This window comes from Jatropha curcas, chromosome 6 (genome assembly GCF_041381405.1).
Source record: "Jatropha curcas cultivar XTBG-Jc1 chromosome 6, XTBG_Jcur_1.0, whole genome shotgun sequence".
Taxonomy (NCBI): Eukaryota; Viridiplantae; Streptophyta; class Magnoliopsida; order Malpighiales; family Euphorbiaceae; genus Jatropha; species Jatropha curcas.
In genome coordinates, this window is record NC_143156.1 from 24,115,485 (window position 1) to 24,232,484 (window position 117,000).

At 29.8% G+C, this 117,000-nt stretch overlaps 12 protein-coding genes and 1 non-coding gene across 24 annotated transcripts in view; 9 read left to right on the top strand and 4 right to left on the bottom strand.

The window, feature by feature from the left end:
• Nucleotides 1-3,765, top strand: part of LOC105635274 (D-aminoacid aminotransferase-like PLP-dependent enzymes superfamily protein) — a 4,366-nt gene extending 601 nt beyond the window's left edge. Inside the window, exons 1-7 of one of the 6 annotated variants that reach the window (XM_012218319.4) lie at nucleotides 1-549; nucleotides 641-758; nucleotides 1,509-1,630; nucleotides 2,077-2,162; nucleotides 2,897-3,006; nucleotides 3,123-3,155; nucleotides 3,353-3,765. The exon at nucleotides 1-549 is cut by the window's left edge and continues 97 nt beyond it. In XM_012218319.4, the coding sequence (XP_012073709.1) occupies nucleotides 1-549; nucleotides 641-758; nucleotides 1,509-1,630; nucleotides 2,077-2,162; nucleotides 2,897-3,006; nucleotides 3,123-3,155; nucleotides 3,353-3,415 (1,081 nt within the window). In that variant the 3' untranslated portion in view covers nucleotides 3,416-3,765. Of the gene's footprint in view, nucleotides 550-640; nucleotides 759-1,498; nucleotides 1,635-2,076; nucleotides 2,163-2,896; nucleotides 3,007-3,122; nucleotides 3,156-3,352 lie in introns of those variants that run through there. The other 5 variants (XM_089723546.1, XR_016321499.1, XR_016321501.1 and 2 more) reach the window with 5 other exon arrangements.
• A 9,854-nt stretch (nucleotides 3,766-13,619) lies between these two features.
• On the top strand, nucleotides 13,620-19,650 carry LOC105635284 (nuclear transcription factor Y subunit B-1). The gene is made up of 7 exons (XM_012218329.4): nucleotides 13,620-13,842; nucleotides 14,222-14,452; nucleotides 14,936-15,065; nucleotides 15,207-15,212; nucleotides 15,312-15,395; nucleotides 15,503-15,541; nucleotides 19,313-19,650. The coding sequence occupies exons 2-7, from the start codon at nucleotides 14,235-14,237 to the stop codon at nucleotides 19,358-19,360; spliced, it is 525 nt and encodes a 174-aa protein (XP_012073719.1). The 5' UTR covers nucleotides 13,620-13,842; nucleotides 14,222-14,234; the 3' UTR covers nucleotides 19,361-19,650.
• A 15,941-nt stretch (nucleotides 19,651-35,591) lies between these two features.
• On the top strand, nucleotides 35,592-39,098 carry ARP1 (RNA-binding (RRM/RBD/RNP motifs) family protein). Of its 3 annotated transcripts, none has more exons than XM_012218358.4 (6): nucleotides 35,592-35,924; nucleotides 36,030-36,171; nucleotides 36,620-36,743; nucleotides 36,854-36,896; nucleotides 37,406-37,634; nucleotides 38,973-39,098. In XM_012218358.4, the coding sequence occupies exons 1-6, from the start codon at nucleotides 35,742-35,744 to the stop codon at nucleotides 39,002-39,004; spliced, it is 753 nt and encodes a 250-aa protein (XP_012073748.1). In that variant the 5' UTR covers nucleotides 35,592-35,741; the 3' UTR covers nucleotides 39,005-39,098. The 3 variants fall into 3 exon arrangements, with proteins under 3 accessions (XP_012073748.1, XP_012073739.1, XP_012073757.1); XM_012218349.4 differs by lacking the exon at nucleotides 38,973-39,098 and adding an exon at nucleotides 38,405-38,819; XM_012218367.4 differs by lacking the exon at nucleotides 38,973-39,098 and adding an exon at nucleotides 38,385-38,819 and having other exon boundaries at nucleotides 35,595-35,924.
• Nucleotides 39,099-44,483: 5,385 nt separating this feature from the next.
• On the top strand, nucleotides 44,484-48,504 carry LOC149495757 (uncharacterized). Of its 3 annotated transcripts, none has more exons than XM_089723359.1 (8): nucleotides 44,484-44,700; nucleotides 45,412-45,576; nucleotides 45,999-46,184; nucleotides 46,273-46,539; nucleotides 46,789-46,853; nucleotides 47,063-47,207; nucleotides 47,286-47,893; nucleotides 48,001-48,504. In XM_089723359.1, exons 1-8 carry the CDS (start codon nucleotides 44,661-44,663, stop codon nucleotides 48,355-48,357), a joined length of 1,833 nt encoding a protein of 610 aa, XP_089579485.1. In that variant the 5' UTR covers nucleotides 44,484-44,660; the 3' UTR covers nucleotides 48,358-48,504. The 3 variants fall into 3 exon arrangements, with proteins under 3 accessions (XP_089579485.1, XP_089579486.1, XP_089579487.1); XM_089723360.1 differs by having other exon boundaries at nucleotides 44,485-44,700; nucleotides 46,819-46,853; XM_089723361.1 differs by lacking the exon at nucleotides 44,484-44,700 and adding an exon at nucleotides 44,707-44,845.
• Nucleotides 48,505-48,739: 235 nt separating this feature from the next.
• LOC149495758 (small ribosomal subunit protein uS12-like) lies at nucleotides 48,740-50,636 on the bottom strand. The gene is made up of 4 exons (XM_089723362.1): nucleotides 50,478-50,636; nucleotides 49,539-49,694; nucleotides 49,319-49,445; nucleotides 48,740-49,043 (listed from the first exon to the last, which is right to left on the bottom strand). The coding sequence occupies exons 1-4, from the start codon at nucleotides 50,480-50,482 to the stop codon at nucleotides 48,903-48,905; spliced, it is 429 nt and encodes a 142-aa protein (XP_089579488.1). The 5' UTR covers nucleotides 50,483-50,636; the 3' UTR covers nucleotides 48,740-48,902.
• Nucleotides 50,637-57,946: 7,310 nt separating this feature from the next.
• On the top strand, nucleotides 57,947-58,495 carry LOC149495759 (uncharacterized). The gene has a single exon (XM_089722418.1). It carries the CDS (start codon nucleotides 58,111-58,113, stop codon nucleotides 58,327-58,329), a length of 219 nt encoding a protein of 72 aa, XP_089578544.1. The 5' UTR covers nucleotides 57,947-58,110; the 3' UTR covers nucleotides 58,330-58,495.
• Nucleotides 58,496-58,553: 58 nt separating this feature from the next.
• On the bottom strand, nucleotides 58,554-59,262 carry LOC149495760 (salt stress-induced hydrophobic peptide ESI3-like). The gene is made up of 2 exons (XM_089722417.1): nucleotides 59,038-59,262; nucleotides 58,554-58,790 (listed from the first exon to the last, which is right to left on the bottom strand). Exons 1-2 carry the CDS (start codon nucleotides 59,116-59,118, stop codon nucleotides 58,707-58,709), a joined length of 165 nt encoding a protein of 54 aa, XP_089578543.1. The 5' UTR covers nucleotides 59,119-59,262; the 3' UTR covers nucleotides 58,554-58,706.
• Nucleotides 59,263-59,987: 725 nt separating this feature from the next.
• On the bottom strand, nucleotides 59,988-62,431 carry LOC149495761 (complex 1 protein, LYR family protein). Of its 3 annotated transcripts, none has more exons than XM_089722955.1 (3): nucleotides 62,298-62,431; nucleotides 61,489-61,756; nucleotides 59,988-60,525 (listed from the first exon to the last, which is right to left on the bottom strand). In XM_089722955.1, the coding sequence occupies exons 2-3, from the start codon at nucleotides 61,705-61,707 to the stop codon at nucleotides 60,412-60,414; spliced, it is 333 nt and encodes a 110-aa protein (XP_089579081.1). In that variant the 5' UTR covers nucleotides 61,708-61,756; nucleotides 62,298-62,431; the 3' UTR covers nucleotides 59,988-60,411. The 3 variants fall into 3 exon arrangements, with proteins under 3 accessions (XP_089579081.1, XP_089579080.1, XP_089579082.1); XM_089722954.1 differs by having other exon boundaries at nucleotides 62,272-62,420; XM_089722956.1 differs by lacking the exon at nucleotides 62,298-62,431 and adding an exon at nucleotides 62,080-62,221.
• An 84-nt stretch (nucleotides 62,432-62,515) lies between these two features.
• Nucleotides 62,516-69,122, top strand: LOC149495762 (golgi-to-ER traffic-like protein). Its single transcript, XM_089722953.1, has 12 exons — nucleotides 62,516-62,673; nucleotides 63,219-63,298; nucleotides 63,394-63,472; nucleotides 64,227-64,308; nucleotides 64,527-64,689; nucleotides 65,651-65,741; nucleotides 66,710-66,793; nucleotides 66,904-66,950; nucleotides 67,107-67,235; nucleotides 68,288-68,372; nucleotides 68,575-68,655; nucleotides 68,898-69,122. Exons 1-12 carry the CDS (start codon nucleotides 62,626-62,628, stop codon nucleotides 68,904-68,906), a joined length of 978 nt encoding a protein of 325 aa, XP_089579079.1. The 5' UTR covers nucleotides 62,516-62,625; the 3' UTR covers nucleotides 68,907-69,122.
• Nucleotides 69,123-69,557: 435 nt separating this feature from the next.
• LOC149495763 (uncharacterized) lies at nucleotides 69,558-73,068 on the top strand. Its single transcript, XM_089723386.1, has 2 exons — nucleotides 69,558-71,736; nucleotides 72,230-73,068. The coding sequence occupies exons 1-2, from the start codon at nucleotides 69,754-69,756 to the stop codon at nucleotides 72,941-72,943; spliced, it is 2,697 nt and encodes an 898-aa protein (XP_089579512.1). The 5' UTR covers nucleotides 69,558-69,753; the 3' UTR covers nucleotides 72,944-73,068.
• A 3,455-nt stretch (nucleotides 73,069-76,523) lies between these two features.
• On the bottom strand, nucleotides 76,524-77,571 carry LOC105635368 (uncharacterized). The gene is made up of 3 exons (XR_016321159.1): nucleotides 77,269-77,571; nucleotides 76,845-77,193; nucleotides 76,524-76,694 (listed from the first exon to the last, which is right to left on the bottom strand). It is a non-coding gene; the product is annotated as an uncharacterized LOC105635368 (transcript).
• A 7,552-nt stretch (nucleotides 77,572-85,123) lies between these two features.
• On the top strand, nucleotides 85,124-89,680 carry LOC105635376 (uncharacterized). The gene is made up of 2 exons (XM_012218461.4): nucleotides 85,124-87,649; nucleotides 88,115-89,680. The coding sequence occupies exon 1, from the start codon at nucleotides 85,235-85,237 to the stop codon at nucleotides 87,557-87,559; it is 2,325 nt and encodes a 774-aa protein (XP_012073851.3). The 5' UTR covers nucleotides 85,124-85,234; the 3' UTR covers nucleotides 87,560-87,649; nucleotides 88,115-89,680.
• A 9,818-nt stretch (nucleotides 89,681-99,498) lies between these two features.
• On the top strand, nucleotides 99,499-101,580 carry LOC149495764 (LOB domain-containing protein 1-like). The gene is made up of 2 exons (XM_089722218.1): nucleotides 99,499-99,919; nucleotides 100,841-101,580. The coding sequence occupies exons 1-2, from the start codon at nucleotides 99,605-99,607 to the stop codon at nucleotides 101,171-101,173; spliced, it is 648 nt and encodes a 215-aa protein (XP_089578344.1). The 5' UTR covers nucleotides 99,499-99,604; the 3' UTR covers nucleotides 101,174-101,580.
• The last annotated feature ends 15,420 nt before the right edge of the window (nucleotides 101,581-117,000 follow it).

A 117,000-nucleotide genomic window follows, 5' to 3' on the forward strand; every position in this document is an offset into this window, starting at 1 on the left:
GTTCCTCTTCAGCAATGGCGTCGTTTCTAACTCCCCAAGCACTCCTTCAGTCTCCACCTTCCTCGAATCAAATCCAGGAGCTTACACGACCACAAGAACTCACAATAATGCTTCATGTCTATTGTTTTGGGAATCACATCTAAAGAGACTTTCCAATTCCGCCAGAATTCTCTTCAATGCAAATCCACAACTTTTCTTCAGGTTTTACAAGCCCACCTCGCATTCATTACAATCGCCGCCACCGCCGATATGGAATTCGGCGGTCAAGGCTCTGGTTAATGATTCGATGAGGAAAGTGTTGCCAGTTGCATTGACGGAGAGGAGAAATGGAGAGGAATTTGCAATTACAGCTCTTGTTAGTGGGAATTCGGAGAAATTGAGTGAAATTGAGAATTTGAGCGGCGAAAATATGGCTCAAGTTCTTGATGTGAGCGTACATATTGGAACTTACGTTCCTCCTGTGTTTGGTGTGAGAGGAAATGGAGCAAGTTTAGCTGTGGTAGGCTATGGGAGAGATTTTGCAGAAGCTAAATATTCAGATTGGGTAAGGTCAGTTTGATTAAATTTTTAATTTTGATTCTTGACAGTATTAGTTTATGTTTCTTTTTTTGTGAATTGTGAAACTTTGATTTCCATGCAGGCTAAGGAAGCCTCTGGAGAATTTAAGGCCTCCTTCAGTGACTGAGCTTTTGTTGTCAAATGATGGTGATCAAATACTTGAAGGTTGTGTGACTAATTTTTTTGTTGTTTGTCGTAAGGTGAGTGATAAGAATGTGAAATGCTCAAATTGGTTAGCTTAAAGTAAACTACTTGAGCATGGATTAAAATAGTGTTTTAACATTCATGTTTCATATGAATGTTACAATCTAGAATTTTACAATCCTAAAACTAGGCCAATGTTTTGTCATATGGAGTCTCCTGGACCATTTCCTGTGGTTCAGCATGGATGTTACCACTGCGCTGAAAGCTTTAACCTTTATCCTTGTGGCTGCAAGCCTGAAACTTTGTCATTAAACCTAGTAATATGCTCTAAATTGAAATTCCAAAACATTGACTGGTTTTTTCTGGGGGCTTTTGAAGAGGTTGTGTTTGCTGGTTATGCATATTAAAGTGTCAGTTGACCAATGTAATAATATCCGTCAGACGTGTTAAAAAATTAAATGATTTGTAATGTAGAGTTTGTTGTTTTTACTTGGAAACATATCCCTGCTTTAGACAATGGAATTGATCGAGAGAAAGAATCAAAAAATCAGGCTGTTTATTTTGATGCTTTCAGAGTGTAACTAGACTTCATTTCTTATTTGATTTATATTGCATGTCGAACTGATAGATCACAATTACCAATTTCAGCACGTCTCAGAGATGGCATGACATTGTAGGCGGATTTAGGTGTTCTTTCATACAGTCTTGTACTTGTAGAATGGATTTGGACCCATCAAGACTGCACACTGTATGGCGTTTTGTCGCTGTTTAATTTCCTAACTACAATTTGCTCTAGTTGCTTTCAGGAAAACAATGATGTTAAGGAGGAATACTTTCATGGTGATAAAGATACATGTCCTTTTGAGGTACAAACGGCCCCTATTAGAGCAGGTGTTCTTCCTGGAATCATTCGCCAACTAGTGATCGAGTAAGTTTTTCCTCCACTTTGTACTCCATATGTGGAGGAGCTTGGCAATCTATTGATTATGTCACATATGAGTTTGGAATCGATTATTCCCATTTCTAATCAAGAATTTCCAATGTTGGAAGTGAATGTATTTGTGGCAACTCCATTTTATTTCACGTAGTGGCTGAACTGCTGAATTAAGAAATCTATTGAGTATTTCATATTATTGCCATCTAGTGGCTGAACTGCTATGATTAAATCTTCATCGTATGCAAGCATGCCATCTAAAAAAATTAGGGAATTGTGAACTTGAGCAATAGTAGTTCCATTTATGAATTCTCTCACAATTCAACTACATCCAAGCAACTATCCAACTTTGATAAAATGGGAGCAGTAATCACATAAACTGCTCTTGCATTTGTTTCTATTACAAAGTTATTTCATCACCAATTTTTCATTTTGTGTAGCGTGTGTTTAAGCATGGGAATCCCAGTGCGAGAAGTTGCACCATCATGGTCAAGGCAAGAATTCTGGCAGGAGGCATTTATTACAAGTAGGCTATTGGTTGTTTTAATACTTCTTTGACAGCAGACAGTTTTCGTTAAAGTGAAATCATCCTCTTTGTATTTAGCATCCAAAGATTTTTGAGACTTGCTTGTTACACAGATGGTTTCTAGTGTTGTAGAAATTTTCTAAACATAACTTACTAATAATTCCATAGGTCATATTGGCCAGTTTGTCAATGATAATCTGAGTCTTCATTTTGATTGTAATCTTGGCCTTGGTTAGGGGTTAAATCTTTAGATCTCATTGGGCTTTATGTTGAACTTCATTCATATGGCACTTTAATTTTTTATTTTCTTTAGAAAATGAGGATGAGAATCATTGGATTTTCAATAGTCCTTTATCTTCTTGCTTGTTAATGGTTTTACAATATGTTAAGGGTGAAGCATGTTCCTCAAGTTCTTTCGTGCCCTTAGATAGCCACCTTCTATACTTTTGGCAGTGCCCGACTTAGATGTCACCATCAGGCAATAATCATAGAAAACATATTTGCAATAAGGATGAGCAATTTAAAAAAAAGCTGCTAATGCTATATGATTACCTCACCAGTAGAACTGCTATTTTTATAAGCTCATCATCCCTCAAACGACATGCTTCTTTACCATCTTGATTTGGTGTTAAGTTTGCTTTTCATGAATGTTGATTTTTTCATGAATATTGCCATTTACTGATTGTTGGCTCAAATAAAGTTCTTGTTACCATCGAGTTTGGGTCATGTTGCAGATAGCTTGAGAATAATGCAGCATGTTGAGAAAATTCAAGTCCCACGTTCATGGGAATCAATAGAACAAGAAACTCTAAAAGAGATTTCTTGGGAGGTGAAGTCTTTTGGGGTGAGTAAATATCTAATAGCATTAATGAATAAATGGCTATCACTATCTATCATGTTACAATCATTCATTCCTGCTTTTCTTTATTAAGATTTTATTTTATTTTTTTACCTTAATAGGAGGATCCTGGGATGATTACAGCAGCTATCCAGGTAAATGTTGTGAAGTCCATCTAAATTCTTTTCCGTGTAATGGCTGCACCTCTAAGACCATTTTGAAAAGAATAAGGGAAAAAAGAGAAGGCAATTTTTGGATACCATGATATATTTTCCCTTCATTATTCATATTTAGATTACATATAATAAGGAAATTACTGATTACAGACACCTCTCTTGCTTCTTTTTACCAGAAAGAGATTATGGAGAAGGCAGGTCTTCAAGGGTATCCCATGCTCGCTTTGCATGACAAATGAAGGGCTGTAGCTTTTGGAACCACTTCAGTTGTTAAGGTGGAAAAAAGAAATGGTGTGTTATACTTGTTTTGTGCTGTGAATCTGAAGATTCGCCCCAATGTTTTGCAGCTTTTTAAGCTTTTCATGCTTCATGGGCTCAAAATGTACGAATGGTTATGACATAATGTTGATGATTAGATTGTACATGTGGGTTTTAGTTTTGCCAAATTTTGCTCCCACAAAATTTGAGATGTTCGGATTGAGAGGTTAAGGCTATGTTTGGTTTGAAATGTTTTGGATGCTGAGATTTTGAATAATCTATGTAATTTCTGTCTGGCACAATAAAAAAGGATACCCTTTAATTTTGGTAATATTGCAAACATCTCTACTATAATATTGCAAAAGTTGAGGGTACAACATGAATTTTTTTTATATAATGCATGGCACAATAAAAAAGGATATGATCAAATATGAGCTGGGATTCTTGAATCTTTGCTGATACCTGACTCAAAGCTCAACTGGCCTTGTTAGAACTCTTTTTCAAAGCTCATCAAACTTACTATATGACAATGGTAACACTTGGTTCAGCAGCAGTTTGACTCCAGCCTCCTTTACTAGTGAATCTTGGTTTTTTCCTGTCTTCCAAACTGTAGCCAACATATTGTGGGAATTTAACAACTTCTTTCCAATAATCCAATGGTCAAAAAGAATTCCCGCTTTGTTATCAAATCCTCTGCCGAAAGATCCATCTTATTATGAAAACTCTATAAGGAGTGCTGGAATCATGTCTTGCTGACTCCTAGAAACCAATTAATAAGTACCTATTTTTAATATTCAGATATGTTATTTAATTTAAAACTTTAAAATAATTATTACATTTTATTACTTAAATAAAAAAAATTATATTACTATTTACTTAATAAATATTAAAATAAGACTCTTTTTTTTTTTTTTTTGAAAAGAAATAATGTGAGACTCCAAGTGTAATTGAAGTATTCTGCATTAATTAACAACGAAATTGACATTTAAAAATCTTTATTTTTTCAATCAATAAAATTAAAAATCTTTAAAGATATTATAGCCTTATCATATTTAATATATACGAAATAATATAATTTCTTATTTATCCAATAGAATTTAGATATAAATAGAAAATTAGTATGACCAATCAAAATTAAATTACCTTTATTTGTTCAACCAATAAAATTAAAATCCTCAATGATATTATATTTTTACCATATTTAATATATACCTTATGTAGTATGTAATATAATTTCTTAATTCATCCAATAGAATTTAAATTTAAATGGAAAATTAATATAACTAATAAAAAAATTACCATTAATTTTTAATTAATAAAATTAAAATCTTTAATAATATTTTTGTCAATCTATAAACTTAGTAAGGGTGTTTTTGACCATCATAATGTTCCTCCTCCTCATTCATACTCATATATATATATATATATATATACTTTAAATAAAATTTAAAAATTATTTCATCCAATAATTAAAATTTTAAATTTTAAATTTTTGACATTTAATTTTCAGTTTTAGCAAAAACATCTAAATCAGAATAATTATAAGAGTGACTTCTGAAATCAAATTCGAGAAGGTTCTATTAGGAAGCTGAAAGCAAAATGTGTATATCAATCAAATTCAAACTTCACCTAATTTTAAAGCAACTTCAAACAAGAAGGCAAAAGAAAAAATATAGTATTTAAAATAACTAAAGAATTGTTACCTTTAACCACCCTAAGAACATTACTTTGCCCTAATCCCTGTTCAATGACGAACCATTTAAAAAAAAAACAGACATTTATATTTAATTAAACCTAACAAAATTGTACAAAAAAAGAAAAAAAAAGAAAAAAAATACATTACAGGGATTGTGCTATGAATCCATTGATTCTATATGACTTATTACTATCTTTTTTTCATTTTATTTGAACATAGGATCGAAATTCAATTAGCGGGATTTTTTGCCGTTACAATAAGAATTGCTTACTTATGTCATAATATGAGATAAAAGTTAGGAATCAACCTATGTAACAGAGTTAATCTCCTAAAGTATTGAGCAGCGTTGTAGCAAATCCTAGAGAGAATAAGTATTTCTTGTGAGGAAAAATATTTTTCAAATATTCTACATATATTTATATATAAAAATAGAAATAGAAAACTACAATAATTACATTTTTAAAAAAAATTCTAATGATAGTATAAAGTATACGCTTTATTCTTTTGAAAGGTGAGAGAAAAGATAAAACTAATTATTAATCATAATTCAAGTTTAAAACTCATTTCTATAATCCGACAAATATCTCTCAAAAAATTATGAGATTTTCTTCTATTAAGAAAAATATTTTTGGAGATAATTATAATTGTTTAAATTTTATCATTTTTTACATTTTGCATCTCAATTTTATATTTTTCAAAAACATATTTGAATGTATGCATTTTTTTTCAATTAGATGCATTTGATACGAGTTTTTTATTTGAATATTTAAATGCAAATTCTATTGAAAAAATAATTTTTTTATAAAAAAGAGAAAATGATAAATATTATTTGTTTCATCATATTAATTTATATAAATTTTTTAATCACACTTAATTTCTTTCAAGTATTATGTATTTTTTTTAACTTTCTTTACTATTTTTTCATTTTTTGTAGAAACAATTATATTATTGAGTAGATTTCTGTACTTATTTATACATGAAATATAATATATCACCAATAAAATAATTTTTAAAAATAATTTTGAATATAACAATAACATAATTTTAACTTATAGTAAATAGTTTATATATAATAAGCCCGCATAACTTGAGAAAATACAACTAGTCTCGATATAAATTAAATTCATCTAAAGAAGTATCTAAAAAGTAAAGATATTAACACTTCATTTGGACGAGGGAAGAAAGAAAATAAATATGACATCCCGACTCGTTAAAGCGATCCTAAGAGGGCGGGATATAAGCATGGCCAAATTACGGTTTCGGGAATCGGAACTGTCGGTTCGAACCGGTCCGGAACCGGAACCGGTGAGAACCGGAACCGGGACGAACCGAAACCGGAACCGGAAATTTTGGTTCGGTTTCGGTTCCAGAAAATTAGAAACCAGAACCGGCGGTTCCAGAGAACCGGTCGGAACTGGACTGGAACCGCCGGTTCTCCGGCCGGTTAGAACCGCCGGTTCGAACCGGTTCGAACCGGCGGTTCTAGCCTTTATAACCCAGAAATTGACAATTCTCAAAAGAAAATCACCACCAATGGGCCCCATTCTGCCGCTAATGGATTAAGCAAAGTGGGTTAGTCAGAAAAATAAAAATCTATACCCTAGTGGGACCCCCTCTTGGCCTACCTTTCTCCTCCTTTCCTTATCTCTTCTTCTAAATTATAATTCATTGTTTCCTTTCAGTGCGCCTAAAACGTCTGTCAGTTTGTGTTTTTTTTTTATTTTTTATTTTTTATTTTATTGTGAAATCTCTTAATTACCCCATTACAACAGCTATAAACGGCTAGTTTCAAGGGTATTTTTGAAAAAATAATTTTTTAAATTTATTATAAATACTTTATTTCATTTACAAATTCATTAAAAAAATCTTTAAAAACAAATTATGTTCAAACTTTTTTAAACAAAAAATAAATTCAGTTGAAGAATTTTTTTTAAAAAAATAATTATATTCACGTCTCTAAAAAAATAAATTTAATTGAAGAATTTTTTTATTTTTTAGGTGTATTTTTTTTAAATAACTTTCACAAATTTATTAAATTTTGAAAACCGGTCTTCAAAATTTAAAATTTAAAATTATGTGATTCGCCGGAAAATCGATCGGAACCGTCGGTTTTGTCACCGGACCGGAACCGTCCGGTTCCAGTTTTTTTGGAACCGGAACCGGCGGTTCCGGAACCGTGGCCACCCTTAGCGGGATAGAGCAAAGCTCCTAGTTAGCTTCTGAGATGACAGGCTAGTTATGGGTAGTGGAATGCAGGACACAGAAATGAATCGGATTATATATTGTAAATGGAAAAACTAATCATTAGATGTGCCTTTTGGTGAAATGGCTTGGAGAATTAGAAAAATTTCAGGATTAAGCATGCTTGTTTAACAGAAATCCTAATATGGGTGACAACCTGGAAGTTCTCCATTTCACCTAAAGGATAAAACCGTGCAGGCCTTACGAATCCAGTATGCAATTGAATTGACTTGATCCAAAGCAGAGTCGTGAAGGGGTGAGCAAATTGCGGATATAACCAAAATTGCTAATAGATTAATTTTGGTTTGGATCGGTAGTTATAAATATTAATTTGGTTGTTTTGGTTATAGTGCGATTAATCTGAAAAAACCTTTGTTAATCCAAATTAACCATATTATTAGTAAAGATATTTTTTTATCTCAGATTTTTTTTTCTCAAAACATTGGTTTTTTTTTTTTTTACCCCATATTAAATAAAACTAAGAATTCAAACTATATTTGCATAGTTTTTGTAACAGGTAACAACAATATGGTATAACTTTTGAGATCATTGATAAAGAAGGTCATGTTTACTTGGTTATTAACTGTAATTTTGTAACTGAAAAGTTTTAATGTAAATTATATTAATTGTTGTTTGGATAGCTGGATTTAGATAGGACTGCCTTTATGATTTTTATTTGGATACTTGTGACTTTTGAATTAATTAATTATTTTATTTTTTATTTTTTTTATTCTATATAATTGTCTATAAATTTGTGAGCATGTGTATATAGTTGTTTTAAGAATGCAAACTGCAAATCTGGAAACAGGAACACATATATTGAAAAATTTTAGATTTGGATATTTTCTTGTAATCAGTTTGGATTAACCAACTAAAAATACTAATCCTGTTATTCGGACGGGTCTGATTTTTTATAATAAACCGCATATTATTGGGTTCAGTTACTCTGGGTTTTATATTAAATATGGTTTGGATTGGATAATGGATTTATGCAATTCAGCTATATTCAGATTGAGTTATTCGGTTTGGATTGATTCAAATTTACCGAATGCTCACCCTTAGATGTATGGTTCGAAGACGAATCACACGGAAGCTGGTGGGCTTATCACATTCCGACCCAGCGAAGCAATCCTAAGAGGGCGGATAGAGCAAAGCTCTTGTCTAACGTCTAGGATGACAGATTAGCTATAAGTAGTGGAATGCGGGACACAGGAATAAATCGGATCATATATCGAAAAGGGAAAAACTAATCATGATAGGCATTTTTTGGTGGAATGACTTGGAGAATTGGAAGAACTCTAGAGTTAGGTGTGCTTACTTAATGGAAATCCTAGGATGGGTGATCACCTGAGAAGTTCTCCATTTCACCTAAGGGACAAAACCGAGCAGGTCCTGCCAATCTAGTATATAATGAAATTGACTTGATTCAAAGCGAACAATTCCTCTAGTGATTAGATTTGAGCATGACAATAAGAGAAGAAGTAAAATAAAGAAAGAAAATAGTAAAAAATTCAAATCTTGTTCCTTTGTTATTTTCCTCTCTCTTATTTGCATGGGAAGAAAATATTAATAATTTTTTCTTATTTTGAAAGCTATAGATTAAATTGATGATGTAGATTAAATTTTCCCATCTATTCTCATTATATTTTATTTTTTAAATTTTATTTTTTAAAATATTTAATTATATTTTATTATAATTTTAAAATAATTTATTTAGGAGAGAAAAAAATAAAAGGTATATTTTTTATAATATTCTTTTTTCCTTTATATTTGTATAATTTGATTGAATATATTATTAAAATTTTAATTTTAAAAATATATATTATTTTATTATTATATCTATATATCTATATACATGGAAATGTATTTATTAGATAACATTGTAGAATTGTACATATATGGTTATAATGAATTTTAGATAAATGACGATATAAATTGAACTGTTTTATTAATTAACCGTTATATTCACATCAATCTTATATGAAATTTTATTTTCACATTATAAAAATCTAAATAATATAAGACAAAAATTATAATCAATATTTAATATTAAAAATAAAAATGAGTATAGTCAACGTGCACTTCATAAAAAAATTAATTACTTTAAAAATTGCATACCATTCTCAAATTAGGCATTAATCAAATATTATTTTAAAATCATTTGTTTGTGGTTGGACTCTGAATATTGAATATAAATTCACTGTCCTATTGAGTCAAATGATTAAAAAATGATATTAAAAAATGATATTAAGAGGTAACTATTAAATGAATAAAAAGTGATGTGTACTGTCATTTTATAATTATAAGGATAATTTTATCTTTATGTTCAATAAATTATATAGTTTATGAAAATGCAAACCAAGGCATAGTCCAAAGATAAATGCATGTATAATCTGATAATAGATCCAAGTTCGAATCTCTATTTCGATACTAAAAAAAAAAAAAAGAGTTTATTGAATAAGCTCTATAAAAAAAAAAAAAGCTTTTTCACTCAGCTAAAATTTAATTTGCAAATTCACATAAACAACTTATTAGTTCAACTCAAATAAACAAACAATGTTTTTAAAATCGGACTAGTTAACTCGCGAACCAATAGTTAATTTTTTTGATTTTCCACTATAAACCGTACAACTTTAATTTAAACAAAAAAGTTAATTTTTTTATTACATAGAATAAATAAAGTAAGTGGTTAAAACATAAAGATAGTATATTATAAAAGGTTACGGGATTAAATATTTGGGTTGTGTTTACTTACAGAGAAAACACTTTCATGTTTTTATTTTCTATTCTCTAATAAAATAGTTTTCTTAGAAAATAAAAACTAGAAACAAAATTGAAAAGTGTATTCACTTGACATTAATAAAAAATTATATTTTAATTTAAAAACTTTATAAATATTGTTCATGATTTTCATAATTAAAAAATAAAATATTATAAAATAAATTTAGAAATTTATTATTATTATCTATAATAATAATATCCGTTTTATAATTTTTTTAGAAAAATAAAGGATATAATATATTATAATAATAAACTTAATTATATATTAAAACATAATATAAATTTTTATGTTATTTAAATATTTTTTATTTTTTCAATGAAAATATTTTATAGAAAAATTATTTATAGAAAAATTATTTATAGATATTATAATTTTAATTATTAAAATGTCATTTTCTTTATAATGGAAAACGGTTAGAAAACATGTCATTTATTATAGGGTAATTTATTATTTAGTCCCTCAGGTTTTTACAAAATTAATCAACTAATTCAAGGTTTTGCCAAAATATCTAGCTAGTCCCTCAGGTTTAACTTCGTCTAATTAAAAGGTCCTTCCGTCCGAAAAGTTGGTTTTTTTCCGTTAATTATAGACTAAAAGACTAAAACACCCCTCCCTAACTGACGTGGACCATAAGGAAAAATTATTATCTAGTCCCTCAGGTTTTACATAATTATCTAACTAATCCCAAGTTTTGCGCAAATATCTAACTAGTCCCTCAGGTTTAACTCCGTCTAATTGAAAGGTCCTTCCGTCCGAAAAGTTAATTTTTTTTCGTTAATTGAAGACTAAAAGACTAAAACACTCCTCCCTAGCTGAAGTGGACCAATATGAAGCGATAATGATATACCTAGTTTGTTTCCCTTTTGTTCCTTCCATGCCATAACGATATATATAGTTTATCTTTTGCACAGATAATCTTGCATTAAATATTAATATTCATATTCAAAGTTATGAAATTATAATAATATAGGTGGCAATAATAATTACTTTTTTTATCTATAAATAACTATTATTTTAGAGCCGGTGTTTTCTCCGCAAATATCTTTTTTTTTTTAGAATATTAATGAGTAATTAATTTTTTTTTTCAATTTTATCCTTATTTATATTAAATTTAATAATTATTTTTATAATTTTCAAAAATCATATAACATCTCCTCTCTTACTTAAGGTTACGTAATAAAATTAATTAATATTTTGTTATAATTTATAAGAATAAATTTACTTACTTAATTACCATAAAAACATTAAAAGTATTTATGAATAGATGGAATACTTTGTTTTTTTTTTTTTTAGATTTTATCAATGATAATAGTAATGTTTCTTGATAAAATTTGCATATTAAATATGAATAAAATAGAAAATTATGTTTATTACTTTTTTTCTAAAAAAGAAACTATGAAGATAATTTGGGGCAAAAAGAAAAATGAGGTATTTACTTTTTTGAAGAGGTATTTACTTTCATGATTCACTTAAATTTAATAATATTTAATTAGAACATCAAATTAATTTTTTTATCCTTTTTTTAATACTGTCTTTGTTCCATAATACTTGTCAGATTTGAGAAAATAGTTTGTTCTAAAATATTTATCTAATTTAGTCTAAAATACTTGTTATATTTGCTGTTTTAAGGAGTAATAAATATTTTTTTCATATTTACCCTTTGTGTATGATTAATAATTATTACTTCAATTTAATGATTTTCTTAGATATTAATATTAAATTAAGAGTAATATTGTCAAAATTTATTCAATAATTTATTATAATTTATACAAATTTAATAATTTTTTAAAAGACATGAAATTCTAAATGTGACGAATATTATAGAATGAAGATAGTAATATTTTAGAGACATAATTATATTTAATGGTTTTCGATTTGCAAATATTCATAATCTAAAACTAAACCGTACATTTAAGAGAGAAAAATGATTATGTCTCCATCGACTTTATATGAAACTCTTCAATTTTCATTTTTAAATTTAGCGAAACTAATTTTCCTACTCGTGTAATTAAGCTTAGTCTATACAATTCTACATGTGCATAAAATTATAGGGAAAATTATTATTTAGTCTTTTAGTTTATACAATTTCCTCCCTTATCGCTTCATACTGGTCCACGTCAGCTAGGGAGAGGTGTTTTAGTCTTTTAGTCTTCAATTAACGGAAAAAAACTAACTTTTCGGACGGAAGGACCTTTCAATTAGACGGAGTTAAACCTGAGGGACTAGTTAGATATTTGCGCAAAACTTGGGATTAGTTAGATAATTATGTAAAACCTGAGGGACTAGATAATAATTTTTCCTTATGGTCCACGTCAGCTAAGGAGGGGTGTTTTAGTCTTTTAGTCTATAATTAACGGAAAAAAATCAACTTTTCGGACGGAATGACCTTTTAATTAGACGGAGTTAAACCTGAAGGACTAGCTAGATATTTTGGCAAAACCTTGGATTAGTTGGTTAATTTTGTAAAATCTGAGGGACTAAATAATAATTACCCTTTATTATAAAGGAAAACAACTTAAAACCGTTTTCCAAATCTTAGTTTAATGTTGAAAACTGAAAAACTGTTTTTTAGTTTTCCAAATAGAAAATTGACTGATTTGAACACAAAACTCCATTTTACAGTTTTTTTTAGAAAACTTTTCTAAAAAACTACTTTAGTTTTCTACAAGTAACCACACCGATTTCACAACTCTTTTTTACCTTTGAGATATCCACAAACTTCTTTCGTAATGATAAAAGGTCCAAAATTTACAAATAAATGGCCTAATTTTAAAAAAAAAAAATCAAAATTTATTATGGACTATCGAATTTTAACAAATAGTCATTTTATAATCAATAATTAATTATAAGCACAACTCAAAATATAATTTAGCTCTTAATAAAATTAAAATGCATTGTAATTTCAATATAACATTTAAGTTATTATAATTTATATTTTAATATGTTTATTATTATGTTGAATATATAATATTTGATTTGGATAATGAATAATATAAAAATTAGTAATACATATTGATATTTGATGATGAATAGTTTGAAAAATAATTATACACTTATGATTATATTATTACTTTTTTAATAAAATTATTTATAAGTATATTTTGTTAATTTTTTTAAAGAATTATAAAAGAATAAAATTAAAAATTCGAGTGAATGAATTGGCTCAGTCTAATTGCGACTTAATCATTAAAAAGATTCGATGTTTGGTCCAATTTTAAGAACAATACAAACAAGTTTATTTCTTATTTGAAAGTGTAATAAGGTGAAACAAACAGCTCCTTATGGTACTACAGCCAGCACGAGAAACGTGGGAGGTTAAGAATTGTGCGAGTAAAGTAATTTGTATTTGTATGCATGTGTAGGGTAGGGGTCCTATGGCTAAGGGACCACCCATTTGATCAATGAACCAACAAACAACCAACGGTGTTGATAAACATCAAATTAAAATTAAAAAAAGAAATCCCTCAAAAATCAGAAATCTCACTCTCCATAAACTCTAATCTCCATCTCTCCTTCTTCTCTCTCTCCCAAACCCAAACTCTCTTCTCCATCGTCAGATCTTCTCTCTCAATAAAACAATTCCACCAATCGTTTCTCTCTCTTAAACTCGCGCCAAATACAAAACGATCTCCTCTTCTCCCTCTAACTAACAGCTCTCTTTCTCTCCCTCTCTTTCCTTCTCCCTCTAGGTATGACCTTGACTTTCTGTGTTTGTTTGTGAAATGGAGCTCCAGGTCAACAGATTAGGGTTTCATGTTTTCGTAAATTGAGTCATCACTTCTCTGCTTTTGTATATGAATGTATTTTTGTGTATGTTTATGTGAATTTCATATTTGAATTGTTTAATCTAGGGTTTGATTCAAGTCAAGCCGAATTGATGACTTAATAGAATGCATTTGTTTATGTGATCCGAAGTTTTGAGGATAAATAGTTAGATGGGTTTGCTTTGAATTTGAAGTTATTTGGGTGTATGAGCCTCTTTGATTTTTTTTTTTTTTTTTTTAGAAGAAATTTGATGTGTTTACAGTTGGTTACATTACTGGACTGTGGTGTGTGTCTCCATTGCAGGGATTTTGGTGATATGGCTGAGAACCCAACAAGTCCAGCAGGAGGGAGCCATGAGAGCGGTGGTGAGCAGAGCCCGCACTCTGGAGTGAGGGAACAGGATAGGTACCTGCCTATTGCCAACATAAGCAGGATCATGAAGAAGGCTTTGCCTGCCAATGGAAAAATTGCTAAAGATGCTAAGGATACTGTGCAGGAATGTGTCTCTGAATTTATTAGCTTTATTACCAGCGAGTAAGTTGTTAGAATCTCCTGCCTTTTTGTATTTTAGCTTTTAATGATTAGGAGCTATTTTTTATGGTAAGAAGTGATTCTTGTGAAATTATGATGGGTAATTTTTTAAGAAAGGTGTTTTGTTTTCTGGATTGTGATTGGTGCATTTGATGATAGGATTGTGCTTGTGGATATGGGTTTGATGCTTTCTAACTCTGTGGTTTTAATTAATTAGTTTAATTCTTGGTGATTGGTGTTTTTGGAAATGAGGATTTTACCTTGTGCTTTGTGAATTCTGCTTTCAGTTATGTTTCTATTTGGTAAGATGTGATCTCTATTTTGGAAATTGTGCTTTTGTTTCTGGAAATGTGGATTTTTGTTTGAGCTCTGTGTGACTGAAGTAGGAGTTACGATTGATGCTCTTGGGAATTAGGGTTTAGTTTGGGATCGAGGGCATGAGGATCTGATTTTATGTGATGCAATTGAGGTGTTTTTGTTTGATAGGGCGAGTGATAAGTGTCAGAAGGAGAAAAGAAAGACAATCAATGGAGATGATTTGTTGTGGGCGATGGCAACTCTAGGCTTTGAGGACTATATTGAACCACTTAAGGTGTACCTTGCTAGGTACAGGGAGGTAACTAATCTTTCACTTTTGGAAACATGTGCTTTTTTTTCTGTATATGCTTGATTTCTTTTGGTATTTGTTGGCTGGATGGTGTTCTAACTATTTTCCATTTTGTCATTTTGGTTATCCTGGATGACTGTGATGTTGTAGATGGAGGTAACTGAACCTCTCCCCCTCAACTATACAGTTTATTAGTTTCTTCTTAGAGTATGTTATGCAATATCTGGACTTAAATTGCAAGCTAAAATTTGGCAGGGTGACACTAAGGGATCTGCTAGGGGTGGAGATGGATCTGCTAAGAGGGATCCAATTGGAGGTCTGCCTGGTCAAAATCCACAGGTAGCTCTGTAAAAACCTGCAATTTTCTTATAGTGGTCAAATTTCTTATGTTATTTTAATTATTGATCTAATTTATTGCTTTCTTGCAATGGCGATGAGTGTGACAGTTTGCTCTTCAGGGGTCAATGAACTATATTAGTTCCCAGGTAATATATATCTCTCTTCTTCTCACGCACAAAAAAAAAAAAAAAAGAGAGATTAATAAAAGAAAGGAAGAGAGGTGATCCTATTAATTAGTTTTTGCATAGCCCTGAATTTAGTTTCTCTCATAGATAACAAAATGCTCATATTTTGCATGTGCACGTATTTCTTCCCTCTAAAGCTGGTTTTATCTGTTATGTTCAATTGGTCCATTACTGCACTTTCCTTTGTTTAGCAGTTTAAGATTGGTTTCTTTGATTTTTTTTGTACCTTCTATTTCTTTAATAATGTTTCAGAACTTCTATCATTGTGGGTTGATCAATAATGGATCTTGGTCTTGAAGTTTATAGTTATTAGTTTACCCAGTGTTATTAGAATCATACTGTTCGCAGTTGGAACCATATGATTTGGATCAATTATTATGCCAAATAAATCTTAGGTTTGAATCGCATGTGAATTGACAGAATCAGCAATGAGCCGTTTGAATCATTAGATAACAATGGTCTGGAAACAGTTAGAAAAAGAAGAAAAAAAGAAAATACTCCCATCCTGTGCAAATCTTAGGAAGGCTGATGCAAACTGACTCAATAAAAGAAGAAAATAAAAAGACTTTTGGCATACCTAAAAAAAGAATTGGGAAGAAATTTGAGACAGGAGCTTTCCATCTGTTGTAAAAAGTTTAGAGATATGATTCATGAATCTCTTCCCTCTCTTCCCTCTGTTTTTTGTTTTTTTTTTCCCCATTATTTTTCCTTCTCGGCTTTTCCATCTTCGTACTTCTTTGATGTTTCCTTTTTTTTTTTTTAAATATTGTATTCGCCTCCATTTTTATCTTTTAAATATTAGCATAAATCACTCCCTTTTTTATTCTTATAAATATAAGCATTGGTCCATCTTTCTATTTTTCCTTTATCTCGTGCTTCAAAGACCTGGCTTAGAGTTACTTTTGTTTTTATTTGTTTGCACAGAACTGGATCTCTTTTTGTGATTTAGACTCTGTTGTTCAGTACCATTATATAAATTTAGAAGTGATAGGCAAGTGAAAAAAATTATTTACAATATTTTATTCAAGTCAGAGTTGAAATTTATATGAACACGTGATTTTTAATTGAATTTTTAATATCTTTTGATAAAATTAATAAAAAATGTATTTTTAATTGATTTTCAAAATTTATAGCATATCTTACAATTCAATTTGATTCTTGATTCGGAATTCAAAAAATGAGAATTCCGATTCTTGATTTGGCAGCTATGAGTTTACCAATTAAAATTAATAATCTAGGTTGAATATAATGCCCATATGCTTGTAATAGTCCACTTATCTTTTAGTCAGAAAGAATTACATGACCATATTTGCATTGTCAAGGATGGGAAAGGCATATATCATGGATGTTATCTTGGTTTTTAATATGAATTTGAGATCACTTATTACCATATTCTTACAATTACAGGTGGTATAGATAGAAAGGGGAAAGCTAGATTTGCATGCAATTCTGTAGTTGATGTTTTCCATTTCTGGCTGCAATGGTTACTTTGGTGTCTAGCTATATTTCTTAGTTATTTTTCCACATCCATTCAACTTCATCCTTGCTGGAAGTCCATTTTGGAGAGTGGGAGGAAACACTTCCTCAAAAGATGAGATATGGTAATTCAAATGGTGTTTGTTTATAATGATAGTCTTAAAAATCCTCATCTTCTGTCTCCTGTGAATCAACTTTCTTTATAGAATCCTTGACTGAAAAGTTATCAAATAAAAGTTACTTTGATATAATATGTGGAGAGATTTGTTGGATCCAAGTTTCGAATATTGTGAACTAGGGAATTCGTTGATGTCAGTTCTTGTCTATTAAACTCTTAAGCATGTGAGATGAGAAGCTTCTAGCAGCCTATAACAACCCAACAGCCAGCACCCCCACTCCCCACACCCCACCCCCCCTTCTCTTTCTCCCCCACTTCTTGGAACTTTAACGGGTAATGTTCTTAGAGTTGTATCCATAGTTGCCAAATCAAGAATCGAAATCTTTATTTTTAGAATCTAGAAGAGTTGTATCCTTAGTTGCCAAATCGAGAATCGAAATTTTTACTTTTAGAATCTAGAATCGAGAATCAAATTGAATAGTAAGATTTAGTGTAACTTTTTAAAATTAATTAAATAAATAAATATATATATATATATATATATATTTATGGATATATTTCCATTAATTTTATGAAAAGTTTTAGTTGCAAATATTGTATTCATTTACTAAACACAAAATGAAAGAGACCTAATGTAGTTGTCGAGTTCAAATTATCAAACTATGAATTTAAATTTTAAAATAGAAACAAAGTGAAACTATCAAGCCACTTGAATTTCCTAGCCAAATCCATATTTATTCATTATCATTTTCAAATTTCAAGCCCTTCATTATCTTCATCTTCTAATATAACTATATCTCCTCACTCTTCTTTCTCTACATTGAATTTTTCCACTTGTTTTGTTGCGTAAGAGTCTCGCTGAACGTGAGAATCGACTCGAATCGTAAGATTTGAATCACATGAATCGCAAGATTTCATGATCAATTCCAATTCACTCATAAGATTCGAATTGTTTAGCATAAAACTTGAATCAAATCATAAGATTCGAATAGTGAATCGTGAGATTCTGATAACACTGGTTGTATCATTGCTTTAATCTGCTCCAACGCACTTACGTCTCAGGTAGGTATGGATTGATTTTTCTAGGGTTACTGTTTCCTTACCCTAGACAAAAGTAAAACTACCTTTTTAACATGTTTTTCAATGATATAGATTTTATAATGTAGTCCTCGACCAAAATCCAAGAATATGAACATATATTTATATAGGGAGAGTGATTACATGGAGCATAATGATGCAAGGACTTCCATCTATCATTATGTTTTTACAATTATGTTCCTAAGTTGAGGAATTGAAGTCTGGTGAATTTCATGGGTAATTCTGATTACATCTTGCAAAAATTATAATGCCCTCTATATAATATGTGTGTTCTCTTAATATTTAGTAGTCCATTATATATTGGTGGCAGTGGTGGTATTCCTATGTCTCTATTGGGTTTTCTGATGAATCCCAGCCATTGCTGTCTGTTCATACGTAGTTTCCACTTTGAATAGCCTTATTAAGATTGCTTCTAGGATTAAGTACTCCAATGATATATACGCTAGTGAAATAAGACAAAACCATGGATAGATCGTTTGGCTGGGTGATATTTCTCTCATTGTATATGAAGTGGTCTGATGTTTTTCACTGTATATCTTAAGGCAGCCTTTGTGTAGCAACTATCCTCAAAGATACAAGGATATAGCAGTGCACAGTCTTGGGGACTTTCAAAAGAAGGCTATGCTAGACGAATTAATAGACAAGAAATTTCTGTGTCACTTTTTTTTTTTTTTATTTGAAATATACCTAACTAATCTCTGTCTATGGTTCTAAGATTTATGCATATGGGCAGAATATTGTAAGCTTTTGAAATCATCTTCTAATACCTGTGTGTTTTTGTAGCAGATTAAGAGTAGTATTAAAGGTGTCATTGAAACCCTTGTCAAAATCCATTTTATTGATTGAAGCTATTAAAAAATTTAGGGTATTAGTTATGGCAATTAAGTTTAGGATGAGCTTCTTATTACTGATGCATGTTTTCATTACATATTTTATGCAAGTGGCTACTTATGAATATTTCTGTTTTAACACTTGAGCCATCAATTTTATGGTATTAATTTGTATCCTTGCGGTTGTACTGAACATTTGAACTCTTACAGGCACAGGGACAGCATATGATTGTTCCTTCAATGCAAGGCAACGAGTAGAGAGTAATAGTTTCTCATTTATGGAATTTTAGGCTCATAAAACTGTTTAGTTTCAATGCCTATAGCAAGCATCTTTAGTATTTGTTCATCTGATTGGAATCAAAGTGCCTATGTATTCTTTGGGCTTTGGTTTTGGTGGTTGTTGCAGCCCTCATCAGCAGAACAGTTTTAATAGTGCTGTAAATTTGATTATTTTATCTAGTACATAATCTCCTGACTATTTAAAGAGACTTATTTTGTTGGAGCTTGAGTTAGAAACCCTAATGATTATTGAATTTCATTTCTTTTTCCTTTTTGAGCATTGAGAAAGAGATTTGCTGCTTGTGAGATTTGATTCCTATTGTTCACTTCCAAGGTAGTACTTTTTAAAATTTGATTTTTATGCATGTCAGCCATCATTTTGGCTCTGTATAGCCTGAGGTTAAATGATGAACCACATTGAGGTTAAACCTGTTTATGACTTGGATTTGGGTTTGAGAAAATTCTCATTCGACACTAAGGAATATATGAATGTGGTTTAAGAGGCTGTTGGATTGACCTTGTTGAAATTCCTAATGTGCCCACCCCTATTCACCTGAGAGATGTGATTGGTTTATAAAGCTGTTGGGTCATAGTAAGGTAGGTTAACGTATAAAATATTTTATTAACGTGCACAATTAAATATCATTAATACAATGAAAACAACAAAATTACTCCAATCTTAAAAATTCTAAATTCTTAATTGATGTAGATAATCTGTCAAATTTTCTTTTCTATAAAAAGAGTCAGCTTCAACAGACAGTTTATAAAAATCCAAAAATTATCAGTGTCATCTATATTTATTCTTTTTTCCAGAAACGATATGAACATCGTTGAGTGATTCCATAAACTTACCACAGTATAGGGATTCATCTTTAGACCAGTAAACGATGCATTCGTTTAGTCCGTTTATAAATAGTAGTAAATGTTTTACATTTAGATTTTAAATGAAAAATTATATTAAAAGATCATTTATATTAAAAATTATATTAAATATTCTATTAAATATTATTTTAAAAAATTTAACTAATATTTCATTTATATAATACATTAAAAAAATATTTACTTTAAAAATTAAAAATTATACATTATATAACATAATATATGAAAATAATTATATACTATTAATATTCATTTTACATTTTAATAGTAACCACTATTAAAATTTTACTAAATAGGAGTACTCATCGATTAAGCGCTATCAACTGTCAATTACCAACTATGAGCCGCGCACCACTCTTCATTCAAATTCCCCATAATTGGAGTTGGACGAAACTTAGGCTTAGGAAAAACACTAAGAACCTTTTTTCCACTATGTGATAATGGAACTATAGAACTATGAATTACTTAATTTGTATTCTCGTTTTTTTTTTTTTTAATAGAATGGCGTTACCAGCTCTCCGGTAATATGAATAATTAAATTAAATGGGCCTAAGAGTTATGAATTTTAAAATAAAACTAGTCTTTTTTTAACCCGTGCATTGCACGTCGACGATGCTCGTTATATTTTTATTTTTTATACTTTTTTAATTTTTTATTTATATAATATTAAAGCATAAATTTTTATTTATATTAAAATAAATACAATTGATTAATTTATTTTAGATTTTGCTGTATAAGCTATTTGCAATGCTATTTCTTATATATTTGATTCTATTTTTATTTAATGAAGTGGTCTCAAAATAAAATTCAATCTAATCTCCATACCTAATCCTTCGGTCCCTAATTCTTAAAATTCGAATAGGTGCTCAAACAGATAATCAAGTTATCACTCAATCCTTAACCTTTGCCATCAGTCTCAAATTAATATCTATATACAACTATAGTGAAAACTAATAATAAATTTTTTTTTACTGGTAGGTAGAAGAAAAGAAATGAGAAGATGATTTGAATTAATAATAGTGATCATTTTGGGTATAGTAATAGTATTATTTACCCAGTGCATTAGAGAAAGGAATATATGAACATATATACAAACTCTTGAAACCCAAAAAATGATCCAAAATAGAAAATATATAGTTCTAGTTTTTTTCAATTTCATAAACATTATTTTCTTTCAAGTCAAATATATTTAGGATATAAAAGAAAAAATATTAAGAAAATTAAAAATACTCAATCAGGAGGCCATATTTATTGCAAGGGAGATATAAATCTCTTATGAACTTAATTTATTTTTATATAATGAAAGTGGTCTTAAATAAACTTCAACCACATCCCTAAACTTAATCCTTTAGTCCCTAATTTATAAATACAGATTCTTAAAATCCTAATAGGTGTCCAAAAAGAAAATCAAGCAATCACTCAATCTTCAACTTCTCACTCTCAACCCCGAATCAATATCTATATACAAATATAATGAAAAATAATAATAAATTATTTTTTATTACTAGATAATGAAAAAAGAAACGAGAAAATGATATGAATTGAAATGGTAATCATTTTGGCTATAGAGACAATATTACTTACCCAGTGCATTAGAAAAAGAAACATATGTACATACACAGAGAAATATATAGTTATAGTTTTTTTTCAGTTTCATAAACACTATTTTTTTTCGAGTCAAACATATTTAGAATATAAGAGAAAAAGTATTAAGAAAATTAAAAATGCTTAATCATCAAGAAGCCATCTATTTATTTCAAGAGAGATATAAATCTTTTACTAAATTAAAGTGATAGTAGTTAAATATTAATTCATTAATAAAAAAATAAAAAAAATAAAAACTCATTATTAAGGATAAAACTCTTTTTAGAACTCAACATATAATAAGAAACAAATTATATTAAAAAATTTTCAATTTGAATTTTAAAAATCAACCATTCTTCAACGGAAAAAATAATAATTTAATGAAATTTGATGTTGATAGATAAAAAAAAGGACTAAAAGTCGAGTCAATAAATGTAAATTACAGAGCAAATCATGTTAGGATCTAATATTAGTTAGTTAACGCATTTATTTAAGTATTTTGTTTCTCTATTATTCTAAATTATAAATTTAAAATAAATAAATAAGTTAACTAATTAATAAAAAAAATTATATAAAAAAAAAGTTCTATCCTCAGCAAATAAAACATCAATTTCCCTGCAACCATAAAAAAAAAATATACTTTTTTCTTTTTAATCTCTCTCCAAATAAAATATTATGTATATTCTATTTGAAAATTTATTTTTTAAAAAATATATCCAATCAAATCATATAAATATAAAGAAAGAAATAATATTAAAAAAAGAATATACTTTTTCCTATTAAATATTTTAAATTATAATCAAAATAAAATCAAATGTTGAAAAAATAAAATATAAAAATTTTCAAATGCCTCATAATCATATATATAGTTATTAAAATTACATCGAAAAAGATAAAACTTAAAATGTAAATTGCAATTTTTTTTGGCTATGACTTATAAATTATGTCTAATCAACTAATAAAATGTAATTTATAATTGGCTATGACTTAGGCTATATTTGGATATTCCAAATTTCATTAAGGGCGATATCAAAAATCTTATTATTCCTCTCTCTATTCTCACATTTATATATACTAAGTATTTTGTATGACGTGCGTTGCACATTGATTATGCTCCTTATATACTCTTTTTTTCATCTACATAATATTAAAACATAAGTTTTGTTTATTTAAAATAAATACAAGTGATTAATGTATATTACACTTTGCCGTACAAACTACTTGCAATGCTACTCCTTACGTACTTAATTTTATTTTTATATAATGAAGTGGTTTCAGAATAATGTTCAACCCAATCCTCAAACCTAATCCTTTAGTCTTTAATTTATAAATGCAGATCTTTTAAAATCCTAATAGATGCCTAAAAAGAAAATCAAGTTATCGCTCAATCTTCAACCCTTGCCTTCAACCCCAAATTAATATCTATATACAACTATAATGAAAATAATAATAAATTATTTTTTAATGTTAGGTAAAAGAAAATAAATGAGAATATGATCTAAATTGATAATGAAAATTGTTTTGGCTACAGTTGCAGTATTACTTAGTCAGTGCATCAGAGAAAGGAATATATGCTCATATACACAAATTTTTTAAACCCCAAAAGATGACCCAAACATTTTTAGTTTTTTTTTTTTCAGTTTTCTAAACACTATTTTCTTTTAAGTCAAACAAATCTATGATATAAGAGAAAAAAAATATTAAAAAAATTAAAAATACTTAATCATCAATAAGCTATTTATTTGTTGCAAGGGAGATATAAATCTCTTGCTAAATTAAAATGATAATAGTTACAAATTATTCAAGAGTTACAAATTATTCAGTAATGAAAAAGAAAATAAAAAATTATTATTAATAATAAATCACTTCCAAAACTTATCTAACAAAACAACCTTTCAATATATATAAATATATCAATATATCAATAAAATATTATATATATTTTTTAAATTAATATTTTCAACTATCTCTCTTCCCAAATATAATTATGTGAATTCTATTTGGAAATTTATTTTTCAAAAAATATATCTGATCAAATCTTCAAACATAATAAAAAAAGGAATATTAACAAAAATAATATTTTTTTTCTTCTTTTTTTATCTCTCTCCCAAATAAAATATTATGTATATTCTATTTGAAAATTTATTTTTAAAAAATATATCCAACCAATCGTACAAATATAAAAAAAAGAATATTAATAAAGAAGAATATATTTTCTTTTTTTCATCTATCTCCTAAATAAATATTTAAATTATAATCAAAATAGAATTAAATATTTAATAAATAAAATATTAAAAAAATTTTCGAATGTCTCATTATCATATATATTTATTAAAAAATAAATTTAGTAAAAATAAAACTTAAAATTTTGAAATGCTTCATTTTTATGATATTTATTTAATTTTTTTTTTTTTGATTTATTAAGAGGTCTTATGGGCTAAAATAACACTGGGTGCTACACAATAATGAATAATCCTCCTCTAGACTCAACAATTGATAACAACACTTGCGATTGAGAGAACTCGAACTCAAGATGTCTCACTCCTCATATAAGTGAGAAGACTATTAGACCATTCATGATTGGCTTAAAAAATAATTTTTATAAATATATTTCTAATCAACTAATAAAATCTAATTTTTTAATTGGCTGTGACTAAGGTTATCTTAGAATATCCTAAATTTCATCAAGGATACTACCAAAAATCTCATCATTTCTCCTGTTCCTATATTTATATTTATATATAGTATAGATTATTCTTATATTTCAAATACATGGGAGGACCATGGGACATAAAAATAATATATTTGAATATCAAAAAATATATTGTTGATAAATATATAAAAGCCAAAATTGAGATATATTGATGAAGATATGTACCCTTCTCCTGTACCAAAATCCTCGGGCAATTTTGTATGTTCGTTGAAGGTGACTGATAACCTAGACGTCAGCACCCACCTGCCTCTGCCTAAGAACAAAACACTCAAATGCCAATGAAAATCCCTAGCACGTGCTGTTGGGGTTGACACGTTGGAGGCACGTGACTGGTGATAATAGATAGCAGAGGCCAGAGGGCCACCACCAACCAAAAACAGTAATTGAAAACGCAAACAAAAACAAAACGAAACGAAAACTGATAAAACGAAGTTGCATGGGATGGGAATTGTTTGTAATGTCGGCTGTCTCCATTCCCATTTTACGTGACCGTCATTTCTTGCTGCTTGCACGAGCCTGCCAGCTCAGCTCAGCTCAGCTCTCCCACTTGACGTTTCTTCTCCAACTTTATATATTTATTTATGTCACTTAATCAAATTATACACCTATTAATTTTTATTTTTCACTTCTTAATTTCATTATTAGTATATGAATTTATTGCTGTTGTATATATTAACATATCTAAATTTCAATTTGCATAATAATAACAATTTTGGTATCAAATGTTACTGATTTTAATGATAAAAATGACATATGAAATTAAAATTCTTCTTTCTAACTCTCTTTGTTCTCTTAAAATATGTTTGATGAAATTCGAGATATACTAAAATATCGTTGGTGCTCACAAATTCAAAATTTTTAATTTAAAAAATATGTATGATATTTAAATGATTAATATAAAATTATTACTTTCAAGTCTTTAATTTTAGAGATTTTTTTTAATTTATATATAATTAATTAATAATCAATACATAAATACATAATTACAACTTTTAAATTTTAAATAGTAAACATACAGATATATTAAGAAATTTTAATATTTACGAGTTTTTCTAATCTAATCTATTTAATCTAAATTTTAAATCATCCAAAAAAATTTATTTAGTTTGTATATTTTGAACTTATTGTTCAATTCTAATAGATATTAAAATTACTTTATATATATTATGATATTTTTCTTTTGATAGCATAAAAATGAATGAAACACTAAAATTCAATTCATCAATAGTTGCTTGTAGAATATATTTCTTTATGATATATTAAATATTTTTTAATGAAGTTTTAGATGCTAATTAAAGTCTAGTCTTATAATTTTTTATTTTATTATCTATAGTAATTTTATTAAATATATTTAACTCTTAGTATCATTTTATAATTAAAGTATTTTAATATATATAATTTTATAAATTAAAGTATTATATATTAAAATGAAAATTGAGAGTATTACAAAATTATTATACAAAAAATATAGAGATAAATTTATGCATTTGGTAGCAAAGTATTATATAACCCATAAATTTGATGGGGTAAAACCTCTCTCTTTCTCAAGTCCTTGTCACTTTTAGACTACTGAATTCTTTTTAAACTTCTCTTTCTAGTATTTTTTTTCTATTCTTCATCATCATCATCTTCGTCGATATCATCATTGCCCTCTTTTAACTGCATCCACAACATCATCGTCATCACCATCACCATCATCTTCAATCCACTCAGTGAACTCTGTCTTATTATTATTTTGATCCTCATCATTGTCAGGTGCATCACAACCCATTTCATGGTCTTGGGTACAATCAGATGGTTCGTTTCATGGAGGAAGACGGCCTAAATCTAAAACATCCATACGATTGGTACAAGTATGGTGAGTTTGGGCCGCACTCATGTGGCATAATGGTTATTGAGGAGCCCATAGCATGTCGTTTTATTGATGAGTGCGTTACGCTATATAGCGAAGTTAAAGACCGAGAAGAGTGGGAGAAGATTAAACCCAAAATGGGTAATAATTGAAAAACCATGGGAGCAGTGCATGTATAACGGTACATAAGGAATTAGAATCATAGTATTGGTGCCTCTGGGGCAAAATTCAGCTTGCCAACTCAGACAGTGAGAAGGCGACAGCTCATACCACTACCACCCCTTGTTGTCGAGTCCTCGCCACACATTTATTTATTATTAAAATAAAAAAAATAAAAAAAAACATTTCTTTTTCTGCTTCAGTCTTCAGACATTGCCCAAAAGTTCTCTGCTGTGTCCAAAAATAGATAATCACTTTACTGTTCTTTTTTCCTTTCCCTTTTTTAACATTTTAATTAATTTATTGTACTTTTGCTCTACAGCTGGCCACGTTATTGTCCAGAGAAATTAGAGAGATTCGGAGTACACCTGGCAGCTCCTCACGTGGCATAGTTGCATCCAATCTCCATTTATTCTTATTGTTTTACCCCTTGGAACTATTTTTCTGCATAATATTCAAAGATGTATATTAAGCTTTAACATAACGGAATGTGATGAAAAATATTTATATTGTAAATTAGGGATTATATTAGTGAAATTAAATTTCAAAATATATTTTTCTTGATTTTCTCAAGTAAATTTTTAAAAAAGCGATATGTATAATGGTTTATTTTATATTTATATAAATGCAACATGAGATTTTAAATAATAACATGTGTGGTGCTTTAACTATTTGCTATAGATATATTATATATACACACACGAAAATAAATAAATTTATGATTATTTATTGGTTGGATTGAATTGTATTAGATATAACTAATTAATATAACATTAGACAATTAATAGCATATTAAGTAATAATTCATATATCTTTTAATGATATGAAAATAAATTACTTAATTTATAAAATTTAATAATATGATCAGTTATTTATATTAATTTTAAAATATATTATTTAAAAATAAATTGATGATTAATTATTTATTGAATTCAATTATGTTAAATACAATTGATTAAGTGTAACATTAGAGAATTTAATAACATAATAATTTATATAACATTTAATTATTTAAAATAAATTATTTAATTTATGAATTTTAATGAGATAAGAATTTATTTTTTATATTAATTTGATAATTAAATACTAGTCTATCTACTAATTCTTACTCTTATATCAAAAGTCACACCAATATTTTTTATATTTACCTATCTCTGATTGTATTTTTAATAGCACAATATAAAAAGTTTCACTAAAAAATTATCATCAATCTATATATTGGATTTTTACGCTTTAATCCTCCCATAAATGGATCGATTTTCTATTTTCTTTTTTTTTAAAAATACATACTGTTAATTTTAGATATTATCATTTTCTTTTTTTTATTTACTAGCATGCTAAATGGATGAATTAACATTTTATGTTACATAGTAGGGTAAGACTTCTCCTAGAAGTCAAAACTTATTAAATCGGTGAAAAAATTTTATGATAAAAATAATTTGAACATTATATCTTCATTTTTTAAATTTTTATAAAAAAATTAAAAAAAATTAACCAAATTACAGCTGATTAACTTATAAATTCTATTTGCATCATCACAAAAATTTACATTTTAACCCGCAAATCTCATCCTACGTAGAAATAGAAAGAAAGCACCTTCTTATTCATAATTTCTTATTTATAACATAATACGACTCCATTTTCAAAATATATTTTGAAAATGTAGGAACGACTTGTAAGATCTACTATTCTTTTATAGTTGGACTAAACCTGTTTGGTAATAGCTTCAATAGCTATTTCATAAAAAATATTATATCTAAATTACATGAATCTTATAAAATTAATTACTAATAGAATTATTTTTTAAAAAATTTAATAATTTTATTTGATTATTGTATTTATAATTACTTTAAAATAACAAATGAATGTTAACATTATCATAAAAAATTCAAGTTGATAGTGTTTTACACATATATGTATAATAAATTATATTTTCAATAATTATTTACATTTTAACAACAATTATTATTTAATTTTTACCAAATAATCAACATTCATTAACTAACAGCTATTGATTATTAGCGGTTGTTATACCTACAATTATCATAAATAATTAAATTAAATAGGCCCTAAATCAATATTTCCTTTTCATATTATTTTATAAAAACAACGATGCGTTCATAGGTTAAAGACAAGACACTCTTTTATAGAATCATGATAATTTTATAAAAGTGCTAAAAAAAGTTTCTGAAAAGCAATATAACATATTACTAATTTGTGGAGTCTTATTAATGAATTTCTTCTTAATTTTAAATTTTTCATAAAAAATTTTTTGATATAAAAAAATAAAATTTTATAGGGCTAAAACATAAGACTATAAAACTCTTTTTTTTTATTTATTTATTTCAATGTTCCTTCCATATAAAATACGTGCGTTGCCAGACAAATGCCCTGCAAACGTTTATAAGACATATTTTTGAGAGACATGTCAGCTATTTAACAATGTCCACGTGCCCATAATTAACGCCTAAATTATTCATAGAGACCGCCCATAAATCACGTACGCGGTGATGACAAAATAAAAGACATCATATCATCTATATCTTCAAGGTTTAAGCTTTAGATTTTTGGGACTAATTGCAAAGAAATACATTATATAACTATATAAAAATGTGTTGATTGAGATTAGGGATGGAAGCAAAAGCGTATTTTTAGGTATCTATCCTAATTTGATTTATTTAATGAAAATACAAATAGTAATGATTTTGGGGCAAACATTTATAGTAAAATTATTATTCATGGTGTATACAGTCAAGATATAAGTGGAGATTAGGGGTGTCAAAATGGGTAATTGACGATTCGCCTAACACGAGAAATAAATGGGTTTAGATTAAGGTTAAATGAGTTCATATCACGTATCGTGTCACGGGTTGACACGCGGATTATACAAATGACTCGTTTATTTAAGAGTAAAGAGATAATTTTAGTGTCATAAATAAATAAACTTTATTGTTGCATTAATTTTTTTATTTTAGCTATGAATCTTGAAAAATCTATGCATTTTATATATGTAGAATTATTTTTAATTATGATTTAAGTTAAATATGTTAAAACTTAAAAATACAATAAGCCGATTAAGTGGGTCATATACATGTCAATATGACTCACTTAACCTGTTTATGATATTATACGAGTTACATGGGTTATATACAGGTAAACACGACCTACTTAACCTATTTATAATATTTAGCATGTTACAAGTATTGTGTTCGTGTTGACCCTAATCATGTCGTCTGTTAGGCAAATCCATATTGAACTTGACCCGTCAACCCATTTTGACACCCCTAAGTGATCTAGATACATGCTATCTGTTTTTCACTATATTAAATGGATTTGATCAGGGGTATTTACGAGTATTTTACTTTTTTTTTAAAGGTACTATACTCCTTACTAGTAGAAAAAAAAACATTTTTTAAAACAAGTGCGAGTTTAGATAATTTAAAATTTATAGATATATTGTCTGTTTAAAGGTATTTTAAAAGGGGTTAAAATAAAAGCAGGTAGTAAAATTCTAAACGGTTTCGGATATAAATATCTAAATTAGATTTGAAACAAATATAAATACTAGAAATTAAATATTTATAAATATCTACCTCGCTTCTATCCTTAATTGGGATGGTAATCATTCGTTTATTGTATACAAGCAGACTTATATATAAGTTTTTCTTGTTAAATTTATTTACTATCCAACACGCATGTTTGGATAGAGCATAAGTGCATTAAATTTAAATAGCAATTTATAATTTAGGCTAAAATATTTTATTAGGATTAAAATAAATTAAACTCACATCCAAAGTCCCAGACCTTGATGTCGCAAAATATCAAAATAATCAATTACTCAGAAAGATATATTAAAGAATTTTAAAAGAGTAAAATTTTGAAATTATTTTTCATTTCTCCTTTATAATCTTTATTCCTAATTCATTTAAATCGCATTTGAGTATCAGTTAAACCTATTTATGTATCACTTATATCTTATATTAATTATTAATTATATTGAAATCGAGTCTGATTTTAAAAACACTGATAAATAATCCAAAGCCAGCAACTCACCATCTTCTCGAATACGTGCATCCAATCAATTTGATGGTTATTGGATTAGATTCACCAACCCTAATTAGTCAACATCATAACAAGGAGACTGTCTTAAATTCAAACCTTCTTGTCATCATACAAACACATTGTGGGACCCTTTGTGACATGGCCTCCAACAAAACCATTAATGAATCAAATATTAGAACATGGTTCCATTTTGAACATTACTTGGACTTTTGAGACTTTGCTATAATATTCCTACAAACAAAATCTCATGTGCTTAGGTGTTATTATTTAGTGCTTCTTTGTCTAATTCAGATGACATTTCAATGATTAAGATATGAAACTTTAAGGAAAAAGAAGAGCAACTTTGCATATGTTGAGGCCAATCGAGTGACGGTTTAGTTGGTTATTTTATTTATGTGTCACATGAGAGGTTTTGAATTCGAGTCCTATCGACTGTAATTATTCTTTTTCTGTTGCTAATAGAGAGCAACAGCTTACCTTTTTTATCCATAAAAGCCTCCAATAAATTAAAAAATATGGTAAAAGAGATAAATAATAAATTACATCAATAATGATTCAATTTTGCACTTAGTTATATTAAGATAAAATAAATTTCATCTTTTTTAGTTATAAATTTTAATTTTTATTTCTAAGATATCTCATTGATATTGGATAATTGAAATAGTGTAATGACATTAAAAATGAAATATTTCAGAAAAAAAAGTATAATTACGTAGAAACATAAGAAAAAGATTACAAAATATAATGATTAGGAATTATAATGATTTATTGAGAGAAAATAATTTTTTTAAGTGTAATATCTTATCTTTAGTTCTATACTTGTGCTTAAATTTTGTAACAAAGGATTTATATAATTCATCCCAATTAATTTAGGAATAAGGCTTAAAGCATATTTTGTTTCCTCTATTGACAATTACAGGAAGTGAAAGATTTAATCATCGAAAATTCATGTCCAAGGTAAATTTCTACATATTGAATCATTACTCTTTTACTTCAAATTTTTTTTTTTTTTTTTTAAATCTGGTTGTTTATTTAAAAATAAATAAATAAACAAATAAATCGTGTAAAATGGGCCCATGCTGCGTAGATAAAATGGTGGGTCCATGTGATCCAGCAGAGAAGTTGGTCGCATTGAGGTTGATGCACATTAGAAGAGTATTCTGATTTTGACCATTTCGTTGCTTACAAAAGTTTCTAAATAATAAATGATTATTATTATAAATTTATAAAGAAGATTAAGCCCACAGAAACGGGAAACCAATATTTGCTTAGCAAAACATTTTTTTTTTTTTTAGTTTTCTTTATTAATATCTAAGATTTTTTGCTTGCCAATCATGTGATGCCAAGTCACTAATCACTATCTTTGAACTCAGTTACTAGTAGTTTAGTTCTCGGATTGTGTGGAGGAATTAAGAGTTTCTTTTTTTTTTTTTTTAATCTACTTTTTCCCCTTTTGTCTTCATTTGTTTTGTTGTTTTCTTTTATTTCAAGAAATATTGGCAGTCAAATTATAGAAATAATAATAATAATAATAATAATAATAAAGAACAATACATTATATTTGAAATAAAATTAATCACAAAATAATTAATGGTTGCTTACATTAAAAGTTTTACGCAGTCAGATAAGATACATCAAGTCTATTAATTTTATTTTATTTTATTTTATTATTTTATATTTAAGTCAATCAATTCTCTTCTCTTCTCGTTCGTTTTTTTCATGTCTTTGGAAAATAAAAAGCGAGAGATTTTTTAAATTTAAATTCGAGTTCTCCCTATTAAATAATAGAATAGCCCCTTATTAAATAACTCGATACTCCAAACTATTGGACCTACCATAAATTTAACAACTAAAATTTGTTTCCATTAAATTATTTAATTCACTATCCAAAGAATATTTTTACAGTTAAGTAAATGATTTAAATAAATAATTTAAAGTAAATATGTGAAATTAAATAATAATATTATATTAAATATGGATGTTAAAATGGTCAAATAATACATTTAAAATAATATTTTTTAAACGAAAGACTGAAAAATTCACCGAGATCAAATCGTATTATCTCATAGGCTAATTAATATATTTACCGAATAATAAAAGTGAAATGGTAATTATAACCAAACTTAAAGAGCTAGTTAGTTATTTCACATTGGTTGTGAGTTCTCATGGTATACTTAGCCATTAAGGTACTCTTTGGAAATATGAAAGTGAAATTTAAAATTTATGTTGGAATAAGATTGTTTTGAATTTAATTTTTTACGTACTGGTAGGTCAGATTATTATTGAGATATTTTAATTTAATAGAGAACTCGTTGTCTTAGGAGAAGGAGATTCAGCTAATAAACTATGGAAAAAAAAAAAGAAATTTAAATAAATCTGGGAGGGGTATAATTGGTAATTGATATCGCGACAGCAAGGCATAGTTGTAGCTGATTATTGTCCGAAACAACCGGCCTTTCCGACCTGGCAACCCTTAGGACTGCACGACGCGTACGTTAAATTCGTTACCTTTGTTGGTCCCACTACCATTCAACGTACGGCCTTCACCTGTTCCTTCCCATCTTACCTGCGCGTGTGACTGACGACACTTCCGCAATTTACCATTTTAACACTTTCATTTTTACCCCCTCTTTTATTTTTTAAACTACTAATATCCGGACTTTATTATCATGGACCATCCAATCAAGCTAGAGGCTTACTTACAATTAAAGCTTCTTGTCTCTCCCTATAGGTGCGTTTTGAGGAATCGAATCTCATAACTCTTCCAATATATCTAATTTGGATTGTCAATTGAGCTAAACCTGTAGGTTCACTTTTACCTATTTTATTCTAGTAGTAATATGTTATGTGTGTGTGTATATATATATATATATATATGTTATATTAGTAAGGTGTAGTAGTAAGGTATTAACTCAGTAGTTATTAAAAAAAAAAATTCATGCATGTATTAAATTTATTTTCTGATTTGAAAAATTTAATTCACTCAAATAACACAATTGGCTACACAATTTTCTTTTTTGACTGACTAAATTAGTGAAAACTTTTATAGTTAAAATGATTCGAACTCAAGACATTTCACTTCTTACACAAACAAGAAGACCAATTAGACTATATTTTGGTTGGTTAAATCAAACTACGATTGGTATATAGAGTGAAAAATAAAATCATTAGTAAAATGACTCTATTTTTTATTTTTTTTATTTTTCTTTTAATAAATAAATGATATCATGTTTTAACTCATACATGTTATACTAATTTGTACCATTTTAATTTGGGTACGCAAAATTATCCACATTTAAAGTATGGAATCCAGAAAACATATGATGTGATTATGAAATTAAATCTTAGTAGGAAATTGAAGAGATAGTCTAAATATAATATTCGTTTAACCCTAGTATATAGATTTATGACTAGCTTTTCATCGTCCTCCTTTTGTCCCATAAATAATAATAAATAAAGACCGATGGAAGTTAAAGTAAGGATCAAGATGTAAATATCTTATCACCTAACGAACACAATGATAATTTTCCTTTGGCTATAAAAAGAACTCTACAGCGTCCATTTGCTCCTAATCAAATTATTTGAAGTTCTCTCAAAAGAAAGAACTTCAGTATAGCAAAAGCTCAATCAATCTTTTTATATCTTAAAACCATCTATTGGTAAATCATTAAATCAAATTTTAAAGTTTGAGAAGTTGAAGAACTTCAAGATTACATCAAAATTTGACTCATTACAAATGAAATATGATAGGAGTGAATTCAAAACTAAAGTGCGAGTTTTGAACAACTCAAGATCAATTATTAATTAAGCCTAACCGGTAATGACCTAAACAAATTATTAAGAAGTTGACTACACCATTTTTTTAGTCATTAAGAGACTCAATGGGTTAAAAGTAACATGACGGACTATACAACAGAAACAATTTTTTTCGTAACTCATCAAATTAGTGAAAATTTTTATGGTCAGGAGAATTATGCCTTTTGTTAAACAAATGATATCTCAAATCATTTTTTAGATTATCTTTGTAAGTGTAGCCTTTTCCCCTTTTTTTTTCCCCCATATTTTATGAGCTTTAATCAATTTCATGTTTGCTTTTTTTGTGACAAAAAAATTGGGAATGGAAAGAGCATACATGAGATTTAGAATTGACCTTTAAAAGGGATTTTGCCTTAGACTTACACTAATTTGATTTCTTTCTTGAGGAATTAGTGCATATCTAACTAATATATACTACTAATAGAAAGTAAATTTAATGTAAAGGTTTCAGTAGTTGTGTTGGAAAAATAATAAAATTAATTGTAACCCTTTTACATTTATTATTCTTTACAACTACATAAATTATTAACTCTCTTTATTTTTTTTTGAATAAGGTTATCACTTATTACCTTAAAATTTGGAGTACGAGATTATTACAAACGACTCTAACAGCCAGTCGCTTTAATAAAATGACTTCCTTTTATATTTTTCTTATGTTGATTACTCGTGATTCGAGAGTTTCTAGAAATAAGAATGGATCCTTATTTTTAAGCAATGAGATCATGACATTTGATTTAGTCCTAAAAAAAAGCATTTCATTGCTTCTTTTATTATTTTTCAATAAACTAATTAAATACTTAATTTTCCATTTAATCAATCAAAAAACACGTAACTGCAATTACACAAATCATGATTGACATTAAATGACTAAAAATGAAATGCAATTATTTTTAGAGAAAAATACGGAATACAAAGTACAATATCAATAATTAAAAAAAAGGATAAAAAAGTAAAATAAACCATGGGTGTTTTGGACATTTTATTGAACTAATCAATTTTCCATTGTTTACGCGCTAAATAAATTTCCCAACAACTCTCAATGGTAGCGCGTGACTTTTCCGCGATCAACTGATATGTGACAGGGTGAAATACATTTATGTGTGTGTGAAATCACGTTTGATGATGTCTTAGGCAAAGTCTATCTGTCTGCCTCTCTGTCTCTCTATTTTTTCCAAATATTTTATTCTTTCACCTTCTTCTTTATATACCTCCTTCTTCTTCGGTTCTTCTCTCGCTTTCTTCTCTCTTTCTTTCTTTTACATTTTCATCTGTAAAAGAAGCAGAAAACCACAACTATGACTTTGAGCAACAGTATTGGCCAATTCGGAGATACAACACTAACAAAAGTGTTCGTTGGAGGATTAGCATGGGAAACTCCAAAAGAAGCCATGAGAGAGCATTTTGAAAAGTACGGTGAGATTTTAGAGGCTGTGATTATTTCCGATAAGGTCACCGGCAGATCCAAGGGCTATGGATTTGTAAGTTTCTCTTCTTTTTTTTTTTTTTATTATTTAACTAAGTAGTACTAGTACATCTAGTCATCATGTAGTTCAGTATACTAATAAGTTCAGTTTCTTAATTAGGTTACGTTTAAGGACCCTGAAGCAGCTAAAAAGGCTTGCGAGGATGCTACACCGATCATCAATGGCCGCCGGGCCAACTGTAATCTGGCTTCGCTTGGTGCTCGCCGCCCAAGGTCCGCCACTCCGGGCCCTCCTCAACAAGGTATATACTATGTACTTTCAGTGTTACCAAATCAAAGCCGATTGGTTTTTCTTTCCTTTATGGTGCGAAAGCATATGGGATTAATGGTAACAATGTTGACTTATTTTCGGAAATTTAAAAGTCAAAACTTTCTTGAAGTGAAAAATCCTTGAAGTTACGTGGGTCCTTGCCATATTTAGCAAAAAAAGAAAAAAAAAAGAATAATAACTATATGTATTTTTCTGTTTTTCTAATAAATAAATAATTCATTTTTTTTAAATATAAAAATTATAACTATTACTAATCCTATAATTTTATTTTCATTAAAATATGATAATGTAAACTTTATGGTATGTATATTATAAAAATTAAAAATTTAAATTTATAAACGAATTTTACAAGTAACAAAACAGGTGGGCATCTCTATAAGTTCCAAAATAATGTGTTTTATTTGTATTCGATGATGAAGGATCCAACGTCGGACCGAGGTCCACATCATCGGCACCAGTAAATCATGTGCAGTGGTACTATCCTGCGGGTTCACCTGCGGCCCCATTTCATCATCAACACCATCAGGCCGTTCCTTATTATGGGTAATTAAACTAAACTCCATTAGTTCGTTTATCTTTATTATTATTATTGTTATTGTAATTTATGGAAATTAATGGACTTGTGTCTTATAATATTCTTTGCTCATGTGCAGTTATACCCCGACTTACGTTGCTACAGATGTTAGTTATAATCATGTGAGTGCTTCAATATACAATTATCACTTAGTATTATGTTTTTCTAATTATTTTTTCTAACTAATCTAAGACTAAATTTTTTTAATTTTCAAAAACTCTAAATAATTATTGCATTATCATTCAATTAGTTGTTAATATTCCATTTTGATTTTCAGTTTCTATTTTTTTTTATTTTCTAATAAAATTTTTAACAGAATTTGAAAATAGAATTTCCATGAAATATTATAGAATGTTTATGATTGAAAAACATAATAATGCATTATAATTCATTAAAACTTATCAAAATCGTATGATTATTATAAAAAATCTATCAACATCTAAGTTGTAAATTGACTGTGATCACCTCTATTTATAATAAATGGTTTCATTTGATCCATAAATTTTTGATAATCTACAATTAATTAAGAGAAATTAGTGAAATTGATGTGATAATTATTTTTTTAAAAGTTACATTTTCTGTCTAATGTTCTCTTTTCTTTTTTGGGGGTGAATTGATGATGGGTCCACAGAAGCTGAGCTACACAGGTGGGTCCTACATGAACGGTCATTTCTCACAGGTGTATCCAGGGCAGCCTATTATGGGTGCGAATGCAGTGATGCCAATGTACCCTCTGTATCACTTCCATCAATCACAGACAATGGGACTACCTGCCCATATCTTTCCTCCAACAACAGCGGGGCCCATCACCACTGTCCCTACCATAATGTCTAAACCTCCATCAATAGCCCCTAGCCCAGGTAATTATTTAATTTATTGGATATAATTAATTATACTATTATATACATGAATTATACAGGTGGTTGTATACTACCTTTTTGTGGTGGCATCACATGGTAACATGTCCCAGTTAACCTAGTCAGTAGTAGTCATTTAGTCAGTCAAATGTGAACAAAGAATCATTGTGTCACGTGCCATCGTGTTTGAGTTGGGTCCACTGCCAACCGGCACCCTTAGAAATCCACGTGACAGAGAAAGACCAAAATGCCCTTTTCGTCAGCGTGTGTAGAATAAAACACAAGTTGATCCATGGTGATTTTATGTGCTTTGTTCCATTCATTGTCATTTCCAACTCTTACCTTGTGTGCTTTCTGTCAATGCCAGCTCCTGTTTTTCAATGGAGGCAAGTTTAATTATCACTAAGTTCAAGTTTTATAGCAATTAATTAAATTTTAAACTATCTCAAAATAGTTAAAACGCAACGAAAATCGATATTTAATACTATCTATTCAAGTCTTGGAATGCAAATTGTGCCTAAGCCGAAGGTGCATTTGCTTAGGTATCGCGCAATATTGCTCCCAAACGTTAAAGATTATCGAGTTATCAGGTTTAGACAAGTCTAATCAATTTGGGTTGGAAGGTTCTTTCCTAGTGCAACGAATTATCGAAATTGCTCTAAATGCTATTTGTGGAATATATATATATAGTAGATAATCTGTGTCTGTATATATATGTAGTTAAATAAATGTGAACTGATATTACAGAGACAGTTTGTTTGGCTGTGGAATAGGTACAGTTGGGAGTGGAGAAAGCTTTAAAAAGATTGGGTAAGAGCAATAAGGAAGATGGAAGTTTAGTTGGCAATAACAGAAAAAAAAGGGAAAGGGAGTATTGTTAGCTACTGCAGAACAACATTCTTTTCTCATCTGTCGTGGCTGTTCTTTCCAATTTTTTTTTTTTTTTTAGTATTTATTATTATTATTATTATGATTATTCTTATTAGGTGTTTGATAAGATTCTTTCATTCTCTTTTCTTTCTGCCTCTAACATCTCAGCTTGAGCTGTGAACTGAACTATTAGGAAAAGAAAAATATTAATTATTGTAACAGAGAAGTCAGGATTGATATGTATAAAACCCGTATCTTATGGGTTGCTTTTGATGGCTTCAATGAACTTTGCTGCATAAAAGCTGCATCTTTATATAATTCTTTCTTTCTTTCTTTCTATTTATATATATAATTTTGAATATGACTTTATCTAAGCAAGAAACTTTTTTTTTTTTTTTTTTTGTATAAAAAAAACAGTAATAATTATAAAATATAAGTTTGATAAGTTAGTTGATATGTTATAATTTTCAGGTGGAACAGTTAATAGACTGTTGTGTGGTTGATGCTGGACCTGTAACAGTACGAAATGTAGCTTATCAAATGTATCCAGAGTCTTCTATTGACGAGATTTTAGTCATCTATTACCAAACCATTATTATCCTTACGTAAACTAATTATGAAATAAACTCGTCTTTTTTATATTCATTTGAAATAATAAGTACTAACCTGCAATTTCACTCTGAAAAGTTGTCAATTTATTGCAATTGCACCATAATTTACTTTTAAGGTGCAATTGCACTCTAAAAGTGAATTAAACAATTTAGAATTTGTCAATTTGTTGCAATTACATCTTAAAAATAAACTAAAATCGGAATTTTGATTAAAATAATATAAAAAATACACTTTATACCAAGTATTTAAGTAATAAATAATAAAATCCAACCCAAGTATTCATATAATAAAAAAAAATCAAGATTGAATATTTGATTTTAAAATGTAAAAATAATGAGTTGGTATTAATTTAAATTAGGGTGTAATTACAATTAAGTTCATAAGTAGAGTGTGCTTAGGGTACAAAGGTCGATTTAGAATGAAATTGTAAATACTTGAAGAGTTGGGGTGAAATTGAAGGTCCGGACAAATGTATTAATTTTAATGTAACCACTCTAGCTGTACAAGACCTTATAAAAGAAAATAACAGTTTCCAAAGTGGGCTAGACCAAGCTGAGCCCAAGACCGAACTCCAAATCCAAGTCTGGAAAGTTTATTTGGATAGTGTCTCTAATCTTAGGTAAACTTAGTCTACTACTTGAAAATCTTCAATTGCATTTTTTTCATCAGCATATGGATGAGAAAAAGAAGAAAATACACTCTTGAAATTATTTACCCCAGTGTTTTTTTTTTTCTGTCAACTCTTGAAATTTGTTGAAGTTTAAAGAATTAAATTATGAATTTGTACAACTTCTCTTATTTATTTATTTATTTAAAGAATATATTACTTTAGAATCACACCCCATTCTGAGATTTTTAAAACCTTCAAAAATGAAAGATTGTGTTGAACAAGGGATTTTAAAAGTTTAATACATACATTAACACTTCAACTTTATATAAAAAAAAGTCCAATACTCCAACTTTTAAGTTGGCCCAGTAAATTTTTCAGTTTATAAAATTATACATACATATTCAGGAGGTTAAGGTGAGGGAGAGTGGATTTATAGTATCTCATCTACAATTCGCAGATGATTCGGTTATATTTAATGTTGCTAAAGAAGATTAAATTTGTGATTTAAGAAGTAACTCTAGTGTGTTTCCACTTTCTTTCTGGGCTTCGTGTTAATTTCAGTGAAAGTAGACTATTCGGGATAAATCTTTTTGAAGAAGAATTGACAAATTTTGCTTCGATATTAGAATGTGTGCTAGACAAATTTTTCTCTTTGTAACTTGGTATTCCCATTGGAAGCAGTCCAAGAAAGATTGTTACATGGTCTGCGGTGATTCAAAAATTTGAAAAAAGATTATCTCTATGGAAGGCTAGAAACTTCTCCTTTGGGGGTAAGATTGCTTTGATTAAGTCTGTCTTAGATTCTTTGCCCCTTTACTACATGTCAGTGTTTAAAGCTTCTTCAGCAATAATCAAGAAAATAGAGGCAATCAGAAGAGTTTCCTGTGGGGTATAAAGGGTTGGATAATGAAAGACCGGTGAATTGGGTTGCTTTGAAAAGCATCTGTAGAAACAAAAAAATTTGGGGGCCATGGTGTTGCGAATTTCAGAAGGAAGATCTTAGCTCTTTTGGGTAGCTGCTGGTGGTGGAGATTTAAGGCTGAGAGTGCTTTTCTTTGGTAGAAAATTATAATATCAAAATATGGTAATGAGGGTATGTTGAATGTTGATCTGGATAATAACCTTTGGAAAAAATTGTCTCCTATATGGAAAGATATTGTGGAGGTTGGGGTTTCTTCCCCTTTGAGACATTTTTTTAAAGGGGATTTTAGATGGATGTTAGGAGATGGGCATTTGATTAAATTTTGGTTGGACTTATGGGTTGAAGATGTGCCGTTGTCTTCTTTGTTTCCCAGGTTGTTTAGATTAGCAAAAAATAAATGAGCAAGAGTTTGTGAGTGTGGATATGTTGAAAATAGTAAGTGGGTGTGGATAGTAGAGTGGTAGCGTGATTTAAGGAGCTTTGAGGAAGAGTATTGGAATCAACTCTCCAAGAGGCTAGAGAACTTGTGTGTTTTACCCAACAACGAGGATAGACTAATCTGGTCTTTTTATAAAAAAGGTAAATTCTCAGTCAAGAATTTGACATGTTTATTGGAAGAGGCTGAGTCGGAGGTGGGTAGCATTTCTTATAATTTAAAATTGGTGTGGTCATCTATTTCCTAGCTCTCCTTTTTTCTTTGGAGAGTTATGATTAATTAAATTCCTTGTAGAATTAATCTTCTTAGCCGTCTTATTTTATCAAGTTCTCAAGACTTTTCTTTGCCCTTTCTGCGGTTCTGAGATTGAGTCTGATGTTCATCTCCTCCTGCTAAGTTCTTTCCAGAAAGGTTTGGGAGGGTGTGTTGCATTGATGGAATGCAAGCTGGGTTTTGCCTAGTTCCTTGATAGATTTGAGTTGGCAATGGCAAAGTATAGTGAAAATAAAAGGTAGCTCTCTTTCTTGGAATTCCTTAATGGGTGTTACTCTATGGTCGGTATGGTTGGTGAGGAATAAAGCGATTTTCAATAGTGAGATTAAGAGGATGGAAGAGATGGTGGATTTGATTAAAGTTAGAAGTTTCGAATTATTAAAATTGAAAGATAAGTTGGATTCCTTTAATCTGGGTGATTGATTTGCGTTTCCTGTAGAGGTTTGTAAGTCAGGTCGTGCGTTTGGCAGAAAGTCATCAGTTTCGATTAAGGAAGCTTTTTGGATTAATCCGGCAATGGGTTGGATGGAGTTGAATATCGATGGATCCTCTCTAGGTAAGCCGGGACTTGCGGATGTTGGTGGTGTGTTGCGAGATAGTTTAGGCTCTGTGAAGTATATTTTCTTTCATTCGGTTGAAATTATTGACTTAAATGAAGCTGAAATTCTAGCTATTTTTGCAGCTGTCGAATTTTATTAGCAGTAGACGTTTAAGCTATGTGCGCTGATTGTGGAATCTGATTCCAAAAATGTGTTATGTTGGATTTGGCAAAAACATAATAGACCTTGGAGAATGTGGGGAAAATTTAACAGGTTTGATTATGTTGTGGATCAACTTAAGGAGGTTTAGTTTGTTTTCATCCATAGAAATGGGAATTACTTTGCTGATAGCCTAGCGAAAAAAGGAGTGACTGCTGCGTCTCCATTCTTAGCATGGATTTAATTTTGTTGTTTTTGTTGTGTTTGTGTTTCTTGCAAGCTGTGCTAATGCTTAGTCTCAAGTTTGCTTCTAAGCTTTGGGGTTGCTTTCTTATTGTTTGTTGTGTTTTTTCTTAGTGTGTTTTGTTGTTACTGTAAGTATCATTCTCTTACCTTAAGAGAAGTTCCTACAGTTGTCTGCAGTTTTTTGTTTTTTTTTGTCTTTTGTCTTTGATTTTTCTGCAGTTTTGTTCCTGGTTTTCTGCAGTTTTTTTGTTCTTGGTTTGGGTTTTCTTATCAATCTGAGTTAAGATGGGCATTTTGAGTTAGCCTATTGGCTAGGGATTAGCTCTTTGATTATAAGTTTACTGTTAACCTTCTTTTTCAATCCTTTAATAACAGTTCTGCATTGCTTATAAAAACATATATATACAATTTGCAAAACCTGAATTATTAAACAGAAATTTAGACATTTTTCAATTGTTATTGTTGCATCCAATAAGTAGATACTTGAAACATATTTAATAAAAATTATTAAATTACAATTTTCACATTTTAAAATTATCTTACATATATATGATAAGTATAATTTTAAAATATTCAATAAATATGATTTTATAAAATAAAATATTTTGATAAGTATAAATTACAAATTGAAGAGTTTAATGGATTAATATAAATTTGAGTACCATTGTATTTTCTTTAAAAAATTTAGATCAATTTATAAAAAATGCTATTTTCGACAAAAAGTACCAAAGTGTTAACGAAATCAAAATTTAAGAATCTCGTAATTAATTTTTAGAAACGAAACTTTTCTTTTCCTATATATATATTTGATTGGATTTTAGAAAATCAAGGAATTTTACTCTATTTTTTTCCATCAAATTATGAATTATTTAAATTTAATTATCCAAATCATTTCATAACAAACATAACCCACAAAATTTTGTGGGTTATGTTTTATTACACAGATTTTGTGTAATACAATTAAGTTTTGACCAGCAAAATTTTGCTTATAATTATTATTATTCTTTAAATGAGGCTAATTAAATTGACTAGAAAATTTCCTTGTCTATTGGGAAATTTCTTTTCTAATTGATTTTGAATGTATTTTTTTAAAGAGAAAGAGTCATTAATGTTTATAAAATTATTTATATTAATTTAAATTAAAAGTTTTAACCTCTTTTAAAACTTATGAGTTATTAAAAATTTCAAACATGTAATCCACGATCATTTGGTCTAGTGGTTCAAGTGCATTAGATTTCATTTAAGTGATTGCTGGATCAATCTCTCATCCGTCCAATAATTAAATGAAGAGTGGAAGGATAAAAAAAATTCAAATATAAATAAATTTGGTTAGAAACAATTAAAAGTAGGCGGTGCATGCCTTTAAGAATAAAATAGTCAGTTATTTTCTCAGATTTTTTTACATTATTACAAAAATGCTGTCTAATTTTAGCAAAAATATCTATATCAACCAAAAATAAAGCAAATCTTTAACAATAGAAAAAAATTATTTAATTTTTACCTTTAAAAAAAGAATAGAAGAAAAAGAACATTTCTCAAATTATTTTTTAATCAAAATAAGTAATAATTTGAGAAATTAAAATTACACTTTAAAGTTTAGGTCAGTATTGTTTTAATTTATTTTTTAAAATTTTTCATTTTTATTATAGATTAATCTTGTAAATTTGAGAAGGTAAGGTTATTAATTTTATCAAATTAAACATAAAAAATTTGTTTTTAAATTTTCATTTTATTATGAATTAATACTTTTATAAATTATAAATTATAAATGAATTTTCTAAAAAAATTAAAAAGTTAAGCTTATTAATTTTATCAAAATTAAAAATCAATAAAGTATTTAACATTCTAACAATAATTTGTATTTTACCAATCACTGTAATTGTTTTATTTTTTTATTTTTAATAATTATTTTATTTTTATTAAATTATCGTTCCAACTCATCATTCTTAATTGTATAATTTTTTTCCTTAATTGGATATAATTTCATTGCTTCCTCATATAACGTAGGATTGTTGACCAAAACGATATGATTGGACAAATCAGATACTAAAGAAACCATTATTGGGTGTTTGACTTTATGCCACCCAAACCAATGGCGATTGGCGGGTGATATTATATCTTACTGTAACTATTTCAATTTTGAAAAAAACACATAAAGAAAAGAATTAGCATTTTGTTTTCTAATTACGCTCCTTGAAGCAAAAAACATAACAGTCGTTTCAGTTATCTTCTCACTAATTACTATTAATAATTACTCTTTTTTAGTGTAATAATTTCTCTTCTTTCTTTAAAAATTTAAATTTTCCCTCTCTTCTGTCTGTAATAGAAGAATCTTGAGTAAGAAACGCTCCATTTCATCAAAATGTCCTCCAAAAGCGATTTTCAAGAATTTCAATTCCCAGGTTCTCTCTTTTCCTGTCTCTCTTGAAGTTGAAATCTTTTTCTTTCTTTCTTTCTTTCTCTTTCTTGCTTGCTTTCTGTATTAATCCATTGGATTGTTGAATCAAAGATGACCAAGAAATTGCTTTCTGGATTTCTTGCATTTTGGTAATTGAATTCTTGTCTGTTTCTTGTGTTATTGATAGAAATATGGGGGTTGTTTTTATGCCTCATGACTTCTTTTGGGAATTTAGAGATTGTTATTACGTGAAAGGAAGTTGATATTATATTTGGTTTGGTTTTTGTTTCCTAAACCCATTTCAATAAATATAGATTTTTTTATTTTCTATCATATAACTATTGAATTGGGTATTTGTTACATGCTTTGAATCCCCTTTAGATTTCTAGCGCCTTTTCTTGCCCCTTTTCTATTCAGGGAGAATTGCATTTGCTTACCGTTGAAAATTGCCATTAGGGATCACTAGACTCGTTGATTTTTGGTTTCAGGTATATACCAAGAGTGGCTATCTATCCTATAATTTTAAAGATTTAAATGCTATGGTGCTTTGTATGTTTAGTTAAATGATATTAGCCTTAAAGACTGTTGGTAGGAACCCAATAATTGTTATTTGCACTTGCCTTCTCATGTCAGTTCCTTTATCATACTTTTTCTTTTTCTTTTTTTTCTGCCAGAACTAAAATTTTCCAATGCCTCAATTTTGAAAAACTTTCAGATAATAGAAAGAAGGTTGATTTTCAGTTGGTTGACACTATGGATCCCCAAAAAGTGGAGAATGCTCCCAATATACTTAAGCATAGGGATAGAGATTCTCTACAATCTGAACCTTTTGACTTGCGCAAGAGTTTGGCATGGGATAGCGCCTTTTTCACTAGCCCAGGTTTGATTTCTTATGTCTAATTGAATAATGTTGCTTATTGAGTGCAGTATATTAGTTTCAGTTCTTGAGGCTTTGTTCAGTATTAAATAAATTCCTTTGATATTGTATATTTTTTCTACTACTTTTTTATATTAGTGCATACCTAGCTATGAACATAGTAGAATGGAAACAAAGAATTCATATAGCCAATCCAACTGGTTTGTGTTAAGGTTTAGTTGTTATTGTATTTGAAATTGTATAGTTTTGTGTTTATAAAGGATGGAAATGTTCAATTATTCCCCTGAAATCATTGTTATGAAATTTCATAGTTAATTAAATACCATCACTTGTAAACGAATTCAGATTTTTCAAATTCATCAAAAAAAGGGCTAAATTCTTTTGTAGCTTAAAATTTTATTGCAATGTGTTCTTTTCCTGCTCAGGAGTTCTGGATGCAGAAGAGTTGTTTGAAACTCTCAATTTTCAGATAGTTGACAATGGGGCAGATATAGCTGAGCAGAAGGAACCAAAGTCTTCACTCTCTAAATCCACGACAACAGCAAGAACAAGTGGAATTGATAATTTGCGCAAAAGTTTAGCTTGGGATAGTGCCTTCTTTACAAATGCAGGTAGCTTTGCCAAGCTGAAGAAGTCTCATTTCAGGTTTCATTTCCTCATTTATGTTTACTAATACTTGTTGAGGATTTTTATTCTTAGGAGTTCTGGATGCTGAGGAATTGTCTGTCTTAAATAGAGGATTTAAAAAACCTGAAATGCTTCATTTTCCCGGTTTTGATGAAGAAATCTGGAGGTCTGCAGAATCAAATTCTACCATAACTAGTGATGGTCACTCCCTTGCAAGCCTTGAGATTGATCTTTTTGATGATATAAGGGCATCTATTAATAAGTCAATTGATGCGTCATTCAATTATGCAACTTCAGCTTGCAAACTAAAAGGTGAAAAACCACTGCAAACTGGCCATGGTAAGTGGGAGCTATTTTTTTCTCCATTGGGGCATTAGTTAAACCTAGAACTATTTAGTCCATTTTGTATGTCATTTACGGTCTTAGCTACTGGCAGTTAGGTCAAGATGAAACTTCAGTTATTCTGTTATTCATCTACTTCTGTTATTTGTATATGGTAACTATTAGTGTCTCATTGAATATATTTTCTCTTTCTGTCATATTTGTTGCTTCTTAGCATACTGTTGAATGTTGATCATTTATGCTCAGTTCAGAGTGATGTTTTCTTCTATTTTCCAGCTTCAAAGATATCGGATGCTTCCTCTCGTGCAACTGTAAGTTCTTGATATGACCTTTTCTTACTCATTATGATTGATCCAGAGCAAAGGGACTCCCAATGCATCAGCTGAAATGTTCTCGATTGAAACTAGGATGCTTTAATTTATATCTTAGCTTTAGATAGCATTTAGTCTTTTTATTGTTATAATGGGAGGAATATTTTGAGAAATGTTAAAACTAACATCAATTACATGTTCAAATACAGCATACTGCTTCAAATGGAAAATCCAAGTCTTTGTCATCTGTTAAGCCACCAAAGATATCTGGCCGTGCTAATCCCTCACCGATAGTTCCCAGCAAAAGAGCTTCTTTGGGTGCAAATGTTAATCAAGCTATAAAATCTGCATCTGGTAAAGATTCTCAAATTCTTGATTTGTCAGTCACCAAAATTTGCTTGCATTGATACTGACCTTAAATGATTGTTGCAGGGAAAGATATGGCAATGCCAAAGAAAATGTGTTTGCGAGAGCTGAGCAGTTCAAAACCAACTTCAACATCACCTTCTTCTGTTTTGCCTGCTGGTGTGGACCAATTTGCAGGATTTGGTTACACTTCTGCTGATTTCACTAGTAAATCTTCTTCAAACTTGTTAAGGAGGACAACTGGCAACTTCCGTTTGACTGCTTCTGGTTCAAGCTTAAGAACTCCTTTGAAATGTTCAGTTGGAAACAAAAATGAGTTGGTGAATTCTAGTGACTCTATTTGTTTGTTGTCCACACCTAAATCGTCTGCTTATGCATCACCTGCTAGTTCCATTGATGGGTGGTACTCAAACTTGCCATCATCGACATCTATCAAGCAGAGATCAAATAGTTCATCTAGAGAGAGATCTCTTGACATTGGTGCCTCTAAAGCATCAAATTCCGAAGTTTGTCATTACAATCAACTCTTTTTAGGGCATGAAATTCAAGAAACTAAGTTCATGAATCCACAGATCAACAATAACACAATATGCAATTCTCCTGCCAATATTTCTAGAAAACTGAGACCTTCAGGTCTTCGAACGCCATCGCCAAAAATAGGATTTTTTGATTCGGTCAGTTATTATTTGTTCACGACTGATTTCCTGACAAGTTAAAATCATTATCAATGTATATTTCTCACTTAATACTTCTTTTTTTGTATAAAATTTTCTGTTTACAGGAAAGTTCTGCTGGTATAGCAGAAAATGCAGGTCTAAAGTTTCACTCTGGCACACTGGGCAGTTCTAAACCCAGAAATGGGATTAGCAATGCCAATGGATCTAATAGAACAAGAAATGGCAAGCATCGTTTAGCGGGATCCTCCACAGGCATGAAGGAAGAGGGAAAATTCAGCTTAAGAGAGAAAAAGCAACCATTGAAAGAGCGTGGAGATGTCAAGGGTTCACATTATCCTGAAAACATGCATGGAATTGGTGAATATAATAATAAGGAAAATATTGGTCGTTTGGCAAATCAAGTTGATGATCTAAGTCGAAGAATTGGAGCCATTGATTTTTGGCATTTTTCTGGGGAATAAGGATCTTTCTCCACAGTTTGATAGTTTTAGTTGTGAAAGGATTTGGAATGAAGGGTTTTTTTTTTTCCAACTCTGATGTGATTATACATAGGGGTTCAGTAAGTCTTCGTTGCCTCTTAAAATGGTTTATTATCAACAAATTAAATAGGTTACTTGTTCAGTTGATAGAAGAAATAAACATTTTTTACTTAGAAACCAAACAACAACATTTATAAACCTATGAAGTGATGCATCTTATATTAATGGTATCTTCTGTAACTGATGGTAAGAACAAAAAATCTAAGGTATTGCTTGAAAATATTTGATAAAAATCTCGAAATACTATAATAGTAAAACACGCAAGCAAGCATAACAAAGAAAAAACACAACACGAAAAACCATGTGATCCATAAACATTAGCATCTTACTATTAGAAAATTTTGAATTCTGAAGACAAATAGTTTTCAAGTTCTAACTTGTTCACAAAATCTCCTTTCCATAATGACTCAGTATAATCTAGGTGAAATTGAAAACAAAATGAATGAAGGAAATGCTTCCAAGCGAATCTAAGACCTAGGCTTTTCCTTTTTCTCTTTAAAGAGAGCCAGAAGGGAGACACCAGACACCTTCACCACCTTGAACCTAACTCCAGGAATATCTCCTACAGCATGTCCTTTACGTCCAAATCCAGCAATTAAAACTTCATCCTGCACCAATCAAGCACAAATGAGACCTATCATAAAAGAGAAATTCAATGACAATCTAGCAAGAATTGTGCATTCCAAGACCATCTCCAATCTAATAAAAACATTTGCCAAATAAATTCTTGAGACATTCACAATCAAAGAAAGATCAACAAGCTTCCTTTTAACTCGATCAAAATTTGGAAAGTGATGTTGTTAAGATATAAGGTGAGTAAAATTTGTGCAAATGGGATTGCATGTATACAACTCCACCCCTTACAAAATCATGCAACACTTACGTTTTCCTCAATGAAGTTTAAACAACCGTCATTGGGTACAAAGGCAGCAATTTTCTTTCCGTTCTTGATCAGCTGAACACGAGCACACTTTCTAATGGCAGAGTTTGGCTGTTTAGCTTCAATTCCACTGCATAAGGAAGTTTGTATATATTCTATATGAATCATTGATGAAGCAACAATAACTGAAAGAAAAATACATAAATGAGGAAATAAATCTTACATTTTCTCTAGAACAATGCCTTTGGCATGGGATGACCCAGCAAATGGCTTTTTCCATTCATTCCCAAGATGGGATTTCTTGTAAGCCTTATCAGCCCACCTCTGCCGTCTGCGGTGGGACCTCAGCTTACGACCAGCTCCCATTCCACGTGTTTTCCTGCATTTTTTGCATTCAAATTTGACAATTTTTATTTCCCACCCGCGAAGCTCACCAAAAAACATGCAACTAATGCAATTCCATATGAACAGTGAATTATGCAAGAAACTAAGGAACAAGCATATACAACTGAAATTCATGCGTAATTGGCAGTAAGACATACTACATATGATAATTAATAGTGAGTTTGAGCCGTGTTAATAACTCAACAATCAGTTAGTATGCTAGTTTGAAGCATTCAAATTTGTTGCGGAAAACGATAGCCAAACCGATCCTATTCATAGTACAAAGTACAAATAAGCACCCCAAACCCAGGCAATGATTTGAATATGCTAGAACACAGTTCAAATATAAAAAAAAACAAAAACTGATTTAATTAACTAATTAATTAAACTATTAATGAATCTCGAACAAGGAAGGATTATTAATTCATTAATTATTTGGTAATTAGCAGCAAAACAATCCATTTGAACGAATTAAAAACATGTATCAATCTAAAAACTGCATTAGTATTATAACAATGTTAACTATGAATACAAAAGAAACTAAAACATAAATACAATTTTCTTCTGTTGGAAATCTTTTCTGAGCAACCAAACAAAGTAGAATCAATAGATTACAAAAAAAATTACAAACAAGGAAAATTAAAAAACCAACGAAAGCAGCTAAAGAAAAATCAAATATAAAACAAAATCAAGACTGATTTGATTCCAATATAAAAAATAAAAAAAAACAAAAGAACAAGAAAGAAGCTTTAAAAATAGAATGTGGAAAAGATCTAACCCCATTTTGGCTTGAGGCAAGAAGGCTGAAGCAGAGAAAAAGAAAGCGAAAACCCGATGAGCAGAGGCAAACAGAGGCGCTCAAGAGAAAATGCTTAGCCCTAATCTCTGCTGCTATATATGTGTTGGCGTCTGTTTGTTATTACGGATCTGCCCCTGCGAGTTTTGCTGCACCTAGCTTCTGGTAGGAGATACTTCGGGTGAGCAAAACCGGTACCAACGAACCTACCCAACCGACCGGTTAGGTTCTGAGTTGGTTTTAAATGGAAATAACTCAATGGTTTTCAATTCGGAGTCGGTTTATATAGCAGCTAACCCATTTTTTCTCTCTGTCTAGCGTAATTGGTTTACCCACAGAAATTGAATGAAACCACTCTGAACCTGAAATGATCAGATATGAGTTCTATTCGGCAATAACTTTTCATGTAGGGTTTAGCGTTTTTTTTTTTTTTTTTTTTTTTTTAAACCAAAGTGAAGACACTAGGCCTGTTCAACAAAATTAACCGTTTTCTTAGCAGTTAATTGTTTTAGCAGCGTTTAGCTGTTAACTGTTTAAGCCCGTTTTCATGAAATACTAAAAGTCAAATGATACATGAGTTATCTTTTCACAACACGTTACCCTAACTTTAAAAAACTACCATAATCTCTACACCACCCCGATATAAATTTTTGATTCAATATGTTATCGAACAACTTTTTAAGTAACATTTAGCGTTTTGACAAATAAAATTACTTAAACAGTTATCACCGAACACAATCATTATTTCTATTCAGCAATAACTTCTCATATAGCGTTTAGTTTTTTTTTTTTTTTATCAAAGTCAAAACACTATTTCTATTATTTATAGTGATTGGTGACATAATATTCATATTAGTGTTTAGCTTTGAGTGAGCATATTATGAAATATTATCTCTTTAACAATTGACGAAACATTAGTAAAACAAATAACAATTACTAAGATAACTAAACCTTGTAGGACAACTAATTTTGCAAAATAGAACCATGGTTCGGTTACTCTACTGTTATGGTCAATTTTGGTTAGTTGTTTTCTCTCAACTATTCAGTTTCGTTTTGAATCAATTCCAAACCAGCCTCACATACTTGTAGAACTAAGTGTTATTTTATATATTTTGATATCAAGAATAATGTTATGAGAACCGAATCAATCATTGAAAATTAGTGAATATAGAGGTTTACTGAACAGGAAGATTCAACTAGATTCAATATAATTCAATCAAATTTTTACATATAATATTTAAAAATATATTTATGAAAAATACAATTGAAAATATAGATTAAAGAAAAAAATAATTTTAATATTACACAAAAAAGGCCTAGATTTGGCTTGTATAAAAAAGAATAAAAAAATTAGTAACTTATATTAAATAAAAAAATAAAAAATGATTAAATTTAACATTAAAAAAATAAATTAATTACCATAAAGTATAATATTATTTTTCATATTTAGCTTTGAAATTGGACTTTTACTTAACAAAATAGAACTTTAAATTTATAGATGAAGATGCTTAAAAGTTAAAAAATCAGTAGCTTGATTTTAAATGGTCTATATTTGAAGAAATCGGGATTTTGAATGAATCGATAATAATTATGGGTCCGGTTCACTTATTTTTAAGGCTTCAGTTTTTATTATCCAATACCAAACTATAGTCTGATCTCAATTAAATCAGTCAAATCTATCTGTCAGTCTAATTTTAAAACTATGATGAAAATTTTGTTTTTTTTTTTTCAGAAAATTATTGCCTCTAAAATATTTTTAGGAGTTTTTAAGGTTTGGTGTGTTAAAAAAAAAAATCAGTCAACGGAAATTGCTTTCATAGTTAAAAAGAAAATTAGGACATTTTAAAGAAACATTGCTTATTATTTTTTTAAAAGAAAAAAACAATTTTCAGGTATTAACAACTCCATTTTAACTCTTAAAAAATTTTTTAATCCATTAATCATTATTTATCGTCATTAATTAACACCGGTCATCGAAGTCCATGGCCATTTGATAACTTGCAAATCTAATTTTCTTTTATTGTTATATTTGTGTTGATTTGGTGTCATTTTGTGCTTAAAAGAGTGGTTTAACTTGATTTATTGTTTTTATGCTAGGAAAAGTTGGATTTGATATGAATGAAGCAAAAAGGAGCACAATTGAAATGTTTTGGAGCAAGGAAGGAGCTGTTGGAATTTTGGAACACAAATGCAAGCTGTTAGGCTCTTAGCCTTGGGCAAGACTAAGCAGGAAATCAGACCAGCGGACTGATTGTGACATTATTGGCTGGTCACGACTTCTTCAACTAATTCCAGCACGTTTTACAGCCACATGATATTAGACACAGTTTTTAGTGGATATTTTTATTGTATTAGTGGACCCCACCTTCTAGGGGCTATTTAAGTCGAAATTAGGTCTTTTTGTGGATCATCTTTTGCCTCCCTGGGGTTGTGACGAATTTGAGAGAATTTTTGAGAGATTTTTGCCGAACTTTCAATCCTTTAGGTGATGTTTTCTTCTATAGCCATGTGTGGCTAAACGTTCTGTTCAGTTAAGGTTAAACCAAGGTAGAAGTTTGATTTCGATTGTGAGATTATATTGAACTTAATTGAATTTCTTTATTCTATTGCATTTATATTCTTTCTGTGACTTATTGGGAAAATATATCCCCTAGCGAAATTTTATTGAATGATTTAACAGGGCCCGTTATTTTGTTTGGTAGAAATTTCCATAGCTATTCGGCGTAATCAAATCCGTAATTGTTTGGTTAGGTTGATGCAGTAGTAATTAATATAACGTAATTGGGTAGAATTTTTTAGGTTGTATTAAGAAAGAATATAATCAGATTTAAATGGATGCTCGTAGTTTCTATTAATCTGGGCAGGGTTCTATTAGATTTTAAAGCGATTAACAGTTAAATCCTTCGTCGTACTTAGGATTGCTAGTTAATTAGGGGTTGTTATTAGATCGTATTTTAGCAACCTATTCCTACGGTAGAATTGGTTGGGTTGACGTTCTTTTTGGCTATAACTTGTCTGTAATATGAATTAAGGAATTAATCTTGAATCAATGATCACTCGAATCAAATCTTCGAACCGCGGTATGCCTTGGCTGAATTTACTATCAATTGTTCAGGTTCAATTTTTAATTTTATTGCATTTATTTCTTTGATTTAATTTTAATTCGTTTAGTTCGATTATTAAATTCCCCCGTTTCAATATTTATTTTTAATTTTATTTTCAGTTCTGGTTTATTTTCGACCAAGCTAATCCCTAGGGTTCGACCCTTCTCACCATATTTACAAGTTTTATTTTGTAGGAGAACAAGTTAATTATTTTTGGCGGATTCGACGCCCGTCACCATTAGTGATCGACTACCCATCACAATTTTGTTATTTTTGTGTTTTTTATATTTAACAATAAATTTAAAATATAAAGTTTTTGTGATTCTAAATATTTTTATTGTCTTGTAAATTAAAAATTTTAGTAATTTGTACTAATTTTCAATATTTCAACCAACTTACAAAATGAATTGTTTGAAAAGATTTTCTGAATTCTTAAAAAGTATTGTCCAAAAGATAAATTATTTTCTCAAAATAAATAGAGTCTAAAAATTAAAATTTTAAATGTAAAAAATAAAAAATTTGAGATAAATCTTTTTTTTTTTTTTTTAACTACTAAAAGTATACATTATGCGATTTTCAATTTTAAATAACATTAGACGAGTTAAAGAGATTCTCTTTAGAGGGTCAAGAGGATTTAAACATGAGACTTCTTACTCTTCACATAAATGAGAAAACCAACCAGATCACATCTGATCGGCACATAGTAATCTCTATATAAATATTCTAGCCAATTTTCTTTTGTCACATCTCTTGTAGCCATTAAAATCGACAACCATTAAAAGATGAAATTGCAGTATATAAGCTAAGAATTTAACCAAATTCACTTTCTTTTCCATAAATTCCAAAAGAAACCCTCTCCTTTTATGTATTAATTAGAGTTATTCATGCAATAATTATTTGTTACTAATACTAAAAATTTCATTTGATTGCAAAGAACATTCAACATAAGATCTCTGTCAAGCAATAGTGAAGAAGTTTACATATACAAATCAGCATAATTAGGGTATTTCATTTTTTTAAGAATTTTATCTTGAATGAATCAAATTAATATATAGTAGAAGAAGAAAGTGAAGATGAAGAGGACAACGCTGTTGATGATGAAAGAGTCGGGTGGAATATTTGGTTATCTATTTTTCGATGGTGGAATATTTTTTATGCTCTACCATCCTCTTTGAATGAATTATATACGAAATGGGAAGGCTTATTAAAGTTTTAAGGGCTGCACATTGCATGAGTTCCCCTTTTTTTTTTTTTCTATCACTTGTTGGTCAATTTGAATGTGAAAGATAGCTCCATTTTCTCCGGTATTAGACAAGACAATGATTCTCTTATTGATATTATTAAATTTCGCAGCTTTGAACTTCTTAAGGTTAAGTTTCTTTTATTATTTTATTCTTTTGATGATTGATCATCTCACCTGATTTTCGTTTGTAAAAGTAGATGGCTTGGATCTTTTAAGCGGCTATATACATATCCGTACTGGATTGGCAACAACTTTCTATGAGTTAACATCGATAGAGCCTCTAGAGGAAAAAATCAGGCCTAACTGGTATTGGTGGAGTTTTTAGGAAAAATGTTATATGTTGGATATCTTAAACGAATAAACGTTCTTGGAAGTGGTGGAAATGTTTCAACAAACTTGATGTGATACTAAATATGGTAATATCTCATTATCATGTGAATCGAGATGGAATCATTTTGTTAATAGCTTCGCTAAGAGAGGTTTAGATACAACAACGTCCTTTTTTATTTGGATTTGATTTTACTGTTGAAGCTATATAATATTTTCTTCGATTTGATGTATAGTTTATTGGATTTTTTTACTTAGCATTTCCGAGTTGGGATGAGTATATTGGGAAGGTCTGATGACCTGGATTTAGATGTTTGATTATGTTAAATTTTTGTCGAATTTTAATAATAAAAGAAAATTTTAGCTGATAAAAAAAAAAAAAAAAAGAAGCAAATCATGGCCTTTGGTTCCTTTTGATTTTTTTCTTCCGTTTTTACTAAATCAGTGGAGGTAACTTGTGTTTAGCAATAATATATTCTTGCATATTTTATTTTTCGATTATTACCAAAAGTTATTGCATTCATAATTTTGACTGGCATATTGCTGGGCTGATGCCTCATGATATTACACGTCTTCTATATTGGTTGATTCATTCAAGAGAAATGCCAATTTATCAGACCAACAAATGACAAATAAAAGTTGGAGCCATTGAATTTGGAGGCTACAAATTTGCTTGCTCTTTGACAATTGACAAATAATAGTAAATGTGTTTTTTTAATGTACTCTTTTTATGTTTCTTTCTAAATATATATTCAACTAATTATTAATTATAGAATTTTCACGGCTTTTTTTGATATATAGGAGGTTCAATTGATCGGAATAATATTGTGGGCTATACAGTAAGGGGTAACTCTTTCCTTTGAACAACATTCACTAAATTGATGATAACTTTTGTGGTAGAGAGAACTTAAACTTGAGACCTCATATTCCCTACATCTTCTACAAGAGGTAGAAAGATCAACTAATAATTTTTCAAATATATCGATGAATAAAATATATTTATTTGTGTAATTTAATTCAGTTTTGGTGTATATTTTATATCTAATTTTTCTATAATGTTCACTTATGCAAATATGCATTATTATATAATACATAATTTAATTCCATGTGATACTATTCGTTCTCTTAAATTTCAACAGGCATCATAGTTCGATATGCTTGAAGCTTCTATTGTATTATTAAGTGATGATGCATTTAAATTTAAAGTGTTTTGGAGACAATTTCATTTGCGTTAGAATTTTTGTTCATAGTTTTTTTTTTTTTTTCCTTTAGCAAAATAAAAGATGAATTATCAAGATATGATAAAATTGAAAATTTTAAATATTAAAATTTAAAAATTATAAAATTGTTTAAATATTCAACACTTATTAATTATGTCTAGTATAAACTTTAGATTAAACACTTTAAATGAATTTTAGTTTAACTTGTAATTCACATATGCATATATGGTCAATTAACAGAAACTTACAAATAAAAAAAATATTAAAATTTAAGTTTTAAATATTAAACCACACCTTTAGTATATTTTATTTATATATTTTTGGATCAATTTACATGCACAGATGTCCATTAGATTCATCTGTTCATACCAAATGATAGATGATAATGGTTGTTGATAGCAATTTATTGATAAATAATGTTTTCTTTTTTTAAAAAAGCTTATAAATGATATTGTTTAGTAAAATTTTGGCAAGAATTATTTATTAAAATGTAAATTAATCATTAATGGTATATGATTTTTTAAAGTATGATATAAAATATATGTATAAATATTTTTTAATTTTAAGGTGAATATATATTTAATTACATAATGAACCGTATGTTTATGAAATTAAAAAAGCGCCAACTGTAACATATAGCATAATGACAAGACTAGCTTTTTCTTAAACCAACGTCTTATGAATTTCTTTATAGACTAGCCGTTGTGCAACGTTTGACCAAATCATCACATTCACAACTGTCTATGATCGGAATATTGTCCAACTACTAACCCCGAAATCACTTTTGTTTATTACTATTAATTATCGTTATTAATTATTAATTAATCTTCCATTTTGTACCGTTTGATGGCAATTGGAATACAACCGTCGAACTCAAACTCATCCCAAAATGATTAAAAATTCCAATTTGAATGAGCTAAATTTGTATATCAAAATATCAAATGAGTTACCACCAATATGTTGATTATATTATTTGAGATGGTAAGCGACTTCAATTTATTTGAGATGATAAGCGACTTCAATCTCTTGAGAATATAAATTTAATTCTCAAATGACACACTTTGTTAAGAGTGAAAAAACTTTTATGCTATACAATCAAAGAGGATTTAACCTATATAATACTCTCTTCGTCTAAAAAAATAATCCACTCTTATTTTTACACAAATTAAAAAATACAATTATTATAGTTAAAAAGATAATTTTATTTTTATAACTTTTTTATTATGTCTGTCTTAAATAACACACGAGCAATTATTATATTAAAATAATAAATAAGAATTAATGAAGGTTATTAAAAATAAAATAAAATTTCATAAAGGTACAACAGACAACTTTAAGATTAATTATAATGAAAAAAGAAAAATAGACTGTATTTTAAGGCAACAAAAAATAAAAGATAAACCATATTTTTTAGACAAACGGTACATTAAACCTCTGAAAGCAAAATTGAAAATTTTACAAATTTATAGAATTAAACTATAATAATAATACTTTCATTTGCAGTTGATAAAGGTTCTTGGGGGCCAGCAAAGAGCCTCTCTTTCTTCTGTTGAAGAAACCAAAGCAATCCAACCTTTATCCCTCAACACAGTCCCTCTGTATATAATTATATAACAACACATACATTCACAATTCACAACTCATCACATCAAAACCAAGAGAGGAGAGAGAGAGAGACAGAGGCAGAGGCAGAAAGAAAAAACAGAGGATTTTGGTTTGTGATGGCAAAGAAGGCATTATGGTCATTCAAGAAAGTAGGCATCAAGAAAGATCAATTGTGGCCTTGGAAAGTCTCAATCTCAAGTTTCAAATGGAAACCTATTGGCTTCCAGTTGAAAATTATTGACAACTTGGTTTTCAGGTTTCTTTATGTTGTTGAAGCTATTGTTCTTGTTTCTACTCTCTGCTTCTTCTACCTCTGCTGTGGCTGTCACTTTTAATCCTTTCTTTTTCATTTTTCTTGTAATTTCTTGATTGGTGTCATCCATTCATATTCTTTTTTGTCTATATTTGGATTCTTGATTTGTATTAGATCATGTGATTCTCTGATTTTGTAGACCAAATAAATGTAAGTTAAACAATTGTACTGATTTCATTTTTCTTTAATGATTCTGAGTTCCTAATAACAACTCATAAAGAGACAAATTCTTGCAAGAGAGGAAAGTTCGGAGAAAATGAAAAGTTGAAGCTTGTTAGAAATTAAGAAGCAAGGAAATCCTCCATTAATTACAAATCACACTGAACAGAAATTTATAAACACAAAACTTAGGTCCCTGATACATATGTATAAATAAAAAGAAAAACCTTAAACCTTAAACTATCCAACCAATACAAATATTGCATATACCATTCCTGGTATATATCCCAATATGGTCAGCAATAGATCTATCCAAAACTCCACCTGCATTGATTAATTTCCAATATTATCCAAATCAGCAAATGCTACAATAAAATTAAAAAATGATATAAATAAATTTAAATTATTGAATTTTATTTGCAAAATTTTATTGAGTTTATAAAATTGAATTCCAGAAATGAACATTTTCATCAGGTTAAATTGAAAATTTTATTGAAGTTCATTAATATCAAACAGGACATTAACAATGATTAAAGAGAAGGGTACAGCTTAAAGTTTGAGAAATAATTACCCCACAGCCATATCGCAGGAAGACACCAACAGGAGGTACAAGAATGGCCAATATCACCTCTAAGAAAGTCTCTGAACCCATTTTCTTCTTCTCTTTTCTTCTTCTTTCTTTTTTTTTCTTCTTCTTCCTCCTGTCGATGAAAATTTTGATTATTTTGGTGCGGCTAAATTTGGAAGAAAGCTGTTCTTTTTTATCCTCTTTAAATTTAGCCTTGTTATAGAGGAAGAGTGCAGGAGAGAAAGCTAACCAAGATAATTAGAATAGGTGGCAAAAACACAAAGAATTAGGGTGACACGTGTACGTGGAGCTTTCACACGTGTGATTTCTTTGCAATATTATAGTAACTGGATTTGGATATGATTCAAAAATCCACAAGAGGCAAGAGAGAGTTCCTGTTTATAATATTAGAGATTTTTATTTCTATTTACATTTTGATGGTATGGAAATTATTTTCTTTCTGGATGCCTGTTAAGTAATTGTAAGCTTTACTATCTTGTCAATTTTCATGAAATAGGCATTTATTTGTTTTTTGATGTAGAGGAAGACATTTATTAGAAGGGTGAAAAAGTTTTAATATTATTTTCTTTGTTTTTTCTAAAGAGAAGTTTGAGACTATTTTTTATCAAGTTGTTAATTTAAAATGAGTGCAATCTAATTTAAAAATAAATTTTAATGATTTATAATCAAAAGTAGTAATATTTTTCTCAATATTACTCTAATAATAAGATTAAATAGATTTTTTAGAAAAAAAAAAAATCAATCATTCGTGATATGATTATTATTCTTGCTTTCTATAAGACTATCAGAAATAAGGACTTCTTGTTCTGAGTCTCCTTAATAATGAGTTATATAATATTAGTACCATGCAGCATTGCGGATTTTTTCCCACCTCAAGAATGGAACTTCCTGTTTTTGAAATGATTTCATATAACATCCCCACTGTGACAACATTATGCAAAATATAAGGGAAATTCACCATTGCTGATAAATTAAACTGCTTGCATTCAGAACTACAGCTCCATAATGATCAAGGTTAGAACTTTATTTTCTGCGAGATCTCTGGTTCAAATCCTGCTTAGGATTGCGAAGAGAGCTATAGAAAGATGCAGTCCTATTGGTCATCTGACTTGTTCTATCTTTCAGAAAAAGAAAAGAAAACATCTCCATTGGCGATTGCGAGCACTAGTTAAGAGAGACTCATTTAACATGCCTTTCAAAAAGATGAAGTTTCTGAACTAATTTTGGCGATAATAAACAACCAATCAATCCAGTTCTTGGTTACGCATAATCGCTCCAGATTCTGTAGTTGTTGGAGTACATTTGGATAGAACAAACCTTGAAATGAATAGGATGAAGAGCAAAACCCCTTGCACGTCAATCCCGATAAACCTCGGGAAGTTGAAGACCTACACTTGAAGCAGATTTTCCCAGTATTCTTTTCATTTCATCTGATCTATCCACAGCAATGTTGTAAGAGAACAAAAGCTCCTGCAAAATAATTAAGGACCATTTTGAAATTGAAGTTTAGAATAAAATGATTTCCAGGACTAGGAGTGGATTACTATTTAGTCTCTATATTATAGCGTACTGCTCTATTCAAGACCTTTCTAGTCATTCAACAATCCAATCATTTTGCTAATTTTTGTAGTAAATTTCAATAAATGACAATCCTTGAGTTAATTGTAAATTTTCTTTTTTCTAACATCAAATAAAACCAAACCCTAAAGTATAATTTATTCTCTCTTCTTCACTCCACCATAAAACAATATAAATTCTACCATAAATCTAAATGCTTAACAATTATAGTACAAGTACAACTCACTACTTTTTTGTAATCCAAATGCAAAGAAAGTGTAGAGAGTAAAAAAAAAAAATCATAAATTAAAAAGAAAATTTCTTACCTACAAATGCTAAAAAGTAGCAATACTTGATCCAAAACACAATAAGAAAAGAAAAGAAATATTTGACTCAAAGAAGAGAGGCATTAATCTGTCCATGAGATGACTTCAGAACAAACTAAAAGGATGAGAAAAATATAGAGAAAAAGGAGCAGGGATCAGGGAGGAGGAGGGAGAAGACACCGACCAAAGGCTAATTTTGGATCACTTATTTTATCAATTCCAAAATCGCTAATGATCAATGTCCTATCTGGAATGCAAATTGCCAGGGGATGCAGAGATTTGTGGTACCCTACCATAAACTAAAGATGGAGCAAATTTCTAGAAGATGTCCATCAAAAAGAAAACCACATCACATCTAAAACTGGTTGCCAATTATTAGCATTTCTAAGTTTCTTAATTATTTCAAGGAAACGAAACTTGTAACAACAAGAACATAATTAAATCGCATTATTTCTCCCACATAAAAGAAAATAACTAAGCTAACAACAATTTTCAATTCCAGTTAAAACACATACAACATTTTACCACAATGGAATGCGGAGAACATTACCTTGTGATGGTGCACACTATTAAGTAGAAAAGTATAATCTCGAGCAAGCTTGATTTTCTGCTGAATGGAGGAATTATCAGATAAATTGCTGTTCTTCCTGAATTCTTGAATTAAGAATTCCCCAAAATGCTTCTTGTAGTCTTCTTTGCCAATGTGCTTCTTAACAGCTTTGATAAGCTGTCGATACACCTTCACAGCATGCAAAGCTTCAGAACTCATTTCCAACACCTCCGACAAGTTCTCGCAGTCTCTTTCCTTGTTCACTCTTCTGCATAAAAATTCAAGGTCCTCTTGGCATTTTTGTTCTATTTATCAAAAACAAAACATTTCTACCTAATACCAAACAAGAAATTGAAACAGAAAACCTCTCTAACCAAAATCCTTATGTTGCAAACAAGACAGGCCTTTTAACAATTGAATATCAAGGGATAATAATAGTTATTGACTAAGCTAGATAAGCTTCCAAAAATTAGGGTTCACAACTAAATATTACTAATGGGTTTTGAATCAAAAATCAGTTCCTAATCTCTGTTTATTAACAACAAAAATGGTAACCAAGACAAGATCACTCCAATTTGATTTCGATTATACCTTCAATTTCAGTTTTTAGTTACAAATTTTCTTTCAGAAAAGCAGCAAAGGCTCGGACTTCAATGTCAAATATTCAAAGAACATACAGAATATTAAATCCCAGAATTTGAAAATCGATATCAATTCAAAGTACATATAAATTCATTCAAAGAAACAGAATATCAATAGTCATAGAGACCCGAAAAACCAAACCTTGTAGTGCTTTGTTTGGTTGCTACCTGTCGAGTTACAAAGAAAGCGACCTGGTCATAAGAGGAAGGAGCTTTTCTTCTATTGATTCGGCGAGAGAATCGGCTCGTCTACTGAGCTCACTCGCCTGACCTGGTCGCCTTCTTCCATTTTTATCTCTTTTGGTAGTGGGCTAGCCCTTTAATCTTATAGGCCATGCAAAAGCCCAATATGTCAAAGAAACGTTACCGTTTTGCTGTCCCTGTTTTTACTTCATTAGTGATTTGATTATCCTTATTCAATTTCGAGCTGAATCAGATCTCTTTATTGTTCTTGGAGAAGAAGAAGAAGAAGAAGAAGAAGAGAAGTACAGACGATATGTCGCGGGAAAGGCCAAGGAGAGTCAATTTACCTCCTGTTCAACAGGTACTTGAATTGCGATATTGCCTTTTCCTGCGTTTGGTTGCTGAGATATCGTCTTTTTCCTTTACTCACTTGTTCTAATTTTTCTCGACATAGGACATTCCTTTGGATTCTGGAACCTACTGGAATTCCATTATTAACAATTTCTCTGTGTCGAAACAGAGCCTAATATATGTATATACACACACACACACACACACACACACACACGCACACACAAATCTGATGGGGTAATTTAAATGTCAAAGCGTCATTATGTTTTATTTTTTCAATTGATTGATGGGATTGGGGTATTGTTTATGAATTTATGTTGGTTGAACTTCTGATTTTGGTTGCTCTGTTGTTTTCGTTTTCTTTTAATTAAAAGTTCATTAGCCCTCATTTCCTAGTCTGGAGCGATTATTTTTATTATAAAATGTGCTTGGTGTTTATCATTTGAGCATGGAGGAGTCTAGCTTATGAGATTAATGATAAAATAATCAATTTGAATTTTTTGACCTGATGCGGAGACCCTTTTTTTAATATAAATTTTTCTCTGTTGATTGCAGAATATTGAGAAGTTGGAGAATATGATAAATGAGGGTAATTGCTACGGAGCACAACAGATGTACAAGTCAATCAGTGCACGGTATAACCGTGTAAAAGTATCAGTTTTAGTTCTTCTTTGATTAGACATTGATTCGAATGTGTGGATAATTATAAAAGTGGTTTTTGCTTTTGTAGATACTCATCTGCTCAAAGATATTCTGAAGCTTTGGATTTACTTTATTCAGGTGCATGCCTCCAGCTTAAAAAGGGCCAGGTTATTCTCTTTCAAGTTTATTCCTATTTCAGTTTATGTTTGCACTACTTTGTATGCTAATATCAATTGGCTGATTCCAGTGGAGATTCGAATTTTGATCTATTTGATAATAGGACTAGATCATTGATAATTTGCCTATTTGTGGTGCCGATTGAAATATGAAAATATCAATTTAAACTTAGATAACTGTCAGACACTTGATTAACTTTGGTTTGGTGATGAAGATGGAATTAATAATGAAGTTGGACGGTTACCTATCTAAAACAGTAAGAAATGAAACAAAAATATTGGTGGTTGACAAATGTATTGTAATAGATGAGCACATAAATAAGGTATCTGCTTGCCAGAATTATATTATCTGTTCAGAAATTTAAGGTTTTGTGGTAATATGTTTATAAATACATGGCTGTCCAAATAACTACCTGCCTGTAAGTTCTTGAACAACTGTTCATATTTTGGATGCGGTGAACCCAACGAGATGGGATTTTGTAGGTAACTTTGAATTTTGCTGGTCTGAAGACTGAAGAGCAATCTTCTACTATTGAAAGACAAGCTAAGGCCTTATGACAACAATCCTTGCATTTTGCTGTGCACTTACTTATTTGTTATTTGCTTAAGCCAAATACTTGATTAGCACACATTATAAGAAAAGAATAAGTGCTGATAGTTATACATGAATTCATATGTTGGGATTCTTTATTTTTTTGTCTTGTTCCTAGATCAAATTTTTATGTTTGGAAATGGAATAATTCAGGTTACTTGTGGGTCAGAGCTTGCTGTGTTATTTGTGGAGACACTTGTTAAAGGAAAAGTTCCTTATGATGATGATACCTGTGGTCAGTGCACTTCCTGTGAACTCTCCCTTGGTTAATTTTTTATGCTATGAAATGATTGCTAATGCTTTTTACCTCTCCCAAGATCTATTCTGATGAAATTAATATATTCAAGGTGTTCTAAATTAACTCAGCAAAAACATGCAATTTCATTTCTCTGGTTGTTATCTTGCATATTGGCCACTGCCTCTTTGGGATATGTGACAAAATATATATCTTAGATCGTGTCAGGGCAATCTACAAGATGTTCCCTCAGATTCCTCTGCCACAACACTTGGGCGACTTGGGGGATGACGATGCTGATGTGCAACAACTCACTGAAGCCATTGGAGCAGCAAAAACACGTGTGGAGTGCTGCTCCTCTTTCTTAAGAGCCGCAATTAGGTAAGATATGATGCCCTTTTTTTTTAATGTAGTTATAGATGTGCATATGTGATATATGATAATGTGGCCTTTTCCTCGTCCTTTTCTGACATTTAGTCAAGTGATTGAGTCCCATGTTGGGTTGTACAAGGTTACTGGGATGATTTTTGCTTTCATGTACCTATCCAATATCTTTAGCATTTGTTATTGATATTCTAACGTGGGAACAAAATCAGGACTAATTATTTGGGGACTCTATCTCTAAAGCCAGTCTATGTTTGTGCCAGACTGATGAAGATCGATTGTTCTTGTTAAGATGTATGCTTGTGAGGGAATTTCAGAATGCTGAGGAACTATCTGGTTTCATTTTTTGTTTTTGTTGCCCTATGCTAAAAGTTTGTATTTAGGAAAACAGGTTGATGTAACGAGTTTGTGGTTTCCTCTTTTTGTGGCACCTTTTTTCTATTCTAGAACACGGTATGACAAAAATGAATATATTTTAATAATAGAAGTTTCTTTGACATGAGAGGAAAAAAATGAAAAAAACAGCCATGCCAAATGGGTTTCTCTCCATTTTATATTCTTCTGATTGACATTTATATTATGCACGACTTAAGGATTTGGTCTAGATGCTCTAACTGGAATAAAGTGAGAACTCGGTGGATAAAGAAATGGCAAGACTAAGTTGGGGGAAAGTAAAATTTAAAATGGGACCAAGTAGATGGGAGAAAGAGGTCCGATGAGGACGGCTGTTTGAGAGGGACTTAGGAATGGACTAAGGGATGGAGGAAGAAATATGCATCCGTGTCTACTCATGAAAGAATGTGTCTGTGTGGATGCAACTCTGCTGCTCTCTATCTAACTCTCTCTCTCTCTCTCTCTCTCTCTCTCTCTCAGACATACACATGCACGTGCGCACCCAGACTGCATTGTGGTACTGCATTGAAATGTCCTGTTAATTTTTAGTTATTTTTTTGTTTAGGTGGTCTGCAGAGTTTGGAGCTCCTAAGAATGGATCTCCAGAACTACATGCTATGGTAGCTGAATATATGTTCTCTGAATCTCCTGAGTTGGTAGGTTTGACTTCAAGATTTAAGCCTCTTGGTTGTTGCTGCTTCTTATTGTATTGGCAATTTATTGCGATGCAATTCATGATAAAAGATATGCAACATTTGTTTGTTCTTGATGGCTTAAATGCATTGATCAAAATGTGGGAGTAAATGCAAATGTAACCAAACACCATACGTTCTTCTAACAATGCACTGCACATGTCCATATTATTGTTCTTTGCTCGTCTATTTTAATAAATTGAGTTGGTGTTTTCCTTACAGAATCTAGTGCATGGCCAGTTTAGGTCTAATTACCAAATTATATCAGTGTCCGAGTGGAACTTTCCTTCAAAATATGCCCTGATTGGGAACGGCAAGACCTGATGAATATTGGCCATATATGAATAAATTTTCCTCGTTGAGAAATAGCATGAGGAATATTTTCGTACCAAAAGATTTTCAGACGTTCTGCATTCCTGACAAACTAGCTTAAAGTTCCGCATTAAGGGATATTATCTCTCTGCTTGTAGATACTACATACTCAAATATTTGACTGATGTGACTTAAAGTGTCTGATATTCTGTTCGGTGAGGAATCATTTGCTTAGCTTATAGTTAAGCCAATTGGAAAGGTTGGTTGTATGTTTGATTCATTCACTTGACTTATTTAGACCAGATGTTTCTTATAGTTCCGTAGAATCACTTTCACAGTAGATCTGACATTCTGTTATGGACGAGACTTTTTTTATGCTAACATGCTTGAAAAAAGTGACTTTATTAGAATTATCAAGTTTGTTGGAAATCTTTGAAATGATTCTAATATGATGTTCATTACAACATGCTGTTTGAGCTGGCATCTAGAGCTCCATAGTGTGCTTGAGTAATCCTGTTTCTGTGAAATGCTCTGCAATATTGCTAGCACAGTAGCATTTTATTAGAGGTCAATATCATCCCTTGTATAGTTTCATGACTCCTTGTAATGCCACTTTGCAGGACATGGCTAGAATATCATATCATTTTGTTCGAGGCAATGACCCAAAGAAGTTCGCATCTACTTTAGTCAATTTTATGGGCAAGGTTAGTCTTTTGAATTCAAGAATAAGGGTTATCAGGGCATAAATTTAACTAAAATCTTATTTACACCTGGAGAAACAGCCAGTTATATATCATGCTTCTCATCTATGCAGTGTTATCCTGGTGAAGATGATCTGGCTGTTGCACGGGCAATTCTAATGTAAGCATGCTTGATAATTGGACATTTGCATATCGATTACTGTTCTTCTTGCTGCTCTGTTTTTGTGCAACAAAAATGGTTACAGGACCCTGCATTTCCCCTCAGGATTTGTTTTTTTCCTTTCTTCTTACAAGGTGAATTCGCCTCCTGTCCTAGGTATTTAGCTATGGGTAATCTGAGAGATGCTAACTTTTTGATGGAAGAGATAAAGAAACAAGTGGAAGATACAAAGATTGAACTTCCCAAATCAGATTTGATGCGATTTATAAATTATCTTTTGCCAACGTAAGTGGTTCTGCATTTTTTGTTCTTAAAGAGAAATGTTGTGCAGCTTCTGTATTGTTAAAACTGCCTCCATTCTTTGGGTTTTGGAGGTGGCTTGGTTTTCTTAAGTATTTAGCATTGCTGTTGAAACTGCTGTCAAGAAAAGTACCATTTTAAATTATGTTTACTAAATGCAATTAAAATTTGTTTTTAAGGTAGATTTAACACATTTTGGCCCTAAAAACTTTGAAGCAGCTAAAAGAAATGCTCTATGCAAGGTCCAAAATGATAGTTTGTTGAAATAAATCCTTCATTAAAACACCAAGTGTTAATGGAACCTGCTATTAGTTTGGCCACTGAATGGGCAAAGGGGAAAGAAACAACCTCTTTGGTGTTGTTGACCTAATAGACTGAATGGTGAAAAATGAATATCCAGCAGGTATTAATAAAATTGACAATTGAGCAATAACAATTAACAAACCATCCTTTTTTATTTTTAGGAAAAGCATGAAAGTAACAGTAAGGCCAATGAGTGAAGTTGATTTAATATTTTGTACGGGATCATGGTTGAACTGACATGTTTAGTACTATACTATCAGAAATCTAACCATTCAACACTTTTATACATATGTTACCACAATGAATAAAGGAAAAATTTTATTATACAGATATGAAATAAATTTATATTGTCCTCTGGAATGCAATGACATCAATGCCAATATATGAAGCTTCAGATTTTTGTCTTTCATCTGCCTCTGTTCTTTCTGTTTATTTGATACTCTGTACCATGCAGATTAAAAACGGTCTTGAATCACTTTTGGGACATCCTTATATAATGCTTCAGACATGATATTTTCTCTCAGATTGTTAGATAGTTGTTATTCTTATGGCAATAAGTGCAATAATAGCTACTCTAGTTTTCATTATTTTTCAGTTAATCTTTAAAAAAGTATCGGTGCTTAAACTTATATTTTGACATGTCTAGTTTGAAGATCATTGATATAGCCTCATGTTGACATGTTCGGTTTGAATATTGTTGATATCAAATGGTCACACAAGTTCTTATTGTACAGGTTGCAGAGAGATTCTTTGCCTCTGTTCAATATGTTGAGAGTGAGTTACAAAGCAAGTATAGACAGGGAACCTATATTTAATGAGGTGTGTTCTTTTTTGGTCGCTATTAGAATACCTGCTATTGGTTGTGCTTGCCAAAAAATGGATATGTATGTTATCTACATCTATTGTTAGTGTCTCTCTATTGCAATATTGTGTGGCTGCAAAACAGTATCAGCAGTTATTATTTTCTTTGGCTTTCGAGTTGGCTTAAATGGAAATATGAATTCCTTTGATTACTACTCAGTTGCTAGAAGAAACTGCGGAGAAGCTCTATGGAGTACAACGTAGAAATCCCCTGCAGGGGATGTTTGGAGATATTTTCAAGGTAATATTATAATGTAGAAAAACATTGTCATGCAATAATCTGTGTATTGTTAAGTTCGGTATTTGATAGGCAGTTAATCGATGCCAGGGAAATCCAGGACAAAAAGGAGTCCATTAAATGCATTTTATAGTACTAGAAGAATATAAATGTTTACTCAACGTTTGTTATTTAACGTATGTTTGAAATATACAGCTTCTGAGAAATGGAAATCTTACTTGGAATATTAATGTTTGATTTTGCAGATGATGTGATGAGAGCAATATGAAGACGTGTTTCAATTTCTTGTTACGGTTCTTTAAAAATGGAATATTGATGTTTAGTTCGAGTCCTGCCTGATAATTGTAATATCAATTTTGTTCTGTCAAACAGCACAAGATTTTTTTCTATTGTGATTGGAAAAAAAGTTGTAATCTTTTACCGATTTGCTGTTTGTGAACTTGAATTGAAAGAAAATTTTTTGTTGATCCTTTTTTTGTTTTTTTGTCGTTCCTTCCCAAATGGACTTTAAATTCTAAAATTTCACATTTTAAACATTAAAATTTAAACCTTAAATACTGACAAAAATTTGAACTCAAATGTTAAAATCGAACTCTTAACTTCCAAAGCTTTAATTTAAGACTCTAAAACTTACACCTGATTTACTTGATTTACCAGCTATAAACCAAATTAAAAATATTTTAAAATTCACCAATCAGGTGTGGTTGGTGTGGCTGGTTGGTCACGTCTTCTTAAAATGTCTCATGACATGATATCCAAATGGAAAGGGTATCCTAGTCTATAATATTTTCTAAATATAATTTTAAAAAAATATATTTTAAAATTCTAAAGAGACTAAATTTAAATAAATTAAAAAAAATAATCTATTTTATTTTGTTTTTTGGTTTCTCCACTTTTTTTTTTTTTACTCTTTCCTCTGCGATTCGAATTTCTAGCTATTTTTCAACTCAATCTCCCCGGCTTCAACAATCTCTCATTCTGATTACAATTTTCCTAAATCAAAACAACTCTATTGTGGCTCCAGCTCCATGCAACTGTAAGCTGTATGTATTGTAGCTGAAAGTCTCCCCTAATTTCATATCCAAAGGTATAACCATAACCATGGCAGAACCACCTAACGGGCGACTTGTAGAAAAATTAACTAAAATATTAAATTCAGGTAAACTCCCTCAATCAGAACAACAACTTCTACAAACCCTAACAAAAATCTTAAATTCAGACAAGTTCCCACTCCAAACACTCAATTCCTACATTTCCAATCTCTCTTCAAACCCCAATCTTCTTATCTCCCTCCTCTCTTCCAAAGCCCTGTCCCATCGACCTACTACTCTCCTCTCCTTCTTTAAATGGGCGCAGTCTCACCTACCTCCCTCTATTTCTCACTCTCCTCTCCCTCTCCTTTCCCTTCTTTCTCCTCTCCTCTCCCATCACAAATTCTCCGATGCCAAATCCCTTCTCACCTCCTTCATCGCTTCCGACAAGTACAACATTCTCCACCGGCACATCCTCCACCCACCGGCTGCTTTAGAGAACTGTCATACCATGAAGTTCCTCGATATCTCAATTGAAGCCTATGTTGCCTCTGGTAGAACCCACCATGCTGCACAAATTTTTAATCAGATGAAGAGGTTGCGTCTCATGCCTAACTTGCTTACTCGTAATAATCTTCTTAATGCATTGGTTAGGGATCCTTCTAAGCGTTCTGTTTATTTGTCTAAGGCTATTTTCGGTGATGTAATTAAGCTTGGTGTTAAGGTTAATACCGATACTTTTAATATTCTTATTTATGGGTTCTGCATGGAGAACAAGTTAGGGGAGGCAATTGCTCTTGTAGGTAAAATGGAGGAGTTTGGCTGTTTGCCTGATAACATTAGTTACAATACAATTTTGAATTTCTTGTGTAAGAAAGGGAAGTTGAATGACGCTAGGGATTTATTGTTAGATATGAAAAATAAGGGGTTGAGGCCAAATAGGAATACTTTTAATATTTTGTTTTGTGGGTATTGTAAATTGGGATGGTTGAAGGAAGCAGCTCATGTCATTGAATTAATGTCGCAGAATAATGTGTTGCCAGATGTTTGGACTTATAATATGTTGATTGCTGGATTATGCAAAGAAGGTAGGATTGATGAGGCATTTAGGTTAAGAGACGAGATGGACAATTGGAAGGTTTTCCCTGATGTTGTTACTTATAACACACTGATTAATGGATGCTTTGAGTGTGGTAGTAGTTCAAAGGCATTTGGATTGATTCAAGAGATGGAGGAGAAGGGAGTGAAGCCAGATTCAATTACACACAACATATTGGTTAAGTGGTACATAAAGCATGGAAAGATGGATGATGCCTTAAAAGCTATTAGGAAGATGGGAGAAAGTGGATTTTCACCTGATAGTGTTACATATAATACAATTTTGGATATTTTGTGCAAGAAAGGGAAGTTGAATGATGCCAAAGATTTATTTTTGCATATGAAGAATAATGTGTTGCCGGATATTTGGACTTATAATTCATTGATTGGTGGATTATGCATAGAAGGTAAGATTGACGAGGCATTTAGGTTAAGAGATGAGATGGACAATTTGAAGGTATTCCCTGATGTTGTTACTTATAACACACTGATTAATGGGTGCTTAGAGTGTGGTAGCAGTTCAAAGGCATTTGGATTGATTCAAGAGATGGAGGAGAAGGGAGTGAAGCCAGATTCAGTTACACAAAACACACTGGTTAAGTGGTACGTAAAGGTCGGAAAGATGGATGATGCCTTAAAAGCTATTAGGAAGATGGGAGAAAGTGGATTCTCACCTAATACTGTTATATATAATAAAATTTTGGATGCTTTGTGTAAGAAAGGAAAGTTGAATGATGCCAAGGATTTATTTTTGTATATGAAAAAAAATGTATTGCCAGATATTTGGACTTATAATTCATTGATTGGTGGATTATGCATAGAAGGTAAGATTGACGAGGCATTTAGGTTAAGAGATGAGATGGACAATTTGAAGGTTTTCCCTGATGTTGTTACTTATAACACACTGATTAATGGGTGTGTAGAGTGTGGTAGCAGTTCAAAGGCATTTGGATTTGCATCAAGAGATGAAGGAGAAGGGAGTGAAGCCAGATTCAGTTACACAAAACACACTGGTTAAGTGGTACGTAAAGGTCGGAAAGATGGATGATGCCTTAAAAGCTATTAGGAAGATGGGAGAAAGTGGATTCTCACCTAATACTGTTACATATAATAAAATTTTGGATGCTTTGTGTAAGAAAGGAAAGTTGAATGATGCCAAGGATTTATTTTTGTATATGAAAAAAAATGTATTGCCAGATATTTGGACTTATAATTCATTGATTGGTGGATTATGCATAGAAGGTAAGATTGACGAGGCATTTAGGTTAAGAGATGAGATGGACAATTTGAAGGTATTCCCTGATGTTGTTACTTATAACACACTGATTAATGGGTGCTTTGAGTGTGGTAGAAGTTCAAAGGCATTTGGATTGATTCAAGAGATGGAGGGGAAGGGAGTGAAGCCAGATTCAATTACTCACAACATATTGGTTAAGTGGTACATAAAGCATGAAAAAATGGATGATGCTGGAAACACCATTAGGAAGATGGGAGAAAGTGGATTTTCACCTAATAGTGTTACTTATAATACTTTGATAAATGGATACTGTAAAGCAGGGAAGCTCGGTGAAGCGTTGAGGATGATGGATGAACTGGGGAGGAAAGGTTTGAAGATGGATGGCACAAATGTTAATACCATTCTTCATGCTCTTTGCAAAGAAGGCAGATTTGAGAAAGCATTTGATCTTCTTGAAGGAATGAAAGAAAAGAAGCTAGGGCCTGATTGCCATACATATAATGCAATCCTGGGTGCTCTTGCTGATGCATGTAGGTTTGAGGAGGCTGAGAAGTTTGTGAAAAAAATTGTTGAAATGGAACAGTTGCAGGACCATGCCTTAACATTGGATGTAGGGGAAAATGTGAGCAGTCGGAGTCGTCAGGAATCTGATCCAAATTCAATTGCTCTTTCAGAACAGATTAATGAGCTGTGTGCTCACGGGAAATATAAGGATGCAATGCAAATTTTTCAAGAATCGTCACAGAATGGCAGCACCTTAAATAAATCTGCCTATATTAATTTGATGGAGGGACTTATAAAAAGGAGAAAAAGTATATCAAAAACTCTTATTTGGTTCTTCACAGTGCCCAGCTGGAGCAGACGGATGGTATTTTTTTGTGTTTTTCCCTGTGTTCTGTGTCTAACCCTGCTAAAAATGTCTTGAATTGTTTTGTCATATTTTTCTGTATCTAAGTTCCCACTTGGGAAATTAAACTGCATTATATTAGGTAATTGAATGGTTTAGCGTCTACATTTCTATAAATATTATTAAGGGCAAATTTTGCATTATAGGATTGTTAAGATTAAATATGCCATTATAAATAATCTAAATTTCCAGGAGCACTGGGAAAAAAATTGTTTTCTTTTTTCAAAGCAAAAATACATTTTTTTAGAGAGTATGACAGTAAGCATGCAAATTTGTTTTTGTTCTAATGCATAATTCATGTCTGAAATTGACAACACCTAAACAAACTTCTTGAAAAAAATTATGCAATTAATCCTCTATTGAAAATACAACTCCATTTTTCGTCCTGGTAAAATACAATTATGTATATAGCCTTCATTGTGATATCTGAAAGGTTATAAGAAGCAGAAATCACAGTACGCAAAAATGTAAGCCCTGAAGAAGCATCAGCTACACCATCGAAGGTTTGTATTTTGCAGTTTATTTGTGCATGAAAAGTATTGTAACGCCTGCATTATGTTAATTAAAATATTTTCTGGATAAACATTGCAAAAATAACATGTTAAGCTTCCTTGCATACTGTTCTTAGATGAATTTATTTTCTATTGAATTTCATTTCTAATATATTATAAATGACATGCATACGCATGCACAAGCAGATGAAACATGTACACTAATGTGCAACGTCCTTAGCTAATTATTGGATTTCAATATGTTTTCCTTTTATTTTACCACATTCCATTCTTATGTTTATGACTAAGGTAACCCTTTTATGCCCTTTTTTAGTTTCATCATCTATAATGAGTTGTTTCTGGTTTTTGTAATCTGTTTTCATTTTGAGTTGTAGCTTATTGGTTGCATTTGGTTTTAACCTTTTTTTATTATTATTAATTTCTTGTTCTATAAAATTGTTTTTTTTTTTTTTTTTTGTCAGATTTTTGTGGATCTAAGTGTCCACTCAGGAAATTGAACTGCATTGTCTCTAGGAAATTGAGTTGTGCAACATCAAAATGGCTTCAACTGTTGCTAAGGGAGAGTAGTTGGGAAATTTTAAAATTAAATATACTAAAGAATCCAATTTTAAGGTGTTAAACTAAACTGAATATAATTTCCAGATACCTAAATCAAATAAAGGTAAAATAATTAATTCGTCCCTGAGGTCTGATCAAACTAATTAATTCATCTCTATAATTTGGCGATATGAATTAATGGTCTTCGAGATTTACCTCTGGTAAAACATTTGGTCTTTCCATTCAATTTTTTTAGATTTTTCCGTTAAAATCTTAAAAAAAAGACTAAAATACCCTGACACATAAGAATGGAAAATAATTAATTCATCCTTGAGATTTGATCAAACTAAGTCATTTCTATAGTTTAGCAATATTAATTAATAATCCTTGAGTTTTACCACTATCAAATCATTTGGTCATTTTGTTTATTTTCTCCAGATTTTCTGTTAAAACCTTAAAAAAAAAAAAAAAAAACTAAAATTTCATTACACTTGAGAAGAAAAAAATCTAAACTAATCTAGGTTATTTGTTTTATAACGGAATGACAGTTATGTCTTATCAAATTTACAATTGGAATTCTGCATACGATGATTTTTTTTTTTCAAAATATTCTTACTATTCCTGGTCATGAACATGGTTTCAATTCTGCCGGTTTTGGTTTCAAAAAAGATGGAACCGGAATCGAATCATTTTAAGACGGTTTTAAAGATGGTTTTAAACTGTTGGTTCCGGTTTGATTCCGATTTGAAACCGAATTTAGATAAATTTTTTTAACCGTTTATTTTTTTTAGCTAAATAAGAAAATTAATAACAAATATAGTATTAAATTAAAAAAAGACTAAAAGAGTAAATTAATAGTTTTAAAATTTATTAAAAAATTATAACTACACAAAACATAAATTTAAAATTCTTTACTAGTATTTAATTGTTATAAATTTAAATTGAGACATGTCAAAAAATAGACTTATACTTAATTTATATTGGGAGAAAAGAAAGTATAGGAGAAATTCAATGGAGTTTAGAGAAAAAGAATTGATATTGTGAAAAAAAGGAAAGATTATTAATGTATTTATAGTTAACATATAAATTTTTATTCATAAAATTATCCTTCAAATTTTTCGTAAAAAATGTCTTTTAAATTTATTTAACAATTAACAAAAAATATCATAATATAAATTTTTTATTCCACAATATACCTTTCAAGTTATCCTTTTTTTGTCGTTTTAAAAGGACAAAACATCTTCCTATCTAAATTAAGAGTTAAAAAAAATTATAATATAAATTTTTTATTCCAAAAAATACGTTCAAATTGCTTTTTTTTTTTTTTTTTACCATTATAAGGGAGAAAAATGTATAAAAAGATTCCAAAACAAGTCTTAAATAAGTATTATTTAATTTATATTAAAAAATATATATTATAAAGGGTAAAAAATTTAAATTAAAAATATTTAAATGAGAATAATTTTTTTTCTCTTTTTCAACTTATAATTTATAAGTTATATTTATATTAATAAATTTTAAGATGATTGTAAAATTACTGTATTTAATAATGAAAAAATAAAATTAATTTAACAATTAAAAATCATGTGTGAAGTGAGATATTTCTTTCTTTTTTTTTAACGATTTCAAACCTGAATTGCCAATTTTAATTTCCAAATATAAGGAACCACAACCGAATCTTAAACCGCCGATTTCGGTTACGGTTTGAAATCTTGAACCATTGATCACTGTTTGGTTTCGATTTTGACCGGTTCGGTTCTATTTCGGTCCATGGTCATGCCTAACTATTCCTATGGTCCTACCTTCATTTCATCAGTTGTAGTTTGTAATGAAATATATAAATTAACTTGCTCTCTTGAATATTGATATCTAAAATTAAATGCCTATTATTTTTATTGAAATTAACTCGATGTATATTTTTCTTTTTTATATTTTTGTTGGTGGCTCAAGACAGTAAAGTGACACATTATGTTAAATCAAATTTTTATTTTTTGGGTGAATATCAAATAGTCAATGTATACTATGACCCTTCGTTTTCCCCCACTACAAATGGAAATTATAATCTAGGTTAGTTTAGTCTTTTTCTTCTTAAATGTCAAGGTATTTCCTTTTTTTAAAGGTTTTAATAGAAAATATAGAGAAAATAGATGGAATGACCAAATAGTTTAACGGAAATAAATATCGAGAATCATTAATTAATATTGTTAAACTGCAAAGATGACTTAGTTTAATCAAATTTCAGGAACAAATTAATTATTTATTCTTCTTAAGTGTCAGGGTATTTTAGTCTTTTTTTTTAGTTTTAACGGAAAATTGTGGAGAAAATAGAACGAATGACCAAGTGGATTGACGGAGGTAAACCTCCAGTAACTTTAATTAATATTGTCAAGTTACAGGGATAATTTTGCTAATTTGCTCAATCCTCAGAAAGAATTAATTATTTTCCCTAAAATAAATCAATTTGGTTTTACTTTTCAGTAGACAACACTAATAGTACTCGCTCTAAATGACATTAGAGAATTCAATCATAAATAAGAAATTAGAGAAGATGACAGAAAGCAAAGCATGCAGATTTATTTCCTTTTATTGTAATACACAGCTGGTATCTGAAATATACAAGAACTTAAGCATGCAACTTGAGAAAACTGATACAATTAATCATCTATTGAAAATACAACTCCATTTTTCCTCCTGAAGTCATGTGTAGTGTGATCCACTACCTGCATACAAAAATACATAAATGTCACAAAATATCCTTAATATTCAACCTAGAGTGGGGCTTAAATGCTTCGGTCTAAGAATTTAAAATCAAACATACACATTTGATATAGCTTCTAAAAGAAGAAGGTAAATGGAAAGAAGAAGCTTACGTTGGTGTCTGTCAATTCCAAATTGAAGAAATTCATGGAATCCCCTTTGAAAAGAGGCCCTGCATGCCAAGTTCCAACATCAAGTTTAACAAATTTAGGCCCAGAAATCCTAAAAACCTTCACCTCATCCACAGCAGGAGGAACATAATAATGCCCACAACGTGACTGCTCAATTTCCATTCCTTCGTTCTGTTTCTCTTTGATTTCCTTCGCATCCAATATCGATGGCTTTGCCACACCCAAATACCAAACTTGCCCTCCAATCGACCCAAGGCACTGCGTAACGCTTGCGTGATGGGTAATCGTCGCAAACCCTAGCGGCCGTTTCTCCAGTATCATAGTGTAGAACCTATTTTATATAAAACAATAACAATTCAATTCTCAATTAAAAACTCTTATCAATAAATTTTATCATTTATTTTACCTTGGAATTCCTTGGCTAAGATTCAATTGAGCATCTTGAGGACCGTACTCTTCGCCGTCTGGGGATGGCTCTATCAATTGACCGTATTCTTTGAAGTTCTCCGGTGTCCCTTCGATTGCTTTCACCTTCAACTTCACCGGCGGCGCCTTGGATTGCTCGGAGCCGGAGATTTCCATTATTTGTTGTACTCACTGAGAAGAAAGAATCTGTTTGTGTTATTGGTTTCTGATCACTAACATCTAACTGATATATAGTGATAATTTGGTAACGTTTCTGATTCTGATGTCACAAAAAATACGAAAACAAATGGAACCATATCTGATGACAATAGTCAGTAGCCATTATTATTTTATCAGGTAGTGGAAAACGCACCGTTTTTATCGTTAAACTCGAGGTCGGCCTGGCCATGACGATACGAGGTGGTTTGCTTTTTTGGCATTCTTAAGCGACATGGAACGACATATACACACTACATGTCGTTTTGGTTTGAAAAATTGTTTTTCTATTTTCTTCGTTTTAAATTATTTTGGCTTTTCATATTTATTTTCGTGTGTTTCAAAAAGCCAGAATTGTTTGGATGCTCTTATTTACTGCATTTCAAAACATAACACTTAAAAGAAAATTTTTCTTTTTGCTCTTAAACGAGACTATTCTCTTTTTTTTTTTTTTTTTGAAAGGTAAATGAGACTATTCTCTTAAACTTTGGAATCTTGGAAAAAAAAATAAAATGAAATATTAGAAATGATAAATTTATTTATTTTTTAACGATGTGAGGCCTAATAATAATGTCAGAATATCCTAAGTTTTTGTAGACTTTTACAAATTTCATTTTATTTTCTATCAATTTTACCTTAATTTCAATTTTACCAAATAAATTCTATAGCATGGTATAAAAATTAAATTAATAAAATATATTCTTTCAATTACATATTTTATTTTCATATTATCTATATTTTAATGATGAAAAAAATCCTAATTGTTGTAATTTTTTGGATTGATAACACAATAAAATTACTTTTCATTTAATAAAAAATAAATAAATAATTTCTTAGTTATGTTAATTGCATGTCTCAAATATTATATTTCTAAATCTATAACCGTTTCACATGTAAATATAGTTTAATATTTAAAATATTTAAAATTTATTTTTATTCAAATTTTTTGTATTTATTAAACAATTTTGTGGTTATAAGATGATAAAATTAGTGAAACAAAAAAGGTGTTATCTTAGCATAGAAATATATTTCGATCTTTTGAGGTAATTATCTTAATATGGAAGTAATTTTTTATTTACAATTCTATTTTTAATTATAACAAGTATTAGAATCAGCGCGATGCGCATAGTAATATAAAATAATGAAATAATCTTTTATAACATCATTCAAAATTAACAAAATTATATAATAAAATGACTGTGAAATGCATTATAAAATTATATCACATTGAGATATACTGAAAAAGTTGCAATGTTAAGATTTATCTTCTTAAAGATCCTACAAAACCTTTCACCAATATATGTAAGAGCAAAAGCATGCATGGTATGACTTGCATAAAAAAATGCACATACAGTATTAATGTATTTCCAATAGTGATAATAATTTTAAAAATTTAATTAATTATATTGAAATGAAAAATTAAGTATTTTTTATTTTATATTTATTATTTATTATAAATGATTATTCGTTTATTGTATCTCATACATTGAGATATACTGAAAAAGTTGCAATGTTAAGATTTATCTTCTTAAAGATCCTACAAAACCTTTCACCAATATATGTAAGAGCAAAAGCATGCATGGTATGACTTGTATCAAAAAATGCACATACACTATTAATGTATTTCCAATAGTGATAATAATTTTGAAAATTTAATTAATTATATTGAAATAAAAAATTAAGTATTTTTTATTTTATATTTATTATTTATTATAAATGATTATTCGTTTATTGTATATCGTACGTTTTCGTATTTCGTGTCCCGTGTCTGTATAACTTAACTCTTGGTATATCAGACTACCCTATGCATCAAGGTAATCGACCAAGTTTTTTTTTTTTATTACCAAGAAAAAATTAAGTGTTTTTTTTTTAAATTCGTTTTTGTGTCTTTTCTAACATTTTACTTTTTAACAGTTATAATAATTTTTAGAATTTAACTACCTATATTGAATAAAAAATTAAGTATTTTTCTATTTTATGTTTGTTATTTATTATAAATGATTGTTTATTTATTATCGTATCTCGTATGATCCCATATCTCGTTGTGTAACCTAACTCCTGTTACATGAGACTACCTCATATGTACGCGAAGGTAATCAACTAAGTTTTCTTTTTTATTACCAAGAAAAAATTAAGTATTGTTTTAAATTTATTTTTGTTGTCATTTTCAACATCATATTTTTCAATAGTGATAATAAATTTGAGAATTTAACTAATTATATTGAAATAAGAAATTGCGTATTTTTTATTTTTTATTTTTTATTTATTATAAATAATTATTTATTATTATCGTATTTCATATGTTCTTATATCTTGTGTCCCGTGTCCGTGTAACTTAACTCCCAGTACATGAGACTACCCAATGCATCAAGGTAATCAACCAAGAATTTTTTTTTATTACCAAAAAAAATTTAAGTTTTTTTTTTAAATTTATTTTTGTGTCTTTTCTAACATTTTATTTTCCAGTAGTGATAATAATTTTGAGAATTTAACTAATTATATTAAAATAAGAAATTAATAATTTTTTTATTTTATGTTTATTATTTATTATAAATGATTGTTTATTTATTATCTTATCCCATATAATCCCGTATCTCATGTTCTGTATCCGTACAACGTAGCTCATGGTATATGAGATTACCCCATATATATACCAAGATAATTATTGAAATAAGAAATTAAATATTTATTATTTATTATATTATCGTATTCTGTACATTTTCGCATCTTGTGTCTCGTGTTCGTGCAACTTAGCTCGTGTTATAGGAGACTATCCTACACCAAGGTAATCAACTAAGGTTTTTTTTTATTATCAAGAAAAAATAAAGTGTTTTTTTTAATTCACTTTTGTGTCTTTTCTAATATTGTATTTTCAACGATAACAATTTTGAGAATTTAACTAATTATATTGAAATAAGAAATTAAATACTTTTTCTTTTATGTTTATTTATTATCATATTTCGTACATTCTCGTATCTCCCGTCTCGTGTCCGTGCAACACATTTTCTTGTATATGAGAATACCCATACACCAAGATAATCATTAAAATAGAAAATTAAGTATTTTTATTATTTTATATTTATTATTTATTATAAATTATTATTTATTGTCGTATCCGATATGTTCAAGTATCCGGTGTCTCGTCTCTCGTGTCTATACAACTTAACTCCTAGTACATAAGACTGCTCCACACAACAAGGTCATCAATCAAGATTTTTTTATTACCTAGAAAATATTAAGTGTTCTTTTTTTAATTCTTTTCCGTGTCTTTTCTAACATTGTATTTTTCAATAACATTTTAATAGTGATAATAAATTTGAGAATTTAACTAACTATATTGAAAAAAGAAATTAATTATTCTTATTTTATGTTTATTATTTATTATAAATGGTTATTTATTTATTATCGTATCTCGTACATTCTCGTATCTCATGTCCCATGTCCATAAATGATTATTTATTTATTATCGTATCCTGTACATTCTCGTACCTCATGTCTCATGTCCGTACAATCTAGCTCCTAGTATATGAGACTATCTCATACACCAAGGTAATAATTGAAATAAGAAATTAAGTATTTTTTTATTTTATATTCCTTCCATCCCATTTTATTTGCTTGTTATTCCTTTCTTTGATGTTGCAATATGTTTGTAAGATTTCTAAATTTGTATATGTAAACAATTATCTTTTCTGTGATAATCTTTATGATTGTACATTAAACGAATGATTTTTATTAATATTTTAATGAGTTATTAAGGATAAAAAAGGGTAAAATAACTTTTGTCCACTAAATTCTTAATATGCGTGTTCTGTCAAACCATGTAAATAAAATGAGACAGAGAGAATATTTATTATTTATTATAAATGATTGTTTATTGTCGTATTTTCTAGCTATACGTTCTTATATCCTGTGTCCGTGCAACCTAACTCGTGGTATATGAGACTGCCTCATATAGCAAAGTAATCAACAAATATTTTTTTTATTACCAAGAAAAAATTAAATATTTTTTTAATTAGTTTTTGTGTATTTTTTAGCATTGGATTTTTCAATAGTGATAATAATATTGAGAATTTAAGTAATTATATTGAAAAAAGAAATTAAGTATTTTTTATTTTATGTTTATTATTTATTATAAATGGTTTTTTATTAATTTTTTTCTACAATAAATTTAGGAAGGTTGCTAGTATAGTTCCCTATCCACGATACTACTATTTACTGAAAAATTTTTACTAAAATAGAAAATATAGGAAAAAAATCCCTTGAGGAAGCTCTATAATTAATTCTAAAATAATGAATTCCAAAATGCTCGCAAATAGAGCCATTGCAACACCCATCAAGGTAGTGGTTCACTTATAATATAATATATAATAGAATACAACTTCACTTATAATACAACTATAATAGAATACAACTTCACTTATAATATAACTATAATAGAATACAACTATAAAATAAAACAACTATAAAAAAAACTAAATATTAAAGAAAATATATAAAAAATGCTCAATTGTCTTTTTATAATATGATAATCTCCCTCATGAATTATTATTGAAACTCATCGAATTCGCATTTTACCCGATCTTATGATACGATAGCTATAACAAAAATTGAAAAAATATTGCCCTTTAGTTGACGACTATCAAAAAAATCAAAAAATGTTATGAAATTTACATTAACTGCATTCAGTATAAGTTCAAGGCACTATTTTTTTTTTTTTTTGAACAAAAAAAAGGGATTACTAGGTGTATTAGTCACTATCCCGTCGGCTCAGGTCACTGGTTAGGTGTTGACATCCTGATTTAAGATACCCTCATAGGGCGCATCGACCCCCAGCATTGATGGGAGATGCTGCCCCCTTCCTGTAGAATCATAGCGTTGCAGTCTTCAGCTCATGAGAGTAGAGTCTGGCCTAAGGTAGCCCATAAAGTAGATCGTGTGGCTCCTAAGCAGCAGAGTCAATATTTAGACATCATGCATAACGAGATGCTGTCGTGGAAGATAATTTGTTAAGGATACATAACAAGTGAAGATTTTGATGGAAATATGTGTTGGATTTCAATATGAAAAATGCGCAGCGGAAAGAAATAATTATTCCAATAGGAATTTGTTTAAATGATTAAAGCAATAAAATTGTTTAGAAAAATACCTCTTTTGTTGGTTCTTCGAAATTTTGATTTATGAGGCTAGGTTGTCACAAACCACAAGTCGTCCAAGTGTCCCAAATGAATGAACAATCGAAAAACTCTAAAAAGTATGTTAGACTGTCTCTTAAACCTTATCTATAAAAACCTTAGGTCATAAATAAATTATTTATAATTATTTATTTAAACCTTTTAAATAAATAAATCATAATTAAAATATTAGATTTATTTAATTTAAAATTTAACTTAATAAATTTTACACATAAATCAATTAAGTCAATACTTAATAATTTAGATTGTAATTAAATATAAATTTCAGTTTTATCCTTAATTTCCCAAAACTTATTTGTAATCAAATTATACTTAATTCGATTTCTCGTTTTCACTTTCTCATATTCATTCTTATGTGTGTGACCTTCTAGGTTCCAAACATGTTGGCAACCAATATAAATAAATAAATTAATTAATTAATTAATATTTGAAGGTCAAATACATTGCTTAGAAACATGTCATGACTATCTAAATATTTGGAAAGTTAAAGTGGTTTGACTTAACCTTTCTGTGCATGATTTATCAATGTAATCAATATCCCTTCATCACTAATGTTATGATTTAGTAATTAGGCATGGAGTGCGTCTGCTTTACTATATCATGTTAGTACTCTTAATCTTAGCCACTGATCATTTGAATAAATTTCAAATCTTGATTTGCTAATTTCATTCTACTTTGCGCAAGAATTTCTTAATCAACACTAATAGAGAACAATGAGAACATTTTTCCTAATTTACCTAGGGTGATAAATCATCTCTTAATCACACGAGTATCTCCATATAGTTCCTTATATGTCCAATTTAATCATTGCTTATTATTCATGAATGAATAATGTGAACGAAGAATAATCAAAACATAATCATCTGTATGCAAGGTAGCTTAGTAATTCTAAGTGAAGAGATCACTTACACAACCATCACTTGAGTATTCAATAGACATAGGTAACTTTCCATATGAAATTCTCATGCAGGTCAATTTAATGGACTTGTTTAAATAACAAGCATCTATATATTAATTCTAGATGTCATATATATCTCAGCTTACAAGAATAGTTGTTTCTCTAAGGAAATAACTACTTCCTCCATCCTAAAAAGATAGTCCATCTTTTCTTTTTGGTTTGTCCTAAAATATAGTCCACTTTATTTTTTTGCATTATAGTTAATCCTTAAATTGTCTACTATACCCTTATTAAATTTTATTTTATTTTCAATAATCCTCATTAATTCTTACTTATTATTTCAATATAATATTGTTCATGTGTTATTTAAGATGGGCATAATAGAAAAGTTAATAAAATTATCCTTTAACTATAATAATTGCTACTTTATTAATTTGTGTAAAAATAGAAAGTGGATTATCTTTTTGAGAAGGAGAGAGTAATATGTACTAGTTTCAACAACTCTAATCATTGCCCAATAACTAAGAGAACATTGACCAAAACATTTAGAGATATTGCTTTAATGCAAATATAAAACTCATAATTATAATCACACTATAATTTATTTTACAGTGCAGTATTGTCTCTTGGACTTTATTTTTTACCAATATTCAATCAATAGAATATAAAAGATAAATGAATGACTTTTATTAATAATAAAATATTTATTACATAAAATATTATATTCAAAATATAACCAATTAAATTGAGGGCATATAACTAACAATATGTGGATCTCAATCAACATAGAGGAGGAAGAGAAGGATGAGTTTGGGAGTGAGAGACCCTAAATTTGGTTAAGGCTCAAAACGGTGCCTTTTAGTTATAATGCAAAATTTGTAGAATTCACTTATAAATCTAAATTTTTGTATTTGAAAAAAAAAAAAAGATTTCAGTTCTACAAATTTAATCCTATAGAATTGAAAATATTTAAATCAACTTCAACTAAAAATAAGATTTCTAAATAAATTTCACAAAATTAAATAATTCAAAATTTAATGACAAAGCTATCAAGTGTGAACCTTTTAAAATTATTATATTAAGGATAGTTTTAGAAATAAAAGCAAATAAAATTTTAATTTTGAATTTATTTCAAACATAATTAATTGAACTACATATTTTCAATTATACATAACAAATATAAAAAATTTATGTATAAAATTTATAGGTAAATGAATTCTATATTTTAGAATTCATTTATGTAAAATGATGTGTTAATACTGTTGTAAGTTATATAAATTAATTTGATTTTATCAGTGATATATTATATTATATTATATTATAAATTATGCAAAAAATTTTATTAATGAAGGCTTTTCCACGTATTACTTTTAAATAGTCACAATATCATTGAAACTGAATATTCCCAATATATATGTGTATACTATTAAAACTGAATAGAAGAATTTTATTATTTTACTCTAAAGTTTTTATTCTGCTGTAAAATAAAACTGCAGCATATCCTCTTCCTCTCCAAGTACAGAAACGACGCGGTTGGAATTTTAAGAAGGGAAATACTATTCTACATCGAAACGACACCGTTGGCCATCGTTTTCAAATTCTCCATCTCCCTGCAACTGGGACTTGGAGCTCACTACTCTAAACCCTAACAAAACCCCCAGATGTCTAGATTCCCTCAATCAGAACAACAACTTCTACAAACCCTAACAAAAATCTTAACTTCAGATAAATTCCCACTTCAAACACTCAATCCCTACATTTCCAATTTCTCTTCAAACTCCAATCTTCTTATCTCCCTCCTTTCTTCCAAATCCCTGTCTCATCGACCTACTGCTCTCCTCTCCTTCTTCAAATGGGCGCAGTCTCACCTACCTCCCTCTATTTCTCACTCTCCTCTTCCTCTCCTTTCCCTTCTTTCTCCTCTCCTCTCCCATCACAAATTCTCCGATGCCAAATCCCTTCTCACCTCCTTCATCGCCGCCGACAAGTCCAACATTCTTCACCAGCACATCCTCCACCCTCCGGCTGTGGTAGAGAAACGTCGCACCATGAAAGCCCTCCTCGATACCTCAATTGGGGCCTATGTTGCCTCTGGCAGACCCCACCATGCTGCACAGATTTTTAATAAGATGAAGAGGTTGCGTCTCACGCCTAACTTGCTCACTTGTAATACTCTTCTTAATGCATTGGTTAGGCATCCTTCTAAGCATTCTGTTTATTTGTCTAAAGCTATTTTCAATGATGTAATTAAGCTTGGTGTTAAGGTTAATACCAACACTTTTAATATTCTTATTTATGGGTGTTGCATGGAGAACAAGCTAGGGGAGGCAATTGCTCTTGTAGGTAAAATGGAGGAGTTTGGTTGTTTGCCTGATAACGTTAGTTACAACACAATTTTGGATTTATTGTGTAAGAAAGGGAAGTTGAATGACGCTAGGGATTTATTGTTAGATATGAAAAATAAGGGGTTGAGGCCAAATAGGAATACTTTTAATATTTTGGTTTGTGGGTATTGTAAATTGGGATGGTTGAAGGAAGCAGCTCATGTCATTGAATTAATGTCGCAGAATAATGTGTTGCCCGATGTTTGGACTTATAATATGTTGATTGCTGGATTATGCAAAGAAGGTAGGATTGATGAGGCATTTAGGTTAAGAGACGAGATGGACAATTTGAAGCTGTTGCCTGATGTTGTTACTTACAACACACTGATTAATGGGTGCTTTGAGTGTGGTAGTAGTTCAAGGGCACTTGGGCTGATTCAAGAGATGGCGGAGAAGGGAGTGAAGCCAAATTCAGTTACACACAACACACTGGTTAAGTGGTACGTAAAGGATGGAAAGATGGATGATGCTGCAAAAACCATTAGGAAATTGGGAGAAAGTGGTTTTTCACCTGATAGTGTTACATATAATACTTTGATAAATGGATATTGCAAAGCAGGGAAGTTGGGTGAAGCATTTAGGATCATGGATGAAATGGGGAGGAAAGGTTTGAAGATGGATAGTGTGACTCTTAATACCATTCTTCATACACTTTGTGGGGAAAAGAAACTTGATGAAGCATACGAGTTGCTTAATAGTTCTACTAAGCGAGGCTATTTTATTGACGAGGTTAGCTATGGCACTTTGATCATGGGATATTTTAAAGAGGAAAATTCAGTTAAAGCTTTAAAGCTTTGGTGTGAGATGAAGGAGAAAGAGATCATCCCAAGTATTATCACCTATAACTCTATGATCAAAGGATTATGTCAATCAGGACAAACTGATCAAGCAATAGATAAGTTGAATGAGCTTCTAGAAAGTGGCTTGGTCCCAGATGGAACAACCTATAATACAATTATTCATGGATACTGTTATGAAGGCAAAGTTGACAAAGCATTTCAATTTCACAATAAAATGGTTGAAAATTCTTTTAAGCCGGATGTGTTTACTTGTAACATCCTTCTTCGCGGGCTATGTCGAGAAGGTATGCTTGAAAAGGCTCTTAAGCTTTTTAACACATGGATTTCAAAAGGGAAACAAATTGATGCAGTTACATACAATACAATAATATCAAATCTTTGCAAACAAGGCAGATTTGAGGAGGCTTTTGATCTTCTTGAAGAAATGAAAGAAAAGAAGCTAGGGCCTGATTGCTATACTTATAATGCAATTCTGGGTGCACTTGCTGATGCAGGTAAGGTTAAGGAGGCTGAGGAATTCATGTCAAAAATTGCAGAAATGGGACAGTTGAAGGATCAAGACTTACCTTTGGATAAAGGGAAAAATGTGAATTGTGAGACTCCTCAAGGATCTGATCCAAATTCAATCGTTTTTTCACAACAGATTAATGACCTGTGCACTCAAGGGAAATACAAGGATGCAATGCAAATTTTTCAAGAATCATCACAGAAGGGCATCACTTTAAATAAATCTGCCTACATTAATTTGATGGAGGGACTTATTAAAAGGAGAAAAAGCATATCAAAAGATTCTTTGTTATAATGAGCTCCTTTTGGGTTTTTGACAGTTCTAGCTGGAAAAGGCACACTGTATGTTTAACTTCAATTTATTAGCACCCAACAAGGAGTTGTGGTAAGTGTTTTTACCTCCATTGGTATTATATTTTGCATGAGTTGTTCTGCTGGAGGGGCTAATTGCCCTTTGATGATTCCTGTATATATTTTTTCAGTCTTTAAAATTGATTGATTATAAGATGCATATGCATAAATGTATGTATATGATGTATATGTACGCTGCATGATTTTTTTTTAATATATAATTGGATTTTCTAATAGCAAGAGGGGAAAACAAATTGGCAAAAGTACTACTAATTGTAATTTATATTTATATAGCATGATGAGGAAACAGAAAAAAAAAAAAAAAAAAAAAAAGAACAAACTGCTTTAGTGAGGGTTGGTTTCATTGCTACTGTTTTTTCCACAATTTTGCCACTTTGCTATGTTGATTAAATTTGACTAGATTAGGCTTTTCATCTGCAAAGTACTTTAATGGATGTATTTTGAGTTTTGTAAATTGTTGATGGTGTTTAATTGTCAGTGGCAATTCTGCATACACTACAGTTGGAAGGTAGAAGATGACAAAATAGTGGAAAGCTAATCTAATGCATAATGTATTTAAGAAGCTGGAAGACAGGTAAACAAGGGGAAAATGGTGGAATTGTACTAAAATGGTCCAAACTGGATTCATGTTTCCAATGAGAGTGAATAATATGCTTTAGCTTGAAGGTGTACTTAATGTAAGAAAAAGGTCCTGCAATGGCTTTAGATTGTGGGAGCAGACATAAGTTATATGTCCATTTAATAACCCTTTAGGAAGTTAATAGGATGTGGATTTGAAGGCTACACTAAACTGGGTTGAATTACTGGTTGGCTTCCTTTTTGGGGGGATGGGTGGTTTAACTTGCATTGAATTTTTTAAGAAAAAAGAAAAAGTGGCCGAGCAGAGAATATTTGCAATATCTTTTTTTTTTTCCCCGGTTGTACTGAAAAATGTATCTTCGTATAGATGCCTAAGTATGTCACTGCAAATTCATGGTCATAAAGTTATATAAACCTGAATTTACGGTGAATCATTCCATGCTATCCTCTCAGTAGCATCACTGCCAAAACCATCATAGTCATCTGTATCTCAAGCATCTTCAGTTCCAGCATCTTCTATCATATCACGAGCAAAATCATCACTGGTGAACTACAAGTTATTTATTCAGGGAAAGAAAAGCTACTGCTTTGTTCTCCAACCCCCTGTCCTGCCCAGCTGTATATGCGGTGTTGACACTACACCTTATAATAATCTAGTTCTGGACTTACAGGCAGTGGGTGACTTTCAAATCTGATCTAATTCTTTTCCCTTGCTTTGATGCATGATCTTTGGAGATGGATTTGTCGCCCCATATAAAATTGGGTCATCTGGCAAGGTCACAAATTAATCCTCATCTGATACTGATTTTATTGATCTTGTTTTGATCTTATCAATTATATGGGAATCTGATTCTTTGATCTTATTTGCTGCTTTTATTTTGAAAAGAAATTCCAAAGATAGTGAGCTCAACACTCCTGCACCCAACTGTTGAATGTAACTTATTCCTGCACCTAATCGTACCAAATGATGGATGCTTCATTGTTTTGAATTAAGAGGCCAAGTTAGGCTCGATACAAGTAAGAAATTATTGAGTGCCTGGTTTTCTTAAGTAGTGACTAAACAGTGATTGGCTAGCTGAGAAAGGGCAAGTTTTCAGAAATTCAGTTTTCTTATTAGTACTGGTGTTATGAAGTTCCTTCACCTTAAACAGCCTGAAGAGTGGACTGTCTGGAAGAGAAGTTGAGAGCCAACTAATGATAGCTAAAGGATGCTGCTGCAACCGTTTAAAGAGGTGATATAATTCTGCCAAATAACATTGCCTATGCATAAAAGATAAAAAAAATCCACTTGAATTTTAGGATTCTTTCCCTTGTATATTGTTTTCTATTTCATCTTAGTTGAGATTGAAGATGTACATATATAACTGAAATGAAGTGCATGTGTGTTGAACATGTGATTTCATAAGTGACAGTGAAATGTAGAATCTCGCTCTCTCTCTCACTCACTCACTGTGAGCTTGAATCATCTTGAATTTTTTGTTATTAAAGATGTAAAATTGTTGTCAGTATTTGTTGATGAATGATAAATTAAGGCATGGAGCCTACCATGGTGGAAAAAAATTGCATATCAGCTGGAATTTAGGGATAAAGATTACAGAATGAAGAGTAATTTGCTCATGAAACATTGTAATAGGCCGAATTATACCAACAATTGAAATACTTAGCCCCAGATTTGATGGAAAGCAACTTCTGTTTTATGAGAAGCACGGAATTTGCAATTTGACCATTTTTTTTTGCCAAGATGGTGAAGTGACTGCAAGAAAAATAAGTCAGAAAAACTCATGATGACCTTATTAGATTTGTCTTGCAATTGGGAATGGCATATGATTATCAAAATACACTTTTTTTTTTTTTTTTTTTTTTCACTTGATTCAGAACCACTTCACAATTTCAAGTATTTTTATTTAAGTAATATTGAAATAATCTTTACGTATACTTTTTTTTAATATATCTAATAAATTACATTTAATTATCTAAATAACAAACCTGAAATAAAATATTTTGAATTTAGATGTCCATTTTTATTTCATTTTTCAGTTGAAAAAAAAAAAATATTCCAAATGAATTTAAAAGAACAACGTTTTGGGAAATTAAACTGTTCATTTTATCCTAAAATTGCAACATAAGTTTTGTATTCTCTTATTGTAATCCTGTGATTACTGTATGGATCAAATCTTAATTAATTTGATTTTTTTTTAAAAAAAAAATTGGGTGTCAACTGGTACAATATTTTTGTGATTGTAACTTGAAATAGCTTATGGTACATAACTTAATACATTAATCTTATAGGATCAATTTTTTGACTTGATTAGATTATTGTTTGTTTGGGTAAGACTTTGAATGGGTCTTGGTTCTCTTGGATGTATTTCTGAAGTCAAGTAACAGAATACAGTGCAAGCTCGAGCAGTTTGCTGTTAAAAATTTAAAAAAAAAAAAAAAAAAAATCAAATTTATTATCATCAATAAACATATAAACAATTATTTCCTTCTTTTTATGGTAAAGAATATATTTTTACATTTAAATTTATTATAAATATTTACCGTAAGTAAAATTCGGACTTAAAACATTTTAGACCTCAGGATCTGAGCTTACAAATAAAGTATGATTTTGTAATGTAGCTTTTGTGGATTGGAAGGGTCATGTTATGTAAATATGTATGTGTATCCCTCATAAGTTAATATTTGTCATTTTGTGTATAGTCAAGCAGAATAAAACTCACCATCTAAATTGTAAACTGTGAAGCTAGATTTTTGTCAAAGACGAAAGACACCCACCTTCTTGTTTAGTTGCTATAAAGTCATCTCTTAAGACTTTCCTAAAATGATATAACATTAATTATTTTCATATATTATATAAATGTCTCCAATATGCCTACCACTTATTACCTGCTTTTTTCCCTTCATATCCCTTTTGAGGATCTATAGTTTATCTACATTTAGATAGTGACTTAGAAGGGCATTTTGTAATTAATTTTATAATTCATTGTGGGTACCCTAATTATTATTGTAGGACCAATTTTGTTCCCATTTATTAAATTAAATTAAATTAATGTATCCACACTTCACTATTGGACAATAACCCCCTTTTAGCTTCACACAGGAATCTTATTCCATATTTGGTATTGAGCAAATTGCAAAAACATTTGGGGATTTTGTCATGATTTAGCAAATTGTTTTATTTTTCATTGATAATCTAATGCTTTAATCTTTTTTTTTTTTTTTTAATTCCTTGAAGGCTGAAATAATACTGCGGTTATACTATAGGAGATAGCCTTCTTTTTGGCTCACTAATTGATAAAAATAATTATGGTCGAGTTACTTACCAAACCACCACCTGATTGGCATGATTTAAGCTTTTTCATTGCATTTTAAGATTAATGTTTTAACTCATATAACACTTTGATGCTTAAAATTCTAAATATAAATATCTAATAGATTTTAATTCTTGAGTTCTTATTATATTGTAAAAGGCTCTATAGTGTGCATTTTTTTTTTACTAAATCAATTTATTTAGGGATTCAAAATATTAATTTTAAAATAATAAAAACTATAAACTTCTAATTATACAAAGCTCATGATTGTTATTATTATATTCAACTAAAATTCAATATATTTAGGGATTCAAAGTATCAATCTTAAAATAATGAACACTAAAGTGCTTATTATAACAAACCTCATGGGCTTTATTAGAATAGTTTGACTAAAAATTAATTTATTTAGGGTTTCAAATTATCAATTTTAAAATAACAAAGACTAAAGTGCTAATTATAATAAACCCATGAGGGTTATAAGAATAATTTAGTTTTTTGACATTTTGAAAGGTACATGTAATTAATTAGGCAATTAGCAATTAGTCGATTTATATTTCAAATAATCAAAATTAGAGGGTAATTAATAGGGTTCCTAAAACCTCCATTAACCTTATGGTATGAAACCTCAAACCTCTAGCATCCCCATCAAGTTGGGTCTTGACCCTTGTGAGTTGGGTTAGGAGAAGTTGCATCCAACCTTATCCTTTTGATTGATTGACATGCTCTTACCGCCAAACTCTCATATTTTCTGCCCAAGACTTGGAATAAAAAAATTATTTATTATAATTTCTTCTTATTAAGAGAGTAAATCAACATTTTTTTTTTTCTTTGAAGTAAATTCTACTCATTTCAACTTTGTCAAGATTGAAAGACTGAGTTTTCCTCTTTAAGAAATTCGAACCAACTTATATTCTATTCTTTTCTAGTTTCCATTTTTCATGATTAAACATTTGAATCATAAATTTTCTAAAAAATACATAAAAAGTCATCGTTACAACATGGGTTAATTCCGCCTCTTTACGGTGTAAAAGTTAAGAATTTAAATCCTGATACTCTTTTTTTTTTTTTTTAATTATTTCTTCAAGAATTTTAATGTATTAGAAGAAAAAAAAAATTTTCTATTTAGTTGATTGAGTCAATTGAATTAGTCTACATAAAACAGAAAGAGTCCCCATTTTTTGAATTTCACCTAGCTAAATAAATGAGAAAATAATCCTACTTATCCATAAGAGAGTTGCTAATCTTGAATTTTGATCTCAATTCTTTTTTAATGTGTACATTCACACTCTATACTTAAAATACTGCCTCGTAGGGTCTCTGTTTTTCTTTTTTTTTCTTTTCTTGGATTTTTGAATGAGAATCCAAGAAAATAAGAAATTTTCTTTTCTTTTCTTTTATACTTAAAATAAGAAATTTAAATTCTGACAGCCTCCATTCCCTATATATAAAAAGAAACGAAGATCTTTATAATACTCTCAATTGTTAATTAAATTTGTATATAAGATTAAAAAAAAAAAATGTGTTCAATCATCATTGCTTTTAGCACACCATCTTAGATCAAATTGATAGCAACTTGAAGCCAACTCTTAGAATATATCTATATAAATATATATATCAGAAAAAAGATACTCAAGGGGTGAGTGTCCTTAAATTTAGTTCTCCTTTTTCTAAAAGGTTATTGAAAAATTTCTTTTTTTGGTTAAAAATGTCATTTGAAGAAAAATAAAGAAACCGTGTGGTGTGACAAAAATATAGTCCAACTAAGCAATGATGCATGGACATTAATTAATTAGGTTTAAAAACTATATAATGGAAACCAGTCTGCCAAATTAGAAACTTAACATTGTTATTTTATTCTTAATTAAATATAAAAAAGGTGCTTTACTTTTGAATTATGGATATGATCTCAACGTAATCACTGTTGGCAAGCAGCTACAACAAATCAGATTTGCTGATATTTTGCTTAAGGTTTAATTCTCATATATATGGTGCAAATCTTGTTAACTTTATTGATTTATGCATAAGAGGGATATTATTTCTTTTTATTTTCTTCATTCGGTATCATTAACAAATTTCATTACATCATGATAAGTTTTTATTATTCATCTCACATTGAATAATAATGAAATAATTCAAGAATTTATAATAAAATGGACGGTTGATATCTAATATAAGCTAATTAATTTTATATATATAATAAAACGATTACGAAAATTTCATATCAAGTCATATTCACATGTCTTGCATGATGTTGAAAATACGTGCTTAATGGATTTTAGATAGAGCACAACCTATTTGAAAATTGATTGATTTAAGTTATTTTTAATAATATTTATTTCTCTTTTTTTTTAAATAATAATTTGAAAGATAATGATCTTATCGATAATCAACTTTTAATTATTTATTCATTGAAGATATAAGAACATTCCTATCTTTATAAAAGGAATGCATACCATCCCACCAACAGAATAAGACTTTTGTGTTTTTAACTTTTTTGTGCAATCTTTTTGAGAATATTGCAAGTTAACATTAAAATTTTTTTTTTTAAAAAAAAAAGTAGGGTGCCATGTGCCTATTTCAATTAAGTTTGTCTATAATTTTTTTAAAAAAAATTTTTAGAGATTGTTTGTTGCAAATATAAAAATCCATAAAGATTCAACCATTGAAGTATTTTTCACATTGGTTAAATAGAAGTACACAATGCATTTTAAGGACATAACACATTATTCACAAAATCACATTTTATTTATTTATTGGGAGGTTTGATGAGCCAAAATAATATTGTGGATTACACAATAGAGTAGCTCTCCTCTAGACTCATCAAATTGATGAAAACACTTTTATGGTCGAGATGACTCAAACTCAATACCTCTCACTTCTCACATAAGTGAGAAAACCAACCAGAACACACTTTATTGGCTCACAAAATCATAGTTATTTAAGTGGTAATATAATTTTATCATGAAAATAGTTTTCCTTAATTGGATTAAAGATGGTGCATTATTTATCTTAATTAAATTAAACAGAGTGCAATTAATATGGGATGCAAAAATTATTTAGAGATGAAATCAGATCCACTAATATTGAATTACCTATACTTAAAACCATTTAAAAATATAACATCCAAAAATTCATTTAAAATTTCTTTTAAAATATTTAAACCCAAAATTGATAATAGTTTTTAGATTTATACCCATTCCAAACCGTTTAATTAATATCCAAATCTGTTTTTAACGGATTAAGACATATTGAGGCCCTCTCCCGCAACAACTTGTAAACTAGATTTTACTAAATCAAAACTCTATTTTTATTAGCTTTTAAAAATTGAGTCCAACACCAAACTCATGGAGCTATATCATGATAGGGCTAAGGACAATTATAAGGCCATGGGTGATGAGAATAGTATGTTGGATGCTAGATAGTTGAAGGACTCGACGTAATGTTGTTTTGCTGCTCGAGGCCGATATGAAAGATCAAGCCTTCAATGAGCTAGGGTGCAGTCATCATTCTTTAATAAGAGGAGTTGGTGTCTCCACAGGAAATGAGCTCTATGGACACTACAGCGCCGACGGCTATAATATGCATCTCTCTGTGGGTGAATGTTTTGGTGTATGCAATCCTACGTTGCCTAGAATGCCCTAGAGGCCTTGAGCCCGAACTCGAACGTGCTAGACCTTGAAGTATATGGTATGTTGAGACTTTACAATCGGATGTTATGCTAAAACCCTCGGAAGATGCATGACTAACCTAGATGATACACTATAAGGTTTAGTTTTTAACGTTTAATGTTTAGCTTTTAATTAAATATTTTTGACAATCATACATTTTTTTTTCTCTGAATTAAATTAATTAAATAACTAATATCACTTTTTGTTATTTAAATTAAATAGCTATTTTACCGAATACTTCTAATTTGAATATTTAAACTTGTAAAATTGAATTAGTTAAACACTTATTGAACAAAAAATGTAAAATTATTATTCAAAAAATTATAATAACCAAACGTTACATCAATATTTTACATATACAAACTAAATATATATATACATATATATATATATTGTTGCTAGAACGAAGAGATATACAATATTATTAAAATTTTATCTTAAAGGATAAAATATATCTTTGCAAAATTTAAGATACCAGAATATTATTTATATAAAGTACATGAAGAAATTTATGTATTTAGCCATGTACAGTACATTTCCAAATTCTCATCATTCTCCTTATGGACTGCGTGCTTGAATATATATATATTGAATAAATTGGCAGATAAAAGTATGTCCAACAGGCAACAGCTAACAAATTCCCAAGCATACATGAGAGGGGTTCAAAAAAATATTGTTTGCTGAATTATATTATATATTATATGTACTTGTGTTGACTTTTGATGCAAAGAGCAATTGACAATAGGGACTAAGTTTTAATTATTATAATAATATAAAAATATTATGAAATGTTATCACTTGTCACAAGATTTGACTAGTGTCAATCATCAACAATAATTAACTATATAAAAGCTTTCCATTATTATCATACGGGTAAATTCCCTTTTGTTTTTTTAACTGGGTAAAATAACAGTTCAGGTCCACACGCAAAAGACTCTTCTTCTTCCCAACCGAACATTGAGAAATGAGAAGTTGAGAACCCTATTAGTAGTAGCACACACACATGGCTCCTCTTAATAAGACATCAATTCTTTTTTTTTATTTTTTATTTTGGTACGTGCTTTTTTCTTCTTGTCAATCTGGTTATATTCCACTCAAATTGTTTCCAAAATAATATTTCTAAAACCAAAAAAATTATCATATTATTCTTAAAATTAATTCAATAAAAAATAGTAATACTACAAATTCTTTAATAAAATCATCCTGTTGGATTTAAATCTAAAATAAAATATATTGTCATACCAACTGTAACTGTGCCCTTTAATTCAGGACAACTCAAAATCAAGTTCAATCACTGTAAATCTATGAAAAGTTACTATATGTCTGTAATTTAAGAAATACAGCTAATTTATTTTTGTATTTTAAAAAATAAATTAAAATATTTTTGTAGTTTACTTCTGTCAAACTATGAGATTTTTTCATCTATTTTTTGCATCTTTTCTGTTAAATACCTTATAAAATAATGATAATATTCTTTTTATTTTTAAAAACACAGGGACAGATTAGTTGTATTTTTCAAACTATAAGGACTGTACAGTAATTTTTCTAATATAATATTTTAGTATCTCTCACTTGACATCTGTGTTTTCTTATTAAATTGATGAAAAATATGCAAAAATTGAACAAAAGCGACTTCATAGTGTAATGAAAATAAAATATAAGAACAAATTAAAATATTTTTAAAAAGACATGACAGACTTTTTGTATTAAAAAATAAGAGATCTACAGTAATTTTCTCTAAATTTAGTGTTTATATATTACTTCTATGCTTATAAATCTAATACAAGAATCTCTTCGCAGTGTCATTTACCAATTTAAAGTTAAAACGATTTAGGGTAACACATCTAGAACATATGTGACATATATCAATAAGTATCGAATAAACAAGAAAATAGAAAGGTTAGTTAGATAAGCACATACGTGGAGATATATATATATATATATATATATATATATATATATATATATATATATTAAATTTCAAGAAACTCAAAGAAAAACAAAATAGTAGAATCCAACTAATTTCCACTAGAGGACTCGATTTTTTCCAACTTGAAGAAAGAATGGCACTTAAGCGTAGAAATAAATATCACACAGAAAAAAGTCACATACTCACATTGTATATTAAACAAGTCACATTCTTGGGAACCCATTTTCCTTTTTACAATTTTTAAAAGGAAAAATTATTTCCTTATTTCTTTATTTTATCAAATTATTACCTTATTCCTTTTGATAATACACTAATTTTTTTATATATTTCATATCTTGTATTTTATCAAAAATACATTAATCTGTTGTTATATTTGTCATAATTAATGGAAAATGTATAAAAAATTGATGGAAAGACATAACCATGTATCAGATGTAAAACATAAAGAAAAAATTAATATATTTTAAAAAATGCAGGGCAAACTAGTATTTTTGATAAAATATAGTTAGAAAATTGTGATTTTTCCTTTTTAAAATTGATAGTTTAAAATTTTAAATTATATATCATTTTCAATTGCTCCTCCACGAGCTTATTTATTGGTTTACCCAACTATTGACCCACCAATGGAACCTTTGTATTCATTTTTTCGCTACATATAATGTATCAATATTATAAATATTTACCGAAATAAATAAATATTTCAGTCATTTTCATTTAATCGCCACGTCATCCAATAAGTAGTTGTAAAGTGGTGGTTGTAGAGAATATGCTGTCTCAATTGCGGCAACTTTGAGATAAAGTCTTAATTCCTCGGTAAAAAGTCGGCAACTTTCAACTTTCTAGTTATTAGTTTGGCCAGGTGGCATTCCTTTGTTACATTAGCATTAAGAGGAATACTAATCACCAATTTTGCATAATGGTTCTAATTACATATATATTATATACAAAAAAACAAATTACGTAAAACAATTAAAAGTAGAAAATTATTACCTTAAAACTCTTATTTCATGAAAATAATAACTATTATCAACTTCATTTAATCTGGAAAAAAAAAAAATGATAATATGATGTTAATATTTTAAATATGTCGACTCCTAAATTCAATACGAGTAAAAAGACTGTAATACCTTTAAAAATGTTTTAATAGTTTATATATTGTTGCCGTCACATTAATGTTGTAATTGTAAATATGTATAGATTGTGACAGACATAACCGATATCATTTAGCAAAGCTATTATTCGAATACGAAAAGAGTAATCGTGACAAAACTAACAAAACGGAGAAAAAAATTGAAGCATATGATAGTCATTGTAACTTACAGACAAATTATGATTCTAAGCCAATGTGCATCGCACAATACATTTACTATAACAGCATCAGCTTTAAGACCAAGTGAATGTCTTACATATTATGATTGGACTTATTTAATTTGGAGTTAGTAATACTGACAATTACCTACTTAATATTTGGATGTGATGTAGAAATGATGGATAATTACCTACCCAAATAGGATCATTTTTTTGGTCAAATGAATTTTAAGTACATCATTATAAATTGCGGATCAACTTGAAAACGATTAAATCGAGGTATTCAAGATTAACAGGTCTTGATGAGCCTGTAATTTATTCTTAAATAAATTAATTGATGTTAATTTGACATGATTGAAACTTATAGAGGATAGGACCTGCACTGCTTTTTTCCTTTTTTTCTTTTTATTTTTTATTTTTTTTAGCTGAGACATGAACAGAAATAATTAGTCTATTCAAATTAATTATACTCTGAATCGAAATCAAAATAACTAAAATAAATAGTCCAATAAAGATTTGCTCTCACCAATTTTTTTTATTTCTGCAGTACTGAATTTAATTCTGTACAACTAACTGCAAGATCACCAAATAGAATAATTGCCATGAATAATTAATTAGTATCCACCTGTACAATTTTCCAAATCAAGTAATAATTATATATCCCAATTTTCTTCTTTAATTATCATTTTTAATAATTGTTTTGAATATTTGACCTACCCATGAAGAAATCATGCAACGAGTTTAGCAGTATACTCATTAATTTTTAATTAAATAACCTATTTTGTTTATTATCATTCAACTAGATAGCCGTTCTGTTAATTTTTTTTTCGTTATATTGTGATGAAACGTGGAGTTTGAAATAGTAAAATTAAAATATATTTTAATATAAACTCTTATGAAGTAAATTTGAAGTCATAAAAAAATGAAAAAGAAAAAGAAAGAAAGAGGAAATAGCCGCAACCTCTTGTATGAGATTTCAAACTGTGACATCACATTACTGAGTTAATGACGTTTACTTAGAACAATTAATACGCTCAAAAACCTTCTCGTCCTATAAATACAAACCCACTTTTGGTTTCTGTATTAACTAGACCCAGCATCTGAGCTTCTAAATCTCTCCCTCCATTCTCATTTTCTCACTTACCTCTCTTTCTCTGCCTCTCAAGAAATCAATGGAAACTCTCGACAAAGCAACTTCAAAACCAATATCTCCGATTGCTGTGCCTTCTCCATTATTCTCTTACTCATCTCCATCTTCTTCTCCTTCTCCTTCCCCATCTTCTCCTTCTCAGTCTTCTCCAACTAATACCCTTCCTCCTCCTCCTCCTCTTCCTGTTGTTCTCAGCCCTTGTGCTGCCTGCAAAATCCTTCGCCGTCGCTGCGCTGAAAAATGTGTTCTTGCTCCTTATTTTCCTCCCACTGAACCCTACAAGTTCACCATTGCTCATAGAGTCTTTGGAGCTAGCAATATCATCAAGTTCTTGCAGGTATATACATATATAACACACAAATATTTTTAGTTTTTTCATTTTTGTTTTCGTTGAAACTCAAAAATTCTTAAACGCGATGAGACTTTCAGGGTTTATTAATCTTGATATCTGTATTAAAAAGATAACACATGTACTTAATCTGATGATAAAAAAACAAATATTCTATTAATTACTGATTAAAAACATATTTAAAGACAGTGACTGAGCTATTTAATTTATGATATTAATTGTATGAACACAATGCATGATTGAAGTTGACTTTAAGAACAACATTTACAGAAAAAGAAAATTATCTTTATTGAATAATAATTTTGTGGGTTTTGGTCATATGGAGAAAAAGGTTATATCTTTTTCATATTCCACTAGTTAAAGCTTTTAGCAAACTTTCTCTCAGAAAAAGCAAATTCAACCTGCTTTATTAGAAAATAATTATGAGGTTGAATTGGGCGTGTGTGGATAACTATTTCATGACAAAAGGGATTTGTGACACTTGTCCAATTAGTCAATTGCAATCTTTAATTAATTTAATTAGGAGGCCAAATCATCATTAAGTAGCTAGTGCACAATGAAGTGAAGACCAAAAGGTATGCACCTAAATTAGAGGTCAATTAATTTATGTTTAAAGAAATGATTCTATATAAAATATAACTTGCACATGGGTTCCTACATTAGTCTAAACCACATGAGGGAGCATGGAAGAAATATATACAAAGACCAATTAAGTGAAATTCTAGAAAGTAATAAACCCATTTCGAAGTCAATACTTCCATGTCTAGTCACATTACATTTAAATGTTATATATTTGGAAAATGTTTTTAAAATATTGTTTATGTTTTACATATTTAATGATTTCATCTCCAATTTTTTAATATGAATGTCTCTGACCGTCTCTCTGTTAATTCTTCTGAAACGTTTCAGGAACTGCCAGAGTTTCAAAGAGCAGATGCAGTAAGTAGTATGGTTTATGAAGCAAATGCGAGAATTAGAGACCCAGTGTATGGGTGTGCAGGTGCAATTTGCCACCTTCAAAAACAAGTGAATGAACTTCAAGCTCAACTAGCCAAGGCACAAGCAGAGCTAGTGAACATGCAATGCCAACAAGCCAATTTAGTAGCTCTAATTTGCATGGAAATGACACAGTCTACTAATAACCATCAAGAGCCCATACTTCAACAACAACAATATATTGATACAAGTTGTTTCCTAGATGAAACCAACTTGGGCACATCATGGGAGCCTCTTTGGACATGAAGAATAATCAAATTATAAAAATTATAAATTATCGTTATTATGTTGTATTTATATATTTCAAAAGCCTTCAAAATTGGGCATGAGAAGACAATGAGAAAATATATTCAAGAAGAGAAATTTTCAATAAAGTTGATTTAATTAGTTATGGTTAGATATGAGTCAGTGATGATCTATATATTTCCATTTAGTCTAAAGTTGACTAGTGGAAGCCTTTGAAAGCAAACTGTTGTTGATTGAGCTTTCTTATAACCTGTAATTTTCTAGGGTATGGAAGGAGAAAAGAGAAGGAAGCTATACATCTAGATCATAGAGAGTGATTGATGCTAATTATTCCTGAATTTTATTATTGGTGACCTAATTTATGTTCTATATGTATGCTATTTTCCTGATAAAGTTTCCTTGTCAAACTAGATCTTGACCAATTTCTTAACTTATTTCACTTTAAGTACTTCTTCCTATAATCATATGTTGCATGCTTTATTTTCCTTGTCTAGTTCTCTTTTCCCCTTTTGTAAGGGCAACCCAGATAGGTTAAAAATTGCCTGGTGAAAGCATTTAAGATAGTTATGAATGAATTAGAATCTAAAAGCTCACCTGTTCCTGTTCCTGTTCCTCTTAAAATATGGCCATTTCAAATTTCAAAACCCTTTATTTTGCAAGTAAAATTTGTCTGAAAATACTATTTTTCACTTTTTCTAATTTGATAATTTACTGATTAACTTTAACCTTTTTAAATATCGAACTTCTAAGTCAAGTAGTGGCGTATTTCACATTATACAGATTAAATAAATTTGTTGAGTGCTTGACCAAGGTCAAATTCAAAATATTTGCTTCATCTACTCTTATCAACCATATAAGTTTTTACCAAAATTAGCTAGGCTCCTTCAGCCTCCACTCAGGGTTAAGGTAATGAATTCATGTGTACTCTTTTCCATGAAATAATAGGATTATTCTATCTTAATTATTGTAATCAATTTTATAGAGTTTCTTTTTGGCTTAAATCCTGTAGGTAATAATTTCACTTTCATTATATATAGGTCAATTTGGTTTCTTTGCTTGCTGTCAAAGACATAAATTTTACAGGTTCGTGCATGTCTAAAGATTTAATTTTATGTATACATATATAAAACAAAGTCACTTTGATTCATTATTCATAACTCTCGGACTTTCATTCAAACATGACATATGAAATGATCTATGTGAGAACGAAGACGCAAAATACCTTTCCTTTGAAAATAAAATTTGCTTAGACTAATTTATATATCCATTCATGAATCAAACCAATAATAAAAGATATCTTTTAAAAATTTGTTTCCACTTTTTTTTTCCCATCGAATGATCGAAACTAATAAAAAGAAAAAGAGTATCTTTATTTGGTTTGATCCATAAATGGTCTCATAAACTGAGTTTAGGTAAATCATCCTCTTTCTTTTAAAAGTTATCCAATAACATTGGAGGCTATTTTTTCCCGCGAACGTCTGGTATATGAAGATATTTATACTTCTTTTCACATATGGAAATATAAAATTCAGACTCATGTGACAAGCCAAGGACTTGAAAAGATCACTAATGAAATACCACATCCTCAAAATTGTAACCCTCCCATGGCATATAAGCTACTAATACGTTTTCGCCCAAGGTGAGTTTGCCAAAATCTATTTCAATAACAGCATCAAAAATGCCTATGCGAACTCAACTCATTATTTCGGTATAATTTAAAGTTTTTTTCAAATCATTGAAAAGAAATACATAATAAGTTAATTTTATTCTTTATCACTTGAGCCAGCATTATAAATTTTTTATAATTGGTATGCATTTAATTTTCTACTTAAAAGTAATATGCTAGTGTATGTACAAATATTTCAAAACACTCACGTCCTCTAAAACAGAGAAAAAAAAAAAAAGATACATATAATTATGAAGGGACAAAGGCCAACAAGAAACTCACTACCACTGAAAATAGATTTAACCCAAAGAGAAAGAAGAAAGAAAAGAAAAAGATGGGACATGAAACGCGTGGGCAGGATCAACTTTTTAACTTTAATCATAGCACGTGCACCCCACATGTGTGTTTTGAGTTATAAGCGAAAGGACATAAGATCTTGTTATGGTCATTTCTCCCCTTTTTCTTACATTTTTTATATTCTACGCCACAAGGAGAATCTTAAAATTATTATTTTAATTATTAATTATTAATTATTTATAAAATAAAATATAAAAAATTCATTGAACCCCCACCTCACATATCACATCTACCCAATAATGAAATTAAGGCCAAAATGATAAATTGCAATCCACTCCAATCTTTATTTTCACTTTAATTAAGAATAACCTTTATGTCCTCCATCTCCATGCACCTTTTTCTTCTTTAAGTAGTTACAACGAATGGTTCCTCCAAGGACAGTGCTGGTCCCTTGAAAAAAGTATTCATAAAACGGTTTACAACAACTTTTTCAACTAGCATTTTAACTCTAATATTTAGTGATATAGGTTGTTATAATAACTTTTAGATGTTGATAAAGATTTTATAAAATATTAAGTACCATAACATTTAATTTTTAAATTGTGTTCGGTAATAATATTTTAAACAACTTTAGCGTTTTAATCGGCTATTTTTTATAGTGTTTAATAATAAAGGGTTTGGATTAGTTTTTAGAGACTAAAGTAACGTTTTATAAAAATTAATCATGTAACATTTAGCTTTTACCTTTTTATGAAAAACTACTTAAACAACTAACAGCTAAATACTACTAAAACAGCTAATTTTACTGAACAAAATTAGTATTTAGATTTTAATTAATTTTTTTGATAATCATATCCATTGTTTCTTTTTTCATATGAATTTAACTAATTAAGCAACTGCTATCTTTTTTTATCATTTTAAGTTGAATAGATCTATTTTTTTCCCCCTTTTTTTTAAGAGAAAGAGTCAAGCTTAAGTTAATCTCCTAGCTAATCATACCAATGAAAAATTTTCCCCTCTAAACAACGTTTTTGATGGGAAAAGGAAAAACTTTACTTTCCATATTTATTTATTTATTTTTTTGCAATCTATATTTACAATTTTCCTTTTTTTTTCGTTCTTTTTCTTTTTTAAAAGAGTAGAATTTGGAAAGTCCAAGTCACATTTGGACCACACAGTTTACAAACAGTCACAAAAGGGCATCAACAGTGAATTTCACTGTAGTTTAATTCTATGAAAATGCATTTTAGACTTCGTCAAATACAAATAGAATTATTCAATCGTAGCAAAACAGGCAATTTGATGTGTATACTGTGCAAGACATGTGTCACAACCTTATACAGAAAAGTCCCCTGTATATATATATATTCAATGCCAGAAAATATATATACTTAGAAGTCTATTTTCATGATATTAATTAATCAGTTTCTTCTACGAACACACAATTTACCAACATCATATTAAATTTGACAAAGATTGGAGTTAGACTTAAAAATTGTGGAATATAGGAGACCCGAGTTTTTCTCTCTTGGCCCGAGATGGTAACCCTTAATCTCACACAAACATAAGTTGTATTCGGCAATAATTTTTTAAGTATCATTTTTTTTTATAGTGTTCGAACTAATTTTTAGAGGTTAAGATAGCGTTTTATAAAAAGTTAATTATAGTGACTTAATTATTTGCTTTAAATATGGCTATAGAAGTTCAAATGAATAAAACAGAATTAAAAAATTTCTCTATCACTTGACTAGAGAAGATTCTTTTCACAACAATGTGATTTTTCATTCACTTCACCTCTTATAATGGATGGAAAGATATACTTTCTCCGTCCCTTTTATTTGCTTGTTATTCCTTTTTGAAATATCATAAAATATTTGCAAGGTTTTTAAATTCATTTATCTAAACAATTATTTTTTCATAATAACATTTATGATTGTTTATTAAATGAATTACTTTTATTAATATCATAATAAGTTAAGGTAAAAAAAGGGTAAAAAAGAGCAAAATAATTTTTATTGACTAAAATCTCAATATGTGTATTTTGTCAAACTATGCAAACAAGGACGGAGTGAGTATAATCTATTATTCGATTAATGAAATACAATTTTCTATAATCAAAATGTAATTTAAATTCATTGATGATTATTATTGAGCTTATTAGAATTCAGCATAATTGGTGAATTTTGATTTTGTTTTAGTAAGAATTATATTGCTAATAAATTTTATAAGTTAAGTTTTGATTAGCAATCATATATACATACGGAAAATCTTACACGCCGTTGTTGTTTTTTTTTTTTTTTCTTGATAGTACATGTGTTTCTAACTTCAGTGTTGGGAGTAGTATTTACAGCAAATCCTCCAACAGGGCTGGCTTCAACTTGAACCTTTATCATTAAAAAAAATAATTCTTTTTTTATTTGTTAAAACCAAACCAATCAAAGCCACTAGAATGTTCACCTGGTACAATAAATAACATGTGAGGAATCAATTATATGTACTTGATTTGCAAGTGTGAAATTCAAGCTGTCTAGTTTAGAAAAAGTGAGAATAATAGTACTCTATACATGGGAAAAAAAAAAAAAAAAAAAAAAAAAACAGTCAACGTATATACTGGTCACCCTAATCCCTACTAATAAATTCCAATTGAAGGGGTTACCCTATCAAATCACACGGGTCAAACTTTCAGTGATTCTGGGTTTGATTTTTATGATCGTCCAAGCAATTAATTAATCCCTACTTGAGTTTAAACCTATCAATATTCATTAATCATAATCCCATGTGTATTAGAAATTTGCCCAGTTCATATGGAGGGAACATTTACATTGACTCGACGTGAAAAACAAAAACTACGTCTGTTTGCTAATCAGTCCCAAGGCTGTACACCATCCGATATAAAAATAATAATAATAATAATAATAAATACTAATTGAAACATTGAAAATTCTCTATTTTAAGACTTATCAATATATCTATTATTATTATCATTATTATTTAATAAATGAGTTACACTATAAAGTTAATTGAAATTTGTCATAAATTAAGATCTTAGGCAGAGTATGAAAGACCTTGTAGCTACAAAAATTAATGTAGTGTACGTTATTTCTAGATAGTTCTGATGTGTTTAGACCTTTCTTTTAAATAGAATAGTGATATTTTAACATCCACAGCCAACCATTTAAATGCATATGGGTCATACCTTTTATATCTTATCATTGCCTTTTTGTGTCTCTATATGTATATTACTTGCTGCTCTATGTGAACTATGAGTGTCCAAAGGTCAGACATTTAAACCCTATCAATTGCTTTAATTAAGAATATAAGTTTCTGAGTTATTGGAATAAAGAAATGATAAGAGAAAAAAAAAATTAAAAGCTATGTGCATTTCGAGCTCTTTGCTTGTTTTTATTTCTTGATCAATTAATCAAGGACATATAAATATTTAATTAGTTTCTGGATTTTTACCATTGGCAATTAATCATTTAACCATTGGTAAAAAGGTCTTGTTAACAATATATATATATATATATATATATATATATATATATATATATATATATCTACCTTAAATTTGGGGCTATTAGGAAAAATCTACAATTGGCTTTGGCTCTTAGGTCTAATTAATTGACAGACTTATACATAGTGTAATAGCTGCGTATTCACTAGCAAGGAAGACCTAATTTGTAATACAAAAGTTGCATTTCAAAACACTTGCTATATTTAGTATTAGAATTTAATTAATCAATTTGCTTAAGAAATAAGCAACTCTTATTATATTAATTAAGCGAACGCAAAATATTGATATTTTCAGAAACGACGCGTAAGAATTAATGTTGCTTGAGAATAAAATGATCCTATTTTTTCTCTAATGTACCAAAAATTCTTTAACAACAGCTGCCTAGGTAGGATTGAAAATGATGTGGTAACTAATTTAAATTCTGGAAAGAATAATCAATCCTTATTGGAATAAACCATAAAAAAGAAAATCAAACAAAATAGACTGATTACAGTTCATTTTAATCATTATTATTTTAGCTAACTAATTGCTTGACTATGGCAAAATTGTCCAATTAATAAATTTTGCCATTTTTTTAAAACTTCAATGTCTCTCCTATTGACTGTTGTCTCATATCTTTCTCAATATGAAAAGTGAGAGCTGAGAAATTTTCCTCCTTGAAAATGAAAAGGGAAGAATAGAAGAAACTAATGAGTTTAATTTAATTAGTGTGAAACCCTTGAAGGAATGGCATATGTATGTTTTTCTTTTTTTTAAAAAAAAAAAAAATTAAGTTGCTATATTATACCAATTAAACAATAAAAATCAAACATTCTAGAACAGTAAAATATATGTTTCTAGCTAGCAAATTAAGTGATGATTGTGACTAACATGTGCCTGTAAGTAGACTGGCTTAATTACTGATCTTAAAATTAGAATATTATAGTCATAAATAAATAATTAATAGAAAGATATAATAAATAATATTATAGTCATTTTCATCATAATTATTCTAAGAAAAATATGAAGTTGCTAAGCATTTTGGATTGACTTTTATGTGCAAAATGGAATAATTAGATAAGATAGTGTAGTTGGGTCTTGATGAGAATATATTAGGTTTGATTTAAATTTTATAATTAAATTATTCAGAAATTTTGATCTAGCTATATTTGTTGACTACTCTTATTATATGTGTTTTAAAACCAAATCAGGCTGTTCTATTAGGCCATATGCTTATTATAGAAATAACAATTATAAATTGGTGATCATCAGAAATATTAAAACGATTAATATTGTTGAATATGACTTAGTAAGAAGAACAACATTCAATTATTAGCTTCTCAAAGTTAGAAATTTATGATAATAGAATTGAAATTTTTGTTTTTAGTTGATACTGCCGGTGTTCATAACAGTTATGCCTTTTCAATAAATTAACTATTTTAATAGTTTTTAATTATTTGATAGTTATTTTATTATTAATATTTCATCAAATGTTAAAATAAGCAACGTCGTATAATTCGCTTGCTCAAAACACTATATATTATATGAAAGTTGTTGTTTAACGATGTCTATGTGTTGTCTTAATTTCTTTTTAGCTCGTAACATAATATTTGGCAAAAGGCTAGGTATTTACAAATATCAAAGAATTATTTAATGGACTTAATTTCAGCATGCATATTCAGATCGTTCCCATTTAATGGAAACAGGTTTGCAATGGGAACAAAGTGACTTGTTCGAAAAAGAATTCCATAAAAACACTTGGTTGTTATGTTTGAAATGCTAGTCAATTCCAATCACTACCGAAAACATTTAATTGTGGAATATATTAATTACGGATGTGAAATGCGAGGCAGAAGATTCAGGAAAAAAAAAAAAAAATCAAACCACCAATATAAAATCGCTGTGTTATGAAAATAATTTCCCGAATCATTAGATTTAAAAATATACTTATTTCATTATAAATTTATATAAAATCGATCTTATAATTGTCAAATCCAAAGGAAAAATGATAGATACGTACAATATTTGTTATGACAATTCGATTGCTGTTCGAGCAAATTAAATGTAAATTTAATTGAAATATATATGTAAAATGCATTAGAAGGAGGTCAAGTCTAGAGGTAGAAGACCAGACATTATGTAGAAGATGAGTCCACTGAGTTTAGCATAAGACGTTGGATTTCCTGATATGCAAGTAATGAGAGAAGAAGCATCTAATTAGAAAGAATATTATATACTACGACTCCATTTCTAAGACCGCAATATGAGTTTTCAAATATTATGACTCCATGGATTGAATGATTCTTGTTCTTGGCCTTAGCATCTGGTTCCATTGATAATTGGAAGACGAAGACTCTCTTTTGTCCGTTTAAGCAAGGGTTTCATACTTCAAAAATGAAGGACTCTGACTTTAATTTTTCTCATAGGTATGAAATTAATCTAAGTCTTGTTACGTTTCTTATATATTTCAAACAAAAAAATTTAATAACGTAATGTCTACTTGGTAATTAATATTTATAATATTGATTTAGCATTACATTTTCTGGTTCCCTCTAATTTTAAACAAAGTTATTCAAAAAACAAATTCTTGATTTCAATACAATTGAAATATATTGTTACTTGAATTAGTTCAAAAACAATTAATCGTTGGAATAAAAACACAATCATCCGCGAATTTTACCTACAAAGTTTAAGGAATTTTGAAATTTGGAGTTAGCCAAAACTTTACCTATATATCATTTTTGGCTTGAGTACGGAGACACGTATGATAATAAAAAGAAAAAAAAAAGTAAAAGACAAAAACAATTGGAACAAATTCCCATTGCATAAAGAGAAAAAGGAAAGTATATAAACAAATACACATCCACTAGTGAACCCAATTACTCAAATCTCTATTCTCTTGATATTCCATTGACTAACTAGTTCTTTTACATTAAAATTAAATCATGTTTTACATATTTTTATATAATAAAAATATTTAAAGAGATTGCTGATTTTTTCTTCAATCACTATAAAATGTGAATGCTCTCTTGTAACACAGTTGTCTAATTGAATTGGACCTAACAAGGTCTTCCGTGCCAAGGATTGGGGTTCATGAACTTCCTTTCTGGTTCATGAATTTGCTTATGAGCTAATAAAGTCGTGTTGTTACAGCTGTGTAGATAACTAATTTTTGACATTTTTTTTATTCTTTTGTCTCAAAAAGTAAAAATAGAAAATAAAAATGAAATAAACAAAATCTAAATTTAAAATTTAATTTTTTATAACAGTATTTGTTAAACAACTCTTTTGGGAAGACTAATTGTGAAAGTTGAATGAATGAGAGATAAAAATACATTAATTTTTTTCTCTTTTTTGAAGAGAAATTCAAATGATAATTAAAATTGCAAAGAATTAAGGGCTTAATATATAATTTAACCCCTAAATTTTGACAAAAAAATTTTAGGACACTTATAAACTATAAAATCGATCTTGTGTCATATTGAACTTCATTTTTTATAATAATTTCACACTTTCTTACAATAAAAACAGTAAATTTGAAGGATTGTTTGCTTTTATATGTAAAATATTGATTTGATACGTAATTAATATAATTTTTGAAACAATAGTTTTATATTTTTTCATTTTTCCATAAGTGGTTAATAAAGTACATTTTTTCATTTTTCCATAAGTGTTTATAAGTTGAGACGTACAATACGTCAAATAGAGTATTTAATAAGTATAATTTTATAAATTGAAGTATTCAATATGTCAAAATAAAAATTAATTCTGCGACAACATTTTTAATGAAAGGTAAATGGGTGAATTTATGTATTGCCAAGAATTAAGCAAGCTTATAGAAAATGGACAAACTAAAGTTTCAGTCCAGCCCAAACAGGCCATAGCCCAATTAAAACTGAAAAGGCCGAAAATGGACTTAGATGAATCTTTTCTGTAGCTAGGGAAAGGCCACAGCCCATATAAAGTAAGATTCTTTTCCTCTCTTGTTCTTGTTATTAGCCACCTTAAGGGAGGAAGATTAGATAATCTCATTTTTATGAATGGGTTAATCCTAAAGCTAAATAACATTTCATAATTTCTTGACACCTCAAACAATTTCAATATTTCAAAACCGATTTCAAATTAAAATTGAAGCATAATTAGAAAAAACAACTAGTCATAGCCTTGCATTTCATGTACATTTTATGGGCCATTGCGGATTATCTTTTCACCATGAGAAGTAAATTTGTAAAATATTTAATTTAGATTATTATTGAAAAATATTAAAAGTGCCATAATTTCATTTTGATAAGTATCTTATATCTATACTTTTTATATACTTTTATTAAAAAAAAAAAATAGAAGAGTTCTAGTATTTAATAGGTTACTAGTGTTTTATATCCCGGGCATTGCACGTTGACTGTACTCGTCGTATACTCATTTTTTTATTTACATAATATTAAAGTATAAGTTTTGTTTGGATTAAAATAAATAAAAGTGGTTAATTTGTATTGTACTTTACCGCACAAACTACTTATAATATTATTTTTATGTATTTAATTCTATTTTTAGATAATGAAGTGGTTTCAGTATAATGTCCAACCTAATCCTCAAACATAATTCTTTAGTTCCTAATTTATAAAAGCAGATTTTTAAAATCTTAATAAGTGCCTAAAAAGAAAATCAAGCTATCACTCAATCTTGAATCCCTACAAATTTATTAGCCACCTTAAGGGAGGAAGATTAGATAATCTCATTTTTATGAATGGGTTAATCCTAAAGCTAAATAACATTTCATAATTTCTTGACACCTCAAACAATTTCAATATTTTAAAATCGATTTCAAATTAAAATTGAAGCATAATTAGAAAAAACAACTAGTCATAGCCTTGCATTTCATGTACATTTTATGGGCCATTGCGGGTTATCTTTTCATTATGAGAGGTAAATTTGTAAAATATTTAATTTAGATTATTATATTGAAAAATATTAAAAGTGCCATAATTTCATTTTGATAAGTATCTTATATCTATACTTTTTATATACTTTTATAAAAAAAATAGAAGAGTTCTAGTATTTTATAGGTTACTTGTAATACCCCGAATTTTTATTTTCTAAATTTTCAAATTTAATTTAAATCAAAAATCAGAAATTTTGACCGTGTGGGCTGTAAATGTAATACAGTCTCAATTCGAGCTCAAATTTTTGAATTGGGCCCAAGCCCAAAAACAGATTATTCGGAAATTTCGATTAGAGAACACTTAAAAGTTTCGATGAAATAAAATGGGACTCTAGTTACTAATTGATTATAAATGTATGTATATGTATGTAACTGCAATATAAATTAATTGTCTTAAAATCAAATATCATTACTATTAATATTGTATTATAATTGAGTAAATAGAGAAAATATTGCGAAACCAAACTAAATAATCAAAATAAGTCGAACCGGACCCGAAAATCAAATTGATTTTTCGAAAACCAGATGAATAACCTGAAAATCAAGTGAAAAACCTGCAAACTGAGTAAAAATCGAGCCAAGTCGTTGAATCAGACCAATCCGGTTCAGATCGAACCGAAATCATCTAGAAACCGACATACTTTATTTCTTTTCTTTTCTTCTTCTTCTTCTTCTTCCTTTCCTCTCCAGCGTCGACCTCATCTCCTCCTCCTCTTCTTCTCTTCTTCTTTCTTCCTTCTCTTCTTCTTTCTTCTTTCTTCTTTCTCTTCTCTTCTTTCTTTCCTCTTCTTTGCTCTTCACCACGTCTGCGTTCTTGGCGAGACAGAGCAGCAGCAGCATCGCGACACCTTCTGTGACATCCCGACCCGGCAAAGCGATCCTAAGAGGGCGGGTAGAGCGAAGCTCCTGGCTAGCTTCTAGGATGGCAGGCTAGCTAGGGTAGTGGAATGCGGGACACATGAATGAATCGAATCATATATCGAAAAGGGGGAAACTAATCATTAGAGGCGCCTTTTGGTGGAATGGCTGGAGAGTTGGAAGAACTCCAGGGTTAAGCGTGCTCGCTTAATAGAAATCTCAGGATGGGTGACCTCCTAGGAAGTTTCCCATTTCACCTGCGGGACAAAACCGTGAGGTGTAGGGCGTGCGGGGACTACACTGAGGTGTAGGGCGTCCGTGGACTACACCAAAGCGGACAATTCCTCTGGTGATTAGAGTCGGGGCGTGACAGTTGGTATCAGAGTTGGACCCCCTCCAGTAGATATATGGTTCGAGGACGAACCATGCGGAAGCTGGTGGGCCTGTGACATCCCGACCCGGCAACGCGATCCTAAGAGGGCGGGTAGAGCGAAGCTCCTGGCTAGCTTCTAGGATGGCAGGCTAGCTAGGGTAGTGGAATGCGGGACACAGGAATGAATCGAATCATATATCGAAAAGGGGAAAACTAATCATTAGAGGCGCCTTTTGGTGGAATGGCTGGAGAGTTGGAAGAATGGCTGGAGAGTTGGAAGAACTCCAGGGTTAGGCATGACACCTCCAGCTCGATCGGACTCCTCCGCGCGCCACATCCAGTCGCTCCACGTCGCAGCGACTCCACCAGCTCCCTGGATCAGATCGCGCGGCACGAACAGACCCACTGTCCTGCCTTCGATCGAGCAAGCGCGCCACCACTGACGCCTTGCAGCCATGACGTGCCACCACCGACGCTCTGCAGTTGCGCTGCTAGCCATTCCTTCGCCAGATCGTGCCACCACTGCAAGTCAAGCCCTCCTGCGTCGATCTCAGGTGGTCCAGTCTCTTTTAGCACGCGTAGTTTCGATCTGGCATGCGTAAAATTCCGATCTAACAATCTGAGGCGGAAACTAATAAATTTTGGGGTATAAATTAATTTTAGTAATTTTAGTTAATTAATTTATTGTTCGTAATCTTGATTAATTAATTTAATTTAGCAATTTTGATTAGTTAAATAAATTTAATTTGGCTAGATCTATTGATTAGTTTAATTACTTGATTAATTAATTTAGTGGTCTATTGATTAATAAAGATTGCTTGATTAATTAAAATTAAATTCTTGTAATAAATAAAATTGTTAGGAAATTATGAATTATGAAATTAAAAGAAATATTTATAAATTAATGTTGATATGGAGAATATGGAGGATGGGAATAATTGACTGGATTGATTGCCCGATGGATGGGCTGTGAGAACTTGAAAAATAATTGAATGAGTTAAGTCATTGATAGTTAAATTTTTAGGGGAAGTGCTGCCGAAATTTCGGTTGAAAATAAAATTATTCATAGAAATTAAATTACTTATAGAGATTAAATTATTTATATAAATTAAAAATATAGAATAAGATTATTAGAGTGATAAATAAATAAGGAAACCCAATATATATATATATATAAATTCTTACTTACAATTTTTATTGCTTATTTTAGAGGTTTATAAAATTTCGAAATGCGAGGACAAAGGCTGGAAACATGTGGCTAGAAAGGCAGTCCCCTTAGAGGACAATAAAGAACTGTGAGTAGTGTTAGATAATTCGCATCATCCGCCTGCATTCATGTATTCAAGGCTAAATGTTATCATGCATTATGGCCATATTGTGATGCACTATTTGTTGATATTAAATATTGCTTGATTACCTGTGATGTGATATTGCTGTGCCTTGTTTGTGTGGAATTGGGATGAAGTGGGTCACCATGGGTTTGTGAGACTGTTTCTGTTATACGGATCCTGATTCTGATTTCTGTTATATTCTGTTACTGCTATATGGATCCTGATTCTGATTTCTGTTAGCCGGGTAAATGGGAGATCGGCGCCCCCGTGTGCACCTGATAATTCTGTCTATTCTGAAACCACAGGTTGGCTTCTTTATTTGGGCGCACATGATAGTTTAGATCTGATCGCAGCTCACAGGGTGGCCTCCTGTTTGAGCTCCTGAAGATCTAGATTGGATGGAGACGACCGGGTTGCCTCCTGTTGGTATATATAAATAAATATACATATATATATATATATATATATATATATATATATATATATATATATATATATAAAAAGAGAGAGATTGGCAAAATAATGAGAGGACCGGTCGTGTGAGGATTATACCGGCCAGCCAGAATGGGGGATTGGCTTCCTGGTGCACATGTGAGTGGATGGGCCATGTGGGAGGATGGCTCATCGGGTTTCGGTGACTTCACTGACTAATTTCCACGTGATATGATTACATGAAGGTGATGATAATTGTGATTGTTGTTGTATTGCCATTTGTGTGACAAACTGCATGATCATAAAATTAATCGGTGACCAGATAAAAATATTTTTAGCATCTGTGTGATTGTGTGGGATGAGAGGGTTATCTAACCCTACTCACTGTGTAACATCCCTTCCCGGTCCACCCGTTAACCCGAATGAACCGAGCCGAGACGCTACAATCTGGTTGAACTTATATCCTGTCATGCTGATATCATCCTGTATGCTAAATATGAATATAAAACACTCCCAATTAAACTTCAAACTTTCAATATCTCCAACTAATCATCATAACACAACAACACTTTATATATATAGTCATAACTGTATAAATCCTCAATAGCAGTTAATATCCAGCAATTAATGTCATTCATGATCTATATCAAGTCTTCATGACCTCATCATACCAACTATAGTCAAATATTTCAAGCATTTCCTCCAAATACTTACACCACAATAATTACATGCTTCAATTATATTTCCAATCACATAAGCTCTATCAAATGTAATAATTATACATGCCATAAACCTTAATACATGCTATAATTCTTAATGATATTACTCTCGATCTACTACTCCCAAATTCGTCACTTCTGTTTTGATAGTACTCTTCAAGTCTTCAAGTAGCAACCACGATCTTCAACCTACGCGTGATAAAAATCGACGCGCTGAGTATAAAACTCAGTGGTGCTCATAATTCACATACGAAAAAAAGTGCGATGACAACTAACTTAAACTCCAAATTGCATAAAAGCATTGAAAATCATAGATTCAGTAAATTTCAACATCAATGCATCTTTATAGCAAAGAATAAACTTCTAATTCACACCACAAATAATTTCGTTCTAATTATCTCATAACTCCTTTACATGAACCTTTAATCACACATTATGATACTATTATGATCTTACCTGCTGTTCATTGTGTTGTATGAATGAAATCAATAAACATGTAAGAATACATAACAGTATATGTTCATTGTCTTACTTGCTATTCATTATGCTGTATGACTTATGCACTTTTAGTCACATCATATAAGTTATGATTAATAACATCTCATGACTGTATGGCTCCTTAAAAATTCAATAAATAAACTTGTAAGCATATATAGCATTATACTTTCATGATCTTACCTGTAGTTCTTTATGCTGTATGAACTCTGCAACTTTGATTAAACTCAGTGAATATCACAATGAATAAAGAAACATATAAGCACATACATATGTAGAAATAAACATTTACTCACATGTGGAATGTAAGCACACATATCATGATACTTTCATTTTACCTTGATGATCTTTCTTGCTGTTTAGTATACTGTATGATTCATGCAATGTTATGTCAAGATATCTGTATGGCTCCATAAGGTTATAGTGAAACCGAAGTGATAAGAAAAACTGTATGAAACTGGATGAAACTGTATGCTTGGCTGCTATGGCCTATATAATCATATCCACTCAACGGCCTGTAGCCGGAGTACCAAACTGTATGGGGCGCAGATCTGCTATTCTATGTCGCGACATAGCCTTATCTACATGGTTTCTACCTAACCTCAATGGAGCATAATAATGGAATGACAATAGATAAAACAAAAGCATAGTAACTGTGTCATAATTTGCATGCTTGTGTCATGTTAGTTTTCACATGCTTGTGTCATAAAAATTAACTGCTTCATCATTTCATAAAATTTAGTGCTTACCTGTATGCTGATAGCCTCGCCAAGCTGGCAACTTGTGTCATGTTAGTTTCACACCATTTGCATGCTTGCATTTTGTGTTTATACATGTGTTCATATTGTCTTTTTGCTTTAAAATGGTTGAAGACATACAAGTTGAGAAAAGGAATACAAGTGCATAGAATTCATACCTTCATACACCATTTCACATCATTTCACAATTGCATAGAATACAATTACAAGTTGTGTTTACCTCATTTCACATCATTTGCATGCTTGCATGTTGTTTTGATGCATGTTCTAATGTTGTCTTTTTGTTTTAAAATGATTGGAGGCATACAAGTTGAGCAAAGGAATACAATTGCATTGAAAATGAAGTCCAAAAGAGCATCAGAACACAATTCGCGAGCGCGCCATGCAAAGTCGCGAGCGCGAGAAGCAAATATGAGGGTCAGTGAGTTTCCAGACACAATTCGCGAGCGCGCAAATGAAATTCGCG

Bases quoted from the DNA above. Each gene is read 5' to 3' on its own strand.
- LOC105635284 (XM_012218329.4), top strand. From the start codon at position 14,235: ATGGCTGAGAACCCAACAAGTCCAGCAGGAGGGAGCCATGAGAGCGGT. The intron at 15,396-15,502 runs GTAGCTCTGTAA...TGAGTGTGACAG, and splicing joins TGCCTGGTCAAAATCCACAG to TTTGCTCTTCAGGGGTCAAT. The intron at 15,542-19,312 runs GTAATATATATC...GAACTCTTACAG, and splicing joins TGAACTATATTAGTTCCCAG to GCACAGGGACAGCATATGAT.
- ARP1 (XM_012218349.4), top strand. From the start codon at position 35,742: ATGACTTTGAGCAACAGTATTGGCCAATTCGGAGATACAACACTAACA. The intron at 36,744-36,853 runs GTAATTAAACTA...GCTCATGTGCAG, and splicing joins CAGGCCGTTCCTTATTATGG to TTATACCCCGACTTACGTTG. The intron at 37,635-38,404 runs GTAATTATTTAA...GCTGTGGAATAG, and splicing joins ATCAATAGCCCCTAGCCCAG to GTACAGTTGGGAGTGGAGAA.
- LOC149495757 (XM_089723359.1), top strand. From the start codon at position 44,661: ATGTCCTCCAAAAGCGATTTTCAAGAATTTCAATTCCCAG. The intron at 46,854-47,062 runs GTAAGTTCTTGA...GTTCAAATACAG, and splicing joins ATGCTTCCTCTCGTGCAACT to CATACTGCTTCAAATGGAAA. The intron at 47,208-47,285 runs GTAAAGATTCTC...TGATTGTTGCAG, and splicing joins AGCTATAAAATCTGCATCTG to GGAAAGATATGGCAATGCCA.
- LOC149495758 (XM_089723362.1), bottom strand. The intron at 49,446-49,538 runs GTAAGATTTATT...TTCCTTATGCAG, and splicing joins GGCATTGTTCTAGAGAAAAT to TGGAATTGAAGCTAAACAGC. The intron at 49,044-49,318 runs GTAAGTGTTGCA...TGATTGGTGCAG, and splicing joins TAAACTTCATTGAGGAAAAC to GATGAAGTTTTAATTGCTGG.
- LOC149495759 (XM_089722418.1), top strand. From the start codon at position 58,111: ATGGCAAAGAAGGCATTATGGTCATTCAAGAAAGTAGGCATCAAGAAA.
- LOC149495760 (XM_089722417.1), bottom strand. From the start codon at position 59,118: ATGGGTTCAGAGACTTTCTTAGAGGTGATATTGGCCATTCTTGTACCT. The intron at 58,791-59,037 runs GTAATTATTTCT...TAATCAATGCAG, and splicing joins TCCTGCGATATGGCTGTGGG to GTGGAGTTTTGGATAGATCT.
- LOC149495761 (XM_089722955.1), bottom strand. From the start codon at position 61,707: ATGAGTTCTGAAGCTTTGCATGCTGTGAAGGTGTATCGACAGCTTATC. The intron at 60,526-61,488 runs GTAATGTTCTCC...ATTATTTTGCAG, and splicing joins ATAGTGTGCACCATCACAAG to GAGCTTTTGTTCTCTTACAA.
- LOC149495762 (XM_089722953.1), top strand. From the start codon at position 62,626: ATGTCGCGGGAAAGGCCAAGGAGAGTCAATTTACCTCCTGTTCAACAG. The intron at 63,473-64,226 runs GTTATTCTCTTT...GGAATAATTCAG, and splicing joins TCCAGCTTAAAAAGGGCCAG to GTTACTTGTGGGTCAGAGCT. The intron at 66,794-66,903 runs GTTAGTCTTTTG...TCATCTATGCAG, and splicing joins TAGTCAATTTTATGGGCAAG to TGTTATCCTGGTGAAGATGA.
- LOC149495763 (XM_089723386.1), top strand. From the start codon at position 69,754: ATGGCAGAACCACCTAACGGGCGACTTGTAGAAAAATTAACTAAAATA. The intron at 71,737-72,229 runs GCATCAAGAGAT...TGGTACATAAAG, and splicing joins GTTCAAAGGCATTTGGATTT to CATGAAAAAATGGATGATGC.
- LOC105635376 (XM_012218461.4), top strand. From the start codon at position 85,235: ATGTCTAGATTCCCTCAATCAGAACAACAACTTCTACAAACCCTAACA.
- LOC149495764 (XM_089722218.1), top strand. From the start codon at position 99,605: ATGGAAACTCTCGACAAAGCAACTTCAAAACCAATATCTCCGATTGCT. The intron at 99,920-100,840 runs GTATATACATAT...GAAACGTTTCAG, and splicing joins ATATCATCAAGTTCTTGCAG to GAACTGCCAGAGTTTCAAAG.